At 39.7% G+C, this 112,720-nt stretch overlaps 2 protein-coding genes and 1 non-coding gene across 3 annotated transcripts; all 3 read left to right on the forward strand.

Moving 5' to 3' along the window:
• The first annotated feature begins 38,920 nt into the window (after window positions 1-38,920).
• Window positions 38,921-69,888, forward strand: TBPL2 (TATA-box binding protein like 2). Its single transcript, XM_033107612.1, has 8 exons — window positions 38,921-38,970; window positions 46,790-46,889; window positions 48,890-49,344; window positions 49,978-50,065; window positions 52,509-52,600; window positions 56,013-56,180; window positions 60,109-60,203; window positions 69,629-69,888. Exons 1-8 carry the CDS (start codon window positions 38,921-38,923, stop codon window positions 69,703-69,705), a joined length of 1,125 nt encoding a protein of 374 aa, XP_032963503.1. The 3' UTR covers window positions 69,706-69,888.
• A 1,788-nt stretch (window positions 69,889-71,676) lies between these two features.
• On the forward strand, window positions 71,677-107,317 carry ATG14 (autophagy related 14). Its single transcript, XM_033108991.1, has 10 exons — window positions 71,677-71,927; window positions 83,360-83,422; window positions 84,573-84,615; window positions 86,772-86,853; window positions 91,116-91,353; window positions 93,466-93,695; window positions 95,248-95,365; window positions 96,719-96,809; window positions 96,888-96,973; window positions 104,649-107,317. The coding sequence occupies exons 1-10, from the start codon at window positions 71,707-71,709 to the stop codon at window positions 104,953-104,955; spliced, it is 1,479 nt and encodes a 492-aa protein (XP_032964882.1). The 5' UTR covers window positions 71,677-71,706; the 3' UTR covers window positions 104,956-107,317.
• A 1,759-nt stretch (window positions 107,318-109,076) lies between these two features.
• Window positions 109,077-109,150, forward strand: TRNAI-AAU (transfer RNA isoleucine (anticodon AAU)). The gene has a single exon. It is a non-coding gene; the product is annotated as a tRNA-Ile (tRNA).
• The last annotated feature ends 3,570 nt before the right edge of the window (window positions 109,151-112,720 follow it).

A 112,720-nucleotide genomic window follows, 5' to 3' on the forward strand; every position in this document is an offset into this window, starting at 1 on the left:
CAATAATATGATAACTATGCATAGTGCCAGGTGGATGCTAGACTAGTCAGGGGGATCACATCTTAATTTATACAAATGTCTAACTACCATGTTGCACACCTAAAATTAATATAAAATAATATTGAATGTCAACTGAAATTGTACAATTTAAAAATGGAGGGGCGGGGAAGGTGAACGAGAATAAGTCGTTCAAATATCCAAGTACAAAACAAATAAGTCATGGAGATATTGTACAGCATGGGGAATATAGGCACTAATTTTGTGACCACGTGGTATGGTGTCAGACGGTTGCTGGACTTATCATGGGGATCACTTCTTTAAGTATATAAATGTTGAATAACTATAGTGTACACCTGTAACTAATATTGTGTGTCAGCTATATTTTAATAAAAATCTTTAAAAACATTTGGTACTTGTATTAAATGCATGGCATCAAATACAGAATAATTCAGAACAGAGAATGTATTTTATAGTTCATCCTAAGAAATGTACCTTGAAGGCTTTTAAGACCTTATTTAGAGTCTTTGATCTTTAAGCTTCTTAATTACAATGGTAAATTTGTGTTCTTTTTTTTCCATTACATTTGACTTTCTGACCTGTTTATTTCTGACACATATGATAATGAAGTAAGGAGATATACAGAGGCAACCTTTAATACTTCAAATAATGCAAGAATTTACTATTTGAAGAGGCGAGACACTAAAAACCTGAAGCATCCCATCACAGATTCCATCATACCTCTAAAAGGACAGGATAGACAGCACGCTTTCTCTGCTCAAACGTGGCCAACAAAGAATGGAGGTCTGCTCCACAGCCACGCTCTCCCAGGAGACTTCCTTTTCTATAAGGTTAATATGTAGAAGGGTAGCCCGGGGTTTCAGCACAGCTATCAAGGGATACCTATGTATTCAAGATGATGCTAAAACTTAAAAGCGATTCATAACTTTGTGCATATTAGCCCATTAGCACATTCAGGGTATGAAAAAGAAAATTCATCAGTTGCTCAGTCATGAATTATTAGATTCAATTGTATGAGATTAGCAATATTTTGTTGTTTTGATCTACAAAAATAGTCCTTTCACATCATTCAACCTAATTAAATTCTACCTCCTTTTTTCTTCATCTATCAAAGAATTAATATAAATGCATTCTTCTTTTAAAACAAAAAGCATAACTAAGCAGGTAAGAGTGTAAGCAACAGATAAAAAAAAAAAAAAAAAAGACCTGGCTTTGACTCCCAGTTCTGTCTCTTTGTAGATGTGTGGACATGGACAGTTTCTTAACTTTCCTGGACCTCTTCGCCTGTAAAATGCAGGTAAAACTATCTCTCTCAGAGTGTTGCTGTGAAGTGAAAATTAGCTAAGATATTCAAAGTGCTTAGCGGAGTGCCTGGCACGTAGCTCTCACTTAATGCTGGCTCTTACTAATACCATGACAGAAAATTGAAAAGTTTTACAAAGGATGACTTCTATAAGGGATGAGAATTCTGAATATGATGTTTGGACTCAAGTCCACTACTTTTAGTGGACAGACCCTGAAACCATAGCAAAGCACAGCAAGGACCACAATCCTTGTGGCTGAGTTCCAGTGCTTGCTTATCCCAGCGTCTACACTGCTTTCCTTTCCAGAGTACGTGTCCTCCAAAGATGAAAGCGCTGGAACGGCCTGTCAGTGTTGATTTTGTGTACTTCCGTGAGAGAACGACATAGAATGTGAGGACTAAGTGACCCTCCATTGATTGGGATTGTTGAGCTTCCTGCCTCTCTGAAAATCAGCTGGCTTCCATGTGCTCCATTTGCTGTGTACCAGCCAATACAAAATGAAATGTTCATGTCATAATTTAAAAATTAAGCATAGCCCAGAGGCCTCCCATGCAGGGTGCACATCAGTGTTTAACAATCTGCGAATCTAATCAGGGAACAGTTTAGAATAGTCTATGGCTCACGCATCAAAGGCCTCAAGCCTTCTCAAAGGTCAGAGCATGTCAAATGAAAGAGCTGCAGCAACAGCAGATCACATTCAGCTAGCCTCACATTTCATTTGCATCGTGGCGCAGGGGTCTGTTTTCTCATTGGGGCCTTATGTGTTAACATGGCACTCGTGTTAGTACGTTACAGGATTAGGGAGGCAGTGTGCCACAGTGTGCCCCTGTGGTGGGCCTGGGTTTGATTTGGCTTCACCACTTACTGGCTGTATGTCCCTTCGCAAGTTACTTGACTTTCTCTGGCTCTATTTTCTTAGTTGTAAATTGGAGATGATAATGGAAACTATCTCATTATTGGTTGTTGGCAGGATTAAATGAATATAAACAAAGTACTTAGGAAAGTACCTGATCAATACCAAGCATATCATAAATGTTCACTACTATTGTTACTTCTTTTTCATTTACATTTTTTTAATATGGAGATAGTCAGATCTAGCTGCATGTAATGAAATATTTTTGGTCTTTTTTTGTGGTAAACCATACATAACATAAAAGTGACCATCTTAATCATTTTTAGGTGTACAGGTCAGTGGCATTAAGTACATTGACATTATTGTGGAGCCACCACCACCGTCCATCTCCACAACTTCATCATCCCTAACTGAAACTCTATACCCATTAAACAATAACTCCTGGGCCCGCCTGGTGGCTCAGGCGGTTAGAGCTCCATGCTCCTAACTCCGAAGGCTGCTGCTTCAATTCCCACATGGGCCAGTGGGCTCTCAACCACAAGGTTGCCAGTTCAATTCCTCAAGTCCCTCAAGGGATGGTGGGCTCCGCCCCCTGCAACTAAGATTGAACAGGGCACCTTGAGCTGACCTGCCGCTGAGCTCCCGGATGGCTCAGTTGGTTGGAGTGCGTCCTCTCAACCACAAGGTTGCCAGTTCAACTCCCGCAAGGGATGGTGGGCTGCGCCCCCTGCAACTAACAACAGCGACTGGACCTGGAGCTGAGCTGCGCCCTCCACAACTCAGACTGAAAGGACAACAATTTGAAGCTGAACAGCACCCTCCACAACTAAGATTGAAAGGACAACAACTTGACTTGGAAAAAACTCCTGGAAGTACACAGTGTTCCCCCAATAAAGTCCTGTTCCCCGTCCCCAGTAAAATCTAAAACAAAAACAAAAACAATAACTCCTCATTCTTCCCTTCCCCCAGCTCCTGGAGACCACTCTTTGACCCTTTGTCCCTATGAAATTGACTATCCTAGGTACCTCTTAAAAGTGGGATCCTACAGTATCTGCCCTTTTGTGACTGGCTTATTACACAGCATATCATCCATGTTGTAGCATGTGCCATTGTATGCATATACCACATTTTGTTTATTCATTTATCCCCTGATGGACATTTGGGTTGAGTCCACCTTTGGGCTATTGTGAACAATGCTGCTATGAACATGGGTGTGCAAATATCTGCTGGAGTCCCTGCTTTTGATTCTTTAAGGTATATTTTCAAAAGTGGGATTTCTGGATCATGTGGTTAATTCTATGTTTAATATTTTTGAGGAACCGCCATATTGTTTTCCACAGGTATCGTAGAACTTTACATCCCACCAGCAGTGCACAAGCGTTCCAATTTCTCCACATCCTCACCACCACTTGTTATTTTCTTCTTTTTAAAACATTTTATAACAGCCATCCTAATGAATGCGATGCGGTATTTCACGGTAGTTTTGGTTTGTTTGCATTTCCCTAATGACTAGTGATGTTGAGCATCTTTTCATGTGCTTATTGGCCACTTTAATATGTCTTCTTTGGTGTAATATAACTTTTTAGATACATATTTTCTAATTATTAATCCTAAATAATAATGATGAGACTTAATCTATTAACATGTAATAAGTATCTTCTACTATGCCTAATATACCATATGTATGCCTGGCATAGATAAATAGCAATTCTAGTAAAGTCTATGTTTTATTTTTCACTCAGCAAGTTTAGATAGCTGAGGTGACAATGGAAAGGAAGTTTCTCGAGTGGAGAGAGTAGGATGGATCTCCTCCAGGCAGCTCAAGATTGAAAGTTGTTATCTTCCTCCTGAAACTCTTCCAGCTGCCACAGTACTTGCAAAAGGCTATTGATGGCCAACATTCAGGGCCATTTCCTGGCAGCTGTAGCAAGGATTTTGCAAAATTAGAGTCACATATATTACAACAAGAGCCATAAAAATGCAGTTCTTGGAAGCTCTGTACTTTAAATTTGTACTCTGAGCAATTTCAGACAGGGAAACAAAGGATTGCCTGCCATGACGGCGTCTGCTCTGACAGTAGAAAGTGATGCAGTCATCACTCGGTATAGGCAGATCTGAAGACAAGCAGACAAGAGAAGGGCCCAGACACATTGCTCTTAGCCACGGCCATCGTAAGGACTCATCAGTGTCAGAAGGTAGAGGATCCCAGAGTCACCTATTCATAAATGTATGCATCGACTATGAATACATGGTCTGCTATGTGCCGGATGCTGGTTTAGGCTCACAGAGGTGAGCAAAACAAGCCCCTGTAACATCAGCACTTGCGTGTTATTGAAACAGGTGGAAAATAAATTATCAAATACATAATGTTTGAGCTGGAGATAAATACTGTATAGAAAATAGAAACATTAAAGTGATTTAATTATACCTGTGAGTTATTATAACTCTATACATAGTGTATAGTTATTCCTAAGTTATATTTGTACATAGTTTATTCCATAATATGGAATCAATCATCTTGACTATCTTTCTCTTGTCTTTCAAAGCCCTAAGAATGTATACAAGTATTTTTAAAGCAAGTAATCTGAGCCCCAAAGTGCCGGTCTATGCCTAGAGTCTGTGCACAAGCAAGCAACCCTCTCAGAATGGAGCCTGATGGGGAAAATAATCAAATAGAAGATGCACTAAGTGAAAAATGGAACAGGGTGAAAATATAAAAGTCAAGATATTGTGAGGACAAGTCACAGACTGGGAGAAAATATTTTCTAAAGACATATCTGATTTAAAAAACAAAACAAAACAAAAAAAACAACTGTTATCCAAAACATACAAAGAACTCTTAAAACTTAATAATAAGAAAACAAACAGCCTGATTTGAAAATGGGCGAAAGACCTTAACAGATACTTCACTAAAGAAGATATAGAGGGGTTGTAGAAGAAGGTAAATGGTGTCAAATATATGGTGATGGAATGAGAAGTGACTCTGGATGGTGAACACACAATGTGAGATATAGATGATGTAATACAGAATTGTTCACCTGAAATCTATGCAACTTTACTAATAATTGTCACCCCAATAAACTTTAATCAAACAAAAAAAAGAGATATAGAGATGGCAAGTAAGCCTATGAAAAGACGCTCTATATCATGTCATCAGAGAAATGTAAATTAAAACAACAGTGAGATAGCACTACTGTATAGGAAAAACTCAGTTCTCCTCCTGCGTGTCTCTTGTATTCTCACACTGCTTCCATACTCACAAGACTTCTGACACCAGATGTTGGTTGGGGGGTAGTTCCCCGACCAAGCAATTCTCTGTGACATCAGCTGAGTGTCCTAGAATTTAATTCAATTCTGACACTACCTGGAGATAGCATCAGATCCCGTGTTTCCCCGAAAATAAGACCTAGCCAGACAATCAGCTCTAATGTGTCTTTTGGAGCAAAAATTAATATAAGACCCGGTCTTATTGTACTATAAGACCGGGTCTTATATAATATAATATAATATAATATAATATAATATAATATAATATAATATAATATAATATAATATAATATAATACCAGGTCTTATATTAATTTTTGCTCCAAAGATGCATTAGAGCTGATTGTCCAGCTAGGTATTATTTTTGGGGAAACACGGTACCATAAGACTGCCCACACTGCGCTTTAGGTACCAATCACAACTCCAGGTTGTCACCTGTGCTTCTGACCAATCAGCTATAAATTGGAGGTTTCTTCCACCCCCTCTTCAGGTTCGATTAATTTGCTAGAGGGGCTCACAGAACTCAGGAAAACAGTTAACTTACTGTTTATCAGTTTATTATAAAAGGATATGATAAAAGATACAGATGAACATCCAGATGGAAGAGATTCCTTAGAGCAAGGTATTTGGGAAGGGTAGTGGAGCTTCCATGCCCGCTCTTGCAGAACCCCTCTTCCTGCACCTCCTCATGTTCACCAACCTGGAAGCTCTTTGAACCACACACTTCGGGATTTTTATGGAGGCTTCATCACGTAAGTAGACATGATTCATCATCAACTCCTTTTCCAGCCCCTCTCCCCTCTCTGGAGAATGGAGGGCAGGCCTGAAAATTCCAAGAATTTCAAGGAGCCCACCAAGACTCACCTCATTAGAACAAAAGACATTCCTATCAGCCCTGAAATTCCAAGGGATTTAGGAGCTCTGTGTCAGGAATCAGAGTCAAAACCAAATATTAGAACAAAAGATGCTCCTAGTGCCCTTATCACTTAGGAAATCACAAGGGTTTTCAGATTTCTGTGCCAGGAACTGGGGGCTGAGACCAATACGTATATTTTCTATTATCTCACAACTACATACCTATTAGAATGGCCAAAGTCCAAAACAAGGACAATACCAAATACCAGCAAGCATGTGGAGCAATAGGAACAGAAGGCTGGTAGGAATGAAAAAATGGTGCGGCCACTTTGGAAGATACTTTGGCAGTTTCTTATAAACCTAAACATAATTTTACCATAAGATTCAGCAATCATGTTATTTAGTATTTACCCAAATGAATTGAAAACTCATGTCTACACAAAAACCTGCACATGGCATGTTTATAGCAGCTTTATTCATAATTGCCAAAACTTGGAAGCAACCAAGATATTCTCTAATAGTTAAGTGGATAAATAAACCAGTACATCAACACAACAGAATATTGTTAAGTGCTAAAAAGAAATGAGTTATCATTGCATGGAAAGACATGGAGGAAACTTAAATGCATATTACCAATTGAAAGAAGCCAATCTGAAAAGGCTTTGTACTGTATGATTCCAACTATGTGACATCTTGGAAAAGGGAAAACTATGGAGACAGTAAAAAGATTAGTGGTTTCTAGGGGTTAGAGAGGAGGGAGGGATGAGTAAACAGAACATAGAAGACTTTTAAGTAAGTGAAACTATTCTATACGATACTATAATGGTGGCTACAGGTCGTTATACAATTGTCAAAACCCATAGAATGTACAACACCAAGAGAGAGCCCTAATGGAAACGATGAACTTGATGATTAATGATGTGTCAGCATAGGTTCACCAGTTATAACAAACATACCGCTCTGGTCGGGATGTTGATAGAGGGGGAGAGAGTGTGTGTGTGTGTGTGTGTGTGTGTGTGTGTGTGTGTGTGTGTAAAGGAGGTATATGTGAACTTTCTGTATCTTCTGCTCAATTTTGCTGTGAACCTAAAACTGCTCTAGAGAATAAAGCTTATTAACTAACAACAATGGAGTGCCTGAATTCCAGGCCAGCATAAGTAGAACACTTGAGCTCCTCATAGAAAAGCGCTCCTGAATGTACCGATGAGAAACTCAGAGAGAAGCAAATAATGTGTTTGATTGATTAGTAGTGATGATCGTGCAATAATTAGATCCATGGCCACTCTCTGTGCCGCAGATCCTGCTCTAAAAGCTTTACATGAAGGCCTCACCACAACCCAATGAAGTAAATAGTCACACAGCAATTGTCTAAAGTAAAATTTCATTTAAAAGCATGTGCTGAGACTGAGTCGCACACTGTGTGATGAGGGTGGGGGAAACAGGCACCACCTTCTCAGAAGTCTGTTTGACACTATTTGATCCGCCTTGCATACCCTTTGACCCGTCAATTCTAGTTTTAAGAATGTATCTTACAGATATATTCACATTTCATTACAAAGGATATATGTATAAAACATTAATTGCAGCACTATTTATAGTAGACAAAAAGCATACACACCTATCAAAATGACTAAGATAAAAACAACGGACAATATCAAGAGCTGGCAAGCATGCATATATTGCTGGTGGGAAAACAAAGTGACATAGTCAATTTGAAAAACAGATTGGCTATTGCTTATTAAGTAGAACATAAATTTACCATACAACCCAATAATCCCACTCCTAGGTGTTTACCCAAGAGAAATCGAACTTATGTTCACATAAAAGCCGGCCTGAAATACTAACAGATTTATCCTGAATTGCCCCAAACAGGAAACAACACAATGTCTTATGACTGGTGACTGGGTAAATAAAATGTGGTTATAGCCATGCAATGGAATATAACGCAATAATAAAAGGAACCGACCACTGATACACGCGACACCATGGATACATCTCAATTGCATTACTCTCAGTGAAAGAAGCCAGACTCAAAAGGCTATAATCTCTATGATTCCTTTCTTTTTTTTAATTTATTGGGGTGACAATTGTTAGTAAAATTACATAGATTTCAGGTGTACAATTCTGTATCACATCATCTATAAATTACATTATGTGTTCACCACCCAGAGTCAGTTCTCCTTCCATCACCATATATTTGATCCCCCTTTTCTATGATTCCATTTATATGACATTTTGGAAAAAGCAAAATATACGGACAGAAAGCAGATCCGTGGTTGCCAGGGGCTGGGGATAAACGCAGGGGACTGTCTACAAAAGGGCACCAGGAAGTTTTGGGCATGATGACACTGTTCTCATCTGGGTTCTGCTTCTGTAACTATACAGGTCTACCAAAATTCATAGAGCTGTACACATAACGGGGAACTTCACTGCATGTATACCTCATTCAACTTGACTTTTAGGAAAGTATTGGAAATATCAGCATCATCAGTGAGGGGTTAAGTAAATTATAGTGCAGCCATAAACAAAATACTGTGGTCATTCCAAGGAAAGGGGAGTTCTAAACATATATATAAATAATTATCAGCAAGACGTATAAATAGAAATTTTTAAAAGCACAGTCTGGTAGACAGTGTGTAATATGTTACCAACGCCTTAAAGAAAGGGGAAATACTAAGTATTTGTTTGCATATAAATGGGAATACCTCTGAAAAGATACAGGAAAGTACACACAAAAATTACCCCTGGGGAAGAGGATTGGGTGACTAGAGTTTAGTGGTCAGAAAGACTTACTTTTCAATCCATAGACTGATTTCAATTTAACATTTTAATTATGAGCATGCATGACTGTGTACCACCAGCTGTGTGCAGACACAGCCTGCTAGGTCCTCCTCTTGGCTGCACTGAGTATCTTTTTTGTTGTGCTGGCACCTCTTTGGGGCATACCCTATAGATTGCCTGTAGAGTCCTCTCAGCCAGGCTCGCAGGCTTACTTTTGGACATGTGAGGGGATTAACACCTCCCTAGATGGATGAGTGATGGGAGCCAGTGGATAATCTGTGTCTCAGTAGACATTTCTATGTAAGAGGCATAGTCTATGTAATCCCTTAGACGGTCTGCAGTGGGACTGAGCCCTAGTTGCCCAGAGTGGGAACGAGCACAGTAATTCACCATTGCATTGGTTTTTTGCCTCCTTCCTTATTTCACTCTTCCCAGTTCTCCCAACTCCAATTTCCTGGAATTCTTCCCAAATAAATTACTTGCATGCTACATAAATAGCGTTCATGGTATACTTCCACGTTTGTTTTAAAATTACGATTATAATTCATTCATGTTAGCATGTATGTATAGAGAGAAAAGTAACAGACTAGGCTACAGTCTTGCCCTGTGGTGCAGATTGCAGGCTCCGAATTCAGAGCTATTGATTTGAATCCCAGCTCTGTGAATTCCAGCCGTCATCACGAGCAAGTGAATTCCTCTATGTGAAACGGGGAGAGTGATAGTACTTTCCTCATGGTCGTCTGAGGGTTATACCCAATAATGCATGCAAATCACTTACAGCGCAATAAACAAACACAGAAATAATTAAGCAAACAAACGTTAGTTAATATTATTCCCATTCTGTTAATGATAATAGTCATTAAGGGGATTATGTATTTCTGTAATTCAGAAATTTTATATCATGAACACGTTATCTCTTTTATAATTAAAAAGAAGTTAAAGAACAAGGGCTATGCAGAGTTTTCTTGTTTGGCTCTTCCCTCTGTTTTAACTCTAGGTACTCAATACAAGATCTGTACAGGAGCCTCACGTTTTCCTGGGAGCTTGTTAGAAATGTAGAATTCAGGGCCCAGCCCAGACCTCCTAATCAGAGTCTATCTGTAAATAGGGGCCCAGGTGATTTGACGCACAGCCATGTTTGAGGAGCCCTCTCTATAACCCGGTCTATGACCACAAAAAAAGGTAAAACCATGATTTAACTACATGGAATTCACATTACCTTAAGAAAATTTCAGATGAAATAACACCTTATTTTGTTCTCTATTTTTTTAACATGAGGGCTGGGTTTAGGTGCTATATTTGCCTTCAAATAAAATGAACTCAAATAATAACTTTGAAATTAGAATGTTATCGTTGATTATACCTGTATATTTTTAACTCTCAATGGATATCATCTTTCCAACATTTTATTTTTCTGGTTGAATGAAACTTTAAGAAACTCTAAAATGTACTTTGGTATCATTTCAAGATCATTGTACAGAATTCTCAGAATTTAAATGTTCTTGAAAGTCAACAATCATCACAATAAAATTTTTATTTCCTTGTAACATAAAACCCTGTTTAATACAGAATGCATGATGTGGCCCTATTTTTGTTTTTAAAATTAATTTGAGTGTATCTGTGTGTTTGTATGTAGGTATATTGTGTAGGCCGTGAAGAAGTCTTGCGAGATGTGTCTTAAACTTGGCTCCAAATTCTTTGATATTTCTCTCATTGAATGGTAGGGTCTACATCTCTTTCCCCTTGAATCTGGGCAAGCTTTTGCTCAACCAATAGAGTAAGTCAGAAATGACACTATATGGATTCTGAAGTTAATTCATAAAAAGTCACGGAGTTTTTGCCTGGTTCTCTTGGAATGCTTCCTCTCTGGAAGTTTGCTTTTGAGACAATTCTTTTCACAACCCAGCCACCATGCTGTGAGAAGTCCAAACCACCCCCACCCCACCATCCCACCTCCTCAACCTCCACACCACACACACACACACACACACACACACACACACACACACACGGAAGCCAAATTTAGATGTTCCAGACTCCAGTCAAGAATCCCAGCGGAGTCCAGGCTTCAGGTCATCCCAGCCCAATCAGCAGACCTGTGAGTGAAGAAGCCACCAGATGACTCCAGTCAGAGCTAATAAGTCACCAGCAGTTCTCTTCCCCATTGAAGCCCCGACATCATGGGGCAGAAACAAACCATTCCACTGCCCCTTGTTTGAATTCCAGACACACAGAATCTGCATGCATCATAAAATGTTTTATGCCACTAAGTTTTGGGTGGTGTGTAATGCAGCAATGGATAATTATATAATTATATAATACAGAAAATAAACAACAAAACAGCAGATAACTAATGCCAAAGTAGTAATAATGGGATTTCAAAATTGTTCTCTTATTTGTATTTCAACTTTCTCTGTAATGAATATAGTATTAATATATTATGTATAAGCCAAACAATGTTTTGCAAAGAATCATAAGAAAATCTACAAAAACTCTCTGAGGGCCTATCCTCTTAGGATTGGTTGCCTGCTCCTTATCTAAGTTCTCTAACTAACCAAGAGACTCTTTGTTAGGCAAATTATTTCTGGTGGTTGACAGCACCCCGGCCATCTTAAGAAGTAAGATGCTCTCAGTGACTGCCAGAAAAAGGGCCTCCTTAAAGGAATAGGTAAGTAGAACCATTATGTTGTTTACTGCTTCGAAAATAAAGCTCTTAGCAAGCCTGTGCCACATGGCTACAAGCCAGCTGTGTTCCTGGGGGCCAGATATATCAATCTCCCACCCCGTTTCTGGTGTGGAGACCCACCCGTCATCTTGCTGCCACCTGAGACCCGGCTTCTGTCCATAAGTTCCCTTAATAAACTCTTTGTTTAATTCTGGAGTTTTCAGCCTCTTTCTTTGGTCTCTTGCCCCGACTTCCTTTGGAAGTTGGTTCCAGTACACGACAGAAAAATTTCCTAACATTCTCCAAAAAGAAACCCCAAAGAGAAACTCTGAAACTCCAATTTGAGAATGGAAAAGAGCTATGATCAATCTGTGGATTGCACAAATGATCTTGAAATTATTATTTTTGCGCACATTAAAGTTATTTTCTTTTAAGAACCCAAATGATAACTTTTATTTCTTCACAAATTTTTAAAAAATACGTAAGAGGTGTTGAGATGGGTGAGTCCTACGTACTACTTATTCAGCAAGAAGAAAATTACCAAGGTACATTTGGCATAGTATATGCCACCAATTAATTATACTAACAAGTTGGAACAAGCTCAGTTTATGTGAAGAATGTGTACAAGCTTGTAAACTGACTTTAATTACTATCCAAACTATCCAAAGGGGGGAATTAGTGTATCAGGTTTGGAGCAAGAGCTTGGTAGATTTTTTTTTTATATTTAAAAATAACTTACACTTATTAAGTAGTTAACATTTAAAGATCACTGTCACATATGCTATCACATTTAAACCTCACACGAACCCCAGATGCATGTATTATAAACGATATTTTAGAGTTTTTTTAGGAGTTTTTAGGAACTGTGAGTTGTTCAAGGTCGTATGGCAAGCAAATAGCAAAAGACATCAAACTTGAGTAATCTGATTCAAAGGAGGAAAAATGCTTTTCAGCAGGTTCTCATGTAAGCACATTCGTCTTTCCATCTCCAGATGTAACAATTCATCCAAAGTAGAAGGGAATGTTTCCTGCTCCCTAGTTGTGTGGGCTGAGAGTAAAAACCCATGTACTATATGTCAGTCAGGGTCTCAGTCACAAGCATTAACTGATTTAAGGAAGGAAGGAAATCTGTTGAAAGACATTGGGCATCATGGATTCTTTGGGGGGCCATGAAACAGGCCAGGATCTATACACAGACCGGTGTGGGGACATCAGCACTGGAGCTGTCTGGCCCTGGGGGCAGCCCCTGCAATTTGCACCCCTCCCCATTGATAATGGACACTGAGCACTGTGGCCAGAGACGCTGCTCCTGTGCCTGCAAACAGCTGCCAGACAGCATTCAGCTGAGCTCCTTCTTCGCACCGTTATTTTCATTTCAAAGTCTAGGGTGTGTGCCCTGATTGATTGATTTGTGCTGTGCCTCTGTGCTGGCTGCAAGAGAGACTCAGAAAGTGCATTTCTGGTATTTTCAGCTTCAAGAGTGAAAGACTGACTCTGCCTCACAAGGTTGTAGATTCCCCTGTCACAGGGACTTCATAGGATGAAAAGACAAAACAAACAAACAAACAAACAAAAAAAAAACCTATGGCCTTTTCCTATGATGAGGACCCTTCGCTGCTCTCAGAAGGAAACTGAAAGTTTTTGTATGGATTTTGCACCTAGGTGAATCTGCTGACACCTTGTTTGTGCAAATGGTGACTAGATAATAAATCAATGGCTTTGTGATTTCATTTTCACTGGAAAAATAATAATGTATAATCTTTTAAACATCTACCATCTATCAGGCATCATGGGGGCAGGTTTACTACAAAACTAAAGAAGGATAAGCTTTGGGGCTGTCACTTACAAGGGCCCTTTCCAAGGTCTTGTATTAATTCTGTTTTTGTAATTTTGTACTCTTTCCTTTTTTAAGGGACCTGTAAATTCTATAAGCATCTGACAAAACCTGGATCCCATTCTGAGCATTCTACTAGGTAGTTTATAGAAACAGTTCCAATTTTCACAACTGCACAAGATAGGTAATAAACGGCAAACAATTTATGATCGCATTTGCGATCACCTACACACATGCCTCTACCCACGCTTTTTTTTGTTTGTTTTAAGAGTAGTTCCTTTGTTTGCTGAGGCTGCCCGCCTCAGTTATATTTCCCAGCCTCCCTTGCAGTTATATGAATTAGTTAGCTTTTGCTGCATAACAAATAACCCTAAAATTGGGTGGCTTAAAACACTGTGGCACACATGGAGAGGCACCACTCAGATTCTCCTTCAAATGAGAACTCACTGCTTGACAGCAAGAAGTAGAGTTAACTGATAGCTTTCAAACTGAGGCCATTCTCATCTCAGGGTTAGCACCCAGCCAATGACTGAGCAAGGTTGTGGTACAAAGGCCGACCAATTTCTGTCTAACGCAGGGCTCCTCTAATGGGCAATCTTTGCCTTGGAACTCCCTGTTGGGCTGACAGGAGACTCATCAATAACATCATGCTCTAATGCCCCACCCCCCAGCCAAACCCTGCTTCCTTCCCTTTTCCTTTCACAGCTTTTTTGTATTCCTGATTCCATCTCAGCATCTGCTTCCCAGAGAACCCAACTTGCACCACACAACCATTGATTTAGTTCATGATGCTATAGACCATCAATTTGGGCTGCGCTCAGCTGGGATGGCTCACCTGTGCTTCACATGGTCTCTCATCCTCCAATAGGCTCACTGGACTTGTTCAATCGGACTTGTTCGCTTGCTCACATGGCTGCTGGAAAGGATTCCATGAGAGAAAGAAGAGGGCCCTTTAAAATCTAAGCTCTAAACTGCCACAGCATCACTTTTGCCACAAGCTACCAGCAAAAATAAGTCCAGGTGAGAGTCAAGAGAAAGAGAAACTTTGTCACATTGAAAAGAGCTTATATACATACAGGGCAGAGTGAAGGGTTGTGGCCAATTTGCAAACTGCCACATTAGGTGTAAAGTTGTTAACAACTGAACAATAAAATGTTAACAGAAGTGAAAGGTGCATTTATGAGCCTGGGTCTTCAAACAGAGCTGTGCCTCGTCTATGCTCTTCTCCCTTCCCACTGTCTGGAATCCATCAGATTTTATCACTCCGACGATATCAGTGCAGAGCAACAAAGAACCTGGGTTCCTAAATAACAAGGAGGAAGAGCTGCCCTGCTGACCAGGATCATTACAGCTATTGAGAGGGAAAGAGCGAGAGAAACTTCTTTTTCCTTTAGACCACCGCCTTTGGTTGTGGTATCTTGTCATTACTGTAACTAATGCATATGAAAATTGGTGTAGGCACTGAAATGTAGGAGAAAGTAAAAATGTTTAAGAGGAGTTTTAGAGAGCCTTGCTGTATGGTGTGCAAAGCAATCCCCTTAATATTTCCCCAAGTAACCTGCAGTCAAGGTCTTCATTACTTTCCAATGTGGATTTTGGCTTATTCTTTCCCAGAAATGTCAATATACTGAGCTGGATTTGAAGAAAGCATGGGACAATCAGCAAGGAATATTTGTATGTGGATTACAGAATTATCACCCAATTTCAGATGGGGACACTAAAGTTATATAGCAAATAACTGAAGAAACAGTATTGCAAGACTGACTTATTAGACTGCAAAACCATTTCCCACTTAAACATGCATTAGGTTTATTTTTCCACTCTGAGAATAGTAGAGGTTTTATTCTCTGTGTTGTTATCTTTAGAGTGGGTAGAGAAACCTCCCACTCGATCTAATGGCAGGTTGTGGTCCACACGGATGCATTACAGAAATGTGGCCAGGACTCTAAGACTAATTTTCTCTTTGTAGAAGGAGAAGCAAGAGAGTTCAGCCAAGTCATCCTCTTGCCAAAATTCCCCTGTAGATGAAATTATGACTCATTTGGAATCTTTATTAATTAATTTGATGAGGGAACAGCCGGACTGATGCTATCTATACAGAATGATAAAAGGTGACTCATGCTTCAGCCAGAAATAAGAAGAGGAATAGAAACGGGTTTCAAATTGGCAAAATGCTACATACAACACTTTCTCAGTCTTTTTCCAGGGGTTTTGTTTCTAACCAAAATTGTAATATATTTAACTGTGTTTACTTATCTCTTCAAATAATATATGTATATATGTGTGTGTACACACAAAGGATTACATGGGAAAAAGAACATTTTAGAACTGTACGTGTAGGCCAAGATTTAGTATCTTATAATTTTCTGCAACAATGCAGGACAGGAAAAAAGTCTAATGCCTGGCACTAAATTTTGCTTTCCAGTTCCAAATAACAGTTTTAAATCTTGGGCTTAAACAGCAACAGATTCAAAAAGAAATGTATATGCATAATTAATTACATAACTAATTACACTTGCCTGAATATACACCAGTTGATAATATATATACCTGATTAGGTAGTGTTTCTTGAGTACAAGTTTCCAAGCAATAGTACATTTGGTAAATTGAAATAGGAATAAATACTGATAAGAAACTTACCGACCGCTAAATTAAAATAAGATTTTGTAAACATCTTCACATAATTCAAAACTATATTCACAGGTGTAATTCTTTTGTATATTTCATGTAAAACATTCCAACTAATAATGCTGCCAGAATTATGTCTCTTAGGCAATACTGAAAGTTAGTGGCTCTTAACCAAAACTTGAAGTTGGAAGAAGGCTTGCACAATATCTAGTCCAGCTCACCATATTAACGATGAAGAAATTGAAACCCAGAGAGGATTACTAATGAGTTCAAGTTTGTTATTAATTTTTTTTGCCTATCCTTATAATTCATCTCTCTATCTTTAGTGCTTCTATTTAAGTATTTTCATAATCAATTGCTAAAATAAAGAAAAGGAGAAATGAACACTAGAGGCAAAAATGACCTCAGAATCCTAAATAAAACTATTTCCCTATATCATTAAAGAATATTTAATACAACATTCTTTCCACATACAAGTTTTTATCTCTGCCTGGCACATAGTAGAGTCTCCATATAATTTGAATGAGCAAATTCCTCCAGGTTAAAGAAAAAAGCAAATGGAAAAAGCAAATTCTTCCAGGCTAAAGAAGAAAGTGCTTTCACTTCATCTTTCCTGGCCAATCCCCTTCTCTCTCAAATCTCAGTCTAAATGTCACTTCCCTAAGAAAGCCTTTGCCTTCCCCAATCTCCAGTCACAAAAGTAGGGTAAACCATAGTTGTACTTGTTCTTCACAGCCTTGATCAGAATTTCATCTTTAATTATGTATGTATATATGTATTTAATGTGTCTCTTTCCCGAGAAATCAAAAGTTTCTTATCAAGGATTATATCTGTCTTCACCACTGTATCTCTAATACCTAGCACTAGCATTGCACTAGCATTGTATATACTAGCATTGCTCTATATACATTTGCTAAACATAGGAATAAATGAATGAGTGAATGAACACATGAACAAGCAAATGACCCTGTGGCAAAATCACATTTTGCGAGACAGATCTATAGGAGAGTATATAATTTTTATTTTCTTGAGTTGTTTAAAATGAGAAAGGAATGGAAATAAAGACACCAATCATGTCAGATAGCTAAAACTCAGAGTTACAGATTACAGACAAATACAGACAAAAGTGTAGCAAGGAAATAAAATGATTGTAAAAAACATATTCAATAAAAACCACCATGAGATACCACCTTACTCCAGTCAAAATGGCTACCATCAATAAATCAACAAACAACAAGTGCTGGAGAGGATGTGGAGAAAAGGGAACCCTTGTGCACTGTTGGTGGGATTGCAGATTGGTGCAGCCACTATGGAAAACAGTATGGGGGTAGCTCAAAAATCTGAAAATGGAACTAGCTTATGATGCAGCAATTCCACTCCTAGGTATCTATCTGGAGAAATCCAAAACTCTAATTCAAAAATGCACCTCTATGTTTATTGCAGCACTATACACAATAGCCAAGACATGGAAACAACCGAAATGCCCATCAGTAGATGACTGGATTAAGAAACAGTGGTACATTTGTACAATGGAGTATTACGCAGACATACAGAAGAAAGAAATCTTACCATTTGCAACAACATGAATGGACCTAGAGAACATTATGTTAAGTGAAATAAGTCAGACAGAGAAAGACAAATACCATATGATCTCACTTATATGTGGAATCTAAAGAAAAGAATAAATGAATGAACTAATCAGAAACAGTCTCAGAGATATAGAGGAAAAACTGAGGGTTGCTAGATGGGTGGGGGGCTGGGGATAAGGGGGAAGGTGAGGAGATTAGAAAGCACAGTCAGTAACCACAAGATTGCCTCAGGGATACGAAAGTCAATTTGGGGAATGTAATCAATAAGGTTGTAAAGATTTTGTAGGGTATCCGATGGACACTTGTCCCATTAGGGAGACCACCTCAGGGATGGTGTAGATGCCTGATCACTGCACTGTACACCTGAAGCTGAAGCTGAACAATAATGAATGTCAACTACAATTTTATATATATATATATATATATACATATATATATATACATATATATATATATAACTATATATATATATAGTTACAAGAAGCAGAGTACAGCATTAGGAACAGAGACAGTGGACATGTAATGGCTGTGTGTGATGTCAGAGGGATAGTGGATGGGGGGAGGGCTGCTGTCACTGTGTGAGGGATATAAATGATAAATGTCTAACTATTACATTGTTTTGTGCACCTGGAACTCATAAAAAAAAATGTTAAAAAAAATATTCAGCAAAAACGGCCTTTGGCAGAACATTAAAAAATATACCAATAGTCAATAATATTATAATAATTATGTATGGTGTCAATAATATTATAATAATTATGTATGGTGTCAAATGGGTACTAGATTTATCGGGGTGATCCCTTTGTATGTTATATAAATGTCTAATCACTATGTTATACACCTGAAACTAATATAATATTGTATGTCAATTGTAATTGAAAAATAAATAATAATTTAAAAAATAAAATAAAAATATACCAGTATTTCCCACAATAAACGGGAACAGTTTATCTTTCAAGCAAGCCCAACAATGCTGGGGCAGCAGCAGTATCTTACACACAAACATCACTGAATGAATGAAAAGATAGTTTGTGAGCTTTTCTTCATCCTTCTGTGTTGGCAAGCTCTGAAGGACAGGGTTGCCAGTTCAATTCCCACGTGGGCCAGCGAGCTGTGCCCTCCACAACTAGATTGAAGACAACAATTTGAGCTGAGCTGCTGCTGAACTGACAAGGGAGAGCCAGATGGCTCAGTTGGTTAGAGCATGAGCTCTTAGCAACAAGGTTGCTGGTTCGATTCCTGCATGGGATGGTGGGCCTAATGGGCTTTTCAAAATAAGTCAAATGCTTCAAAAGCAAAAGGCAATCTAAACCAAAAGTTAAAAGCTGTGACCTTAAACAAAGAAATAAAAAACAGCTATATTTTAATGAATTACAAAAATAAACAAGAGGAAGTGGCATACAATGGTTTATATACACTGTTTAACACACTGGAAGAATCAACTTTCAGAGGGGAAACACACACCAAGGGAGGCTTTTATCATCAAAGCCCAAAGCAGGCTCATTATAGCAAAGTTTCTAGACACAAGGATCAAAGAGAGAATCCCCAAAAAAGCAAAGCGTAGGAGACTCCTTATATCATCAAAATGAATATATTAGAGGAGACACGGGGGGAAAAAGATGAAGATGACAGTGATACCCTACTGGGGAACGTGATGTAATGGGAAAAGTTTAGCTCTTGTTGCTCAAGGTTCTTGCTATTGTGAAATTAAGATAGAGGAGAAAGAAAAACAAAAACACAACACTTGGTGACAAGGCAAAGAAAATAAAAGCAGAATGTGGCTGAGTAGTCACTGGGGCTATGTCTGGTTTGTATGATACCCCTAGGGCCTGTGCCTTAAATTTTATGAAACCCCCTAGAACACAGGTCTGTTTCAGAAACATTACATTTTGTTCAGAGTTGACAGATTGTGTGCATTCTTTTAAATGCTTTGTAAGCCATCAAGCATTTACTGACACATCATAAATAGCCCAAAACATAATCTTTTAAAAAGGTAATTTGCCTTTTCTGAAGATTCAAATTTAGAAGCCCCACTCCTAATACTTCGATTCAGAAAACAGAAAGGTATCCAAAGGTAAACCAATAGTTCCATTAGGAGAAATTGCTAAGGCTGGAACAATAGCTGTTTAGACCACTGCTTTTCAAACTATCTGTGATAAGGGACCAGGTTTTTTCTTAATCTGTTGGAGATTGATACTTATGTAAAATACAATAAAAATGAATTACTGTACTAGAAAAATGAAATAAAAAAACATATTAATCATGAGGGAAACATCAGACAAATCTCAATGAAGGGACATTGTACAAAATGTCTGACCAGTACCTCCCAAAAACAGGAAAGCCTGAGAAACCGTCACAGCCAAGTGGAGCCTGAGGAGACATAAAAACTAAATGTAATGTGGTGTCCTGGATGGGATTCTGAAACAGGAAAAGAACATTAGGTAAAAAACTAAGGAAATCTGAATAAAGTATGGACTTTATTAATAATAATGTATCAATGTTGGTTCATTAATTGTAACAAATGTACCATACCAATATAAGAAGTTAATACTGGGAGAAACTGAGTGTGGAGCATATGGGAACACTCTGTACTACTTTGTAATTGTTATGTAAATCTGTTCTCAAACAAAAGATGTTTTTAACATTTTTTAAAAAACCAAAGACATACAAAGTATAAGCCTGCAAAATTTTAAATTTACATTGAACAGATATAAAATTATCCTGTCAAATCTCTAAATGCTATAAACATTTTCTAAATTTTTCTAACAATTTCTGTACTTACCTCATTATAGACTGGTAATGAACCATGCATGGACTGGCAGAAGCTCATGGACCACACTCTGAGTAGCACTGGTCTAGTGCTTCCCAAATACCATGATGAAGTTTTCACTGGGTATATAGCCAATGAGAAAAACTAGGATAATGAATTGAGCTCTCCATAAAGCTAAATTAATTTGATATAAAGGATCATCCTATATACTGAGATTATCTCCTTTCCATACATTTAGAGGTGTGTGTGTGACAGAGAGAAAGACAGAAACAATGGGGAGAATAGGTGGTAATTGTTTTTGTTTGGATACATTTGCCTACAAATTATTAAAGAGTGACTTAAACAATAATGATATTTATCATTTTTCTTACAAAAAGCCTGCACTTAAAGGGGTTCCATGATTGAGAAATTCAGATGCTGTAATTCCAACAAGATTCCTTTCATCTTCACACTGTGCCATCCTCAGTGTGAAGGATGACTTTTCTCGTGGTCCCAAGATGGCTACCACACATCTGTCCCATGAAGACAATGATGTTCCAAAAAGAAAGGCTGCCAGTGGTGATTTACCATGAAATTAAAGAAGCTTAAGCTTCAGAACTCTTCATTTTCGCAGGCTCCTTCCAAGGACCTGGAAAGGACCCTAGTAATGCATTCACTTGGTCATATATTTTTGTAAATTGAAAGAGCAAGACAATTTTATCCCCTTTTCTTAAAGAGGACCCCCAAAATTGTATAAGCTTCAAGCCCCATAACCTGGATCCTATGCTGAAGAGCAGTTTTTCTTCATGTATCTCTCTTTTTCAGAATAAGAAAAACTTTCCCAAAACTCTTGCATTATATCTATTATTGACTAAAACTTAAGTCAAGTCTCACTCCTAAACAAATCATTGGCAATGGAGTTGGGATTATATAATTGGCTTATACTAATCAAGATTGATCCCCTGCTGCAGGAGAGGAGCCCAATTTAACCTGAAGCCCTTGGCTGTTAGATACCCGAACAAAATTGGGATTCTGAAAACAAGAGGAAGAGTATGAGTCAGTCACTTTCCTGGTTTCTTCAGAGACTTCTGAACCAGAGGTCTTGTACTTGCAACTTCCTTTACCTGAGCAATCATATTTCAAACCTGCCTTCTCCTTCACTACTTCCTTTTGTGAATTAGACATAAAATAGAACAAAGAGTAATTTCAAAAAATGCAAACTCACGTATAAACACCATTAAATGATATGACAATATGCTCTTTGAGACAAATTATACCACATGAATTGAATGTAAGCTGAAGCAAACTGACTGAAGTAGTCCTTGGAAACCTGGTGATTTCTTCAGAGTCTCTGCTAAGCACTCCTCCAGGACGCCTATTGGGCAGTATGTGGGATAGGTACCCCCACCTCTTTTTCTCTCTCATATCTAAGTCTTGGAAAACATTTAGGCAATCTTGGCCCCACTAAACTTTTATTTGCACCTGGCCAGCCCTGCTCTCATCCTTTAGATTTCTGGAACAGTGCCTGTTTCACTAGGGTTGGATAAGATCTATCTGCCCACTTACCCCACTCTTTGGTGGCAATTGAGGAATCCACATCATAGCTCTCTCCAATCCCCTCTATTTCAACCTGTCTATACTCTTGATGTGGGTGAAGGGTTTAAGAGCCATTTAATCCTGTGCTGTCCTCCACTATTTACATTAAAATTAATCAAATTTAAATAAAATTAAAACTTCAGTTATATTAGCCATATGTCAGGTGCTCATTAGCTACATGAAGCTAGTGGCCACCATTTTGGAACAGATATAGAAAATTTCCATCATTGTAGAAGGTTCTAGTGATTCTTTTTTTTTTTTAAGATTTTATTGGGGAAGGGGAACAGGACTTTTTTTATTGGGGAACAGTGAGTACTTCCAGGACTGTTTTCCAAGTCAAGTTGTTGTCCTTTCAATCTTAGTTGTGGAGGGTGCCAGGACTTTTTTTATTGGGGAACAGTGTGTACTTCCAGGACTGTTTTCCAAGTCAAGTTGTTGTCCCCTTTCAGTCTTAGTTGTCGGGGGCGCAGCTCAGCTCCAGGTCCAGTTGCCGTTGCTAGTTGCAGGGGGCGCAGTCCACCTTCCCTTGTGGGAGTCAAACCGGTAACCTTGTGGTTGACAGCCCACTAGCGCATGTGGGAATCGAACCGAGCTCCAACCACCTGAGCCACAGGGCCGGCCCGATTCTAGTGATTCTTAAACATCTACTTTAAAGTTTCTGCATGGTGATCTGTCTCAGAACTTTTGGTATCTGAAACTTGTAATACCTTAACGCCTCAAGCAAAACCTAATAAACCGTTATCCGTACATTTTTAAATGTGAAATATGTTAATATAATTAAATATGATTTTCTCATGAATTTCATTTCATGCATAATAATCATTATATTCTTAAAGTTGTAAATATTTTACAAGGACTACTTCAGTCAGTTTGCTTCAGCTTACATTCAATTCATGTGGTATAATTTGTCTCAGACAACATATTTTCATATCATTTAATGGTGCTTATATTTGAGGTTGCATTTTTTGAAATAACTCTTTGTTATATTTTATGTCCAACTCACAAAAATGAAATAGTAGCCAAAGGTGGTTCATTGAAGTATAAATATAGTAAAGAAAATAGTGCTATATTATAATTGAGAATAGCACAAATTTAAAAAGTAAGCAGGAATCCAGAACAAATGTAGAATGTGATTCTATTTATGCTGGAATAAGTGAATCTGTGAGTATACTGATTTGCCTCAAGTAACCGAAAATGAAAGTATGACCAGGAAATATGATGAATCTTTGAAACTGGTTATTATTCATTCATCGATCTATTCTCCTCTAGTTCTCAGTGTGTTGTCTACTTCAAAATGTTGTCAAATAGTAACATGACTCCCTTGTGTAATATTCAAACAAAGCATCATTGCCACTCAGATGAACCAATCACGTGTTCTATTCCCAAACAAACAGAAAATAATGCTCTCCAGTATGAAAATAATAAAATTTGCTGCTAGACTGAAACAATGACTATCACTCATTCTTATGAGTCTTATTAAAAGTAGGTACATATCATGGTATTGCTGAACAATAGTTGCAAAGCAAATGGTAAGAATCATATTGAGAGAGAAGACAGAAAAAGCTATTGGCAAAATCCTTAATGAATAACTCTATTGTAGAACCTAATAATGGCACACTAGATGGAAGAGCAGTTACTATCAGTCGTTCATACTGATACTTCACAGTAGGAAGAAATCACTGACGAGTATCAGGGCATAAATCAGCTCTTGGCATATTGTGATATAACATGTGAGTGAGAAGTTCTGGATGGCTGTTTGTTTTCTTTATGCTTGAAAATCCATGGCAATCATTCCCTTGGTTACCCAAAGTTCTGTGAGTCATAACCTTAACAGGAAAGTGTGCTGAGATCAGCACTGACAAAGCACCAGGCCGGTGTGGAAGAAGTATGACATTCAAATAAAAGAGGCTGTACCTGAACGCCGATCCACATTTATTCAGAGAGAAGAGTAGGCAGTACACACACACACACACACACACACACACACACACACACACACACACACTTGTTGGTTCTGTTTCTCTGGAGAACCCTGACTACCATGTTTCCCCAAAAATAAGACCTAACTGGAAAATAAGCCCTAGCATGATTTCTCAGGAGGACATTCCCTGCACCTACGCCCTAATGCGTCTTTTGGAGCAAACTTAATATAAGACCCGGTCTTATTTTCGGGGAAACACAAGCTCCTTGGTAGATCTCTGCAAAGGCAGATTCCATACCCTATGATACAGCATTTTCCAGGTCCAGAAGTGATAGGGGGAACTGGAACCCTGGGCACACGAGTGCTTGGCCCAGATGCAAGATGGCAGCAAGGGGAGTGACTCCCAGTGAGAGGCTAGTCAGACCCAGGGAGCAGGACCATGAGAGCCACGTAGAGTTGGGTGGCTTTGATTGTGGCTAAGGTAGAATAAGTGGCTAAGGGTTTTCAGGATGTGGCATCTAAGGAAATCTCACGAGGAGCAAAAGGCATGTCTGAAACTGACCTGAATCTAACTTCAGGCAACAATCATCTAGATTTTTAATGTTGAGGGTAAAATATCAGGATTTCTTCAGAAGATTAAATTGTGTACAATTAGCTCAATCACTAAGACCTTATATTTTCGCCAACTTTTGGGTAGCCGGTTTGCTCAGTGGTTAGAGTGCAGTGCTCACAACTCCAAGGTCGCCAGTTTGATTCCCACATGGACCAGTGAGCTGCGCCCTCCACAACTGGATTGAAAACAACAACTTGGGGCGGCCAGATGGCTCAGTTGGTTAGAGTGCGAACTCTGAACAACACAGTTGCTGGTTCAATTCCCACATGGGATGGTGGACTACGCCCCCTGCAACTAAGATTGAAAATGGTGCCTGGACTTGGAGCTGAGCTGCACCCTCACAACGAGATTGAAGGACAATGACTTGGAGCTTATGGCCCCTGAAGAAACACACTGTTCTCCAATATTCCCCAATTGAAAAAAAAAAGAAACCAGACTTGACATGGAGCTGATGGATCCTGGAAAAACACACTGTTCCCCAATATTCCCCAATAAAAATTAAAAATAAAAAATTTTCACCAAGTTTTGATCATTCTTCAGACATCTAGGGGATAAATCAATGATATATTATTCAGCCTATTTTAAATCATATTCAAAAGCTGCAACAGTGAATCAATTACTTCCAGAGCTACTATAATGAAAGAATGAATTAAGAATCCATTTACCCTCTCCTAACCCAACATGTTCAAACTTCAATATTTCATGTTTCATTCAGTCTATGTGCTACATATGCTACAGTCTTAGAATCTGATGGAGCCCTAAAAACAATTTCCTATTCCTGCATAACAGAGTGCCCCAAAACTCAGTGGCTTAAAAATAACAACAATTATTTATTTGTTTACAATTCTGCCATTTGGACAGGGCCCAGCTGGGACAGCCTGTCTCTGAGCCAGTGGTGTTGGCTAGGATGGCTTGCCTAGGGGCTGGACTAACTGCGAATGACCTTACGCACATGTCTGGCAGTAGGCTTTTGGCTGCTGGCTGGGAACAGAGCTGGGGCTGTCCCTCGGACACCTCGGTTCTCGTCCACATGACCAGCTTGAACTTTCTCAGAGCCTGATGGCTGGGTTCCAAGAAGGAGACTTTCCAAGGGGCAAAACCGGAAGCTGCAAAGCTTCTTGAGGCCTAGGGCTGCATTCTTCTGTACAAAACAAGTCATAGGCCAGCCCAGACTGAATATAGTAGGCAGGATTACAAGATGCAGCCCCTGATCTCTGCCCCAGGATTGCCCCTGTGATAATGTTACCCGGTGAAAGAGAATTTGTTACATGGTAAAAGGGATTTGTAGATTAAGATTACTGATTAAGATTTACTAATTAAGATAATTCAGATCACTAATCGTTTGACCTGAAGGTAGAGGTATTATCCATGTGGGCCTGACCTAATTATACGAACCCTTTAAAAGCAGAGTTTTCTCTGGCTGGTCGCTGAAGGGGAAGTCACAGAGAGAGTGAAAGCATATGAGAAGTTCAGTGAGAGGGGTGCTCTCCATTGCTGCGATTGGGTGTGGGGAAACATGGCAAAGACCTGAGCATGGCTTCTAGGAGCTAAAAGTGGTCCCTGGACAATAGCGAGCAAGACAATGAGGGCCTCAGCTCCACAACCAAAAGGACATGAATTCTGCCAACCACCCAAGGGAGTTTAGAAATAGATTTTTCCTTGGTAGAACCTCTAGATAAGTACACAGTTGGCTGATACCTCTATTTCAGCCTCATAAGTCCCTGAGCAGAAGACCCAGCTAAACTATGCTGGACTATTGACAAAAGGAAACTGTGAGATAATAATGAGTGTGGTAAGCTGCAGTTTGTGGTAATTTGTTATACAGCAAGAGAAAACTAGAACACAGGAAACAGGGTGGAATGGACTTCGCCTCCTGATGAGAAGAGTAGCAAAGGCTTACTGCAGTGGCTGTGGGATGGAGGATGTTGTCATTTGAAAATATGGGGTCTGCACTAACCCAAATAATCACTAGAATTATTTGAAACAAAACCAACACCTGCTGCTATTCTCAGCAACTTGTCATTGTGGGTTTGAGTTTTCTAATTGCGTAGAAATAAATAGTAAGAAAAGGAACCAATGTGACCTACAGCTCTAGTTATCCATTATCACACTGGAGTGCCAAAAATTGCATACCACATCATCCTTTACCAATCTGAAATCATCATCATAAATTTTCAATATTATTTTTCATTAGTGAACAATCTTTTAAAATTTTTCACCTAAAATTTTCAGTCCACAAGTGTGCTAAACACTGATAAACAATGAGGCCTAAAGGGTGAGAAAGACTTCCTTGTATGCATCTGCGAAATAATCACAGAGAAAATGGTATCATGAGTTATAAGATTTAAATATTGTCTTGCTGTTGAGGGTCCTTAAAGCAAGAGGCATGTTAATAGCTAAGATATTTCACAAGGACTTGATACAGGTTCACAGAGAGGTTTTGAATACATTAAAGGCAATTAGAAACAGAAACCGTCACCGCTATGTTCCCAATATATTCTTCCAGAGATGTCCAAGGGTATTGATATGTTAAAATCTGAAAATGTACCCTTTCCTCAAATGAATAAGGTAAATACATGATCAATAGAGGTTAAAATAAAAAATTCAAAGGCCTATTTATCCCTATAATACACCGGAAGTTGGCTTTGGAGCTGGAGATTATGATAATAACAACACTGACCAGCATGCACTGAGTATTTACTTAGTTTTAAGCACCATGCTAAACACTTAATTTTATTCTAACCTCGTTACTATTATCGTAGCCTTAGTCCGTTTAGGTGGTTTTAACAGAAACGCCATGGAGTGGGTAGGTTATAAACAACAGAACTTTAGTCCTCACAGTTCTGGAGGCCGGAAGTCTGACATGAGGGTGCCAGCCTGGTCGATTTTTGGTGAAAGCCCTTCTCTGGGTTGCAGACGGCCAACTTCTAGTTGCATCCTTACGCGGCAGAGAGCAGAGAGAAGAAGCAAGCTCTCACGTGTTTCGTATAAGGGCACTAATCCCACTCATGAGGGCTCCACCTTCATGACCTCACCTAACCCTAATTACCTCCCAATACTATCACATTAAGGAATAAGGGTGGTGAAAGAGATAGGGAATAGGATTTCAACAGATGAATATTGGGGGAACACATTCAGTCCATAACAACTACCCTGCAGGATAGAAATCATTGTTCCCAGGTAACAGGTGAGAACATTGAGCAGAAAGAAAATTTGAATAAATTGCCCCGATACTTGATAGTTCTATAGGTTCAAATCAAGTGTGTCTAACTCCAAAACCATGGCTCAGCGTAATGCCACACAGGAAAAATTCTGTGGACTGTTGGAAACAAAGGGCCTCCAGAAGAGGCTGGGAGGGATGCCTCCACTGGAAGTAAAAGATAAACTCAGAAAAGGGAGAAAACAGACAAATCAAGAATTCTGCAATGGTGATTCATAGACATCTAGCACAGATATCATTTATTTGATCATGAAAGAAAAGGACAGCCCCTGGGATCCCAGCACAAGCATCAGAGGGCACGGCAAGGATTGAGAGGATTTTTCAGGCATAATAAACTAACATAATAAATTCACAAGACACAAAGTTTAGCAGCATGCAGCGCAGAGAGAGAAAAGGGCCGAATTTACATTTTAATGTCAATTAAAAGTGTTTCTCTTGAACTCAGTGGTAAAAATTGCGTTCCAGGTTTCAGATTCTCTTTGGAATTTGAGGAGAGAAGGAATTACATCAACTCAGTCATGTTACATAAAATGATTTAAGTGGAAAAATTGGGGCAAATCTGAACTGACAAGGGGTAAAACAATAAGTCCTCTCCATCTGTGATCCCTAGGGAAGAGTTCATGGACCTTGCTGACACCGAATTCTGGTTATGAATATTGTAACCATATTCTCACGAATTGCTGGAAAGTTCAAACCTAGCACAAGGGATAATCCCTCGTATTAATGTAGATAAGTAAAAGGATTTAAAACAGGATTCTATTGGACTTCTTCTACCACCTGAGGTAAGTTCAATTATGTCAGCTGAATCAGATAGAACTTACAATAAACCCAACAGTTACCTTGAACTGGCTAAATATCAGAAGAGGTCACAAACTGTTTTGCTGATTTATTCTAATAGTTACTACAGTCTTCCAAAATTAATAATATAATAAATCCATATAATTAATAAATGTTTTGGTTTAGTCAATTCTCTACAAGAGTTTGCACTGATTGTTTCTTGTCCTCAAAATGATCATTGTCCTTGTCCTCAAAATGATCTGGACCCCTTGTTTTCTGTATGAGAATCCCTTTTAAAAGACCAATTCCAAGTGTTGAAAGGAATAGTCAGGGTTGGTTTGTTGAGTTTTGGGTTCTTTTTTTTGTTTGTTTCTTTGTTTGTTTTTTAGTTAATTTTGGTAACATTTGTTTCTAGGCATTTGTTCATTTCTATTTATTTTTCAATTTATTGTCATGAAGATTTTCTCTTAATTTCTTTCTAATCTTTACTGCTTTGTGTTATGTCCTAGTTATTCCCAATATAGTGTTTTTGTGCCCTTTCTCTTTCCATTTTCTTTTAACTAATCTTCCAGAGGAATGTTAATTTTATTAACTATTTCAAAGAACCTTTTTTTTTTTGGATCTTAATCCTTTTTTACCTTCGTTTTCTATTTCATTAATTTCTATTAGGTTGGTGCAAGAGTAATTGCGGTTTAAAAGGTTAAAAACAATTGCAAAAACCGCAATTACTTTTGCACCAACCTAATACTTTATTATTTCTATGCTTCTACTACTCCTGGGTTTATTCTATTGTTACTTTTATAACTTTTTAATTAGATGCTTAGCTCATTCATTTTCAATCTTTTGGCTTTCCTAACCATCCATTTAACACTATAAGTTTCCCTTTATGTATTGCTGTAGCTGAATATTCCACAAATTTTATATGGAACATTTGTTTTTATTTTTTAGTTCTATGTATTTCAATTTTCCCATTATGTTTTCTTCTTTGAGCTGTGAATTATTTAGAAATTTATTTTAAAATTTGCTAGCATAGAGGATTTTCATGGTCATCTTTTTACAAATTGATTTGAGTTTTGACTGTACTGTGATTAGAAATTGTATTTCTAATTCTTTAAAATGTATTGTGACTTGAATTGTGGACTATTAAGTAGTCAAATTCCATAAGTTTCTGTGTGGCATAAAAAGAATGTGCATCCTCCAATTGTTTTATGTGGTTCTATACATGTCCATTAGATCAAACTTGTCAATTGTCTCATTGAAACTTTATATATCTTTACTGATATTTTCATCCACTTGATCTATTCATTAATGGTTGAGTGAGCTAAAAATCTCCCACTATGATGAGGGGTTTATCCATCTCTTTTTCTAGTTCTATCAATTCTTGATTCATATATTTTGAAGTTATATTATTAAGTGCATTTTTATTAATCAAATAGTCATTTTTCTCCCTCTAACTTCCTTTTGCCCACCTGCTCTCCTCCTCCAGCAAAGTTAACATATTTTATTCATTAACTTGTTTGATGCTGAGTTTTAAAAGTAATACACACCTGCACTGTTAACCACAATTTAATATCCCATAATGTTTCTTGGAAATAGTGGTTTCTTATTCCTAATGAGATAACTGGGGTTTATTAAATTATCCCAGCAGGAAGCAATAGGAATGTGAATATATGAATGAGAAAAATTAAATAAATGTCTCCATGAAAGGGTCCCAAGCACTTGGTCTCATTAAGAAAAATTCACAATAGCCTAAAGACTTAAGTGGAGATGTGTGGATGACTAGAGTTCAGTACCTCAGAATATGGAATGTTTTAAGGCTCCTAGGAGTAAAATGTTTTTAAACCATTGTGATTTGAGTATACTGTGGTTCTTAACAGATTCTTTAAATTCCTCTTAATTTTACCAAGACTTTGTAACTTTTGCTTCTGCAATGTTCTCTAGCAGGGGTGTCCAAACTTTTTTCAACGTTTTACACCAAGGGCCATATTCGGTAAAATACACAAACATCCGGGCCACTCACTCGAGGTGAAGTATGCATTGCCTCACCTGGTTTATTTAAGTAAACTAAATATATTTTTGGAATTTGCTGCGGGCCAATAAAAAATGGATCGATGGCTGCAGTTGGCCTGCGGGCTGCAGTTTGGACACCCCTGTTCTATAGTATTGTTCATGAATTTGACATTTTCTGTATCTCAGACAAAGATGTTATAAAATATTGTCCTTCCCCCAAGGAGCTCAAAGTCTTATGGGTATACAGAAAAGTAAAGCAAAAATGACAGTTGTGCCCCGATAGAGGTATGCACAAAATTGCCCGGAAGACAGCCAGTGAGGGCAGTCAGGAAAAGTAGTAGCATATAGATATGTCACTCAAGCCAAGCTGTAAGGCATTGTAGGAATTAGCTGAGAACGAGCTTCTATTGCTCCTTTTTGATCTATCAGTCGTAAGACTGGTTCTTCAGCTTGCCCTATGGAAAGATAAGGGTTTAGCCTTCTTTCACCTCTTGTTGTCACGCAGCATTGCAATTGTCTGTCCCCTGTGCCTATCCCTAAAAAAAGAAGAGTCTGTGAGACTGTTCCTTTCGGGGACTTTGCTTCCCCTTTGTGCTTACACTTCATATCTCTCTGTTTGGCCCCCAAAAGATGGTTGGTCAGCTAATGACAGGTAAGATTCCTCACGGGGGGAAGAACCCAAGCCAGGCGGAACCGTGTGGGGACCACCAGGAGAACTCACGGGGTGGACAGCGGTGGGCACAACCCCCACCTTCCCCCGGCTAAGGAGAACTTCTGCCCATGTGGCTTTATTCCTCCCCACAACCTGCTTGGGAAGTGAGCCAATGATGTAAGAACAACATCAGTTCTCCTTCCATTCTTAACAATAAGTTTTAGCATAAAGGATTTGTTCCTAGGGAGGCACATATTATAATTGTTAAGACATCATGGGACTTTTTTGATTCTGGCTGTTTGCAGGCGGGCTGATTGATTTGAATCTGTTTTCTGGTATGATGTATGAGACTCACAGACGGTGGAGAAAACAATGCTACTTCCTTGTGTGTTCATCAATAAAAGCCAGAAGGCGGCCCGATTCAGGGCCCTCAGTCCTTTGAGGCTGGGAGACCCTTGGCCCCCTGTTTCATAACTTTCTTAATTTCTGTTTCTTTCTTAACCCTTCGCCGCCCCTTCTTGTTCTCTCACTGCCCGTGTTGCGCTGGACGGACAACCCCTGCCATATGCACTGCCCCTCCCATTCTGCCACTCCCCTGAGAGACTCATATCATAATTTTGGTTAAATCAACTTCAATATTTACATTAGAGTTACAATGTAAATGTTACTTATAATTGAGCCATTTGGCATATCGTGATTATTTTTCCTTTCTTTCCTTTTAAATTTTCTCTTCATTGTCTAGATTTTCAGCCACAGATTCTCTGTTTAAGTCTCTAAATCTCCACTCCAAATTTTTGATATATCAAGTTTTGTATTCATTTATCTTCTTCCTCTGTCTTGGAGTCTTAGGACCTGCTCCAAATCCAAACTGGTTGTCCTCCATGCTGGAGCCATCAGCTTGGATTACAGCATGCCATAGGCTGGGATTTCCCTTCACTCTCCTGCTGAGGGAGACAACCTGGGTTAACTATCCTGTTTTCTTCTCTCTTAACTACTCTCTCATGTGGGGAGACACATCTCCTGATACCTCGAAAAACGGTGTATGAGAAGTAAAATTTCTGAGACCTCTCGTGTTTGGAGATGGGATTGAAGAAGGAAAGATAGATTACAAAGGAGCATGAAGACACGTTGGGGTGAGATGGATGTACTCATTACCTTGATTGTAGTGATGGTTTCATAGTTACATACCTGTGTCAAAACTCATCAAATTGTGTGCAGTATATTATATGTCAATTTTATCTCAATTAAGCAGCAAGAAAATAAAAAGAGGGGAAAAGACATGCCTATAAAATTCAAAAGCTTATTAACTTATGTTGTTACCAAGTCTGTGGGGAAACAGGTACGTGTATATCCTGCTGGTGAGAATGGAAATGGTCCAACCTCTACAGAGAGGGATTTGATAATATCTAGCCAAATTACAAATGTATGTGTACAGTTGTACAAATTAAACTGTGGCCCAGCAATTCCACTTCTAAGAATCTGTACGAAACATACATTGGTAGAAATACAAAATGACGTCTGTTCAAAACTCTTTGTGGAAGCACTGTTTGTAACAGCAAAAGATTGGAATCAATCTGAATATCCAGCAGTAGAATATTGATAAATGATGGTACAGCTATATAGTGAAGCACTACTCAGTTAAAAAGAAATAAAGAAGGTCTCAATATACTTCTATGGATTGATCTTCAGGATGTACTGTAAAGTGAAGATATCAAGTTATGAAACATTGAGGATACTTGTGTTGTACTTTTTGTCCCTGGAAATGCTCTATATCTTGATCTGGGTGGTAGCTACATGGGGTGTATAAATCTGTAAAATTTCATTGAGCTATACATTTAAGATTAGCGCATATAACCATATGTATGTTAAATCTCAATTTAGAATTAAAAAAAAAATAGATGGGAGCAGACTGAGTAAAGAGTGGGAAAAGAGGAAGTGACTACAGCGGGACTTTTGGCCATGAAGAGGAAGGAAACACTAGTGAAAGAGAATGTCAAGGGAGAGTTTTTCTCTCCCTCCTTTCTTCTTTCCTTTCTTCCTTTCTCTTTCCTTCCTTTTCATAATGGGAACAACTTAAAGCATATGTAAAATCTGATGGGTGATGAAAACGATCATTTGAAAAGTAAATCGACTCCATATAAGAAAAAGAAAGTATAATTAATAGTGGAAAGTTGGGGGTGGGAATATGGGAATCAAAGTACAAGTAGGGGGATTGTCCTTAGATAGAGGGGAAACATTTCCACCATCCCAACAGGGGAAAAGGAGGCTAGAATGGGAGGCGCTACTGGAGGGTTGTGGGTCTGGGAAGACCAGGCACACTATACTCAGTAAAGGAGCTAGGTGAATAGGGCATGCAGTGAGAGTACAGAGAGGTGGTTGTAGAATTCAGAAAGTAGAAGGGGTTTGAAGTAGTATTGCAGGGTGTGGGAGAGACAGAAGGGAGCTAACCAGGCAATGTCAGATATTAAGGGCCTATTTGAAATTAATGATCACATGGCTTTCTCCAGCAGAGCTCAGAGGAAGCTGAAAGGTGGATCCATGCACAGTTGGGTTTTGCAGAACAGGTACAACTGTGAGATAAGGGGCTTTAGATGATTAGCCAAGCAGTCTACTAAAATGATGAACCATTTAGTCTAAGGTGGATAACAGATAACAGATAACAGACAAGTAAAGAAAGCAGAGGGCTGCTTGATTAGAAGTAAACATAAGGCTCAAAGGATTGGAGTTTCACTGGGGTTGCAAAGTGGTTGTAATGGGACTGGTTGAAAGCTGTGAGTCAGTGTTTCCCAAAGTGTGTTCTGAAGAATATTACCAGACAAATGGCTCCTGCACTAATAATGCATCATTAAGATATTCAGACATCTTGCATCACAGAAACCTGTACTGTGTTTACCTAAGCACTCCCTGCATCCTTGAATGGCTTAGGCTTTTTTAGTGTAACATCTATTAGCATTCTTCTAAACTAGTGTTCTTCCAAACATCCTTTAGCAACTCCGCTTTGTATGTCACATGTGGAAACTCTTATGTTAATGGAATGAAGTGAATAATTATCACAGCATGTGATCATTATTTTTATATCTGCTTCAATGTATTTCAATATGAAAAGATTATTTTCCTATTAGAAGTATGTATAAGAGTACAACCTATTTTTAAAAAGTTAAAGGGGGTATGGTTCGTGAGGCCAACCCTGTTTATATTATTCTGCTATGAAGATAAATAAAAGACAACACTGTTGTGTTGGATAATTAGCGTCCGGATTTAACCACTAGGATCATTATCTTTATCTGAATTAATAAACCTCATTTTGACCCTTAAGCAGTCTTCTGTTAAAACTAATTACATCCCAGCTGTAGAAAAGACATTGAATACAATAAAGGTCCTGATGTTAATCACATCAAATGTGTATTTCTATTCTTTAAACCTCATAGTAAGATTTCTACCATATATAGTAAAAAGAATAAAGAATAGCCATTAAAACTTGATACATAGAAAAGGTCTCCATTTTCTTTTACTCCATTTAAGAACAATAAAAAGTGGGTATCTGATATAAATTGATTGCATGTTTTCGTTGTTTATCCCTAAAGGAGGATTATACTTGCTCACCTCCTTGACATTAGTCTTGGCCAATGAAATGTGAATGGAAGTGATGTGAGTATTTACCATCAGAAGCTTTAAGAGCCAGTGCATGTTTCACTGTGACCTGTTTCCTTCTGCCAGCAATGTTCCAGACAGAGGCTGCTCTGTCAGCTTGACTCCCTGGATAAAGGTGGCACAGATCAGAGCTTCTGCCGATCCTTAAAGGACACATGACATGACAAGAATTACCATGAGTAGGGGGTCATTTGTTACCACAGCATAACCCAGTTTGTGCTGACTAATACAGAAATCACATTCTCTACCCTCTATTCATTTCCCCAAACTGGCAACTGTTAATGAACAGGAAGAGAAGTAATCACCAGAGACAGAAAACTCCCTCCACGGAACGTATGGAACAGTGGTGGCAAATTGGTTTCATCTCTCACGTCAGCTCTAATGGACTCATAAGAGCAGCTTGAATCAACTCTGTACAGAAGGATTCCGAAGCCATGTCCTTGCCCAGAAGAAAAGACTGCTGTATTTATATGTCTTCCAGAAGAAGGAGGTGTGATAAACAGTCCATCCCTGACCTATGAGGCACAAGCTATGTTCACTATTATTTCTGGGTTTTCTCATTTGTGCAGGAGGCATTATTTTTTTTAATGCACCCAGAAATAAACAGAAGCTAGTTCATTAAAATATTTGAATCAATAAATAATTTCATTCTATTTGCTGATGAAGGGAGAAAACAAAATGTTTCTGTTAGAGCTGATCACAGAATTCTTCCTCAGGCAGAGACTGTCTGTTAGAAATATCTGAAATGGACTTTTCAGTGATTAGAATCACCCTCTAGGCCAAGTCTGGATGGTTTGCAGAGACAGGAAAATAGTTTAACTATTTTGCATGAGAAATGCACAGTAATTGTTGGTGTTGTCACTAAATGAACCAGGAGGAAGCAGGGAGAGGTCCAAGAAGGGGGTCAGAAGGGTCCAGCAACATGGTAGGAGGCCAGGGGAGCAGGTAACCCCGGGGGGTTCCCAGAGAATGGAATGGCCGAGGGATTATGAAAACAGAGATAGTTAAATATTCAGTCGCAGGTGATTTACCCTTCTGTTCTGTAATGCAACAACCCTAGCCCTAGCACACACACACACACACACACACACACACACACACACACACACTGTTGTGAGTTGAACTATATTCCCCCCTCCCACAAACACATATATTGAAGTCCTAACAGCCCCCATACTTCAGAATGTGACCTTATTTAGAAAAAGAATTGTTGCAGATGTAATTAAGATTAGGTCACACTGGAGAAAGGTGGGTCCCTAATCCAATATGACTAGTGTCTTTATAAAAAAGGGAAATTTGGATACAGACACACATTCGCAGGGAGAACAACCATGTGAAGAATGGAGTTCTGCTGCCACAAGCCAAGGAACTACCAGGAGCAAGGAAAAAGGCCTGGAATAGATCCTTCCCTCGTGCCTTCAGAGGAAGCACAGCCCCACTGACACCTTGCTCTCAGACTTGTACGGTAGCTTCTAGAACTGTGAGACAATACATTTCTGTTGTTTAAGCCACTCTGTTTGTGTTACTTAGTCACAACATCCCTGCCCTAGGAAACCACACGACATACACACACACACACACACACACACACTCCATTGTCGAAATCTTCAGTAAAGTCTGCGGCATACAAAGTCTAGAATAGTGGCACTCTGGGACTGAGGGTTTATAAGAAGTCCAGCGTCCAGCAAGTAGATACTAAATGCAAAGGGAACAGGGCAAGCAGGAGGCAGAACCCAGAGTGGAGACTAAGAAAGCAGTGGAATCAGAGACTAGTGGCAGAGGGAACGCAGGCTCCTTCCATATGCCCCGCCAGCAAGAATTCTCAGAGCTATTGGGAAAATACCTGGCCTACTTATAAGAGATAGAGATTTGAGACACTTTTTACTAAATTATAAAGGACCAGATGAGCTCGGCAAGCTGGGGAAGTTAGAAACCTCTAGTAGCTGACATCTGGCCCACACAACTAATGATGTCAAGTGGGTGTTTGGTTCACACCGTCAGTGAATAGTACGTTAAGTCAGGAGCGATTAAAGGGAAATGGCTCAGTGCACCATCCCTGAAAAAACAAGTCATCCCTGCTAGAGTCCAGGCTGCTCTGTCCTCGGCCTAATGCTCATTATCCCCTGCGTAGCGATAATGAGTTTGCTGCTTTGTGGGCTTTAGCGGTAAGGGAGAGATGAGCTTGGTTTAATGCCCGCTGACTCATAAGATACAAGGGCGCTGGTCTGCCTCTGAGGCGATGTGTGCATTTTAGTCAGAAATGATTTCCATTTCCTCTCTAGCAAAGAGAGGTTGCTAAGGAAGGCCAGCTAAGCATCCAGAGATGGAGACCTAAGAACGCATCTTTGCCACCAGGGAGCAGGGTGGGAAGAAGGAGCAGATTGCCTCCTAGCCCTCCCCTTTTTGCTCCTCTGCAAGCAAGCTGTTGCTGCAAAGCATTGGAGCTGCTGTTGATTCCCGAGCAGATAGGAATTACTCTAAGCATAGCTGGTGTTTGTGAAAGGCTGCCTATCCCACGTTAGGCATTCACTGGATACTGAAATGAATCAACAGCCTTCCACTCTTGGAGGAGTGTATAATCTGGAAGAGACTTTAAACAATGAAATTTTGGAAAAAATTAAATAATATACAGGCCATATTGGGCTAAAGTGACGTGGTATAGATATTCAGAAGAAAAACTGTCTTAGCTGTTCCTTGAAAAATCAAGGAGTGTGGCACACAGAAGCCTGCATCTGAAGGCTAGGAAGAATTTCCAGGGACAGAGAATCCAGAAAAGATATTTCCCGGAACTGCAGGAGCAATGATAACTTAGTGCTTTCTCCGATCCTGGAAGTGTAGTTTGGAAACTAACGATGAAGAGGTTTTATATTTTGTTATTGTTTTTGCTTTTTAAATTTTAATTTCATGCTCAGGAATTTGTACTTTATTCTAAACACAGTGGGGAAAGCAAGGCAGATTTGGCAAGGAAATCTATGTTCTAGAAATGTATCTGCAATTTACAGACTCAGTCACTAATTAACACCCTTGTTGGATGCACAGTACTCTGCCAAGGCACCATGGGTAAGACCAGAGCCCTTACTCAAAGAGGCTACAATCAATTAAAGAGATAATGCACAGACCCAGAAGCCGAAAGAGAGTTGGGGAAAAACCCCAATAAGCCAATGGGCTATAGGAATTCAGCAAAGGAAAGCCAATCAGGAGAGGCTTCCTGCAGGAAGTGAGTTCAGGCTGAGCCATGAAGGAAGTTCAGTATTGGAACTGTAGAAAGAAAGGAGAAGTACATTCTTCTGGGATTGAGCAGGAGAAAGGTGGGGCAAAAGCAGCATGAACAAAGGCTGGTAGGACAGCGGGCTTGGGGTCCTAAGGATATTGGCCTGGAGTAGGAAACTAGAAAGTGTGAACAAAGGCCCTAACCTCACAAGTTTTGCGGACAGCACCAGTCGTGATACTGTCAAAGCCATTTCCTTCCTCCAAACCAGTGTAGAGATCAAGGCTACTACATAAGAGGATCCATTGTAGTCACTCTTTCCAACACAACCAAACACAGAGATACAACTGGGAAACCGCAAACTTCAACCTGATGCCAGAACATATTTTTGTTCCTTTGGGAAAGAGCACAAGTTCATCAGCCTGGAAAGTCCTCAAATGTTCTTGAAACTGATGTCTGGGAAGTTCTAGGTCAGCGCTTGGCCTCCAGGAGGGACCAGAGGAGAAATGTTCACACGAAATCATGGCACGAAGTCAAAAACCAGCATGCACTAGGCAAATCCTGCATCTATGCCAAAAGCTGAATTCTACCACCTTAGTAGCACTGAAAAAAAAAAAATCTCCTATGTAGGAGGTGGTGTGATAGTTGGGAAAGTCCCAAGGTTGAATCCTGGCAGCACCACTCACCTTATGACCTAATTGCTGTGAGCTTCAATTTCCTCACCGGTAAAATGAGGATAATGGCACTTCCCTCGCAGCTCTGCCGTGAAGATGAAGTGAGGTAACACAGGCGAAGCGCTTCACATCATCACTGGCATGACTAAGCCCTGGGTAAACACTGGCTCCTCTTCCTTTCCTCCCAATGGTCTCATATTATAAAGCCAGATCAAGAGAGTTGGTGTGATTTTTGAGATACTAACCAAAGGAACGTGATGCTAATGAGGCTTGAAGCCTCAGACCACACTAAAGGTCTCCAGGGCATTGGCAACGTGCAACGTCTGCCATGGCTGTAAGATCTGCATCTGTTCCAGATGCCACAGCTTGATCCATGCCACCTCTACATCACATTTAGCATCAAATGTTACAATAAGACCTATAATAGGATGCTGGAGTGAGGCCAGCCAGCCCAGCAGCTCTGAAACCCTGCCTCCTGTGCCCGGCTCCGGCAGGACGAGAGCCAGGAAGAGGTGACTGAGGGCTCTGAAACAATTTCCAAGGGTTTAGCTCACGCTGGAGGAACAGGGGCAGGGAAGGCAAAAGAAACACCCCTAAGATCAGTAAAAGCCTCAACGTAGAACACAGCTTGCCTACCAGGAAGCCAGAACAAGTTAATAATTCAACTTGACAGGCAGCCAGAAGACTTAAGGTAGCTCATTTTAAGTGTGGGTGTTATGCAGCCCAGAAGACAAAGACACATCAACAATACCAGGTAAAATATGAATCAAGCTACTTAGCAAGTCAGATTGAGAATCTATCGATTGCCAAGTCTCGGATTCCTATCAGACACTTTCCCTCTGTTCCTTCTCTTCATTCTCACTGCCCTTGCTCTACCTCAGGCCCATATTACCTCCTGCCAGCTCAGGGTCACTTACTTTTCTAAATATACAATGCTCATCAAGTTCCTCACGGCTCATCAAATACAATACAGATTTCCTAACCTGACATTCAAAGCCCTCGATGTATGAGCCCCGTCTTCAGCAGTTTGTTCCCTTGCAGGATCCTTGTGCTTCAGCCACACCCTCAGGCGTCTGTATTTTTCCCATTTCAGTGTCTTTGCTTGAGGTGTTGCTTCCCAGATATTCTCACGTACCCTTTGCTCACGTTTCCCAGGGCTGCCATAATAAATTACAATTACTTGGATGACTTAAAACAACAAAGACTTATCCTCTCACAGTCCTGGAACCCACATGTCCAAAATCAAGTTATCACCAATGTTGCTTCTTTCAGAAGGCTTGGAGGGAGAATTTGTTCCGCACCTCTCTCCTAGCTTCTGATGCCTGCAAATAATCCTGTCATTCCATGATTTCGGTCCGCCAACGTCTGCCTGTGTCTTCACATGGCCTTCTTCTTTCTGTGTGTCTGTTTCTCAACTCTCCTTCTGCCTTTTTCTTATGAGGTCACCTGTCCTCAGATTTAGGGTCCACCCTAAATCTCATCTCCAGAGCCTTAATGACAGGCATCTCTGAATCCTCTGTGGTATCTAAGGAGTATCTTGCAGAGTCATGGATGATGAGCGACCACGTGAGGGGGAAAATGACACATAAATTGTCTTGAAATAAAATAGGCAACACAGAGACATGTTGGGAAACGCTATGAAGAGAGTGAGCGCTCTATCCAACTCTCCATCACAGCGCCGTGCTCAGGTCTTCTCCAAAGGTGGAAAGTCTCTTCTTAGTCACTCCTAAGATATTTCTGCCAACAGTGAATCCCTTTGACTCACAAGAATCACAACTTGGAGATTTGCCACTCAGTGGCCCTTCTGAGTAAGTATAGCATATCCAAAGGAAAATTCATTTTCATGAAGAACATCCTTTGTGGATTTGTCATCATGGTAATTATATCTTATTATTCCCGTTGTACCTCTTAGCACTGACTTAGCACTGGTTTAGGGGAAGAGTGACTCAGTGGCCCTAGGGAGCCTTCTGTCAGGAGCTGGGTAGGTGTGCCACTCTCTTAGCCCCCTCCCAAAGCTTGCTCCCTCAAGTGCCTCTCAGGAGTTGTGGAAGCCTTTAGTGGTATTGCTGCTTCTTCTCTATATACACCATCACTTCTCCCTACGTAATCCCATGGGCTATTTTGTAAAGTTGCCTTCTGAAGGGCCAAGGCTCTTGATGGATGATTCTGTCTTTTGTTTTAAAATACTCTAAAATTTTCTAAAAGACTTTCACTATTAGAAGTGAGGGCTGGTAGTCATTCCCACCTGGCTGCATATGATACTCCTAGCAAGCCCACCACCCCTGACTGGCCACTGTGCCAGGCACTGTACTAAGTGTGCGATGGATTATCTCGTGTGACCCTCACCACAGTTCTAGGTCAGACCTATGATTAGCTCCATTTCACCAGGGAGAAAGTTAAGGCGTACAGATATGAAATAACTTGCCTAAAATCACAATCCTTTTGCGCAATTAAGCAACTATTCAAACTGAGATCTAACTCCCACACTCTAGCTCGTAACCACTGTACTCCCCTGCCTCCTATCTGTATCCACACAGTGGGAAAGGCAGGTCTTCTCTCTCCACTACTGCAGAAATGAGGTACACTTGATATCAAAGTAATGAAGGAAAATTATAGTCCTCTTCTTATATTTTCCAGGTTGGAAACATTGAAGCAGACCCTTCACAGATGGGTAAACAGCTGTAAATTTAGTTGATTTTGCATAATAAATGTAAACATGTTTTGAGTTTCTCCAGAGAATGTCTATCAGAATTAAATTTTTGAATGTTAATTCTTGGGGAGGAAAGACGTTGGAGAGTCACTCCCAACTTGACTCTAATTATATAGCACGCAAGTGCAGGCATGTACAAAGATTCATATTTTAGCAAGGTGTGTACAAAGTGGAGTTCAGTGAACAGACACAAGGTGAAATCCTCCTATGTACTTTCCCAAGCAAATATTGCAAAACCTAGTCTGGTGTGTGTGGTGGGGAGCAGGTAGCTGTCACTGAGATCAGACTTCCTGGATGTGTTTACTTTGGGAAATGTCAAAGCAGCTCTCTCCTGCCCAGAATCAGTGCGAATGGATTGGTTCCGTTTCCATGTAACAACGGCCAAAACTATGCTCATAAATAACACTTCCTATTATTTATAATATGCTTTTAAGAATAACGTATTCTTTGTTGTCGAAACTCGCTAATGGTAGATGTCTATACAGAGAGAAAATGATAGGAGTTAAGTTATAAAGAGAAAAGGGAACTTGGGAAATTTTCACTTGTCTTTAACTTTACATGAAATTGAGCCTTTTTCCTGGGAAAATTAAAACACAGCAAGCCTTCTTTACATCCAGGGTATAGTACCACCTGAGAAGGAAAGTGGTAGCATTACTAGAGAGGCAAGGTGACACCATCACCATTCAAGATTTTCTTTCTTTCTTTCTTTTTTTAATTTATTGGGGTGAAAATTGTTAGTAAAATTACATAGATTTCAGGTGTACAATCCATTCCAGATTTTCAATGGACTGAGATTGGCGAGCCAAGGCTATAGCAACTAAAAAGGTTATTTTCCACAGTGCTTCTGTGCCTCCTTGATGAGGCCATTACACAGGCTCCTTCCCAGATGCTGACGTTTGTGCTCCACAGTCACTAAAACAGGGAGATGAGTTATGGGATATTTTTATTTCAAATAGTAACTGAAAGGACAAGAATTCATCATATTTTGACCTAGACAAGACCTTCAAGCAATGCTCAAAGCCACCTCCATAATCTTGTGTGTAACATCCCTGTCAGGAAACTGACAGCTCAATGTGGAGATTAATCACAATGAGTGTCCATGGTTCCTAAGAGAAAGAGAAGGCTGCATCTCGAAAACTTGTCACCAGATTAAAAAATGTTCTCTCCTAACATGGCCTCAAGGAACCTTATCACATTTACACTAATTCTTGCTTTTCAGGTTTTTCCTAGGGAACAAAATTGCCCCGCACATGAAACACCAGTTAAGGTGATATGAATGGTTACTCTATAAGCACTGTCGGTGGGTTTGGCCACCATAATTTGAATCTCCTTGTGTAAATATGTACAAATATATTTGTATTGATTGGTAAATCCTACGCAGTTTTGGAAGAACCCCCTGATCTTTTGCCACAGAGCAGTACCCACTTTTTATTTTAATACCATAGGGATGCGTGGACTCCTTTGTACTCGCTCTAAAAGCTCTTTGCTCTCCAAACCAAAAGACATTCCCTTCATGGAGGGTAGAGAGCGCCCCCTAGTGAAACAATATTTCCTGACATTCTTTCAACACTGAAGTTCCATATCAGCTTTTCTTGGGAGAGAATTTCCCGCCCCAACATTGGCCTGATTGCATTTTAGAGGCCGAGGCCCCGTACCTAGGGCCTATGAACTTTTCAAGGGCCAATAAAATTGTTTGAAAGCTGAGAAACATCTCCTGGCTTCAAAAATTTGTTAAATTCCAAAACGGAAATTAGTCAATTTGTGACAAAATGTGACAAAAGTAGTCACAAGCAATTCAACTCTTAGTTAAATGTAATTTATATGTAATGTGGGATGTGGGTTCATTTTAGTATTGTCTATGATGAGAGACAGAGTCTCTTAAAATAGGAGTAAAGGCCTATTTTCCAAAGTTGACATCTGTTAAAGAGTATTCATAACCATTGACAATACTCTTTTAAAGACATAAAAAACAATACTTGATATGTGCAAAGTATTTGGTAAAAGTTTACATATACTTCTATTCAACTCATTTAATCTTTACAGTAGTAAATTAAGAAACAATGAATTACAATTTTTGGATAAAGTGGGGATTTTTGGTTTGTTTTTGCCAAAGTACAAAATATTACAAATTCCAAAGCAAAAAAGAAAAAAAGTAAGAAAATCAGAATCAAAACTGATTAACAAGCACAGTTAAAATGAAAACAAACTTCTAATTTGAAATGGCATATATAGACTTCGATGGGAGACAATACACAGCATGTGGTTTTAGAGGCAAATACTCTGAAAAGGAGCTGTGTGACCTGGGACAAGTTACTAATGTCTCTGTGCCTCAGTATCCTCAACTGTAAAATGGAGATAAAAGAATACATATCTCACAGGGTTGTTGTGATGTTTAAATGTGTTCATATATATGAAACACCCAGAACAGTGCTTGGCACATCGTAAGAGTTCAGTGAATGCTGGCAATTAATTATTAATCATTCAAACCATATCAAATCTTTGATTCTCAGAACAATTTAAGATTTTGGATAAATTAACTCTCACCAATACAACTGAAAACATCCACAAAATCTGTAGCTCTTATTTTGAAACATTTTATTTGGAAATAGTTTCAAACTTAGAAAAAGTTACAAAAATCAAAGTAGCATAAGGAACATCATGTACCCTTTACCCAAATTTGCTTGTTGTTAACATATTATTCATTTGCTTTATCACTTGCACTGTAGATCACTGCAAACCTGTGTCCCTATTTATTCATAATTTATTTTACATTTATTGTCTATTTCTGAGTAACAAATTACCAACGTTTGGTCGTTTAAAGCAATACCTATTTATAAGCTCACAGTTCTATAGGTCAGAAGTTTGGGCATGGCATGACCGATTTCTCTGCTCAGGGCTTACAAGGCTGAAATGAAGGCATTGGCAAGGCTGGGCTCCTCTGTGAGACTCCTTTCTTGGTTGTTGGCCAAATTCAGTTCTATGTGGTTACAGGACTGAGGTCTCCATTCCTTGCTGGTTATCAAATGTGGGTCACTCTCAGCTCCTACAGGCTCCTTGAAACATGGCTCCATCTAGCTCCAAAGCCAGCAACGAAGAATCTCCTTCATGGTCAATCTTTCTCAAGCTTTGGATCTTCCTCCCAAGGAAGAGCCCATTTCCTTTTAAGGGCTCATCTGATTAGGCCAGGTTCACCCAGGATAATCTATCTCTCATTCTTTTTTTTTAAAGCATTGTGTATGTCAATTTTTTTTTCCAAAGATTTTATTGGGGAAGGGGAACAGGAGTTTATTGGGGAACAGTGTGTACTTTCAGGACTTTTTTCCAAGTCAAGCTGTGGTCCTTCAATCTTAGTTGTGGAGGGTGCCGTTCAGCTTCAAGTTGTTGTCCTTTCAGTCTTAGTTGTGGAGGGCGCAGCTCAGCTCCAGGTCCAGTTGCCGTTTCTAGTTGCAGGGGGCACTGCCCACCATGCCTTGCAGGAGTCAAGGAATCAAACTGGCAACCTTGTGGTTGAGAGCCCACTGGCCCATGTGGGAATCGAACCGGCAACCTTTGGAGTTAGGAGCATGGAGCTCTAACCACCTGAGCCACCGGGCCGGTCCTATCTCTCATTCTTAATGTTGACTGACTTGGGACCTTAAATTCTGCAGAATCCCTTCACAGTAGCAAATAGGTTAGGTATTTGAATAACTGGGAGAAGATGTATATGCATTAGGGGGCAGGAATTTGGAGTTCATCTCAGAATTCCACCTACCACAGATGAGACACTTTATTACTTTGTATTAGTTTGCTAGAAATGCCATAGCAAAATACCACAGATTGAGTGACTTAAACAACAGAAATTTATTTTCTCACAGTTCTGGAGGCTAAAAGTCCAAGATCAGCAGCTTTGGTTTCTCCTGACGCCCTTCTTCTCCTCAGCTTGCAGATGGCCACCTTCTCACTGTGTCCTTACATGGCTTTTTCCTCTGTATATGCATTCCTGGGATCTCTCTCTCTCTCTCTCTCTCTCTCTCTCTCTCTCTCTCTCTCTCTCTCATAAGGACATCTGTCATATTGAATTATGGCTTCAGAGGATAAATTGGGGTGGGGGGACACACAATTCAGTCCCTAACAGTCTAATAACAAAACCAAGAGCTAATATTGAGCTACTAGGAGGTACTGTGCTAAATACTTTTTGTAGGCGATATCATTTAACACAAATCATTATACACCATTATATAAAATTCCAGCTTTACCAAAATGTTTCCCATTCTTGGTTAGAAATTCAGTAAGATTTTTATTGTGAGCTGATTCTTAGCGTGATCTGTCTCTGTCTCTATCATGTGCTTCCCACGCTCCATTCTGAGGACAGTTTCATTCACTGATCAAGTTTCATGGATCAGCTATGAGCTTGGTACAGAGGTGCAAAGATAAGGAATCAAAATTCCTGCTCTCAGACAATGTAGCCTAGTAGAAAAGGTATATTTTATGTTTGTGTCCATGTACATTTTGAAATCTCTTACATTAAAAGATATCAATTATATTTAAAGAACCATTCTGCACTTTTAAGTTCTTACAAAAGCTGAGGCACCGAAAATTAAAATAGTGATTTCAAGAAAGAGGAAATTCCTGTGAGCTGCCTCATAATCTTTCTATGTGGCTTTAGACTAAAGTCTCTGCGATTGGAGAAAAACCAATCATAACATAACATAACAAGGAATACATCTGACTAGGTGCCTCCAATTCTACTGACTCTACACAAGGGGTGGGAGGGGACCCCTTAAAAGAAAAATCCTTTATTTTCTCAGTATCCATCCCACTCACTTTTTATACTACTAACACCGAGATCTCTCCTTCGGGAGGAAAGGACCGCATTTGCAAAAGTGAAGGCAATCTCCAGATTTGCAGCCTGAGTTGCTTCTCAGCTGTGGGCAAGTGCTGTGATTGCACCATGGCCAGGAGCCTCTGCCCTCTCCACCCCCAGCCCCAGCCCTCCTCTTTCTAGTGACAGGTGGACGGGTGCGGAGTTCTGCATCTCCCTCCCTGACTTATTAATTTACTCGCGCTGTCTGCAGGAGCACGAACTGGGCGGAGGTTGAGGGCCGGCCGCATCCAAACCCAGGCCCCGACCCCTCAGCACCCAGGCCCCGCCTTGCCGCGTGCAGCCGCGAGGCTGATAAATGGCTTGTGAGCCCCGCGCGCCTCGTCGGGCTCCGCAGTAACTCGACCCGCCTAGGCTTCCCCATCTGCTCCCACCCCACCCAAGAGTGGGACCTCCGCGCATGGAGGAGGAAGAGACGTACCTGCAGCTCTACCTGAACCAGTGCGCCGCCCAGGTGAGCCTGGAAGCTGCTGCACTGTCGGAGTCGGGGCCGGCGTCCCTGCTCCATTGCCAGGTCGTGCGCTGCAAGGGCTTTGCCTTCCTTAGCTCTTAAATTCCGAGCGACCCTAAGCGGTGGGCTTCTTTGTCCCCGTCTTTCAGTTGAAAAATAGAAGCTTGGAGAGGTGAAATAATTTGCCCAAGCTTGCCAACCAGAGCTCGCACATGGTCTAGTGTGAAGCCACTATGTGAATTGGAGGCACCTGTGGCTTCTTTCCGTTTGTGACTCTTAAGTTGTGGGTTGTTTAAACATCTTTAGAGTCAAGCATTGTAGAAAAGAGAGGAAGGAGTCTTCAAAACAAGAAAAGCAAGAGAGCAACTTATTGGCAGGGGTGGGATGGAGGCGGGGAGGGAGCGTAAACAGATAATGAAAAGAGTGAAGTCCAAAAATAGTGAAGTCCAGTAGCGTTTAACATAGAGGAGAGCCCACGCAGTAAAGGTTCTGGGAAAGATGGGTTATGTTCTGCAAAAAACCGTTTATCAAAAAGTTTCTTCAGATAAGGTCAAGCATGCAATGAATATTCTGTAAGTACATCCTCAGAAGTGTGTTCCTATAGGTAAACTGGGAAGGAGGCTGTCAAGGTTCTACCGCCATAAAACATCCCTCTTCCATATCTTGTTGCCATTGCCTTAAATTCCTTGTTGAAGTTTGGTTTCCTTAGGTGAGACCTGCCTCTGGCTGAAATGCTACAATGGGAAAAAGGCGGGGAGACACTGATGTTGCAGATATTGGTGCTTTAGTGTAAATTAATTGGCTGATGAAAGCCTTTCCAGCTAGGACGGGAGAGGCCAAGGAAACAATGGAGAGGAGTCAGGGCCATTGTCCCCGTCTCACTTTTATTAGGGCCAGTCTTTGGGGTGGGGATGGGGGTATGGGGGGTAATGAAGGCCAAAACAGTGAAGTAAGGCCAAAAAAAATCCTATTTCAAGAGAATTACTGCTTTCTACTAAGTGTTTCCTTTGAACAATTAGTCACCCCTGCCATCTGCTGGACTTGTAGTACCAGAGCAATTCAATACCGCCAAGCCAGACATTTTATCTTAGCTGAGGTAGCTTTGCCACCGAGAAGATAACAAAGATACTAAGAGGCATTTGTGACTATTCAGTTGTCAGAAGTAAGATCTTCTAAGGGATGAGGTTATCCTGCAAGCAGTGCTCAAAATCTAGAATTTCAGCCTGCAACTTGAACAAAGCAGGTGGTAATATGTGTACCAAAGTAATCAATTTTTTCCCTAAGAAAGCCCATGAATTTTACATTAGCTGCTACCCTCATTACACACCTCATTCCCTCAGTTGCTGGTAATGGAAGTTGAGCAGTCTTCCCTGGCCTGGAAATACAATATATTGATTTAAACTATTCTTGCCGTTTAAATTTCAGTAACTTTTTCCAATTGACAATTCGGGTCATTAGAAGGCTTTCTTTATCTCTCTTTTGACTGGAAGGAATAACGATGAGTTCTTAGTGGAGTCCTGGTTAGCACCCAAGCTGTATCTTAAACTTCCTTCACGTACCATTCTATTTCAAATATGAATTTAAAATTCTAAGAAAGAACTTTAAATCAGCTAAAGTTTATAATCAATTTAAAGAGTACAGTAAATCTGTGCTCTTCAAAGTACTCACAAGTTAGAGCATGGTGGCTCAATTGCCTCTATGACAAAATTGGATTTCGAGTGGCAACTTAGTATGGATCTAACTAACGTGGGACAAACATTTTATGCGAAATGCTTTTTCTGCGTGTTCAGATGTACGTTCCAGTTGCTATTACACGTGCTATAACGCGTACCATTCTAATAGAACTTCAGTGATTCTTGGTGGAGAGACGCAGGGCATGAATATCAGCTGTCTTGAACTGCCGCATCCTCAACACATTGCCTGCCGGCCGTGGCGACATCCCTTTGATGGGACACGCTGTTGTGTTCATTGTGTTCTGTTTCTCTGTTTTGGGAACGGCCTAGGATGACTTCATCCCACCTGGGCTGCCCCTGCTCAGCCCAGTTGTGCCTGAGGATGTGTACATATCTGATTCATGCAACCCAGAGACTGCATTTAATTCGCATCTTGAAGAAGTCAAAGAAACATCCGGTGATTTCTCGTCTGTGGATCTTAGCTTCTTACCAGATGAACTTACCCAAGAAAATAAAGACCAGACTGTCATTAGAAGCAAGCATGAAATTGAAGAAAATTGTAAAACTCAAAGTCTGCAGAGGAGGCTGCCATTATCCAGCCAACAGGATGTTGGCCTGGGCTTACACAGCAGCAGTTCATCCGAGTCCCATGCACCTCTGCCCCCTGGTGGTGCTAACTCAGTCCATCCCTCTGAGAAATCAAACTCCTTGTCTCTGGCGTCCATAACTCCCATGACACCAATGACCCCTCTTTCAGAATGTTCTGGAATCGTGCCTCAACTCCAGTAAGTTGGTTTTTCGGGTTTTGTTTTTTGTTTGTTTTTAATGAGTGATCCTTCTGGGTACACATTTCATATTCCTGAATGTGATGACAACTAATTTCAGGATAACAGTGTAGGGAAGAGAATTTCAGATTTCATCATTCTTTATCAGTTCTTAATAGACTGTGCCTTTAGACAGTTTGGTTATCGGTAAAATGAAGCACTAATTCTCAATCTCTTAAGCGGGGATTAAGGGTATCTACATTCTTGAAAGATTATATTGTTTATACCAAAGCACTGAGTTGCTGAAAATTGTGGTTGTGCTTGGATAAACCCAAAGAATATAAAGACGTAAAATTGAATTAGATTTGCAGATTGATTTGGAATTGTGCTTTCTATTTTGAAACACAGTTTTGAAAAAGATTTAGAAGATTTCATTTTAGTCAGCTAGTCATGAAATTTTAGGAAAAGCTATTTTAGTATTTGGGGATTTTTACATTTTTACTAGGGACCATGTTACTATGTATTTCACATTTAGAATAATCCTCCCCCTAGGAAGTCACTAATTTACAACCTTTGAAATTATGAAGTTAGTGTTCTAATTCTTTGTTACTTTTTATATCTGATATAATTTTCTAAGTTGACTTACTTCTCTAGGAATATAGTTTCCACTGCAAACCTGGCCTGTAAATTGGATCTTAAGAAAATAGCTTTGCATGCCAAAAATGCAGAATATAACCCAAAGGTAAGATTTCTCAGTATTTCTTTCAATTAGCTTCTATTTAGATTTACTTTCCTATATATGATCATGATTTTGACTCATTCCTTTGTTTTTATTTTTTAAAAAGAAGCCGTGAGTGTAAAAAGCTTTTGGCAAGTCAAAAGGCTAATTGCCTCATTCTCCGTTTTGAAGTTCTAAATAATCTCATTTTCTGTGCTGAATAAAGCAGTGATTGAGCAGTTCCTAAAAGTTAAGATCTTTCCCTTGCATTCATTCAAAAGATTGTTTCTGTGTGACTGTTTTCAGCCTGACGATGGGGATGCTAGCTTTCTAAACTGCCATGATATTTCTGGAAATAATTTTTTCTAAATGTTGTCCCACCTAGCTGGCACTTATGTATTTTCCTAGTTATAATTTCTCTTTGAGAAAGCCAAATTTTTTAAAGTGTCAAGTTCAAGCTTCTACTTACTAATGTAAGATTCAGGATTTTTTCCCCTTAAAGTTTAATAAAATCGATTCTTTCTCGTGTCCCTGCCAAAGCCAGGCATCCCATTTTCAATGGCTGGTTTACCTCGGAAATAGATTTGTTAATTCGATCAACATTTAACAATTTGGCAGACTCTGTACATAGATAGGAGTACAAAAATGAGTAAGACCTGGTTCCTGCTGGGAAAAAGTTCAGTGTCTTGGGGGGCAGAGGATTTATAGAGTTAGACTGAAAAAATGACCATATTAGTAGGGATCCTGAGGACCTTGCCATCAACTATTGATGGATTATTTGCTTTTGCTGCTGTGGTAGTGTTGTTGCTGACATCTGAATTCAAATGTAACCTGAATGTTACCCAAATGCTGGATAGCTTTCCTTTTTATATTTCATGTAGCTGGCTACGATGAGGATGAAAACAATGAGATTCTTATGGCTGCTGCAATGGTTGACCACACTATTGAGCAATCTGCATTTTAAGTATATTTTGTTCTCCACCATCCTCAGCTCTCCCTTCATTTTTATTTTAATGCATAGGACCTGTCCAAACTTGGACTTGACAGCCAAAGAAATTGTGTCTTGGCACTTAAGCTACTATCAGAATTTAACAAAATGAATACCGGGTGAGAGTGCTATCTTTCTAGTAAACACTTGGAAATCTTGACTAGGACCTGATCAACTCTGTGTAGTTCGGACTCTTTTACCATCTGCCAGCGCTTCAAATCTGAAATTGTCAGTTTTTGGTCCTGTGGAGTACTACACATGGAACTTATAGTCTTGTGTAGTGCCCGTACCAGTTTCCTTCCCAGCTTAATTGGGCGGGGGAGGAGAGGCGGGGAGGAGAGAAGGGGAAGGGACTGTCTGTGTAGGACCAGTAGGTAGGAAAAGCAGGTCATTGAGTGACATGTCATGTGGCAGGCCAGTGGTGCTCGGCCATCGCCTGCATCAGCACCACTAGACTTGCCTGTACTGCTGATCTGTGGACCACACGTTGAGAACGACTGTGCAAAATCAACTTTTTGTCGTTCATCTTCAGCATGCCTATCTATCTATCTATCTATCTATCTATCTAAATATCTATCTCTATATAGAGATATATATTCTATGTTTTAGCTGCTTTTTAGTACATTCTAGAGTCTTGACATTTTTCTCCTGTAACATTTTTCTCCCCCAAAGGTTCTTTGAAAGAAAAAGGAGGTATTTCAAAGTAAAAAGCACAGTCAGATTAGTAGTGGTTTTTAAATCTCAACTTTGCCTGTAATGTTGAAAGTTGAGGGCCTGCCCCGTAGCTCAGGTGGTTGGAGCTCCGTGCTCCTAACTCCCAGATCGCTGGTTCGATTCCCACATGGGCCAGTGAGCTGTGCCCTCTACAGCTAAGATGGTGAACAACAGCTCTCCCTGGAGCTGGGCTGCTGTGAGTTGTGGTGGGTTATGGCCAGTAGCCAGCGTGAGTAGCCAGCAAGAGCTGCTGTGAGCGGCCTGCAACCGGCTGGAGCGCAAGGCTCATAATACCAGCATGGCCCGGGACCTGTGTCCTACACAACTAGACTGAGAAACAACGGCTTGAGCCAGAGTGGGGGGGCGAGGAGGAAGAAAGGGGGGGAAGTTGAATAACCACTTAGTTTCCCTGTGCACTAAATGGGTATAATAATGGACTCACCTGAGAATTATGAGTTATGAGAATAGATGAGACAAACCCTGTAAAGCTCTTAGAAGAGGGCCTGAAACATAACAGGCACTCAAATTTTAGCTTTACTGTTGTTATTCTTACCTTTTTTCTAAATACATTTTAGAAGTACATTTTAGAATCATGACCCTTTTTGTTAGTTAATCTTAATGTGGGGAGAACAGACACAGACATTTTTTAGTTTTCCCATCTAATCTCAGTTTATTCAACACTGTTTTCATGTCCAGCTCAGCTTTTGAACTGGCACAGTGTTAACTCTAGCAGAAGCTCATTGTCCTTTTGTCTTCTGTGTATAGAGGTTTGCTGCTGTCATAATGCGGATCCGAGAGCCCAGGACAACAGCCCTTATATTTAGCTCTGGGAAAATGGTCTGCACAGGAGCCAAAAGGTATGGGAAAGGACCCCCTTGCTCCCACCCCTGACCAGACAGAGAATTCAATATGCAAAACAAGGAAGGATAGCATTAATGTTCTAAAACACATAGCAGATGCAAAATACTTTGCTGCAGAGTTCAATTCATACAATGCCAACTTTTGGATTAAAAACATTCAGCTTCATGATACTGACAGGATACTTTACAGTTCACTAGACTGTTATAACTTCTTTTTAAGGTGTATTGAAAAGAAAATAAGCCACAGCAGTGATAAAGCCTGTTATACACACCTAGCGAAGTAGTTCCTGTGTACTTTTCCTCATTGCCAATAAATGGATAGAACTTTTTAGAGGGAAATTAGACATTTTTTGACCATTAGCTTGAGCATTAGCTCTGGAGGCATCTCTTAAAAGGCTCGTGTTTCCCGGATCTCACGCAGAGAAAGCCCCGTGCTGTGCTGATGTGGATCCTCTTACCCTAAAACTGTAGTGGGGAGCTGCTCCTCCCTCTAAGTGTTACAAATGAGTACCAAATTGTCCTTCTAAAAGGCTGTGCCAATTTTCCCTCCTTCTAGAGATGTGCCAAGTTGCCACTTTCTCCAGCGAACACTGGGTGTTAATGTTTTTTATATTTTCCAAATTGATTGGCAAAAAAGTTTTGTTTTAATTACATTTCTCTGATTTACTAGTGATACTAATTTTTCATAAGCATGTAAACTGCCTATTGTGTCTTTTGCCCAATATTCTGTGAAGATATTTGTCTTTTAGTATTTAAGTATTTTCACCATTTTGTACTGTACATATTTTTTCCCAGATTAATGTTAATTGGATTTTATAATGTAGGGTTTTGGGGGGTTTTTTCACCCAATTTAGTTTTTTTGTGTCTATAGTCAGTCTATTCAGTTTTTTTTTCTTTATGGTTTCAATGTTTGGTTTCATGCTTAGGAAGGCATTCCCCACGCACATTATATAAATATTGACTTCCATATATTTTTCTGGCCTTTTTCAGGTCCTGTTTTTTATGCAGGAAGGGAAGTTAATGTTTTATTCTTCTAGAGATTTCTCTAGATAATGGAAATGTCCTATGTCTGTCCCATCCAATGTGGTAACCCCTGGTCACATGTGGCTATTGGGCACTTAAAATATAGCTAACACAATGGAGGGACTCAATTTTTTATTTAATTTTAATTAATTTAAATTTAAATAGCCACGTGTGGTCAGTGGCTACCATATTGGGCAGAGCAGGTCTTAGGATTTTATTTCAATGCAAAATAAACAATTTTTTTTCAAATGGCCAGTCAGTGCCCTGAAACATTTATTGAAGAATCCATTCTTACTCCATTACGCCCCCAACACAGGTTTTTACAAGTTAAGTTTTTACATATATCTGAGTAATTTTGGGGCTTTCCCTTCTGTTGATCCATATATGTCTTTTGACCTAGAAATCTCCATCGTTGTGTCATTGGACAACTCTGCAAGATATCTGCAAGGATGTTCATTTCAGCATTGTTTAAAATGGGAGAAACAAATATCTAGAAATGGAGTTTTGATTCGATCATAGAATAAAATTATATTTAGCCACTAAAATACACACACGTACATTGATTTAGAAGGCTGGTCAAATCATGTCAAGTTGGGGGAGGGGGAGCAGGCAACTACATAGTAGGTTTCTTACCCAATTTTCACTTTAAAATATGCTCATATTATACACACATTCATGAGTATCTTTCCCTATCTGAATTTATTTAATTCCTAACATCTGATAGTGAAAGCTTGAATAGAGAATTCATATAATAAGAGATACAGTTACCCAAATTTATCTGGTTCTTGAGTTTTGGATAAAGAGTTGTGAATGGTTAATATAAGAGATATCAGAATTATCCCCACAAATTTATCCAAACCTATTCTCTTTAGTTGTTATAACCAGAGTTTGCATGGTGATGGACACCTGTGTTTGCATAGAAAAAGTACAGAAGGGTCAAATTTATCCGTGGTCAAATTTATCAAATTTTCACCATTGCTGGTGACATTTCAAGGTTCTCAATCTATTTTCTAATGTTTGTAAAAGAACATGTATGTAGACTTTAACTGTAGTTGTTTGAATGGAAATTTCTGTGTGATATTCACAGCTAATATCCCAAGAAAGTACAGGGCTATGCAAACTCTTGAAATTTAACCTTATAAACATACAGGAAATGGAATGGGTCAATTAGGCAAAATGTAATTTTTCAAAATGCAAACAACTAATTTCACTAATTTGGGGACATGGCCTTGCTAGGGCCATTTCAGGAGTTACAAGTGAGTGAGGAGACTCCACATGCAGGAGGTGAATACGTGAAGTAAATAATACAATTAAGAGGGGGCTGTGTTGTGAAGACAGGAAAGAGAACGGAACGTTTCCATTGGTCCAGTAAACAGCAAGTTCCATCTGGGTTTTCTTTCAGGTGCTTCTGATTTTGAGCTTAAAGATGGGATCAACCCATAAGAGAGGGTGGAGTTCCTATGACTCACCCACCAGGTGTTGGCCCTGTTTGGCAACCCCTGCTTTTTATGATTTCGCTTAAGCAATGACCATTGAAAAGTATCTCATGAAAAATAAAGCCTCAAATCTCAAGATTTCACATAGGGTTGGAGTAGGACAAACACTTAGAAGAAGAGAGCCACAAAGTTGGATGAATTTATGTCTTTCTCATATTGGGTATGAGCTGAATGACAGCTGTGTGAGAAAGACGGAGCAGAATTGGGCAAGTTTTGAGATATTTTTTTTTTTTTTTAATTTGTCCCATAAAGACCCAAGTTTTGACATCAGGCCTCTGCCACTCAGTTGGCATATATCTTATTTCCTCATGTTGATTTTTTCTGTATGCATGCGTCCTTATTTTTGTTGCTGTGGTTCCCATCTAAACGGCACACACTGTTAGACCAGATGGATGATTCTCAAACTGTAGTGAGCATCACAATCACCGGAGGGCTTGTTAAAACACAGATTGCTGGGCCCCACCCCCGGAGTGTCTACCCCTCTGGGGTGGGCACTGGGACTCTGCATTTCTCACAAGTTCTCAAGTGGTGATGCTATTGCCGGTTTAACGACACACTTTGAGAACCAGTAGAACAGTTAACTTTCTCTAACAGCACGAAAACAAGTAAAAGGAAAAGATACCTTATATGTGATAGATGACAAATTAAGACAAAAATCGTTTATGATTCAGTTCAACAACTGTGCTTGGTACCGTATCTCCTAGGTGCTAGCGACAAAAGCGGGGGAGTTCGGTCGTCATTCTCCAAGTCTATGGGCTCGTAGTTAGTATACATTGAAAGATAGACATGGTACAAATCGTACAAATACGATCAGAGAAGTGTGCATACAGCCCCAGGCACATGGAGGACATGGTGATTAGACATCTTTAAACACGTTTGCCCCTCCCTAGTGAAGAGCAGTCTCGACTTGCAGCGAGAAAGTATGCTCGTGTGGTGCAGAAGCTTGGCTTCCCTGCCAGATTCCTCGATTTTAAAATTCAGAACATGGTTGGAAGCTGTGATGTGAGATTTCCCATCAGGCTGGAAGGTTTGGTGCTAACCCATCAGCAGTTCAGTAGGTATGATGGTTATATAACTTAACTTTGAGTTTACTATGTTGTTCAAGTTGTGTATTATGGACTGTTTATATAATGTATCTTTTAGAGGAAGTGTAATTTGGGGGTAAAGGCACAATAGGTGATTAGGGCTAAGATGATATGCCTAAATCCTCATTGGTTACCAGATATGTCCAATTTTTTGAAATGGCAGGTTTCAAAGTTACATTGAATAGTGATCACCTGGACATCTTACTAAAACATTCCTGCTCGGGCTGCAGCACCAGAGATTTTACTTGACTTTGCAGGTCTAACAAGTTCTCAGGTGATGCTAGTGCTACTGGCCAGTGGCCCACACATGGAGACCCACTAATGTATAGATTCTGGAACAGCACACCTGGCTTGGGGGTGATGGTGGTGGAGGGCAGAGAAGGGGCATGAGTGGGGGGTAGGCAAGTCAGAAAGGGCTGACAGCTGGTGAGGGGAGAACAGGTTGGAGAGAAGATGGAAAACGTATGACCACAGCACATCCTATGAAGGCAATCCTATCTAGCTTTTGACCTGTTTTTCTAAGAGTTTTCTTTGTGTGTGTGTAGCTGTAGCCCCCACCACAGTTTTTTCTTCAGTGTACTCATATTCCTAGGGAAGTGTGTCCTGCCTGCCTGGCTTCTTTAAATGTAACTTCCCACCTCAACAGCAAATGCTTCTCCTCCTCCCTGAGCCGCGTTGCTGCATCTCCCATCCTTCTCAGGCCCTAGAGAACTGAGAGAACTGAGAACTGAGCAACTGCAAATCCCACCCCTCCCTTGGGACGTACTTCTGGGCCAAGGCCCTTGAACTGGCTTAAAATCACAGATGCTCTTAAATTCTCTTTATCTAGCTTGAACTTAAATCCTTTCACTGCAACACTTTTCCTTCTCTTTGTCTTTCTGCTTGATAAAGTAGATAGGGATCGTATAACTATGCTTTCTCTAACATTTGTTAGCTTTCCTTTGAGACATGATCTGAACAGAAGTTAAAAATTGTTTTTTTCCTAACTTTTCAAAAATTTTAGTTCATTCTGAGATTTAGCTTTTATGATATTCTTCAGGTAATGTTTATTTTCTCCTTGATTGTATTCTTTTTTTCCTCTGCATCAATTTTTTTCAACATATGCTTTTTGAATGTTCATGATGTACCTAGAGTTCCCTGGGAAGCCCCCTCCCCTGCCCCTTGCAAGACATATTGCCTCTGTAGGTATCTTTTTCTTCAATCTTAGGATAATTTGTAGATTCATAGTAAAAACCTTCATTTTTAAGAGTCTCTCAACCCATGAGCCATCTTATCTTCCAGATTCTCAACCATGGGCCTCCAGTCCATCTTTCTCTGAACCAACTTTTTCTGAACATATGAAAGATCTCTGCCTGAATTCTAAGGTACATGTCTATATTAGACTTAGCATTCCCCTTTCTGGACACTTAGGGCTCTAAAATGATATGTGCAATTCCGGCCAAGTTTCATTTCTTTTCTTTTTCACCAACATTGCAGATCAGATTTTAAATCTAGAATGACCCTTGCCACTACTTCCATCTTCTGAAAGATAAAATTGCCAGTCGGACAAGAAGATAATTCATCAGATGCACTGCTTTTAGCCACTTGGAATGGGCCCATCACTGTTCTGTCTTCCTTCTCAGACAGTTTTGTGATCTCACCCACCTTTTTATTTTAATTTGACAAGGAAGCTGGCTTTGTATTCCCATAGTTTTCCCATTCTAGTCTCATTCTTGCCTCCCCACATACTCTCCATCCAGCCACCATCCTAGGTTATGGATCACAACTCCCGCGTGTGTGTGTGTGTGTGTGTGTGTGAGTGAGTGAGTGAGTGTGTGATTGGGGTACTAAAACTCCTTTTTGCAGCAGGTTTTATCTTTAAACTGAGGCCTCTCTTTAGTTGCCTGTAGCCCTGCGGGGAACCATGGCACACATCAGTTTTAATTATCAGATCACGTTTGCCTTATGTTAAAACTTCCAAGTTCATTTGATTTCCCAGGTTCTACAACTTTGTATTGATGAACCTCTGATAATACAAATATCTCCATGTCACTAGGCACCTTCTCCATCAATCTCCCTATGCTATAATTGTTTTCAGTTTTCCCTGAGCATTTTTCTCCTTTCCCTACAATTTTAAAGTCAAAGATATCCTGATGTACCTAGAGTTCCCTGGGAAGCCCCCTCCCCTGCCCCTTTAAGAAATAAATATTCATTTAAGAAATAAATATTTCTTAAATGAATAAAATCTAGGTTGCTACTGTGTAGCAGATGGTACGGTGACAGTGACAGTCAGTACAGCCACAGTCCCTTGCCTTCATGGAGTTCCCTGTCTGAAAGGGAAGACACACAGCCAAAGACAGTCATATGGTATGTATGAAACACACAGCCAAAGACAGAAATATGGTAACTGCGAAGGTCAACACCCCTTGAGCTCTGGTACCATCAAATGCGATACTTAGAGGAACTGGCGGGATGCGGAGGGCGAGGAAGACTTCTTAAGGGAAGTGACATTTAAGCTGAGACTCGCACAGTGAGTCAAATTGGGGTTAGCCAACACATTAGCATGTGTTTGTTATTCTTGATCCTCATGAAGTGTTTTGCATCCGTAACCAAAACCTCTTTTTCTGGTTTCTGCCTCAACCTTCTTTTGAAATGAAGCAGAGACTAAATGAAGTAAATCTTTAATTGGTACGTTACTATGCTGGCACCTTAAAACCACGGTTCTGAAAGCCAACTGCAGTTCACCATCATGTACATACTTATGTTTCCTTTTCCATCTTACAATCCTAAGATTCAGCTGGAAAATCAAATGGAAACATTCTTTTTGTGCCCCCAGCTTTCACTTTCTTGGCTCAAACCTTGTAGGTCCCAAGGGGTTTTCCGAGGCTCCAGCTGGTCCCAGTGTGGGAAGTGGTCCGTGGGTAGAAGTCTTGACAGGCGCTCTCAAATAAGGTGGAGTGATGTTGCAGGAGGACAGGTACACCCACAGCAACCTCCAAATAGGTACTTCAGAAGGGTGGCCACTGTGATGCCTCTTTCTGTTTCCAATAAGAGGTTTTACATCTGCCGTTGTATGGGTCTTATCATTGCAGAATGGAATGGAGTCATTTCATGTCATCTGGATTCAACCTTTAAGGGCAAAGATTCATGTGTATTATAGTGTTCCATTTCTCGGTTTTCTTATATTCATTCTCCATTAGCCATTGTTGTGAGAAAAGTTTTATCAGCTTCCTCTTACTTCCTGACTTTTTTGTAGGTCCCTCAAGACTTTGTAGTTCTCTCCCCTCTTCTCTACGCTAGAATATAGAGTTTAGCCCTATCATCTTTTGCTCCATGGGGAAGCCAGACTACGTTTAGTAGTAAATAGTGAGTTACTACTTACAGCAACAAATCCTGAATTTTTAAAACTTGGGATAGTTTAGTTTTATTTCATTGTAGAGTACCTGTCCAAAGACAAGTAACAGTGGTCTAGAAATTTTTTTAGATTCTGTCAGCTAAAAATGTTAACTTTAGCAGTTTATAAATGCATACAAAATAGGCTCATTATTGGGGGAACTTGAAAAATTTAGAAAACGTGTTTATTTATATTGACAGACTTTTTTTTTTGAAAGATGGAGAATATTTAACCAACAAGATCTTAATACATTAAATCTGATACCCTAAGTTACCTTAATTTCTAATAGCTTCAGATAGCTTGCACTTGAAAAATATATGACCAAAAATGAATTCTGTTCTTGACTGCAACAAGAAATTACCTGCGACACTCAGGACTACTTTTATCAAGATGGCCAAAAGGTTTTTGGCAAAATAGATTTTTAAAACTGCTCTAATATGCAGATTTTTAAATATCCTGGGTCTCAAATATTATGGGAAAGTAGTTGAATAGTGCTATTTTTAACTTTTTCCCTTTATATCTTAACAGTTATGAACCTGAACTGTTTCCTGGCCTTATTTATAGAATGGTAAAGCCACGAATTGTATTGCTTATCTTCGTATCTGGAAAAGTTGTGTTGACAGGTAAGTTCTAAGATTATTTTCTGACTTTCATAAAATTCATTAGTTATGCATGTACTTCGCTTTTCCTTTTACACAGTTTTGTTCAGGATTATAAAGTAATTCTTACCATTATAAAATACCTGAAAAAAAGGAAAAGTAGAAAGGAATATAACATTGTCCATCAGTCCTAATACCCAAAACAATGTAACATTTTTTTCATGTTTTTATGTCATTTTGATATGTAAATTCATCTTTACAGCCTGCATTTTTCTTAACCATTATAACATATGTAGCTTAACTCATTGTTACAAACTCTTCATGAAAGCTTTTAACAGCTGCGCAATGTTCAAACTCAGGTCAGCCAAACTTTTTCTGTAAAGGGCCATGTACTAAATATTTTAGGCTTTGTGGACCATTGGCTTTCTCTGTCCCCACAACCAAACTCAGCCATTACAGTGCCTAAGTAGCTACAGGCAAGGCATTACATAAAGGAAAGGGCTCTGAAACGAGAATTCTACATAATTCACACAATTTATATGTGTCATGTAATATTCTTCCTTTTTTAAAAAAAAATTTGTCTGCAACCTTTTAAAACATAAAAATTATTCGTAACTCATGGGCTATTTCCAAACAGGTAGCAGACTAGATTTGGCCAGCAGGCCTAAGCTTCCCAATCTCTGTTCTAACATGTTATTACATCAAACTTATTCTCCTGTTGTCAGGTGTTTAAATGTCCCTTCTTTGTCAGCTGCTTATAAATGGCACAAACATTTGGTTATTTTTATGCGTAGAGAATTATTTTATTATTGTGGGTATTCAGAAATGGAATTTTTGTTTAAGGATATTACCATTTTTAAGGTTCTTAGTACAAATTACCAAATTGTTTTTGAAGGGATATACAATATAGTTCTCCTATATCACACATTCCTATCAACAGTGTATCTAAGTATCTTTTAAAAATCCTCAGCCACTTTTAAAACAAAATAGTACAAAAAAAAATTTTATAAGTGAAAATTATCTCACTGCTTTAACCTCCCTGATAATCAGAAATAGAAATTGATCACTTTTCACTAATCCAATAAACAACATTTTATCTTTTGTAAATAGTGTATACATAACATTCCTTTTGCCCACTTAGTTTTTATTAGTTTGTTCGTAAGGATCTGTATAAGTTTACCATATTATTTTTAAAAATTACTATTTACTATATTTATGACTTTTTCCTGGTGACTTACTTTTACATAAAAAAGGGTTTTTAAAATGCTTGGAGTAAATGGTTCAGACTCTTTTTTCCATACCAGTCTACTGAAATTTGCTATTTTTGTCTGACATTTTACACATTTTACTCTTCTCTGCCAAAATGAATGCCAAGTTTATATGGCACGAGCCAAATTGATCCCCATGCCCCATCCCTAAATAGCTAGCAAGCCATCTGAACACGACATATTCTTCTCCACCTTATTAATTTGCGATGACTCTTTTTGACCTTGATATGTTTGTCTGTTCTCCAGTTCTGCCGTTGCTTCAGAAGTATACTATGAGAACCCTATTGTATTTATACTACCTTGGTGTAAATGTGCTTTAATTCTAGTGATTTCTCTACCTGATAAAGCTGGGTTTCTCTCATTGCTTCTATTTTTATGTTTCTTAACTTCTCTTGAATATTTGTCCAAATAAACTTTAGAATTTTATAAAGTCTTGCCCCACCTAAAAAAATAAAATTGAGAGTTTTGCATCATCTGAGAGAAAAATTGGTAGTTATCACTTAGCATCCATCAACATGTAATGTCTGTTTTTACGGTTTCTTTTTATAATTCTCAGTTCAGTTTTGTAGTGTGCTTTTCTCTAAGAAATAGCAAATGTATCTTTGACGTGGGGAAAGCCTATTTGGAATTCAAGAACTTCTTGAATACAGCAAAGCTACAATTCCTTAGATGCTACTAACTTAGAATCTGAAATCATGAAGACCTCCTAGTGATGGATATAAAGGTTATCTCTTACATCCTAAAGGAAGGAGGGAAAGCCTCCCAAGTAACTTGAATAGGATAGATATTGGAGGTCAATATATGCCGTACTTAAGGGAACAAACTTTTCAAGAACTTTGGAAGAATACTTTCATATATATGCTATGTGTCATTATGAATTAGTCTTATTAAAAAGTGCAAATTGCCAAGTATAGGTTCAGTGCTTATAGGTACACAAAAACAAGTTTCTTTAAATAGCCTTAATTCAGACCAGCTTTCCCATTTGTCCCAAATTAAAAGGAAAAAAAGAAAAACTTTCATGTACACATTTGCTAGAAGTTACAAATCACAAAAGCAAAGGATTGTCAACATGCAATACTTAAAACCACCCAATACACTTGCCTTAAAATTTGTTAATGCATTTAGCACATAGAATAGGCAATGCTAAATTTCTTCATTCTTGCAAAACATAGATCATTACCTTTGTGGAGAAGGAAATGAGATGTAGTAACTGAAACCCAAGTTTCTACTTATTACAAAATAAAAGCCAGTCAATGTCTTACTACTGAAATAGGAATATTTATCATCTATTAGGATTTTTCCCAGTTTTTGCTTCATTGTCTTAAAGTACTTTACCTAGAACTACATGTTTCAGGTTACTTTTGCTCTAAACTTAGAGACACATGCACCTTTATTTCTTAGAATTTTATGAAGTCTATAAAGGGTCTTAGCTACCAAGACCCTTTTCACCTGCAAAGGGATTGAAAACTCAAGGGCCCAATTTTGGGTCCCTGGGGAAAGGGACTAAAGAACCCCCTTTTAGCTTTGCCTCCAGAACCTCAGCTGAGGATGGTCATGGAGAATGTCCAGTGGAGTCCTAGAGGCTCACATAGTCTAGTCCAACACGGCAAGACCAAGCACTCTGCAGAACTGTTTTGAAAGCAAGGTCCCAACAAATGTAAATTTTGCCTAGAAAATGTTAGAGTACTGAAGTTACAGATGCACTTTGATATGACTGGAGACATTAAAGGATCCCACCTCTTCCCTAGGTAGGAACTGTAGAACACCAATGCACATAATAGAAATAAATGGCAATGGAAAGCATGGTATCATGTGCCATTTGCAGGGTTCTTGAAAGTAATTTGTCAATATAAAATTGTCTTCCTCCCCTGAGGAGCCAAAACTGAGGTGACCACGTTCCACACCACCTCTGAATGTTCTAACTACAGTTAAGTGAGCTGAAGATGACGTGACCCTGCTATCCTACTCTGTCATGGTTCCTGACAGCAAAAAGCTTAACACTGTTTTCCCAGGTCCATGCTGCTTTTCTATGGCTGATGTGACATCCAGGACCCATGTTTTTTCTCAAACCACGGTGAAATGAACAGTATAGCTAAGATCTGCCAGATTAATATACAATGAACAGCAAGTATGTCAACTTTGACTTCTAATATCAGACATAATAATAGAGTTAGCATATATTGGGAAATCCCGTGCCACGCTCTGTGCTCAGGGCTTTTATGTGGGTTCTAGTTAACTCTGTGAAGTTGTACTTAATACCTCAGTTTCCTCACCTGTAAAATAGGGACAATGGAGAGGTTAAGTAACCTTAACAATGTCAGCCAGTTGTATGTGCTGCAGCACAGGGGGGAACTTGAGCGGCTTCATCCCGGAGCCCGCCATCTTCATGTCCTTGCACTGTCCCCCAGCTCTTTTGATGTCTATGAAAACACCTGTGTGGTCTTTGTGCACCCTTTCCGTAATCCTGCTTGTCAGCTGAAGAAATGATAAATACTCTCTCAGCAGTGAGGCAGCAGGTGTGGCTAAGAGGGTGGAGGCCGACGGTCCAGTCTGAATCCAGGCTTTACCATTTATTGGCTATATGACCTTGGGTGAGTTTAAGTTCTCCACCTTGATTTTCATATACGTAAAATGCAGGTGGCTGTAGAGGCTACCTGCTAAGTGTTATGAGGAAACAAAACCAGTGCCTGGCATAAGGTAAGCGTGGTATAAACAGCTATTATTATCTCGGTGAAAACCTACTCTCATTGCTTACTCCCTAGCATTGAAAAGACTGGAATTTTACTGTGATGCCTGGACCTGATAACAGGAAAATGAAGTCTAAAGAGGCGTTAGTAAAATGCTTCACATTTACTTATTTCCCTGCAGCATGAAAGACTAAGAAGCTGCGTCTTTGTTACTGAAGGTCACTCTAAATTAGCCGGACATTAGTAGCTCTTGGAAGAGAGCAGCATAAAAATGGCAAGAGTGATTTGATTAGTGAGTGGACAAGAGAGAGACCAGAATATCCCTGTCAGTCGTGACTGGTAATTGTCCACTCATGGCGATTTAGCATATATTGTAAAACGCATACCTTGAGGGGTTTAATGCCTCTTTTTTTTTTAATTTGTAAGATTTTCACTTGTATGCACACACATATGATACCCCTTAGGAAAATAGATGTGTAGTTATGACTTGGTGTAAGAACAGAATCAGAAAATCCAAGTACTATTGGAAATTGATATTTGGGCTGCCTAAGGTATGGGGATAAGCTTACAAACCTTATCGACAGGTGACAGATATTGAATAAACTTTGAGCACCTACCAGGCACCCATAGTGTTTTAGCTGCTGAGGATATAAAAGCTAATATAACACACTCCCCATCTGGCAGGAATCCAGCCTTGGGGAAAGAGACAGACAGATTATCTGATACCGGCTCTTACAGAACCAAATGATGAGACATGTGTACTTGGACCAGCCATCCCAACATCCCGAACCCTGACGTCCATTCTTCTAGAGCAATAAAAACGGCTTAGATTTTGTAAAATGTTAAGGTTTACAAAGGACTTCTTACAAACCTTCACTTAACCCCTTATAACAACCCTATGAGAAAGGCTATTGTTCTTATTTCATAGGTAAGGAAACTGAAACTCAGAAGGTAAACAATTTGTCTATGATTTCAAAGCTAGTTCGTGGTAGAGCTAGCATTTGAGCTCATATCATTTGATCTCAAAGCCAGTTCTGTCTCCAGTGCACCAGCCACAGAATTTCCACCAAGCTTATAAATGGTGTTTACGCTTGTTCAGGTCATTATAACCCGAAGGAAAGGACTGGTAAGTTTTGCTTACATGGCAAGGGTCATCTAATTGGAGTCTGATGCTACTGATTGGGATGTTTGATTACTGAGTGATTGTTAATAAGAGTATGGGGCCAATTTAGGTTCCAGTTTCAGGTGTACAATGTAGTGATTAGACATTTGTATACCTTATGAAGTGATCACCATGATAAGTCTAATACCCACTTGATACCATACATAGTTATTACAATATTGTTGACTGTATTCCCTCTGCTGTACTTTACATCTCGTGACTATTTTTAAAACTGGCAATTTGTACTTAATCCCTTTCATCTTTTTCACCCATCCCTTGACACACACACCCCCAATCTGGCAACCATTAATTCTCTGTATCTATGAATTTGTTTTGTTTGTTCATTTATATTGTTTTTTTGGATTCTACTAAGTGAAATCATACAGGATTTGTCTTTTCCTGACTGATTTATTTCACTTAGCACAATACCTCCTACGTCCATCCATGTAATTGAAAATGGCAAGATTTCATTCTTTTTTTATTACTGAATAATATTCCATTGTATATATGTACCATACCTTCTTTATCCATTCACCTTTATCAATTCACCTATTCATATCTTAGCTATTGTAAATAATGCTGCAGTGAACATAATGGATATATGTTTTTAATTTCTTCAAATAAATACCAAGAAATGGAATTGCTGGGTCATAAGGTAGTTCTATTTTTAATTTTTTGAGGAACCTCCATACCATTTTCCATAGTGGCTGTACTAATTTACAATCCCACCAACAGTGCATGAGGGTTCCTTTTTTCCTACATACTCACCAATGCTTCTTTGTTGATTTGTTGATGACAGCCATTCTGACAGGTGTGAGGTGATATCTCATTGTGGTTTTGATTTGCATTTCCCTGATGACTAGTGATGTTGAGCATCTTGTCATGTGTCTGTTGGCCATCTGTTTGTCCTCTTTGGAGAAATGTCTATTCATGCCCTCTGCCCATTTTTTAATCAGATTGTTTGTTTTTTTGATGTTGAGCTATATGTATTCTTTATATATTTTGGATATTAACCCCTTCTTGGATATATTATTTGCAAATATCTTCTCCCATTCATTAGGGTGTCTTTTAGTTTGTTGATGGTTTCCTTTGTGGAGCAAAAGCTTTTTAGTTGATGTAGTCCCATTTATTTATTTTTGCTTTTGTTGTCTTTGCTCTGGGAGACATATCAAAAAAAAAATTGCTAAGATGAATGTCAAACAGTTTATTGCCTATGTTTTGTTCTACAAGTTTTATGGTTTCAGATCTTACAGTTAAATCTTTAATCCATTTGGAGTTCATTTTTGAGGCTACATTCATTTTTTTTTGCATGTATCTCTCCAGTTTTTTCAACACCATTTATTGAAGAAACTGTCTTTAAACCATTGTATATTCTTGACTCCTTTATTGTAGCTTCGTTGGCTGTATCTTTATTCTGTTCCATTGATCTGTGCCTGTTTTTATGCCAGTAACATGCTGTTTTGATTACTATGGTCTTGTAGTATAGTTTGATATCAGGTAGTGTGATACCTCCAACTTTGTTCCTTTTCAATATTGCTTTGGCTATTTGGGGTCTTTTGTGGTTCCGTATATGTTTTAGGATTATTTTTCCTAGTTCTGTGAAAAATTCCATTGGTATTTTGATAAGGATTGCATTGAATCTGTAGGTTGCTTTGGATTCCCTTAAAGTTTTGATGCCAATATTACAGTGAGGAAATCTTTTGACTAAACTGACCAAACCCCTTCATTTTAACACCCAGTTACAAATCCTAACAATGTTCATTTGATGACTTTTGATGTAAAGGAAGGAACACTGGGTATACAAGGTCCTCTCCCAGAGCTGCTACTCATGATTAAGGGAAGCTTCAACTTCTTGGGCCTCAGTTTTCCCGCATATGAATGAAGAAATTGTACTAGATAATCTCCCTAAAGCTCTTGGTATCTAAAGTTGTTTTCCTATGATATAAAGTAATGATCACTCAATGCCCAGTCCCTCGTGGGTGATGGGTGTTTTCTCCTCCCCAGGCGATGCCAGTATGTTATATTCTTTGGGTTTGAATGCAATGCTTTTAGGTATGATTTCTTTTTCTTTTAAGTGTTATGATAAAACTGAAGTACATAGTTATCCAAAATGCTGGACCTAGACACTCTGTTCCTCAATGGAACGTAGAAAGAACCTTGGTTTGGGGTTTTTTTGGGGGGTGGGGAGTGGGAGCGTGTTTGCTATACATACTTCACTGTCTCCTAACAAGAAGGCTGTTGCATTCAAAAGTATTCAGAAGCCAAAAAACGTCCATCACACAAGAGGCAGGGACTTTTTTATAGTAGTGTTTTCCTTACTGCTTCCTCAACTCACTGTGTGATTTCTACAAAACCATTCTCTTTAGAAACTAAAATTTTGGTGTTGTAACTAAAATCTTCTGAGACTTAAGGGATTTCTCCTACCTCAAAGTACAGAGTCTCTGTGATTTGTATCAGTAACTCTCCCTCCTTTCCACTCCACATCTTTGAGGGTGGAGACTCAGTAAACTCCTTGGCAATGAACAAGTAACCTTTCCCCTTATCTCTCTTAATCTCATAAAGACTTCATATTTGATTCTTTAAAAAAAGTTTTTTTAACTTATCAAAGTAGAATTCACATAACATAAAATTAACGTCTTAAAGTGAATAATTCATTGGCATTTAGTACATTCACTACCACCACCTCTGTCGAGTCCCAAAACATTTCCATTACTCCAAAATAAAACCTGTATCATTAAGCAGTTTCTACCCATTTCTCCCTCCCACTATCCCCTGGCGACCACCAGTGGCATTCTGTCTCTATGGATTTCTTTATTCCGGTTACTTCATGTAAATGGAATCACACAGTACGTGACCTTTTGTGTCTGGCTTCTTTAACTTAGTTTTTGAAGTTTATCTGCATCATAGCCTGTATCAGCACTTAATTCCTTTTCATGGATGAAAAATATTCTATTGTATGGATATACCACAGTTTGGTTTATCCATTCATCTGTTGATGTATATGCTCAGGTTGTTTCCCTGTTTGGCTATTATGAGTAGTGCTGCAATGAACATGCTTCTACATGCATGTTACTCCTTTGAAGACCTGTTTTCAATTTTCAAGGATATATAGCCAGGAGTGGAATATACCAGGTCATGTGGTAAATTGTATTTTAACGTTTTTGAGGAACCGCCAAACTGTTTTCTATAGTGACTGAACCATTTTACATTCCCATCAGAAATGTATAAGGTTCCAGTTTCCCCATATCCTTCCCAACATTTGCTGTTTTCCACTTTTTAAAGTATAGCTCATCTTTGGTTCTGAATCCTGATTTCTATCTGCTTCTTAAATCTGGTGATTCTCCTTTTGGTAATTCCGTCATTAGTCCTGTAATTAAACCAGTTAGCCACTTCTCCGAGGTCATTTTTGCTCTCTTACTGAGCCTTCCTCCTCTCTGACTTCATAGCTCTCACGGAAGTCTTTATCAATTTAAACTATTCCATTCCTCTTCACGCTAACAGTTTTTATATATTCCTTTCATTAATCTCCTTGCTTCTTTCCCACAATACTGTCAGATAATAATTTCCTGATTAGCTGATAGCTCCATATAAACACAAGTAATTCCAGGCCATGACCCTTAGCCCAGTGTGCCTGCATAGCTTTGAAGGTGGAAGTAGTTGGTGGTGGTTGGTGGTGGTGAGAGATGAGTAGGGACTCTCTCAAGGGTGGGGACCATGTAGACATGTTTTTCATGTTTCTAATGAATGTTTTTATACCTTTAATTCCCAGAGCAATTTGTTACAATTAAAGATCTCTTGAAACTTAAGACTCTTAAGGGTGACAGTGGTACAATTTTCCCTCTAATAATCCCTCCCTATACACTGAAATTTAAAACTTTAGCTCCGCTTTGTCTCACTATGTTAGTCAACATTAGGGAATCAAGATGTTAACTAGAGATAAGTGGATCCAAAGGAAGTCCCTTTTGCTGGTAGTTAAGTGCCCACAGGTGCTGATGTGGGCACTATGTGTTCGCGGCACACATAGAGATGACATTCCATATTTCATACTGAGCCCCGTATCGCTGAAAATGGTCTGATACACCAACATAGTGGAAATACTAGAAAACTCTGCTCTAGGGTGTGTGTTTGTGGGAATGTGGATGAAGTCACCAAATTCTTTTGTCTTGACCAGGAATAAATGTCACTTCTCAGGTACACCTAAAGAAATGTCATATTAAAAGTAATTGGAGATGACAATGAAATTTTAGTCTTAAGATAATTTTGGTATTGTTTTTATATACCAGATTTTATAAACTTGGATTAAAGATTTTATAAACTTGGATTTCTTTACAGGTGCCAAAGAACGTTCTGAAATCTATGAAGCATTTGAAAACATCTATCCTATTCTCAAGGGTTTTAAAAAAGCCTGAGTGTATCATTCACTATCTCATAGTATGTTGGTTTATGTATGTATGTTCATAAGCCCAGCACAGAAACGGCTGCATTTTTCTACCTTTAATTGTAGATATTCCATGCACATTTTGACTTTACTTATTAAAGGGTGATTCTATGTGAATAACCATGCCTAAGAAATGGAGAAAATGTCTTATTCAGAATGACTTTTACGTTATTTTAAAAATAGAACAAGTAAAATTATTTCAGATTTAGGGCCTTTAAACTTAATTGAGAGGTTTAGAGCCTTGCTAAAGAGATTTTGTAGCATCATTAAAATGTTATGTTCCGCTCTTATTAAAGATGTAATGCATAATGTCTTCTCTTAAAATATATGGCAATATATAGAAATTTCAAATAACTGTATACAATAGATACTATCTGTAATATCTACTAGATAGAAATGAATGTGTCTATTTTTTGCCTTTTAAAATATCGAGTAAATGATCCTGGCCAGTAGAGCTAGGCACTGCGACGGATCCCGTCAGAATGCAAAGGAAACCTGAAAGTCTGAAACCTTAAGAAGAATCAAATATCCTTCTGTTTGAAATGATCAGAGAAAATTATTTGTCTCACTTAAAAATAAATCTGAAACTTTCAGGAACCATTCAGGTTTAGTGTAAGTTCTATTTTGAAACAGCATAGGGAATTTTTGCTTTTTGTGTGCTTTTGTAACCCCATGTAATTGTATTAAAACAGACGAGCTCAGGCTAACAGGATGGAGCAAAGGGTTTAGATTCAAGACCTAATTAGTTTCTGGAATCATCAGCATTCGATGGAGATGCAGAGGTTATGATCACTCAATACCAGTCCCTCCTGGGTGATGGGAGGGAGGGATGAGGGCACAGTGACTCTTAACTCCTGGCCCCAAGTGGTCACTGATTATGTCTTTCACTAAGATGAGAAAACAGATCTGTGAGGAGGGAAAGTTCAGTTTCCAACATGCTGAACTTGTGGTGGCCACAGTACATTACTTGATGCCTAGCAGGCAGTTAGGAATTTGGGGGTATAGAACTTGGAAAAGCAGTCCCTGCTAGAGAGAGGATTTAGGGCGGTCATCCATTGACAGCCTATCAAAATAATCCTGGAGAATCACTGCTCTAGATAATTCCACCTATTAACCCACTGTACTTTTTTCCTTCTGTGGTTTAGAGGCATATTCAAACACGAATTACTCTGATATAATTTCTGACCCACCCTATTTACCCCTCTCCCCAGAAAGAAACTGGGAGGAATCCTATACAGTTCAAATTCTTTCTCAGAGCGTAGCCCAAAGTAGGGGAGGAATGTTGGCCATGAATTTAATTGAAATTATCTTTTCAGAAACATAAAACATTGAGTTCCACCTTCAGTAGTATGGTCGCTTCTACTGGTTAGCTAGTACTGGTAGAGTATTATCAGATTACAATAAACGTATTTGTTTAGTAATTCTCACGACGTTCGTTAGTACTGTAATTATGCCTTCATTTAACAAATGAAAACACGGGCACAGAGAGGTTAGGAATTTGCCCCGAATCACACAGCTATTAAGGAAGTCGGTGAGCCAAAATTAAATCTCATTCTAAGACTCAGCCCCCTCATCCAACCTTGTAAGCCAAATTTTAAAGCATCCATAGCGAATTAAAGAATGTCCCTTATTTTGTTCTCAATCCGTTTCCCCATAATCCTTAGGGCATCGTATTACTATTTCTTACACAAATTTGAGGCGTTGACTTGTAGCCTTGGCATGATACGGCGGATGATGACATTTTATTTGGCTGATTCGCCACGCTCACCTAATTCTTGCTTCGGGAACCTGCTGCCCTTCAGCGGACAGGAAAAGCAACAGCGCCGCCGGCCCGCGACCAGAGAGGCTGGGCAAGGGGCTTGCCCGCACCCACGCCTCCCCTCCGGGCACCGCCCCAGGCCCCTCCTCCTCGCCCAGGATGCATCTGGTTGAAAACAAAATCCCACGTGACTGGCTCTGCTCTTAGTCTATCATGGCGTCTCCCAGTGGGAAGGGATCCCGGGCGCCGGAGGCTCCTGGCTGCGGGCCCCGGCCGATCGCCCGGGACTTAGTGGACTCGGTGGACGACGCGGAGGGGCTGTACGTGGCGGTCGAGCGGTGCCCGCTGTGCAACACCACCCGCCGGCGGCTGACCTGCGCCAAGTGCGTCCAGAACGGCGATTTCGTCTACTTCGACGGCCGCGACCGTGAGAGGTAAGGCGGCCGCCACAGCCCTATTGTTCTTTCCCTGGGTGTCTCCTCCGCTCGGTGACTGGAGGCTGGAGCCTGAGGCCCGGGTCAGGACTCCGGAGCCCCGCAAGAGGAGGGGGAGATAGGGAGGGTAGCTGCTTTTGTTCCCAGAGGACGGTCGGAGCTAGATCAGGGAAAGTTGCCCGTTTCCCCATAACCCACCCGAGAGGAGTCTGACCCCACTGTGCTCCTGGGTACTAGGGAAAATGGATTGATGATGACTCGAGAAGTCTTCCCCTGTTGTCGCTATACAGTTGGATTCTCTGCGCTTTGCTGCACTCCCATTCAAAGCTTGGTTTAACCTTTATCTTCGAAAGCACATTCATTCTCTAGAGGAGAGACCAAAAGAGAATCACGTAACTGGTTAAGAGGGATTCTGGCCCTTGACGCGTGTGTCACAGGTGGACCTTGTTATCAGACATGCTTTCTCTAATGTGTGAACTAGGACTAGTTAGTTGCTCCCTGATTGTTTTGCATGCTGAGGAGTTTGGGGATGTGTTTTGGCTGTCTTAAAATCCGGAATGGGAGCCGGAAACCCTTACATAAGAGAATTGAATTAGGAACATGTTTTGGCCTTGTTTTGAAATCCAGAGAGCTACAAGTCCTTGGTTAAGATAATTGCAAAATTAGTGTGATTAGCTGACAGGTCTCTCATTCCCAGATTCTTTCAATAACTTAGTGTCCATAATACTAAGATAGCTAACTTTTTGAGCTCAAAAGTTCAGGTATTAATTCATTTACAACAACCCAGTAGGTTATTATCCCCAGCTTACTGCTAAGGACACTGCACAGTAAGTGCTTTGCCCTAGGTCACATTGATAGTAAGTGTAGGAACCAGAATTAAAATCCAGGCAGCCTGAACCTATATATACCATGCACTTAACTACTGGATTGTACAACCTCTGTATTTGGAAATGTTTTGAGTTCCTAGTTTTCCTCTGATCATGAAGGGAGGTTGATTCTTTCTTCTTTCTTTTGAGGACATTTGCAGGATATAATCTTATTAATTTATTGCTGTGCCTCATTGATACACTTGATGACTTTATAAACTGCTGATAGCTTTAAAATTAAACCAGTTGTTTTATTATGAGAATACTAGGTATAAAATGGAAATGTCTAACTGATGGAGTTTTTCAAAAGTTCAGTTCTTGACCTGTTTATATATACATTTTCTTATGCCCATTCTCATGATTTTAATTTAAGTACCATCTACATGCTGAAGACTGCCAGACTAGTATCTCCAACTTAGACCTCTCTGGAATCCAGAAAACAGCTGCCAGCTCAATGTCTATATTTAAATTTGTAATAAGTATTTCCATCTTGGCAAACTGAACTTAACTATTTTCCATCACAAATCTGTTCCTCCCATGCTCATGCCAACCCAGTAAATGGTAACCTCATTCTTCTTTGGTACAGGCCAAAAAACTTCTAGTCTTTCTCAGCTCCTTTCATAATACCACTCCATCTAATCCCATCAACAAATTCTATCCATTCTTCAAAACCTATCCTAAATCTGACCCTTTTACCACCTCCTGGGTTGATCCACCAAAAGATTATTACTTCTCCAGTTTCTGCTTCCACCTTTGCTCTCTTACATGGTGTTACTTCCATACTGCAACCAGTTAACGCCACTCGTTCATTAGTCTGTTGAAATCTTTCAGGGGTTTCCTGTTTTGCCTCAAAATAAAAAAACCAAGTCCTTAACCAAAGTTCTGTATTGCCTATTCCTCCTCTGATGTCTGATTATTTTTCCCTTACCCACTCTGCTATACCGCCCTCACCAACTTGCGAGTCCTCAAACATACCCAGAACACTTCCGCCTCATGGCCACTGCAGTCTTATTCAGACTTCCAGGAACTCTTTTCTCCCAGAAATCTTCAAGCCTGCCTCCTTTGTTTTCTTTAGACCTCTGCTCAGACATTAGAGAAATTCTTTTTGACCATTCAATCAAAATAGTAACCTCCTTTCCCTCTTAACCTACTTGACTGTCTTCCCTAGCCCTTATCACCGTCTTGTGGCTTACACATTAATGTCTAACTTCCCTCCGCTCCAAGGACATAAGCTCTATGAGGGCAAGACTGTCAGTTTTGTACTGGACTGTATCATCACATAATAGAAGCTTAACAGAGATTTGTTGAATGATTGAATGAATCTTCCCCTCTTTCTCAAACGTAGTCTGATCCGGAACCATTTCATTTTTATCCATCTTGATCCATTTGTTTACTAAAGCCAGAAGCCCAGGAGTTATCCTTAGACTTTTCCTTTTTTCTTGTGCCATGTCTCCAAATCATTGGCAAGTCTAATTGGATCTGCTCCAAAATAGATTTTGGATCCATCTACTTCTAGTCCAGACCACCATTATTTCTCTCCTGGCCACTTGTTGGTTTACTTTTTTAAATTCAAATCCCTCCACACCCCCCTCGGCTTCTACACTGCAGCCACTGTAGAAATGTAAATCAGGTAATGTCATTGTTTTGCTTAAACCTTTCAATGGCTTTCCACTGCATTTAAAATAAAATTCAAAAAATTAATTAGGGCATAAAAGATAAATAAATTTAAGCTCCTTACCATGGCATATAAAGCCCCATGTGAGTTGGCTACTGCTTACCTTCTGACTTTGGCTATGTGGTTGAATAAAAATACAGGCTTTGGATTCATGCTGCATTGAATTGAATCCAAGTTCCACCACTTGTATGTGATTTTGGACAAGTCTCTTCGCCTGTGCTTTTCATTTTGAAAATGGTGGGCTCTCTAACTTCATAGGTTGCTGGTAGTGATTATATAAAAGGATGGATTAAAGTACTTAGCATGATGTCTAGCATATATTAAGCATTCAAAACATAAACTCATGCCACGCTCCCTCATATTCACTGCTCCATAGTCAGGGGCCTTCTGTCAAATCTACAGACACATGAAACTTTTCCACCACTGGGCTTTTTTTCCCTTGCTATTCCCTCTGTTTGGAACACTTTTCCTCCTGATTGGCATCTCTTGTCTTTCGTGTCTTAAATGTCACTTCCTTAGCGAGGCCTTCCCCAACTTTCACTAAGGTAGGTTCCCACCTCTTCCATATCTCCTCCCACCCCATTATTTTCTATCACAATACTCAATTCCTTCATGGTACTGAGCACGATGTATATGTAATGTTATTTATTTGAGAAGGATATCTGCATCCAGAATGTAGTTTCATGAAGGCATGAATTTTGCTTTTTTTCAGATCACCAGTGCTTACTGAAACAGCAGTGGGTGGCGCATAGTAGGCATATTGTTGAAGGAATGGCAAAGGCAATAGAACTTGAAAAACATATAAGCTCTTTGCTAAATCTGAGCATTAAATTTAATTTTCAGAAGAGAGAGATGTTCTAGTGGATTTCTTTTTCTGACCAAGAAAAATAAAGAGCAAATACCAGAACCATTCAAAATTTAGAACTAAAAAGGAAAATTTAGGGTTCGGGGGCAGCAAGACTGCACAGTGATTTGTTCAGACAGCTTCATTTCACTTTCCATCCTTCCCTTTTCTGAACTGTGTATTCACCCTAAGAAGAGGAGTTTGTTTTCCTTCGTTCCCAGAACAATGCCCAATATCTACGAGGATGAAAAAATTGAGACCCAGGACCACTGTCCTAATAACCAAATCATTTTTAATGATTTCTCATTGGGTGCTCAATAAATATTCTGGCAAGTTCCAGAGGAGAAAAGCAGCTCTGCTTAAAGGGTGATTGTGAGATATTCTGTATTCAGTGTTTATGAAAAAATTTTTATTCTGTGCTTTGCTTTTAGACTCTTTTACTGTATGAGAAGCTCCTTGCTAACTGTGGGAAACCACATGGAAATAAAATATGGAGCTTTATGCAGCACAGTTTAGAAACCCTTGTTTAACCTCGGATTTTTTTTTCTTCAGTAAATTGGCTAAATTAGCTGTGCCTGAATGGAGTTGAATGTGATGAGGCACGTCAAAGTTCTTGTAAATGTAAATGTATCTTTTCGAGTTTCATTAACAGACTAGCTGAATATACAAGTTCAATGTTTTAACAGTTGGAGGAAAATTAGATATTAAAGATTAAGTCTATCTCACGAATAGTTCCTTTGACTCCTAAGAAAGTAACGTGTGTTCTTTATATAATTTTGTTGACAGTATGAGACTAGCAGATAGATTGGTTGAAAAATGTCCAAACTCACTACTTTTTTGTTGTTCAGGAAGAAGAGTTCCTTATACCTGTGTGTCCTCCCCAGCACTGTCCTTTCCTCGTCTCCCACCTTGGCCCCAGTCCTCAAACAGTACCCACTTGCTTCTCTGCGTTTTCACCTGCCCTTTAACTCGTGTGCTTTAAGAAATGAAGAGGATGACACTAAGCAGTACTCCCAACACCATCTTCTTTGGCTCTTGTACTGGCGAACATGGTACAGTTATAGGTCTTTTAACAGGAATACAGTTATCTGACACCAAAAAATAACACGGTTAATGGATAACTGACAAGCTGAAGTCATCTTTTTAGTCAAAACTGGAAAGAAATTGGATACCGATTTATGATAGGTGTAGGGATGGAACGGGAATATAATCGGAGGATATTTAGAGACTAGCACCAGGAAAATCTCCATGCTGGTTTAGGAACCAGTTCTATTTTTATTTTATGTTTTTCTGTTACAGTTGACATTCAATATTATTTGATATTTGCTTCAGGTAGACAGCGTAGTGGTCAGACATTTATATACTTTATGACACGATCCCCCAATAAGCCTAGTATCCACCTGGCACGTTATTAACAATATTAGTGACTGTATTCCCTATGCTGTATTTTACATTGACTGTTTTGTAACTACCAATTTGTACTTCTTTTTTTCACCCTTCATCTTTTTCACCCAACCCTGCAATCCCCCCTTTATGTGGCAACCATTAGTTGGTTCTGTGTCTATGAGTCTGTTTCTGTTTTGCTTGTTTATTCTTTAGATTCCACATGTAAGTGAAATCCACATATGGTATTTGTCTTTCTCTGTTTGACTAATTTCACTTAGCATAAGATCTTCTAGTCCATCATGTTAGTAAATAGTAAGATTTCATTGTTTTTTATGGCTGAGTAATATTCCATTGTATATGTGTACCACATCTTTATCCAGTTATTTGTTGATGCAGACTTAGGTTGCTCCAGATTTTGGCTGTTGTAAATAATGCAATGAATGATAGGAATTAGTGTTTTGGATTTCTTTGTATAAATACCCAGAAGTAGAATTGCTGGGTCATAAGTTAGTTCTATTTTTTAATTTTTTTAGGAACCTCCATACTGTTTTGCATAGTGGCTGCACCAGTTTGCAGTTCTACCAACAAACAATGCCCGAGGGTTAGAACCAGTTATTTTAAAGTGTGGATTAAAAAGACACATGTTATGAGCATATGGATATTGCTTTTATAAGTACGTTTTCAGGAATGATGCAGCATTACCTTCACTGCTAAATTTTAAGAATATATGATTACAGTTTTACCAGGAAACAGAAGTAAATGGGCACTAAACAAATTGAGGTGGGATAAAAGATGAGCAAGAAATTTAGACGCTACTAAAGATTTCAAGGGGGATATATAGCCAACATCCAACAAGTTATCCTTTAGATATTTATGTCTCCCTCTAGTATCTTTTAGTTGTCAGTAAACTATAGCCTATAAAAATCTATTGTGTTGAGAATTCAGTTCTGGACACACATTTGTAGACTCTACTCAGAACAAAAGTTCAACAGATAGCTAGATTCCCTATCTTTAGACAAGAGTTTGCCAACCTTTCTGCTGTTTTATTGTGTCCTTAAAGAAGGGTCTCAACTCCCAGCCCATGCAGCTTAGTAATTGTATTTACACCAACACATGTGGATCTGCTGAAAAAATACAACTTTTGTTTTCAGTCGATTATCACTGGCTACCCTCATCATTATACCTTTTGGAATTTATAAAAGGTTTTCACATTTATTATATTAATCTCATTCCCTTCCATAAACCCGTGCATTATTAACCTATTTTAAAAATGAGGAAATAAGTTTTACCTTACTTACTCCTGGGTTATCTAATTCTTAAATTCACTTCCAGATCTGAACTGTATTTTTTTATATATAGTTCAATTTAATACATTAGTAAGATTAAGTGCTAAATCACTCATTGCAATGAAGAAAAGGGAAACTAGAGTATAATTTGAGCTAAATGCCTGTACCTGATTTTTTCACATTTGTCTCATTTAATCCCTGTGACTAAGTAGAGTAAGCATTTATAAGTGTATGCATTTTACAAGTGAGGAAACTCAACAATACTTTGTTTCTATTTTTTTATTACAGTCCTGTCAGTGGAGTATATTTTTACTGTATTTTGTCATATCCTAAATATTCTAATATAAGATGAAAGAACCATCCTGATAAGGACTGTGTTTTTTCCCTGTTGCATTTGTCCATAAACATTATACCCTTGTATACCTAAAGAATTTAAGGGAGAAAAATATGATGGCTAGTAATTCTTACTGTGTTAGTATCCTAATGCAAGAAATATTTTGTTCTTTAACTGTTTTCACTTAAATATGGAGCATGCTGTGATGTCTTTTCCCAAGCATCTGTGCTCTCACTCACTTACCTGAGAAGCCTCACTGCCGCATTTCTAGAGCCAGAAAGTTATTAACTCTTCCATTTATTAACACTTATTAACCACAGCCAGGACCCAAATCAGAGATGGGCAAAGTTCTTCACCACTGACCTAAAAACTGTTGGGCTCATTTCTCTCCCATCGATTTCAGGAGCCCAAAGAATAATCTGTCTCAAGGGGCCTAAGAACTTTAGAAGGGGATTATGTATATATTTTTATAGTGGATGTGATCCTCAAAGGGAAGACGACATGAGACATTTGAATTGATTGAATGGTCTCTTGTTTTATTATAAAAGTATGTATGATTATTGTAGAAAATTGTCAAGTACAAAAATACTTAAAGAAGGAAATGGATTTTACTCATTTTCGCAACTCCATTAATAATTGATTTCCTTTCCAGCCTTGTTTGTGTGTGTGTGTGTGTGTGTGTGTGTGTGTGTGTGTGCTTTTAAATATATTTTTTTTCACTTGGAATCATACCATATGTGTATATAGTTTCTTATTCTAATAAACTTTTTTTTAATCCAACATTTCATAAACACATATTCATGTTTTTGTCTGTAACAATATTTTAAAGCTCTTCATGGCAATATACTGTTATTTAATTATTTGTTCTCCTATTGGACATTTAAGTTGTTTCCAATTTTTGCTGTTATGACTGATTTCGTGATTGACACCTTCAAACATAAATCTTTCTCCTCATTTCTAACCTGTTTCCTTAGGATAGATTCCTTGAACTGCAATAACTGGTTCAAAGGGTTTGAATATTTTTTAAGGCCGTCAATTGCTTATTTGAAAGATATATATTTTTTTGCCTTTCTTATAATACATTGGTGGTGTTTCTCAGACTTTATTGCCATAACCCTGGGCACAAAGTAAACATATACCTTTAGGAGGAGGGAGAGGGCTGGGCGGGCAGGTGGAGGGATTAGAGTTATTTTATGAAAGGTACCGTGCCTGGGACAGGTAAGTGTTCAGTAAGTTGGAGGTGTTACAATGACGTTAATTATCGCCTAGCACAGAATTAATGTGGACCCCTAACAGAGCACATGCCATGGTGCTGTTTTTCTGGTAATATGGGCCAGATTTATGGGAATGGCCTGACCTGTGGATAGATCTACTCAGTCAGCCATGATTGTCAGTGGCCAAGGAACAGCGTGGGGTGATGACACCTCGTTAGTGACACACGCCGATCCCTGTTATCCCACTTGGTGTGTTGAAATCCTTTGGTGCAAGACAGATTAATTTTTTACCTTGTGAAACATAGCGGGATTTCCTTTGCCTATAATACCTACCTTCCTTCCGTTAACAGGGCCAACTCTGACTCATTCTGCAGTCTCAGCCCACACCAGCGCCACTCCTGGACAGCTCCCTGGAGCCTGAACCGGGGTCTGTGCCATCTCCAGTACTACCCTCTGTGACCACCCCTCTGCTAGTTCCCATCCGCCTCTATCACAGGGAGACAAAGGCAATTTAAGGGAGTATTTTTTACTGGGGAAAAAAAAATTAGTTGCAAAAGTATGGGTGAACTTAGGAAACAACAGTCAATTTAAGGGAGTGCTTTTTTAGGGGAAAAGAAAACCCCAAATCTTATAAGTATGGAGGATTTTGGTAAATAATTAAAAGGCATTTTTAAATTGGGATAGAAAATATAAGAAATTGTGTTGTAAAAGCCATGATACATGGTACAGGTTCACTGACAGATTCCTTTCAGAAAACAACACAAAAACCAGAGTCATTAAACAAAAAATTGATAGCTGTATCTGCATAAAAGTTGGAAAATTCTGTAGAACAGAAGCGTAAGTAGTCAGTAGTTCGAGATGTATGAAAGAAAAAAAATGACTAATTTCCCTAATAAACAACACTTAAAAACTATAGAAAAATGGACAAAGGACATAAGGGAATAACAAGAGAAAAGTAATCAGGCAATAAGATAGGAAAAGGCCTTCAACATTTCTAATAGTGAAATAATGGCAAATAAAGGAATCATGAACTGTCTTTAGGGAAAATGGAAGGGGAGGCAATCAGGTGAGCAAACACTGAAAAGAAATGTGCAGCATCCGGGGAGCATCTGAGAAAACCAGCTCTGTTCTTCACTGTTGGTGGGGTTGCAAATTACGTGAAATGATTCAGAGGAAGTTGAAAGATAACTGCCAGAATTTTGCATGTCAACATTTGAACCCAGCAAGTTATATTATTTATAGAAATTTCTCATAATCTTAACAGTTTGTAAGGATTTGTACACTAGGATACTCATTTATAACATTACTGATAATAGTGAAAAACTGGAAGCAAGTGGCAGCGTTCAACAGGAGTTTATATAAATAAATTATGTAATGTCTGCTCAATGAAATTCTTGAGAGGCAGTACATAATATGATTCCTTCCCCTCCTTTGTATAAAGATAAAATATGTATCATTAAGTCTTATTTGAATATGATGACTATTATTAATCTTTCCACTTGTTGGAAACCATGCTGAGGAAGCACAGACTTGTGGGATGAACTTTTTGTCTACCTGTGTCATGAGTGTGCCTTGGAGAATGCAGAGAATGGATGCGTGCTGATGAGCAGTTGAAATGCTGACCCAGCCACATTCCTTTATATCGTCTACTGTTTAGCTTTCACACCACCTGTTTTTAATTTCCTTCACAAAGGATAACATGACCCATGAAGTGTTTGATACAGTAGGATTTATCTTTTAATTATTCCTGTTGTCATCTGTATATTTGTTTTAAATTTTGTTTGTTTGCCTTTTTTTTTTAACGAAGCTCAAGAGAATCAATCAGCTCTATATAAAGCTGGACAGAATTGTCCTCCCAGTTTGTTTCAGCGCAAAGTGGAGTGGCACAACAGATCTAAAAGAACTCGGATGGCCTCTAAAAGCCAGATTTTATCCTCTATGTCAGACCTTTGTTTGCATGGTTTGACGAGTCGTGTCAGTTTGTCCTCTCCTTCAGGTTAATGGGAAGATGAAGCACCACATTGCCTTAGTGAGAAAGAAATAACACATTAGTTTCTCATTTTTGATACAAGGAAATGGAAGCATATAACAAATAAGTACTATGTCCAAGAGTATACACTCAGCTGCAGAAGTGTATCATTAGATTTCCTACTATTGTGGAAGATCCTTTGTTATAAGTTATAGGCACATAGTAAAAGCCTGATAAGTTAATGGATGAAGTAATCTGTGGGTTTGTCTATATTCCACATTGGTTTCTGAGTTTTCTCATACTGTTCCATAGAGTTACCATCTTACTGGCCATTGCAGTGCTACCCAGTAGATCTTTCTGCATGATGTTCTGTATCTGTGGTAGCTGCCTGCCGCGTGGGGCTATTGAAATGTTAGTGCCATGGAGGAACTGAATTTTTAATTTAATTTTAACTTAATCATATAAGTCTATAATGGTCATATATAATATTGCCTGATTTGCTTTTTTGTTTTATTATGTATTGTACATTTTCTGTGGCTATTATGTGGTAGAGTCATAGACCTTTATCCTTTCCATTTAGAAGCAGATACCTTTGGGTATATTTCAAACAAGGGGTTATAGAAATAGTGTTATAGAAACTTCTGTCTTAGACTCCATACCATGTGACTGGAACATGTGCCATTGCCATTGTTTTCTCGACGACAGTTAGTGAGCCACTGTCAGCTTGATTAAAAATCAGTTGCATGATGTTGGTCATAAAATTTTTTTAACCAAATCCTTACTAAGCAACAAGCCACATGTTAGGTGTTCAGTAGCCACGTGTGACTGGTGGCCGCCATCTTGAACAGCACAGATCTCCATCTGAATGACACTGTTAGCCACCTTCTGCTAGGTGACATTTATACAACTGTACCCAAACAATACACATTCTTTCAAGTGCACATGTAACTCTCACCAAGGCAAACCAAATTCAAGGCCACAAGGCAGTCTCACATCAAAAGATTGAAATCTCAGAGTATGTTATGTGACCACATCCGAATTAAATTAGAAGACAGGAATAATAAGTTACTGATAAAATGTTTCTGGAAATTAAACAATACAATTTTAAATAACTTAAGAGTCAAAGAAGGAATCTTACGGAAAGTTAGAAATTTCAAACTAAATGATAATGAAAATGCATCGTATCACAAACTTTAGGTTTAGCTAAAGCAATACTCAGGGGAATTTGTAACTTTATATGGTTTTATTAGAAAGGAAGAGGGGCATACAATCGATGATTTGAGTTTCCAAATGTAAAAAAAAAAAAAGTAAACTATACCCCAAGTAAGGTAACAGGAAGAAAATAATAAGGATAAGTATAGAAGACTGACAGAGAAAATGAACTGCAATATGATATCCCTTCCTTTTGATAACTTTTACTAAGTAACTGGTTAACCGGCAATGACTAGCCATAAAATCAGTAAGAAAAAAATGTGCTTTAAAAATAAAGAACCAGTTTGCAAATGAGCGCAAGATTAAATGAAGCATAATAGTTAAAATCATTTTTATAACAAAAAGTCTCAGTTTCTTTGAATTCACTTTAGTACTTTGATGTGCCTGTTTAGAAAAACAATTTAACCTGGGGGGTAAAAACTCTAGATATATTTTATAAACCCATGAAAGAATTTTAAAGCTGAGAATTTGAACTTAGTTTTAAAATAACCAAGTGGTAAGCAGCTGTGTGCACCCCATTGAGAAGATGTGTACAGTACTCACTTTCAAGTCCTTGCCACATGAGTTTGCAGATGTGATCGGTGCTCAGAAATTTGCATAATCTCATTAACTGAAAAAAAAGGATCATTGAATTTTTTTCTTACAGGTTTATAGACAAGAAGGAACGGTTAAGCCAACTTAAGAGCAAGCAAGAAGAATTTCAAAAAGAGTGAGTTTTCATTTGGCTTTTTAATTTGTGGTGGTTATCTAGTCACCATGTCATTTATTTAATTCAGTGCTGTGCATACAGATACAGGGATTGCTAACTTACTAAACATAGAACACAATCTCCAAGTGTGGAAGAGCAAGCAGTGCATCTTGGAGAAGCAAAATAGTAGATTATCAAGTTTCTAAAAAATACTGGGATCAGAGCCGGTGTCTGGTATACAGTAGGCACTCAGTCACTGGATGGATGAGTCAAACCCCTGGCCCTGATAACTAATATGTGTTAAATGGGTCCAGGACTGTCAGCATGTTACAGACTTAAGTGAGTGATGGTGGCTCCTGTAGGACACTGCTTCCATTTACCTTGTTCCTTATCAGTGTTTTGCAAAATGTGGTCTGCAGATGTCTATGTCAGAATTCATTCACTGAGGTAAATGGTTAAACATGCAAATTCTTAAAATCCTACCCTCAGATATTCTGATTCAGTGGGTGTGGGGGAAGCCTGGAAATCGGAGTTATTAACAAGCACCCCTGATGAATCTCTCACCCTCTGGCTTTGAGAATTGTCCTGGAGAACCTTCTGTCCCAAACTGATCCAGTCACTGTTCTCCAGACACACCCTGGCTCAGATAAACACATTGAGAAGTGGAATTGATCTTCTGAGATGCCCTGCATTAGAGAAACCTGTGTGGATTTATTTAACTCAGTCATTTCTCTAATTTTTGTGATTATAGAAACTTATTGTTATAGAACACTTCATTCAACAAAACAAATTTTTGCAGATACTGGTTTGTGCCATTTCTTTGGGAGATGATCATAGCATTTTCAATCGTGAATTCTCTTGTAACTATTATTATTAATCATGACTGATGGAAATTGTTGATTATGACTGAGGACAAAGGTTTTGGCTGTCATGGAAGTTTATTGTGAACATTTATAGAAGGGTTCTGGACTGTGTTAGAAGTGCAAAAGGAAGGAGGTGAGAAAAAATTGCAGAAAACAGAATTTGGAAAACATTTTTAAATGTTTAAGTCCCACTTCGGTATTCCTAGTCACTTGTAAGACCTTATGTTAAAAAGTTGTTGATTTTACATTTGTGATCTTTACAAAATTTTGTTTCAAGAGTTTATTTTCTGTATCTCTTGTCCATACAGAGTGTTAAAAGCTATGGAAGGAAAATGGATAACAGATCAGTTGGTAAGCTGTAAGAACTATTTAAATAATATTCTTTATCCTTGAGATTACATGTTTTTAAGTTGGTAGAATTTAAAACATCATTTTGAATTTAAATTTATTTTTAATCATTTTTGGTGGTCCTCTCTTTGAATTTATTCATAGTGTGGGCTTTTCAAATATTTCACCTAGATAACCAAAAACAGGGTATTGGTAATTAATTATGAAGACATCATATGAAGTCTGGTATTGACATAGAAATACAAGAACAGTGGGCTTTCCTTTTTGAGAAAAATTCTTCCTCATAAACACACATATTCTAGATGGATTAATGATTAAATGTGAAAAGTAAACATATGAAAATATGGAAGAGTGTTTATGTAATCTGGGGGTGAGAGGACCTTTATAAATAAGCAAAATGAACATAAACTGGGAAAAAATTAGTACAACATATGAAAATAAGCAATTTGACTTTTTTTTTCACTTTTGGAGGAAATATACGTTGACATATTTGGGGGACAGTTTGGTGGTGGTTTGTTGTATTTTTAATGCACATGTGGTATTTTCACCCTAAGGAAATGCACATGAAGGCAGAGATTGACGGATAAAGAAACTGATTGTCTGCAGCACTAGTAGTAAAGTTAATATATAAATAATCTAAATCCTAATCAAGCAGGATGGAGTACATAATTATGATTCTGTGTAACTGTCCAAAAGACTGTGGTCAGTCTACATGTACTGATACAGAGTGATGTCCAAGACAAATTTTTTAATGAAAAAACAAGAAGTACGCTAGAGTAAAGTATGATTCCATTTGTGTATGTATTTTAAATATAAACATACTCTAAAAAATCTGAAAAGATACACATCAAACTTTAACTGAGATTACCCCTGAGGAATGGGAAGGAGTCCTGCTAACAATCACTTTCTTTTTTCTCTTCTGTGATGAGTAATTTTTTCACAGTAATAAGCATCACTCGTAATTTTTAAATAATAACTTACTTAAAGAATATTTGTGATCAAAGTGAATTACGTTCATGTTCTGAATGTTGTAGAAACAAAATATGTTGTATGGAAAAAGATCATAGAGGCTATTTATCAAGAATCCTATCCCTGTTTTTCTACATTCCCTGTATTTTCTAGTTTCTCTATCAAAAACTTCAGTATTGATTTTTTTAACAGTAACATCCTTTAAAAGTAAAGCCATATCATTGCCAGTTCATTCCAGAATCCACCAGCCTACATGAATCTGTTTTCAGAAGTCTCTCTCGCTCCATGGGAGAGGCTAGCATTTTGCCTGCCAGAACACCCCTGCAACCCACTGTGTGTAGTGCCAGACTATGTAGACAAGTGTTCAACACCGCAGGCATTTGAATGTTGTTTCAAGCTTTTAGTTAGCCACATTCTATTATGGAGCCAATGTAGAATAGATAACCAGACTTTTAAACTACTAGGTCGCATTTTCACAGATCCTTTATTCACCTTGGGGGAAGCTGGATCTAAATCCTGGTAATGTAAAGAGGAAATTGCATGTTTCGTGTAATTGTCTAAGGCTTTTCAAGAAATCTTACATGAGTTCCATACTTTTTTTTTCAAGTTCTGTTTCATTGCAGTTTTAATTATTTAGAAGTAATACTTGTTGATTGTATCAGTAAGTTAATACAGAGACGTTAACTGTCTAACTAGCACTAAGAGTTTAGAGCAGTGCGTCAGTAGAAGTTTCTGTGATGATGCAATTGTTCTATATCTGCATAGACCAATGTAGTCGCCATTAAGCCACATGTGTTGAGCATTTGACATGTGGGTAGTGTGAGTAAGGAGCTGAGTATTTTTATTTTATGTAATTTTAATTGACTTTTAAATAGCCACATGTGACCAGGAGCTGTATATTGGACAGAGCATGTTAAGAGAATATCCTCCAACACTTTTCTCTGTGCTCCTTAACACTATACAAAAGAACTATGTGAATTTCTCTTTCTTAATTTTCTAGCAAGTTCTGTATTGAATAATATTTTTTTTTCTTTTTTGTAATGTACCACAGTTACTAAAGCTGTAATAAATATATTTGTCTTTTCTTGATTATGCTTTCTAAGGCATACCTGAAAGTAGGTAGTGATACCAGGTAGATAATTATATTTATTTAAGAAACCGTTTCTGATATTTATTGCATACTTTTTAAGAGATGGAAAATAATGTCCTGCAAGATGAGAATCGAACAACTGAAACAAACAATATGTAAAGGAAATGAAGAAATGAAGAAAAGTAAGTACTTTGACCCCCTCCCTCCAGCCCTGACAAAGGGCTCATATGGAATGTCATGAGATTAATAAACTAGAGACAGAGAGACAGAGGAGAGGGGAGCAATAGCAACTTGGAAAAGTTTACTGCCTGCCTTCCCGTCATAAAACATTCGTGTAAGGAGTTTTTATATGAAGACCTTTAAATAACCCGCTACCTTTCTCACCTAAAATAATTAAGGAATGTATGTTTCCCAATTCCCTTAGCTAAAAATAAGCTCAAAGTCTGACTTGGTACTCATTTATAATAATTATTAGCTCATACCAGAAGCACAGAATATTGGCTTTTTCTTCCATAGGGTGTCTTATTCATATTTTTATCTGCATTAATCTTACATTATATTTGTACAGTTCATACTTTATCGTAGGTGAGTGTCAAAATTTTAGAGAATCCTCAGAAATCCTGCATCCTTAGAAATATTATATCTACTTCTGAAGATCAGTGTTTGAAGTTTAGAATGAGTCACCGTCATACCTTGTGAATCCCTTTCTTTTCTACTCATTGCTTTCAGAGGCAAGTATTTTATAGTGGTATGTAATGGTGTAAAAGCTGCCTTTGAAACTGTGTCCTCATAAAGCGCTCATGGAATCGCACGGGATTAAGAAGCTAGAGGAGCAGGGCTGCACAATGCAGAGGCGCGCAGAACTCCAGACGGCCGATTCCCCGCTGAGTTTTGCAGGCAGTCTCCAGGGGCTCTGCTTCAGCTGCCACGTAGGGACTTGTTACGTAACACTCGTTCACCTCTCCTTCCTCCCATGATGTTCACACCAGTGGTTTGCCCCCAGGCGTCTGATAACCTCCTGAAATTGCTGAAGTTACTGAGCGTGTGCATTTCTCTGATGACAAGTTTAAAGCTTTGATCAGCTCTAATAGGTTCCTAACTCCAAAATACAAAAGCAACAACCACAGAAAATAAAAGATACGGTTCTAAAGCAGTGGACCTATAACAGTGGTTTCCATCTCTAGTAGAGTGACCTCATGACCTTTTTAAAATCTAGAGAATCTTGGGACCCACCCTGGATTTAAGAAATTAAAATCTCACGCATGGGGACTGAGTCAGTGACTCTTAAACTGTTTGGAGTAAACAAAGTTTTTTTCCTGTTAGATTTCTACACTCTCATAAACTAATACCAATACTTTTGTAAAATACAGTAAAATTACTAGAAAAATGATTGCACACTTAAATGGTATGGCAATGTCAAATTGCCATGTCAAAGAAAAAAGTTTCTAAACGTACTCTGTATTTCTGTACTTCTCATCTGATTGGTGCAAGTTTGCAGGTGGGCCCAGACCCATAGGCCACACTTTGAGTAGCACTGCTCTTGACCGATCCAGTGACCTGCCAGGGCTGGGAACCACTGCTCTTTAGAATGTAAATGCAGTCTGGCTGCCACCCCCACAACCTTCTGCAACAATTTTAAAGGAGTTAATGTATTCCAGAAGCTATGCATGGACTCAAGTCCATGGACTAAGAGCTTGCTACACAATAAACAGTCTGTCTTTTTAACTTTGTTGTTGAAATACTAAATATATTCAAATGTATTCAGAAAAGGTCATAAATTATAAACTGTAGAGCCTGAAGAGTATTTCCCCAGTCTCTTGATTTAAGGTACCATGATACAGAATAATATGGCATAGATAGGGAAGCTGGATTGTATGAAATTTCAGAGTTGAGCAGACAGAGTTATTTACCCAAAGAGGCAGGAGGAGCTTACAGAAATAGCATCAAAATGTTTTGATGTTTAGGGGGAGATGGCACGGAGAGAAGGACAAACTAGACTCTTGAGTGCTGAGTTTTGCACTGGTGCTAGCTGGGTGACACAATTTCCTGCTTCCTATGAGGAGGGGTCATGATGTTAAATTGGAAACTGTCCTTTAGAAGTCTAACCACCATGGGACTCAGGGCCATGGCTAGACAGATTCACTTGAGCACTTGTAAAGAGCTCAGGAAAGATCATGAAAATGAATGAACTTGCTGGAAAGTGTGTGGTAGAACCAGAGACTTAACCTTTAGGACTTGACATTGAGCAGGAATGATAAAGAGATGCATCTAAGGAGAAATAAAACTGTAAGAAACCTTATGCCTTCAGTAAAATACCTAGGATCAATGATCCTCAGTCAAAGACAGTGGTTTTGGTCCACAAACAATTATCAGATGCTCCTTTTATTCTAATCGAGAGACGACATAGCTTCAGTTGGATCTGGTATAAACAACTAAGAGCTACCATGTTTCCCCAAAAATGAGACCTAGTCAGACAATCAGCTCTAATGTGTCTTTTGGAGGAAAAATTAATATAAGACCTGGTCTTATTTTATTACAAGACTGGGTATAACATAATATAATTATAATATGATATATGATATGATATTGATATAATATAATAATACCAGGTCTTATATTAATTTTTGCTCCAAAAGGCGCATTAGAGCTGATTGTCCAGCTAGGTCTTATTTTCCGGGAAACACGGTATGTGCCATAGGTGAGGGGCACACATGTTACCATGGAGTTCCGAGGAGCAAGAAGTCTGGGGAGCGTTTATGGAGGGGGGCCTTGTTTAATGAATGAAGTATGGAGACTAGGAGCAAACAGAACGTTCCTAGAGAGATGTTGATTTGAACAACAGGATGAGGATGAGTGTTTAAGGAATGATGACTCGTTCAGCATCCATCCATCCATCCATCCCCACACATTTACTTAACTACCATATTTCCCCGAAAATAAGACCTAGCTGGACAATCAGCTTTAATGCGTCTGTTGGAGCAAAAATTAATATGAGACCAAGTCTTATATAAGACCCGGTATTATATTATTATATTATATTATATTATATTATATTATATTATATTATATTAATTATATTAATTATATTATATTATATTATAATATATTATATTATATTATATTATATTATATTATATTATATTATATTATATAAGACAACTGGGTCTTACAGTAAAATAAGACCAGCTCTTACATTTTTGCTCCAAAGGATGCATTAGAGCTGATTGTCCGGCTAGGTGTTATTTTTGGGGAAACACGGTAAGTAGTCCCACCTTGTGGAAAGGATTTGAAGTATTTAGTAATTGAGTGAGACTAGAATGAACGGTGCAGAAGGGAACTATGGGATATATAATAGGTGATCAAGCGGCCGAAGAGTTTGGTCTGTATTTGATGGGCAGTGGAGAACCGCTGAGCACTGGCTATAGCTTCTGAAGACAGAGCCCGTGAAAGAGGGCATAAGTGGAGCCAAGCTGGAGATAGGCAGAGTTTTGATGAGAGTTAATAGGACTGTGATAGTAGGAATGAAAAAAAAAAAATCCCTGAACTGTAGCATAGCCTTCAAGAGATTGACCATCAAGTTAGGCAGTGGACAGGTCAAAAATAATCCTGAAATAGAGAACCCAGCTTACAATGTATCAAGAGGAAGCTTTCCTGGAAAAATAGTGAGCTTGATTTTGAACTTGAACCTCCTAACTTGTTCCTAGGTGTCTGTCAAGATTTTACAACTTTTTTTTGCTACTCTAGAGAAGTTTAGCTACAACCCGACATCCCTAGCAGGTCTTGGGATCCAGAACCTGAAGGAACTCCACAAAACAACATAAATCAGCCAGGGTGGGTGTCTGTCTCCTTGGCTATGTGGCCAGGCTTTTGTTGCCCTTGTAGTACTTAAAATGCTGGCAGATAGTAGGTGACACCAAATAGGCGCTCCCATCCTGGTGGGTGCTACTACACTCCACTGTCACTTCAGAGCTCTTGGTCTATTTATTTCTTTGCTGCATAACCACCTGAATGTGAGATTATCCATCAGTTCTCTGAATAAGAACCCAAGGCACACTTAAGAGGTTTCAAAAGAAAATTAGCCAATAAGTTTTTTCAGACTTGAAGTAGATCTCTTTTCTGCCCAACGTGGCTATTCTTCAGTGCTCTCAGTAAGAAAGTCAGGTACTTCTGTGCTGTGAATTTAAACTTGATAGTCATTGAGTGATTCTTACTAAGGATAATTACAAATGGAGATCCAGAGCTCTTTTAGTGGTGGGCCCCTTTGCTTTATGTGTATTATCCAGGTGAACTAAGCTTTCAATTTCCACGTAATGAACATTAGTTAATTTTATTGAGGTTTTGGTTTCAGTTTAGACTGCAGGAGGACACTTATGCTTGTGGGGTGGGGTTCTGCAGTACCCAGGAACTATTTGCAGAGATAATTGTTGGGTATGATTTGTTTTAGATTCCGAAGGTCTTCTCAGAACAAAGGAAAAGAATCAGAAGCTTTATACTCGCGCACAGAGGCATCAAGAGAAAAAGGAGAAGATTCAGAGGCACAATCGCAAACTTGGTGACTTAGTAGAAAAAAAAACCATTGACTTAAGAAGTCATTATGAGCGTCTGGCAAATCTTCGGCGATCTCACATTTTAGAGCTCACCTCTGTCATATTTCCAATCGAGGAAGTAAAGACTGCTGTGAGGTACAGTAAGCGAGTCTTTTGACTAAGAATAGTTCAGGTTCCAAAGACGAGTACTTTTCAAGTACGTCAGCACCTCATTTATTGAGCCTCATTCTGGGGCCATTGGTTTTCCTGGTAATGAAACTGAAGTCTTATCTGCTTCAGCAAATAGTACACACTGCCACACTGCATGAAGTTGGGGAGGTGGCCAAGGTGAAGGGCGGTGGCCCTTGGCGGAGGAGCGCCCAGACTTATGTATGTTTACAGAGCTTCTTGATGAGGTGCTGACTCACCCCTGATCAAGAACCATCTGATGGCTGATGTCAGCTGCAACCCCAGTCGGGTTGCTTATTAGTTATATGCTGTGAGGCAGGTTCTTGAGTCTCAAGTCTTATTTCCTTGTCTGTTAGATGGGGATAATAAATGCCTACTTCACAGAGAAATCATGAACTAAAATGGAAGAAAACACCTAGTGCTTGGGGTCTCTTACCATGGTGGGCACCACATGGTGACTTAGCCTTTCCCTGGTGACTAACTAACCACCATCGAGCACTCAGTACAGTGAGTCTAGTCTGAGGCTGTCATTCATGGATACCCTCAGGAGTCGATGGGATGGCAAGACTGGTTCCCCACCTGCTGTTCATCAGAGTCACCCAGGAGCTTTTGGAAAATATGGGTTCAGAGGACACACCTCCAACATCCCAGTAAGCTCAAAATACTTTTATATTTTTGAACTTGCCCAGATGCTGCTGATGAGCAGACAGGTTTAGAAACTATTCATACACTGAAGAGTTCCATTTGCTTCCTCGCTAACCACCAGGCTGTTCCAGTTGAGGATTTTCCTGTCTCTTCTGGTCGCCCTCACTTTCCAACCCCTTTCCCTGGAATTGGACAGTCAGTGGATTATTGCTAGTTGTGTAACTGTTCTTTGCTACCTCTGTTTCAATCTGTCCATTCATCTGTTGCAAGAGTTAGCTTCCTAAAAGCTTAAAAGTCTGTTGCTTCTAGTTTGAAAACCTTCTTTCTGACTCTTAGCAAGTAATTTGTCATTAGCAATGCTTAATAATAAAATAAAAAGGCAGATTCAAAAGAGAGCAGACTAGAACGTTCTGAAATAAACCCCTAAGGTCACTCTTTGGATCAGTGGGGAAAAGTCAGATTACCCAAAAATTGGTATAAAGATAAGTGACCAGGCCAAAGGGGAGAAAAAAGCTGACAAAACAGAAACATTATGCCAAATTAAATTCTCATGAGCCAAGATTGCAATATTACACACATTGCAGTAAACAAAGACTAACACACTTTTCCAGATTTTATCACATAAAGAGACTGACAACTGCATACAAATCGCAGAGTAAACAGAGAAAAACTTTCTCCTTTTTCCCTGTGCTGTTGAAATTTTTTCTACTAGTATATATCATATGCCAGTATTTTTTCTAAGTTGATAGTTTTGAAGTTATCCTTATAATGAGATTTCTTGTTCATTCACATTTCTCAAACTTCCTTGAGTGGGAGAAGGAAGAAGTAGCAACAACTTAGAATTGGCCATGGTACCCTTGCCCCAGTCTTATCTGTGACAGCCAGTAGGCGTTACCTTACATGTGTGTTGTGGCAGAAGGAACAAGGATGGAGAACCACTGGCCAAGAGGACAGAATCTAAACTTAGTGCAGCACGGAAAGCCCTTCCCAGTCTATGCATTTCCTACCTACCTACGTTTTCAACACCATCTCCTGGCACATCCCAAAGATATGCTGTGTTCACATGTAATAGGCTTATTATTTTCAAATGAATTAACAATTTAAAATTTTCTCAGATTTCTAACATAGTAAATATCAATAGATCCGATCCACATTCACAAAAACTCTTTGGGGTCCTCGGAAAATTGTAAGCACAGAAAGGGACCTTCACACCAAGTCATTTGAGAACCTGATATTTGAGGCCGTCACCCGTGGTGCCACCATCCTCACCCTGGTGTGATCTTCCTCTCTGATAGCAATCACTTATCTCTGTCTATTCCAGGTAAACTCCTGCCCTCATGTGCCTCTTTCCAGTGTTCTCCATATCTGACAGGTATGCTGCATAGTCTCTAAAAGCCAGCCCCTTGAAATCCTTATGCATCTTCTGGTTTTCAGAGATCCCGCCGATGTGTCTTCCGAGAGTGACAGCGCCATGACCTCCAGCACTGTGAGCAAGCTTGCTGAAGCCCGGAGGACGACCTACCTGTCTGGGAGATGGGTCTGTGACGACCACAACGGGGACACCAGCATTAGCATCACAGGGCCTTGGATCAGCCTTCCCAACAATGGGGACTACTCCGCCTACTACAACTGGGTGGAAGAGAAGAAAACCACGCAGGGGCCTGGTGAGAAGCAAAACAGTCCTGGAAAACTTTTATAAACATGTATTTTTTAAATGAGGCAAAAATGTACCTTAAAATGAACAGTTTTAAAGTGAACAATTCAGTGGCACTTAGGACATTCATAGCGCTACACAGCCATCGCCTCTATCTAGTTCTAGAGCATTCTCATCACTCCAAGTGAACACCCCAGGGCCTGAAGCCGTCACTCCTCATCCCTCCCTGCTTCCAGCCCCTGGAAACTGCTAGTCTGCTCTCTGTATAGTTGTGTCTGTTCTGGATATTTCATATAAATAGGATCATACAATATATGGCCTTTTGTGTCTGGCTTTTCTTTTTACTTAACATATTTTCCAGGTTTATCCACATTGTTGCATGTATCAGGGTTTCATTCTTTTTTTTTTTTTTTAAGTTTATTGGGGTGACAGTTGTTAGTAAAGTTACATAGATTTCAGGTGTACCATTCTGTAATACATCATCTATAAATCACATTGTGTGTTCACCACCTAGAGTCAGTTCTCCTTCCATCACCATATATTTGATCCCCTCTACCGTCATCTACCAACCCCCACGCCCCTTACCCTCTTATAACCACTAAACTATTGTCTGTGTCTATGAATTTTTGTTCCTTCATTTGTTTGTCTTGTTCTTTTGTTGTTTTTGATTTATACACCACATATCAGTGAAATCATATGGTTTTCTGCTTTTTCTGTCTGACTTATTTTGCTTAGCAGGGTTTCATTCTTTTTATGACTGAACGACATTCCATTGTATAGATAGAACACATACTGTTTATGCATCTGGATGGACTGAAAACATAGATTTTAGCTACTTCACCTTTTGAGGGTCTGTATTGCTTTATTTATATAAAAAGATCTTACTATTTAAAGAAACATATTTACCCTGAGTCCCATTTGTATAGTTTTTAACATTATAAAGAGTTTGTTGTAGCAGTCCTAAATAGAGATTGAATACAGGAATAGAGATACCTTTTAAAACTCCTGCAGCTTCTCTTCAGTGATAAAGGATTATTTATTTAGTCATTCAGCAAATTTATGTGCTTTCTGTCATGTACAGTGCTGGTAATACAAAGGTGGTGTCACCAAGACAGATGTCACCAAAGACAGCCCTTTGTGTTTCTGTGGGGAGAAGGACAGGAAGCAAGTAGTGATAAAAGCACCATACACGGAGTGTATGCTGTGGGCAGAAACAGCCGCACCGTGGGGCTACAGAGGAAGGCAGTGCTTTTCCATAGGGTGGTCAGGGAAGGCCTCTCTGCGTGGGGACATTTATGTTGGGCACAAGTTCTGATAAGTAATTATCAGGTCCGGCAATTCAGACTTTCATTTCATTGATGCTAGACCTGTTTAGGCCCATTTCACTTAGCAAAACCATAAACAACGAAACATTAATGTCTGGCTATGGACCTTCTATTAGTAAGGAGTAATACGTAACCGATAATGTAGTGATAAAATTAGAAATCATAAAATGTAGCTTCATTCCTGTTTTTGTTGAAATTAAAGTTGTTTTGTGTGTGGTTGTTGTCTTTATACTTTAGACATGGAGCATAATAACCCTGCTTACACGATCAGTGCTGCGTTGTGCTATGCGACTCAGCTGGTCAACATCTTGTCTCATTTACTCGATGTGAATCTTCCCAAAAAGCTGTGCAACAGGCAAGTAATTGAAGGTGTCTTCTTTGTCATGGATTGCTCATGTTCCTATTGTGTTCTTACTCTGATTAAATCAAAAACAAGAATTTAAGTGTTACCAAGACAGAAAGTCTGACTGTTAAGATACTGAGACAAATTTCAGAAGCCTCATGTGGTGCAAATTGGTGTTACCTTACAATTGCACATGAAGTATTTCTTCGATTATTTTGAAAACATAATCGAAGGGAACACTAGGATAATCAGGGTATGCTCATGTGCAAGAACTGGGCAAACTGAAACACTTAAATTATTTTGGTTGTTTGATTTTTTTTTTTTTAAATAAAAAACGTGTGGTTTAAAATTCAAAAAAACGTAAACGTTTACAGTCTGCCCAGTTCCTACTAAGACCTTTCTAGCCCCCCTCCATTTATCCTTGCATTTCAAGCAAATATAAATACGATTACCATCTCCCCCTCTTTAAAGAAAAAGGTATCATGCAATACTAAGGTGTTTTACACCTTGCTTTTTAAGTTTTTATTTACTTAACAAATATTTATTGAATGCCTACTATGTTCCAGGCACTGTTCTAGGTACTACGGATATAACGGTGATGAAAACATAATGCTTACTCTCTTGGTACTTAATTTGAATGAAGGGACAAATAGTAAGCTATATGTTAGATGGTGACAAGTGCTGTGGAGAACATTAAGGCAGGCTGAGAGAGAAAGGGGATGTGGAGGCAGGGAAGGGCTTGCTGTGTGTGGGTGGGCAGGTGTGTGTGATCCCATGTGAACCTGGGGGAGGAAGGGAGCAGGGCATGTGGGCCCTGGGAGAGAGGCTATGGGCAGAGAGAAGGGCAAAGCCCTGGGAAGAGTGAGCTGCCAGGAGAGCAGTAAGGCAGTAAGGAAGGCAGTAAGGAAGACCGAGGGCAGTAAGGAAGGTGGGCGTGCAAATCGTGTGGGGCCTGTAGGGCCAGGTGAGCCTCTAGCCGTCATTCTGCGTAATGGGGACAGCTGCAGAGTTTTCCTTTGTATAAATGTTCCAAGATCTTACCGGTCCTCTAGTTATACTTCAGCAATAATCGTACACATTCATCATTTCATTAGTGTGAAGTATTTGTGTAATAAATTTTCAGAAGTAGAATTGCTTGGTCAGAGGGTATGTGCATTTGTAAGTGTTATAGATGCAGTGAAATTGCTCCATGCGGGCAACAGTTCATTCTTAGAAAGTTTCTAAGTACAAATTATTCAGAGGCAAAGGCCACAAGGTATGTTTTATACCGAGCTGGTGTGTAAAGCATGCTCTTCAAAATGAACATTTTAACATAGAATTTCCTCAAAAACATGCAACTTGACACATTCTATGTTTGTTTTACAGTGAATTTTGTGGGGAAAATCTCAGCAGACAGAAATTTACTCGAGCAGTGAAAAAACTGAATGCAAATATTCTTTACCTGTGCTTTTCTCAGGTATGGAAAATGTGCTGTGAACTAATTTTTAATTTCTTACATGATTGAAAATAGTAATCAATTTCTTGCTTTTTCTAGCATGTAAATTTAGATCAATTACAACCACTGCATACCCTCAGGAATCTCATGTACCTGGTCAGCCCGAACTCTGAACACCTAGGCAGGTAAGAAGGGTGTTTGTTGCTTTTCTCTAAGTGGCGCTGTTGTGACTACTTGTACGCAGAGTTGTTGTTTGTGTTGGCAGAGGACGGGGGCCGTCCCTCAGCCCCAGACTCTCCTCAAGAGACGAAAGTCAAACAGTCCTGTACAGAAGGACATAGGAGTAATCATATGTGAGCCCTTCTGGTCCTTACATAATTATTCCTCAGAGAAAATGAATAGCAAACATTTTTAACACCTAAAACGGAATAGAAGAACCCAGGTGTCCTGGAGCAGGGCCTTCTCCTGCTGTCCGCGACGATGAAATGCCATCTCTTTGAATCCACATCAGTTTCTTCTCTGGCCCTGTCGGTGTCTGCCCCGTTTCTTCTGCATTTTCCTTTGTGCCTGTTCATTCCTTCTCATCATAACAGTTCTTCCCAATTCTCTTTTTGTCATTGAGTCAATCTGGCTACCATTTGTTGGAGACAAAGGTATGAGATGTTTATGGGATTAACTAGCTTAAAATCCATTAGCTTAAAAACAGGAGTCAGTAACAGAAAAGACCAAGCAGGACTGACCTGTGGGGTTTTTTCAGTCTCTCAGCCCATAAAAGCACGACATAGATGAGGCTTATCTTTGGTGCCATCCTAGCGCCCCTTCTCTGGATACTTATCTGTTTTCCTTACTCTTAGCAGTCTATCCATGCATTTCTGCAGATAGGACTTGCTCAACGTATTTGCACTTTTGAAAGAGAACAAACACAAATAAAAGGTAGGAAAATGCTTGTGGGACTCCCTTCCCCATCATTCCATCTGCTTTGATATTGGAACCAACGCTCCAGGGGAGCCCCCCCCCCGCCCCCCACCAGGCTGCCTGGCTTTGTCCACACAGCAGTGAACTTTCTGTGGTAGTTAATCTGCCCTTAACCACTGTCTTGTGTTACTCCCCTCCCCCTGCCCAAACAGTAGTTAACTTTTCTGGGACATAGATCCCTTTGAAAAAACGCTGTGACCTCCAGGAACTCACACGTATACCTAGAATTTTGTGCTATTTTCTAGGGAGTTTATACTAAACTCTTACCCCAAATCCAATTTATTAGTTCAGGAACCACAGAAACCCATTAGAAATCCATCCCAGTTTTAGTGGTTGATTTCTGTGGATTTGCTTCCCAAACTCTGTACCTTATTTGTAAAGGATTCAACATTAGGAAATTGATCATTAAGAACTAATATTTACTGGCACTGGGCCAACTACATATCTTAAATCTAATTAGGATTATTATTCTTAATTTACAGTGTGGGGTGGTGGTAACTGAGGCTTAGTGTGGTCAAGTAACTTCTGCCCATAGTCAGAGCCAGTAAAACTGGTGGAGCCAGGTTCCCAGCACCCATTTGGCTGATGACAAAGTAGTAAATACTCATGCCTTTAACCAACGCACGTTACTTCATCACATTAACACGGTAAAGAAGAAAAAACAGAAGATCGGCCCAACACAGGCCAGAAAAGCAATGAATCAAATTCAGTGCCCGTTAATAATTCAAGGACACTACTAGCAAATTAAAAAGAGATTATTAATAAAGGCTGTTTACGACAACGTACGGTAAAAACTATACTTACTGACGTTACTCACCTAGATAATAAAGGCCGTCCCCTGCAGTCAGGAGGAAACTAGGATGCCTACTGTTACTGCTGTGTTGTTGCTCTGGAGGCCCAGCCCAAGCAAACCATTTTAACCAAGAAAAGTAAGGTGTAGGCCGGCCCGGTGGCACGGGCGGTTAGAGCTCCATGCTCCTAACTCCAAAGGCTGCCAGTTCGATTCCCACATGGGCCAGTGGGCTCTAAACCACAAGGTTGCCAGTTCGATTCCTTGAGTCCCGCAAGGGATGGTGGGCTGCGCCCCCTGCAACTAGCAACAGCAACTGGACCTGGAGCTGAGCTGAGCCCTCCACAACTAAGACTGAAAGGACAACAACTTGACTTGGAAAAAAAGTCCTGGAAGTACACACTGTTCCCCAATAAAATCCTGTGGGGAAAAAAAAAAGCAGTTAGGTGTATTTGTCTTGGAAAGACAGAAACGAAGCTGTCATTATTGTAGAGGGCGTGATTGTTGAACTAGCTATCCAAAAGAACTAAGGAACGACTGGAAGTGATAGGTCAGCATGGTGACGAGCTAGAAGATCAACATACATAACAGTAGTTGCCTTCTTGTATGCCAACAACTTCTGTACAAATGTAACGGAAAAATAGGTCCCTTTCACTGCAGCAACAAAAACTATAAATTATAGAGGGATAATCTTTACAAAATGTATGTAAATTTACATAAAGAAAATTACAAAACTTTTTAAAAATTACTCATCATGTAGTTCTTGAATGTCTGCCAGGCACTCACTGTATGAGGTGTGGGACTGAGTGAATCAAGGCCAGTGAAGACCCGTAGGATTGTCTAGGATGCGAAGGCTCAGCATTGTAAAAATGCCACTTCTCTCGAAAAGGAGGCCTTGTTAGAATTTCAACAGCTATTTCATGGAAATTGGCACACTGATTCTAAAGTTTTAACTAGAAGCAGAATCTGCAAGGAAATTTTGAAAAATTATAATAAGGGATGGGCTTGGCCCCTTTTAAAACATAGTAAAAAAAAGTACTTAAAACAAGGTGCTGTTAGCATGCAAATAGCTGGAGCAATTAGAGAAGAGAATACAGAGTCCAGAAAGAGATGCTGTGGATGTGGGAATGTAATACATGGTAGGAGTGGCATGTCGAATCATAACAGCTCAGTGGTGGTGGGCCGGTTGGGTAGTCCTGGGGGAAAAGTGGGATTCGTACCACATTCCCTATGCAAAAATTAATTCCAGATGATATAAAAGACCTTAATTTTAAAAATAACTAGAAGGAAAGATAGTATTTTATAATCATAGAGTGGGAAGGGAATTCCCAAAAAAGCCACAAAACCCAAAAACCATAAAGGAAAGGAGTCACACATTTTACTGTATAAAAACTAAATGTCTCTGGTAAAAGGTACCATAAACAAAGTTAAAAGACAAGCCACTGATATGTTTTGCAAGCTCTATAAGAAACAACAGGTTAAAATCTAGACTCCTTAAAGAAATCTTTCCATCAATAAAAGAAAGGCAAACAACCTAATAGAAAAATAGACAAAGTATTCAGGCAGACAGCTCACACAAAAGGAGTCAGTATTCAAATGAAAAAAATCCTTAGCCTCAATCAAGAATAAAGAAATGCAATTTAAAACAGGTTTCCATTTTTCATCCGTTTGGCAAAAACGAAAGAATTGATATCCAGTGTTGGTGGTGGTTTAGGAAAATAGGCAATCGTTTAGCAGAGGTGGATTTCCTTGGCATCTGAAGCTTTCTGCAGGCTCGCCCTTGAGTCAGCCTTCCAATTAGCGGGCTCTGTCCTACAGAAGTAGTCCTACAGAAGTACCCACACACAGCCAGGCTGTCGTCACAGCCGAGTTCCTGGTCTGTGAGCCAGCTCAGAGCTTCACCAGTCAGGCTTAGAGAGATTGGTGATAGAACCTGGGTGGCACTTCCTATTTTCATTGAGACCAGCTGAACTGAGGATTCCATCCTGAATCCAACATAACCTTTTTTTTCTTTGAAATAAATTCAAACTTATAGAAAAATTCGAAAATAAACACAACAGTACAAAAAAACAAATACACCCTTTACCCAGATTCTGTTTTACCCCATTTGCTTTATCATTTATACAGTCGCTTGCTCGCTGTTTCTGTCTCCATACACAAAAATATTTTTTTCTGAACTCTGTGATAAGTTACATACATCAAGGCTTTTGACCCCTAAATGCTTCAATGTATATTTCCTAAAGATAAGGGTATTTTCTTCACCACAGTACAGTTATCAACATCAGCAAATTAAACATTGATAGAATGCTTTACCCATATGCACATTTTTGTCAGTGGACCAGATAATGTCCTTTATAGCATTTCCTCCCTCCGGTACAGGATCCCGTCTAGAGTCAGCTGTTGGGTTTCATTGCTCTATCTCTTTAACCTCCTTTAAATCTGGAACATTTTCGCAGCCTGCTTTGTCTTTTATGACATTAGCATTTTTCCTTTTCTTAGTAGGACTTTCGTGAGGCTCAGGTTATGCATTGTATCTGGAGCACTGCCTGCATGAGAGCCTCCTGGCTATCACATCTGGGGGCCACAGTGGTCACCTGTCCCTTACTGGTGATAGTAATTCAGTCACCCAGTCAAGATGCTTTCCACCTTCTCCACTGTATAATTCCTATAGTTTTATTTCCTTGCATTGTGTGGGGAAATACTTTGAGACCATGCAGTTACCTGTCTCCTAATCAGAACCCTGTCCCGTCCCATGTTCCCCTCCCCCGTCCCTCTGGATTTAGTGTCTATTGATGAATCTCATCTGATCCTTTTCCAAAGTCGAGAGACTACATTAGGGTTCACGGGTTCACTCTTGATGTACATTCTATGAGATTTTTTTTTTTTTTAAAGATTTTACTGGGGAAGGGGAACAGGACTTGATTGGGGAACAGTGTGTACTTCCAGGACTTTTTTTCTCCAAGTCAAGTTGTTGTCCTTTCAATCTTAGTTGTGGAGGGTGCCGTTCAGCTTCAAGTTGTTTTCCTTTCAGTCTTAGTTGTGGAGGGTGCAGTTCAGCTCCAGGTCCAGTTGCCGTTACTAGTTGCAGGGGCGCAGCCCACCATCCCTTGCGGGAGTCGAACCAGCAACCTTATGGTTGAGAGGATGCATTCCAACCAACTGAGCTATCCAGGAGCTCCGCGGCAGCTCAGCTCAAGGTGCCTGTGTTCAATCTTAGTTGCAGGGGGCAGAGCCCACAATCCCTTGCGGGACTCGAGGAATCGAACTGGCAACCTTGTGGTTGAGAGCCCACTGGCCCATGTGGGAATCGAACCGGCAGCCTTCGCAGTTAGGAGCACGGAGCTCCAACCGCCTAAGACAGTGGGCCGGCCCCTCTATGAGATATTTTTGAAATAAGATATTTTGCAAAAGATACTTTTAAGAAGCCAAAAAGATAATTTTGTTGCCTTAATCCTTAATTGATAACTCCCTACAGCATCATGAGAAAATAAGTACTCTGGTTTAGGGTCTTGAAAAAAAAGATGTCAATTATTCAGCTAAACTGAAAATTAGAGGAATTGTTTTCTAATCTGTATTCCCCAAAGACAGTAAGCAGAAAGACTTGATTCTTTTGCTAGTTAATTCTGTGTGATGTGCGTGTGGCACAGGGTGTGCTGGGCAGGTAACATTAAGCTGGAAGTGATAGGAGAGAGGCATTGAGTGGAGAAATGTCCCAGCAGCCTCTGTAAGGGGTCTCTTCTGCTCCTGCTGGTTCTCAGACGTGTAGGATATTCGTTAGAGCTAATAGGTTCAGACTGGCCACTTTGGGAATCATTCAGTAGTTTGTTTTTCATTTAAAGAACTTAATCGAGCACCTGCTCCATGTCAAGTAGTCTGCCCCGTGGGATGCCCCGCCGAGAACCAGTCAGGTGCCTTCAGCAGGGCGCTCTACCTGGAGGACCTTGTCATTTCCCCCCTCATACCACTCCTGCCTGTCTCCTGGAAAAACTCTTAAAGAGGGAATCTGGGGACAATAGCCAAGAAGGACCCCAAGAGTAGATAAGGCAGCATCCAAACAGAAAACAGGCTGAGCCTGAGAGCTAGCAGGAAGGAAGGAAGGAAATGGCGATGGTGGAGAGCTGACCTGGGCTGCGAAGAAGCCTGGGGGTTCAGGAGACTTAACCTGGTGCTAGGTGCTGAGAACGGAATCAGAGAGCCTTGTGTTTGGGAAAGGAGGGAGCCCAGCTAAGGTACCTAAATTGTGAACATTCTTAGTAGGCAAACGTCATGAGAGAGACGTCTGGCGAGATGAGGCGGGTGGAGGGTGGGGCCTGAGGACCTGAGCTGGGGGACACGTAGAGGGTGGACAGGGGGCCTGTTTGGTGAGGGCAGGGGGAGGAATACCTGCAGGTTTGATTTTAGACTGGCTCAGATACCTGAGAAGATAAGTCTGAGAGGTTAGCCACACTCAGAGTTCTCTGGCAGGCGGGAGGGTGTTTGGGAGTGAGCTGGGAGGAGAGGAATCGGACAGAAATGTCTGTGGAGTAGACCTGTGTGCCAAGGAAAAGAAAAAGGGAAGGGAGATAGGAAAACCTTAAGGAAACAGAAAAGGGATACTCAGAGCTAAGATACTGGTTATTGGTTTGAGAAAGTTTCAAGGGAGGAAGGAAGATGGTGAGAACTCCCTCCCAATTGTTCCTTCACCCCTTGCAAAATCAGCACTTCTGGTCTGGTAAGCATGGCCGCCCCTGGTCTGAGGGCTCTTTGAGATCTACATCTTTGAGATGTAGATTGCTCACTGGAGACCAAAGGGAAGCCTTATGGGACATCTTCCAATATAATTAATAGTTGTAAAGCCCTACAAACAGTGCCCAGAACAGAAATGTTAGCTATTACTTACTGTTGCTGTGTTCCAGCTGGGAAGCAGGGTTGTCTTGGAAGAATGAAGGCCACTTGACCCTGGAAAAAGTGAGCCAGAAGGCACAGGTCTGCTGAGGTGCACTGCAGGCCAACTCCAGGCTTTCATCATTAGAAAGGCTGTAAAGAATTTTGGGCCAGACAGAAATGGCAGTCTCTACAATTCTAGGATATTTCTCATTTCCATGTTATTTTCGCTAACTTCTATCCTTTTCCCCAAAGTAATTACCAGTGAACCAAGGCACTGGGGGCAACAGCAGAGCTAGAGGTTGTTGGAACGACTTGGTCCCACCCTGTGGCTGGTTGCAGGGAAATCCCCTGGAGGGGCAGTCGGTGGGGTGACTTCCCCCCTGAAGGATGGGCAGCCTGGATCCCCTGAGGCAGGAGCTGATGGGCACTTGGAAAGGGGCAGAGGAGAAGCAGCAGAGGCCTGTGTGGGCTTTGTTCCACAGTGGTGCTGAGGAGCTGGTGGGGGAGGCCTCAGAAAGGAAGGTTCCTCGATTTGGAGGTGACAGCATTATTAGAGACCTTTGGGAAATGAAAATAGTTTTCTCATGAAACACAGTGCAAAGGCACTGTTCCAGAGGAATATATTCTTAAAAAATATATTTCATTTTATGCTATAAACACATCCCTGGAAAATTATGTGGTATTTTAAAATGTGTGCGGGAGCCTGCTGACACCAGTCCCAGGAAGCTTTGTTAACGTGCATACAGCCATGTTTAGCTCTTCTGAGTCTTGAGTCTAATAATTGGGGGCTTCCATAGGCAGAAGAAATCTATAGTTTTCTCTGTATACCACGTACTACTTGTTCCATTAACATACCAGAGTCTATACATCAGGGGACTGTTTTTGTCAGAACTGTCTCATGGGAATTCATAGATACTGACTGCAGTTGTTTACAACAGGAAATCATACTTTGGACCAGCACGGATAGTCTGAGTGGATGGGTTTGTCTCATCCAGAGTCTTCAATAATAAAGAGGTAGAATTGAGGAGAAGTGTGATATCGTGATTTTATTCATTACCTAGATGGCAGTTATTTAAAGAAAAACTCAATTCTAGACCAACAGTGAGTGGATAAGGTGCAGACTTGGGAACCAGGTGCAGTGACAACTCTGCACGTCTCGTCTCGTCACCTCCTGTCGCGTTGTGAGAATGGTGATTGTCTTAAAGAGGCCCCTCACTATCTGCACACAGGTCGGGACCTTTTGAAGTGCGAGCAGACCTCGAGGAGTCCATGGAATTTGTGGACCCGGGAGTTGCTGGAGAATCAGATGAGAGTGGAGACGAGCACATAAGTGACGAGGAAACGGACCTGGGCACAGACTGGGAGAACTTGCCGAGCCCCCGGTTTTGTGATATTCCTTCCCAGCCCGCTGAAGCCTCCCAGAGCCAGAGCACCCAGGTGTCCCCACCCAGCGCAAGCAGCAGTGCTGGCGGGATGATCTCCTCGGCCGCGGCCTCAGTGACCTCCTGGTTTAAAGCTTACACTGGACACCGCTAACGAGCATGGACCAAAACATGCCAGATGTGCACCGAGAAATAAACTAGTCAACTTTATGTAGTTAGGTAAGATCGTGCCTGGAACAGAAAGAGGTTAAACTGTGTTTTTTTTAAAGCAGGGAGACAAGCATTCTATTTGTCAAATGGCTGATGGTGACCGACACACTTATGATAATAGAACAGAGGGGTTCAAGGGCCTTCCACCCAGACCAGGGCACGTGGCCACTTCTGTTGAGGCTGAAATTCCTTTGGGCCCCTCTGATCACAGGCTGACGCGTTGGTGCTTGCGATGCTGAGACGGCTTCTGAACACTACGTTGCAGAGGCTGAATCACAGGAAGTGATTTTTGATATCAGGACTTGAAAGATAAAAACTGTTTGAGTGTGTTTTTTATGCCATCATTTTTGTACCGAGAACCAGCACGCAATTTGAAATACTTGATTTCTTTATAATTTGGTCATGTTTGGTTTTTAGGTCAAGGATTTTGGTTTTGTTTGGAAGGGGTGTTGTGTTTTGGGGGGGAATGGGTAGTTTAAAAGTGATTTCACTTGTGCTGCTCTGTCGTAGCTCGTCAGACATTCCTGTTTTTCTTTCTCCCCACACACCAAAGAAACTTAAGTCTTTTTTTTCTTTAGGACCCACATCTATGAGCAGAAGAAATTCTAGCTGCAATAATGTCCTAGAGATTTTAAACCTATTTTCTAGTATCTTGAGAGGAGTTAAGTTCGTTCTTACCTAGATTATTGAATTCCTATCACTCACACCGTGTGCATTTTCTATGAGTGAAAGGTTAAGTCATTAAGGTCGTTCACTTATGTATGGTAAATGCCTGCCTGGGCACAGGTTAAAAGCCACTTAATTCAGTGGCCTCTGGTCATTCTTCTGGTGTCCAATTGCTAAGAGATTAATAGGTGGCAGGCTTTTCCAGGGAAAACCATCCTGCTTGTTTGCTTTCTAGCGGTCTTTGTTGCTGTAAGTACACTACCTTCCCTCAGAAATGCAGAGCAAATCATGACAACTGAGGCAAGCTCCATGGGAAGAATACCCCTCACCAAGAGATCATTTTCAACTAATGTCTCTTGTCATTCTCTTAGGGACAATCTTATAAGAAAACTGTAGAGAGGCATTATGTACAAATATGTAAGTAGTTTATATTTTTAATAACTGTAACAACAAAAAATCCTATGTAACAACTACAAAAAGAAATCCCATGAAAAATTCCTAACAGGCATTATTACCGTATCTTGTTAGTGTGATTAGCATGGTAGTTCCTCAGATAAATGAATGGGAGGTCTGCCCTGCCCTCGCTTCATTTCTCATAACTATTATAGATGATACTTTGCCTCCAAATCCGAGGTGCTATATAGCTTTTGCTATTGGTATATTTAGTGTTTTGTAGCATTTGGGGTAGAGTTGCGGAAGCGTGTTTATTCCTATCCAGAAGTCCCAAGTTCCCTGACTCTGAATTTTCCACTTGGGGAGGAAACAGTCTTTTTTTCTGTTTCAACTGCTCAGTTTCAGGACTGCTGTACTTGTGTTGTACCTTCCAGGCCTGTAATTCAGAGAGTGGGTTCAAGACTTGAACAAATACCAAATGAACTTAAAATCCCATGAGATGAGAATTGTCCAGGCACTTCATACCCTCAAAAAGAAGAGCCTAGTTTCAGTTGGAACACTGGGATTTGGGGCCGGAGGGCAGAGGCTGACTTCGGCTGAAAGATGCATAATTATCATGGTTTTTTTCCTCAAATAAACATCTTATGAAACCATGAATTGAGATGAAATCACAAACTCTTATCTAGAGTAGTTCAATAAACCCTATAAGGATATGGGAAATTTAGGGTTTGATAGGGTATATTTTGTTGTTAATATCACCTAGAGGCACTTTACTTAGGGTTACATGATCAAACCCTTTAGTGGTTGTGAACACCAACATACTGGCTTCAACTGCGGAGGTATTTTGGTTTTCATTATTTTGCACTGGATCCACCTTGTAAATATTCTTAAGTATACATTTCAACCACTGTTTTTTCTACTCTCTGCTGCTCATTAAAATCTTTCATGTAGGTGCCAGAACCGTATGTAAACAGCTTTTTCAAAAATTAAAGCTGGGGTTTTTTTTGTTTTTATTTTAAACAAAAAGCCATAGAACTTGGTCCTGTTTTCCATATTAAAATGATTTGTTGAAACAAGTTAATACTAATAAAAACCCAGAGGCACCAAATAGGCTGCTTGAAATGGTCTGTTAAACACTTTTTTGTAATGGAATATGACTAAGAAAAGTTTCGCACATCTGCAAATTAAGGCAAAAAATAGAACGTCAACATTGGGTCTAGTGGACAGCACTCATGTAAGGATTCGTGCATTGATGATTGGGGAAAGAGCATTTGGTAGCACGCTGTTCAAAGAACTGCAGTATCCGAGAATCTCCTCATGGTGTCAGGCTGCAGGAATTGCCCATTGCTCTGCAATTTCCAAACCAGTTTGAGTCATACAAATGTTTTCTAAACTTTTATTATATTATTGCAATAAATCTTTTAACAGTACTTTACTAATACGTATGTCTTATTCAAACTCTGATTATTAATTTCTGCTGATACACTGAGGGTAGCAAGAACGAGATCTAACCCTGGAGTATTTTATATAAATTATAGGATTATTTTTTTAAATAATGTTTTGCTAGGTGAGGAAAAATGCCTGCTAATTTTTTTTTTAACTATAGATTTTGGTGATATTAACAATAGTCCCCTTCTTAGTAAGCTGGGAAACTGGTTGCTTCCTTTCTCTAAAGATGGATTTTTCTTTGGTGCCATCACGTGATGCATGTGCCCTATGGTGACTAGGTGTCCTGTGACATTCCCTGCAGAGGGAGGGAGGGACCTCTAGGTTGTCCATATGGAACCTGCCCAGACTTTCTTCAGGACCGGTGAGAGAGAAATGTTAGAGGGAATCTGTCAAGCTGAGAGGAGAACCAAGTCGTTTTGGAGAATCCCTCCTCTCCATTGTGGGTTTTTTTTTTTTTTTTGGTAATTAAAACCCGAAAGCACCAGTTCTTTTGTCCAGGGACAATCTTTTTCTGGAAGAAAAGGGATGATAGACACCAAGAGCCACATTAGTGACTTTTCTGTTGATTTTTGTAGGAAGGAGTGAGAGATAATGTGTGGCAGGGGGAAAATCTGGTGGAGATTTTGAATGGTCCCCTTTGAAAAGTGAGAAAAGGAAGGAGCTATTTGACAGCACTACCGTGTTTCTCCAAAAATAAGACCTAGCCAGATAATCAGCTCTAATGCGTCTTTTGGAGCAAAAATTAGTGTAAGACCCAGTTTTATTTTACTATAAGACCGGGTCTTATATGAGACCAGGTCTATAATATAACATGTAATATAATAAAATATAATTAATACATAACATAATATCGGGTCTTACATTAATTTTTGCTCCAAAAGACACATTAGAGCTGATTGTCGGGCTAGGTCTTATTTTCGGGGCAACACAGTAGGTAAGTGAAAATGGGCGAGAGCCAGGTGAGGGCAGGAAGCTGAGTCATTAAGGGCGCTGTGGCTGAGGCACTAACACCTGCAGATCTGCATCAGGTTGTGCATCCCCTTCAGGTGTGGCTTTTTAGTGTTTACTGTACAACTTCAAAAGACACCTGCATTTTAAGGAAAGGCCTTTCCGTCCCTTCCCAGCAGCTTATTTCCCTAACTTTAAAAACATTATCGGGAAGACATTTCTAGAGCGTAAGCAAGTATGTATGTAGCTCTCAATTTGAGTAAGAAAGTACCGAGTGGTTTGAAACTGCTAAGTGGAAGAGACACACCTCTCGGTCCAAGCTTGATTAAGGCATGACAGACGCAGAGTGTATCTTCATGTCAGCAACTTAATAGTTGCCGCCATAGTAGGAAGGACCATGTCTAACATGTACCCACAGGGGGAAATACATCTGTTTTCTGGCTCGGGGGCATTGGTACTGGCTGCGGTTGGGAGCTCTGCTGCCCGCTTCAGGGAGTATGAGAAAAACCTGAATGTCTCCACAGCCGTGCTACTCCTCATGGAGTGATCCTTGGACCTGCAGTGCCTGCACCACCAGGGAGCTCGTTAGAAATGCAAGACCTTAGGGGCGGCCGGTTAGCTCAGTTGGTTAGAGCGTGGTGCTAATAACACCAAGGTTGCTGGTTCGATCCCCGCATGGGCCACTGTGAGCTGCGCCCTCCTTAAAAATAAAATTGTAAAAGCAGGCTGTTGAGCGTGACATCAGCATCACAGTAGAGTGATGCTGTCTTTTCCCTTAAAGATCCAGTCATACAACTATAATTCAGGAAAGGATCCTCTGCTCAACACACAAACATCTGAGAGCCACGTAGTTGAGATACATCTGAAGGTGGGCGTATCGGAACGAGCAGGGGAGGTGTGAACGGGGTAGGACAGAGACGGGGGCCACAGATGCAGGCTGGCGCCCACCGTGGGCCGACCTGACATGGCAGCGGTGGAGAACTCTGGCTGCAGCCCTCACACCGCAGCCTGGAGGGTAGGAGGAGCAGAAGCAACATTCCTGCCTCAGCAGCCAGTACCCACAGCAGCTAAACCCAGTGACAAGGGCAGAAACAGCACAGCAGTGTGACAGACATGGACTAGCAGCCACCATTACTAGCAAAGAGGGAAAGCCACTGCAGACTCATGAACCCACCTCCCCTCACCTACCCACTGCACTGGAACCCGACAGGCACTGTAAGAAAACAGAAACCAAACTTATATTTCTTGTGCAACAGATGCCTCCCATTGCACAGCAGGGCTGGCAGCCCCTGGTACCAGGGAGGCCCCGAGCCTAACCTCCTGCCACGTCTCACTGTGGGGCTGATGCCCTGAGACTGAGGGGACACCCACACCTTGAGGAACACGGGGCATTTTCCACGACCACAGCAACACTGCCCCACTGAAACCCCACAGGTGCCAGTAATGCAGGTAAGAGAAAACAAAAACTTGCACTTTCATACCATCTACTAAAAAAATGAAAGACCTCTGCTTATCAACCTCTTCAGTGAAGAAACAATACCTGAAAAAGAAAAGACTTCACTACCTCAAATACACAAAGAATCCATCAAGTAACATGAATAACTAAGGTAACAAGGTAACAGAAAGAAAATGATGTCTCCAGAAACCAAACTCAAAGACATGGAAGGCTGTGATTTAAATGGCAGAGAATTCAAGATTACATTTATGAAACAACTCAATGAGAAGAAAACTCAAAGGCAGTTCAGTGAGCTTAGGAATAAATTAATGAACAGAAGGAATATTTTGCCAAAGAGATTGAAACTATAAGAAAGAACCAACTAAATTCTGGAAAGAACTACTATCTTTAAAAAATGAAAGAACTCTATAAGAACTGACATCTTTAGAAAGAGCAACAGAAGGGTAACGGGGACCAGAAGGAGAAGGGAACAGAGAGCCTGTTGAAAGCAATAAGCAATTGAGAACTTCCCAATGGAAACAACTGGACCCCAAAATTCAAGAAGCGAACAGAATACCTGATTATATCAAAGCAGAACGACCTTCTCCAAGACACATTTTATTAAAACTGTCAAAAGTTAATGGACTAACCTACAAAGGAAACCCCATTAGATTATAATATGATTTTTCAGGAGAAATCTTACAAGCTAAGAGAGAGTGGAATGAAAAATTCAAAATATTGGAGAGAAACCACCAGCCAAGAATAATACATCCAGCAAAGTTATCCTTTAGATGTGGAAGAGAAATAAAGCTTCTCCAGACAAACAAAAGCTGAAGGAATTTACCACCACAAGATCTGCATTACAAGAAATGTTGAAAGGAGCTCTTCCACCTGAAACAAAAAGACAAAAGTCTACAAAACTTTGATGACAGACAGAAGCAACTCTATTTCAGAATAGGGTATTAAACAATTATTAAGGTTAAAGGGGGAAAAGGCATTGTTTTAAAAAAAAACTATAATTTCTGCAATTTGGAAACAGCATAAAAGGGATGAATCGTGACACGTTCACAATTAAAACATTAAAAAGGGAGAAGGAAAAGGACTGAACTTGCAAGGTCAGTGAAGATGCAATGTGAAGAAGAATGTATGAAACCAAATGGTTTGTTTATCTAAAAAACTAACAAATGAACACAAACTCATGGATATAGACAACAAAGTGGGTGTTACCAAGGAGGAGGAGGTGGGAGGAGGGCGAAGTGGGGAAACGGGTCAGATACGTTAATGGAAGGAAACCAGACTTCAGGTGGTGACCACACGAGAGTACACAGATGTCAAGTCACCATCTTGGACACCGGAAAATTATATAAAGTTAACTGATACTAATAAATTTAATTTTTTAAAAAGTTCACTTTAAAAACAAGAAACGCAGGATTTGGGCACCATCTCAGACCCACTCGATCTTCATTTCAATAATTCCTCTGTACTATTTAAAAAGCATGGATCAAGAGCAGCGCTGTCCAATGGAAATGATGTATGATTTAAAATTTTCTGATAGTCTCATTAAAGAAGTTAAAACATTTTATTTTATATATTTTGTAATAGATTTTAACTTAAGATATCCAGAAATACTATTTCAACATGTAATCAGTATGAAACAATTAAGCTATGGGTGTGGGGAGAAGAGGGGGGCTGTAGGAGGGTCCCCTTTGTGTTCTTGCCTTGGGCCACAAAAATAGTGGGAAGGGCTTGCCCCTCCTTGAATTGGCTCATTTTGGGGGTGCGAGCAGAGTCCTGCTAAGACCCTGTACAAAAAAAAGTCTCTTCGGACACAGTCTGGAAGCCAAGACTGCTGGTCACAGAACAGGAGAAGGTTGTGCGCGAGGCCCCACGTGGGTGCTTGGGCGTCAGGCAGGGCTGGGTAGAAGGTCAGGGCGGCAGGCGGGCACCGTGTACAGACTCATGCTCAGCTGCCCACCTCCAGGCGGCCTGGTGAGGAAGGCCGGGGCAAGGCCCACAGCTCAGTCCCGGACAGGGAAGGCTGGGGGGGCCAGGCCTGGCTCCATCCCTACCCTCCCAACAGACCCCAGCACTCAGCTGTGCAAACAGGGCAAGTAACCTCATGACGGAGGGGGACTGACAGTTAAAATACAGCCTCGCTCTACATGATACCAATTGGTAACCACTTGATTTTAATTGTGTGTGTGTTTTAAGAACTGCATCAATCTCTTCATACTACTAGACATCTGGAAATTCCAGTTTTTGAAGCAACTGTTTGATTCTCCGAATGGAGGAGGGAGTGGACCGAGAGGGACATAGTTTAAATAGCACAGGTAATTCTACCCGGTTAACTGGGCGGTGGGATCTGCTATTCCCCACGTCTCGGTGTCTGCACACTGCTCATCACTCAGCACGAGTCCCCGTCTTACACGACTGCCCACCACTGACACGGCACGTAGCATCCTCTAGGGTGCTGGACACAGGATTTACAAGAGTAATCTCAGCTGTACATCACTTTTACCCCTCATCTCTAACTTTAGAATCTAGGCCCTGCTGTTTTATTCCAAAGACAAAAGCAAAACTTCTCATTTTTATAGCCCACCTTAAGCCCCAAAATGTGAGACCCAGAGTGCCACAATTAACTTGTTCTGAGGTCTGGTCTCCGCTAACTGAAGAGTGGATGGGGGGGGGGGGCCCTTGAGAGGGGCCTAAGTGTTTCGTTTTAAATAGAGGAACATGCCCTCTAACAAGGGAGGTAGCCGTGCAAGTGCCACCTCTGCTCCCTTCCCAGCTAACAACTCCAGTGGCTCTGCTTCCTCAG

This window comes from Rhinolophus ferrumequinum, chromosome 6 (genome assembly GCF_004115265.2).
Source record: "Rhinolophus ferrumequinum isolate MPI-CBG mRhiFer1 chromosome 6, mRhiFer1_v1.p, whole genome shotgun sequence".
Lineage (NCBI taxonomy): Eukaryota > Metazoa > Chordata > Mammalia > Chiroptera > Rhinolophidae > Rhinolophus > Rhinolophus ferrumequinum.

Bases quoted from the DNA above. Each gene is read 5' to 3' on its own strand.
- TBPL2 (XM_033107612.1), top strand. From the start codon at position 38,921: ATGAGGATAATGGCACTTCCCTCGCAGCTCTGCCGTGAAGATGAAGTG. The intron at 38,971-46,789 runs GTAACACAGGCG...CGACCCGCCTAG, and splicing joins TGCCGTGAAGATGAAGTGAG to GCTTCCCCATCTGCTCCCAC. The intron at 56,181-60,108 runs GTATGATGGTTA...ATATCTTAACAG, and splicing joins ACCCATCAGCAGTTCAGTAG to TTATGAACCTGAACTGTTTC.
- ATG14 (XM_033108991.1), top strand. From the start codon at position 71,707: ATGGCGTCTCCCAGTGGGAAGGGATCCCGGGCGCCGGAGGCTCCTGGC. The intron at 93,696-95,247 runs GTGAGAAGCAAA...TTTATACTTTAG, and splicing joins GAAAACCACGCAGGGGCCTG to ACATGGAGCATAATAACCCT. The intron at 96,810-96,887 runs GTATGGAAAATG...TGCTTTTTCTAG, and splicing joins TTTACCTGTGCTTTTCTCAG to CATGTAAATTTAGATCAATT.